Source organism: Lonchura striata, chromosome 15 (genome assembly GCF_046129695.1).
Source record: "Lonchura striata isolate bLonStr1 chromosome 15, bLonStr1.mat, whole genome shotgun sequence".
Lineage (NCBI taxonomy): Eukaryota > Metazoa > Chordata > Aves > Passeriformes > Estrildidae > Lonchura > Lonchura striata.
Genome location: NC_134617.1, coordinates 11,437,261 through 11,581,439, shown reverse-complemented (window position 1 = coordinate 11,581,439; position 144,179 = coordinate 11,437,261). Strand labels below are relative to the sequence as shown.

Genomic DNA, 144,179 nt, shown 5'->3' with positions numbered 1-144,179 from the left:
TAATATTCTCAAACCTCATTACTGGTGGATGGAAGCTTATTCCCTCTTATTTTTTCTGCTCTAGCTTCTTGAATCTTCCTGTATTGCACATAGGGCTTTTTTATTTCTTAATGCTTTCCAGCTGAATCTGAAATCCATCATCTGTGCTGCTTTTTTCTTCCTCTTTCTCTTTTTCTTTTGTACAGAATGTATTTTTTATATTATTCAGTATAAAATACAAGACAGACTGCAGATATGAGAATGTTTTATATAGCAGAATATACCTAACATTTATAATATCCTTTATTAACTCATAGAAGTTGAGCAGGATTGTATTAGTCTGCTAGCTATTTCATGTGAATCATTTGATAACACAATAATAGCATTGTTACATTTTCAACCTCACATTTTAGTGATGGTATATAAACCTACATTTTTTTTCATAGCATCTTATATTGCCTATTAACTTAGAAATAAAATACAAACATCATTTCATCAAAATCTTTTTTAGAGCAAAAACATATTGCTCAAAAGACAGTATACATGTTTCTTTTAAAGAAAAAAAGCCTTATGAAGCACAGGCAGTAAAACTTTATGGTTTTTGTATTTACCAGGCTATTTTTTATATTGATAGCTCTGTCTTGCACAGACTGTACACAGTTTAAGTAGAGCAATTGTACATTGGTCTTCCTAATTCAGGTTTCTCAAATGGTACATTACTGATTCATTAAGAATGGACTATACAAAGGTCGATGTTTTACCTGCTCATCAAGTAGCATCTAATCCAAGTAAATTCCAGTATTTTTTTGGCACTCACTAGGGTCAAACTCTCCATTTTTTGAGTCCAAATAAATTTGTCATACAGAGGAAAATTACATTAAAAATAAAATAAAAAAACAAACAAACAAAAAAAAAAAAAAAAAAACAAAAACAAAAAAAAACAAAAGGGGGTTGGTTTGTATTTGTGGAAAAAGATTGAGTTTGGTGATTCAGCATCTTACAGAGAGCAACAATACACTTTTTCTCTGGAAGCTAATTTTTTATCACATACTAAGGCTGTGTTAATTCATGATAAGAGTCTCAGAATGGACTGGAATGCAGCAACTACTTAGTTATTCCTTTCTATGCCTTACTGTCTCCTTTGACTAGATTAGAAATGACTAAATGGGGATTTGTTTTGGTATTAAGGCCATATACAGTTGTTACAAGTCACAGCTCTGAGGCACTGCTGTCCCAGGACTACTGCTCTCCAGTTCTGACATAGGTTGCCTGCAGCCACAAAATCTTTCCACAAGCTTGTTGTGAGTCAGTCCCTTGTGGCATGAAACAATCTGTCATCTCACTTTTTCCTGAGTCTCTTCCCTATATCTTGCCCTAACAAGTCCTGGCAAAAGCAAGGGTGAAGCAAAAGCATGCAATTGAAGGTTTAGCAAAATTGAGGAAATCTGCAAGGGAAGTCTAGCTCAAATGTTCCATTAATACCACTGAGAACAGAATTTCCATGATTTATTTTTTTTAACAAGATCTGTTGAGAGTGAAATTCAATACATTTGAGCCTATATGGGCCAAGACCTCAAATTAGTTTAGGCACCCACATTTCAGTGGCTAACTGTGGTTAAGATATATCATGAGCTCAGTCATCACATTTGGCCACCTTAACTTTCCTACCTGATGAGAACTCTGTCTAGGTACACACAACTTGAAAACCAGCTTTGTAGAAAACTTCAAGACTGTAAAGCAAATTATGCCCACACAATAACAATTTGTGGAGAAAGGAGGAGAAAAAGGTGGCAAATGAATAAAGAGTTCTACCTCTGTGTAGATACTGAAATATCCACTTAGAATCAGATTCCAGCTTATGTGCATCAATGTCATTCACAGGTTTGAGTAGCTCACCATTTATCTCTATGGGAAACTGGAACAAAATTTTGGGAGTTACTGAGATCCATCACTCGTGAGGATTGCTCTGGCTCATTTGAAACTATGCTGATGTTTTATATATGGCTTTAAGTAAAAAAGAAAATTTGAATTGAGTGTCAAACCCCAAATTTTCCATTGGTTTTCACAAAGTTTAGGAGGAACTGTGGTTCCATGGTTCTGGTCATCCTTCTCAGGAAATTATGAAGTGTGGTATACTGTGCATGAATTCTGTTGTGTTGCAGGTGTCTAGACATTAAAGCTGAAGTGCAAATTAACACTAAAGCTATGGCAGATAGAAGAATCACTTGAACTTGGGGAGAATATTTGTATTTATGTGTATAAATTAAAAATAATTTAATAGCATTTTAATAATTTGATTAGAGGTTTGGAACTGTTTCATTAGGATTGAGAGTTCCTCCTCATCATATCATAATTTGAGCTCTAAATACACATATTTAAGACATAGCTATTTTTCCTCAATGACTTTGTGCCCTTGGCATAGTCCCAGAGCTGATGCAAATTTCTCTAAGGGTCAGCAGGTTTTGTACTCTTTCTGTTATGTTAGCCATAGAAACTCTTTTAAATTATTTTATAGAGATAAACACTCTACCATCCTCCCCTCCCTCCCCCTCAAGTAAACAGTAATTAGGAGCAGTAAAAAAAGAAGAAACTGATGTTTTCTGACTCGCCCTAAGACTGTGTTTCATATTTATTGAACAGCAGTCTCACAGTGCCGTCCTTGGAAGATTCAAGAGCCATAAGGCAACTGGTTGTATTTAGTAATCTTCTGCATCAGTAGTTTTGCCTTTTGGGCTCCAGAATTGATTTTCCTCATCTTGGCATATTTTTACAGCTCTGGCCCTTGACCTCTGTTGCTCTGCACTGGCCAGCAGTGACATGAGTGGCAAAGGAAATGTAAGTCAGACTGGTGATTCTGGAACATCAGATGTGACAACTCTAGAGTAGAACTGATGGTTAGAGTGAGTTAAGACAGTTCTTTTGAAGTGTATTACAGCTGGGAATCACTCACCACAGAGAGACCATTCAAACCAAGGAAACTTTCTTCTTGATGAGGAAACTTACTGCAAGAAAGGGGATGTGCCTACCCTGCAACCACAAAACCCAAAAGGTGTTGTCAAGACATTTTAGGCTTCTGCTTAGAATTCCATAAACTATGTGAAAACCGTCTATCTCAAAAATCTTAATGTCTTTGATTTTTCAGTAGAAGCAGGCTGGAATGAAAAAGATCTCCACAAAATTTATTTCTGTTTAATTTAGAATTCTCTTTCAAGACTGACTTAGCCACAAGGTGCTTGTATGCTATTGCCTAGCACGGGCTAGAATTTTGGGTATTAGTAGCACATTCTAGTGCTGAGACTTCTGATGTACATGAACATTATTACCATAACTCTGGTGAGGTTTTCAGATTTTCCTGCCTTTTTCTAATTACCTGTCTCTTAGCTCTCTGTACTGTGGGAGGATGGATTGTGAGAGAATGGAGACAGTGCTGAAGGCAATCTTGCCCCTGAGGAGTTGCAGCTGTGCTAATTACCAAATAGTAGGAACAGGCCTGTCCTTAATAGGTCACAGCTGTTTCCAATAAGGATGGGCCAGTAAGGATGGATGGCATAAAAGAGTGGTTAGCTGGTTAAGGGGGGAGTTGGTTGTGCTGTGAAAAATGAGGGTCTGGTGTTTGTGCTAGGGGACAGCAAGGGTCAGGTGTTTGTGCCAGGGACAGGAAGGAGTCAGCTGGCTGTGCAGAAGGAAGAGAAAAGGAGTCATTGCTGCAAGGAGCTGCCTGTGGGAACTCACAGAGAGAAGGTATGAAAGTTTTACAGTAAGATAATAAACTGGTGATGACAGTCAGCTCCCATCCACCCTTGCCTGGTGCCAAGCACTGACTCTGACATTGTACAGCATTTGCTGCTGAAGAGTCCCAGTTTGCACACCACAGATCCTAGCTGCTGCTAGAGCTAATAGCAGTAATGCCAGCTGATACCTGACATTTTTTCTCAGCAGAAGATAAGGTCATTGAAGAAGCTTGGGAGAGCAAAATTAGTAGATCTTTGCATGTTTTCTTAAAATCTGGTGAACTGCAAACAATTCTCCCTCTTAAACATAATTTGTTTAAAGAAGGAAACATGAGCATCTATAAACAGCTCAGTATTATTATTACCATTTCATATTTCTGAAAAAGATTTGGTAACCTGAGTCCTTGGATGGTTAAACCATAGATAAGCCTTTGGGTTATATCACTAAAAATATAGTATTGTGACTGTGATGAATATTTTTGTCTTGACTGCGCAGAAGTGGACTGAAAGTTATGTTTAGATGAACAGCTTGTAAAATGTTGGACATCCTGAGTTACTGGTTATTGAAGCTAACAGGTTATGGTCTGGTCTGCCTGTTTTTTTGCCTGCAGAAATCTGAGTTTCTTGGACAGAAAACTGTTGGCATATATACAGTGTTAATGGCTTTTTGGCCTTTCTTAAACACTTTGGTTTAACTATAGAAATAATCAAATTAATACATTTAAATACCAATTATTCAGAGATGAGGAATGGTGTTTCCTGTGAGAACCATTTGTCCCTCTTTGCAGCAAGGTGTGCCAAAGGATGACTTCTGTTTCCTTTTCAACCTTATTGTTCAGTGGTGCCACAATGCTCCCTCAGAGACAGCCCCACACCAAGGCTGAGGCTTTTCCCCAGAAATCTGTGGCAGGCGAAGTCCTGCTCTGGGTCAGGGAGATCTTTGGGTCAGGGGCTGTCAGTGCAGTGGGCAGGGGAACATGGTTCAGGTGGCTTGGGCACGCAGGCACTGCTGAAACCCAGGAGTCGTGGGTCAGCAGCAGTGACATCTCCTCCTCCCTTCAAACAGATGCACATTTGCTGCTTGCCAGCCTCCTTCAGCCTGTGTTAAGCTGCTTCAAGTCTGGCTTCACACCTTACTTTCAGTTATTCCCTCTGCTGTGGTTTCTGTGTGTTGTTTCCCTCTGTGTGCACTGATGAGAACAGAATGTCCATTCTGGCTTTGCAAAGTGCACTCTGTAACGGGTCAAGTACCAGAGCTGACATCTCGGGCAAGTTCTTCTCTGTTCTTAAGAGAAACTTATCCTACTTATGGCAGTAGAAACAAGTGACACTTTCCATCTGAGATTTTAATGTAATTTGGTGCAATTTTGTTTGTTCTGTGCTGCTTTCTGTTCAAAGTCCCTCACTGCACTGACCTTGATGTAAGCTTGTTTTCCTTTATTCTTGCACGCTATCCAGCCACAGTTATGGTGTGAAAAGAAATCAACTATTATTTGCTTTGCACTGACTGTGCTTTCAGATATTATCAGTTGTTTTATCTTTTAAATATACATTCTCAGCTATTAAATTCTAGATATAATAAAACAAAATAATAGCTAATAATCTGTGTAGCTTGCTTGCAATACAGAGATATAATAGCTTGTCTGACATTTTTTAGAGCCAATATTTACCTTTATCACTGGTAAGTGCCTCCTGAGACTCATTATTCATGTAATTCCCATTAAGAGGCAGTAGTAAAACAGCCTGTTGTCTTACAGCTCTTGTTGTTAAGTACATTATGTTTAGTAATAAATACGTCAGCTTTTGTTACATCAGAAGAATTATTATTTCTTATCTCTAGACATTTATAAATATATGAATCATGTTTATTTATAAACTTCCTTCCATTTATTTCTTGCAGTAGCCAGACAAAACTGCTTTTCTCTAGGTTATATCTCTTGAAGCTTATTGATTCTTTTTGAACCTAAGGCTATAACAAAATTAATATTCTTGCTTTTTGTATTTTTTGCTTTTCAGTCAACCAGTGATGGTATTCAGGAAAAATAAAAAGATGTATTTGTATTAAAATATAAATTCTGTCAGTTTAGAGTAATGTAAAAATATCTCACAGAATTGACTTACTTTTATATCTAACTTATTCCTACTGCCACTACTAAGGCATGATATAGGAATATAACAAGTAACTTGTGTCTTAGATTTGTATGATCAATGGTTCCATGCAGATCTATGAAAACCCTCAATAGAAATTTTGAGCTCTGTTATATAATTAAGAAATGTTTTGCAGCATTGTGAATATAACCTAGAATTCTTTGTATCTTTAAAAGTCTTGAAACTCATGTTTCTGTTGCTTGCCACCCAAGTACTTATGGCATTGCTTGTGTAGCTGCAAGAGAAAGATTTTCAGCTGTGTGCTCTGGTAGAATTCAGACTCAGAAAATTTTGTTAGCAGAACTTGCTGCACAATATAATGATTTTTTTGTGTTATAATTGCTTTTTAACCTCACCAGTATGCTTTTAAAAGTCATTCTGTACATGGATAGAAATAATGAGGTTTTCAAAAGCATCAGGCACCTGTTTAAATCTGCTTATATCCACTTGAAAGAATTTTTCTTGTTTTATTAACTCATTTGCTGGGAGCAGACCAGGGGACTGAATGATGGATGGTTAGTTATCAGCTACAGCTGTGATAAGGACTTTGTGCTTTACCAGTTCTTTGCATTGTCCATAATGACCTTTCTCTTCTGTCTCAGTCTTAAAATTATTCTTCTCTATACTGCTTGGGAGTTGCAAGCCAAAAATCTGTCTGTCCAAAAACTATTAAATGGATGCAGAGCTTTTGGCCCTGAAAACTTTGTTGGAAAAGAAAGCCTGGGTTAGCATCAGAGATGAACATGAACATTGATATTCAGGAATTCAGTGACGGGAGCACAGCTCCAGTTTTTACACAGCTGCTCGTGAAATCATGGCTGGCATCCTCTGAAGTGGAAAATACTTACCTTGTCTGCAAATCTGGCTATCTTTTGAGGGATAGATGACATGGATGTAAAAGTTCTTGTGGGTGTGAACATTCTGACTTTGCAGCCATTAAACATTGTATCAGGGCATTCATTCCTCAGAGTTCACACTGTCCTTTAACTGTGGGAAGGGAATGTTGCTCCAGCTGTGTCATTAAAGTTCTCTTTGCCTTCCAAGGGGAAGATGAGATGTTGATCAGGGACAAGCTGGTAAAGGCCCCAGTAGCCCAAAGCCACACTTTTCTTGGTCTAAATTAGCAGAGTTCCTACAAATCAGGGCTGGTGAGGCAAGGTAGGGATGTGTGCATCAATGGAAACCAAGCCCATGTTTTTACATTAATCTGCCTATTGTTTTGTCATGTCTATGAAGTGTAGCTGAGCATTATGTGTAGCTACAAAAATACTTTATGTGCTTGTGTTAAAGATAATGTTTGTTGTAAAATTTCTATTTCCTGTCATATACATCACTACCTTGAAGAATGGTGTCCCTCAACTTTTCATGCCTGCCACAGCTCTCAGGCAGAAGATTAAACCAGATGTTGAAGTTTGTGGGGTTTTTGTACCCAAAAAAAAAAAAAGTCAAAACCCTGTCTGAAATTCCTTCTGAATTATTAAAATTAACAATTTCATCAAGAAAGAGGTGAACTCTTATTTGATTATGTTTAATTGTGAAATAGTAGTTTTCTTTCTTAAATTTATGTGCCTACAGTAGGTACTAATAATCGGGAGCAATTTTTACTATTACCTCCACTGTCTTTTTCTCCAATTCAAAAGGTGTATTCACTTGAAAGATTCTTGGCTGAAGTCCATTTTACTGCTTTTATAATGTATTTCATAAAAAAGATAATTTCATTTAGGATAACGATATTTCTATTGTAGTTTCACTATGTTTTATTATTGGTTTTAGATAACAATAAAAGATTTTCTTCTCTTAATTTTTTTTCTGGAGTTTATCATATCCTTGCAGTAAATTTGTTACATTAATGCATACCACTACAATGGTGAGCCACCCTAGAAGCTTACAATCCACCTCTTTGAAGTGTGGTTCTGCTGCTGTCAGCAGTAATGGAACAGGGTCTCTAAGTATGAGGGGTCTTTAAGTAACTTTCATTAATTCTATGGCAGCTGAATTATTTTTTCCTATGAGGCATTGCAGGGATCTGGTGCTAATCAGATGATAGATGTAAAATCAGAGTGTAGCAAAGGCAGTGTGCTGGGAAGCCAACAGCAAATCACTGCTAAACAAACGCAACACCTTGGGACTGGTTTAGATCCTTAGGCTTGTACCACTTGAGGCTGATCAAATACTGTATTATAAGGACACTTGAAAGGAAATTCATTGTGTCTGTTTACATTCAAATGTCCTTGGCTGAAGGAGGATTCAGCAAACACATCCTTGCTCCCTTGACAGCCCACAGAGAAAAGCTGTGCCCTGTGTTGGCTGTGCAGGTTTTTGAGGGGAGGTATCTCCAGTCTTTGGGTGAGATGCCCGTGACAGCTGTGCTGCAAGTGCAAAACCCACTCAGACCATCTTCAAATGCCTTAAAGCAGTTTAATCAAATAAATTTATCAGCTTCTGTGAAGTCATCCTGCCAGTTTGGATGGGCTTTTGGTCAGAGAGAGTGAGCCTATAGAAACTTGTCGTTTCAAGGCTTTTACCTCTCTTGTTGTATTTGACGTAGTTTGTAATCAGATGGAACATGACAGCAACAGCCTGACAAGCTGATAATACACTTCACTTGTAAAATTCATGTGCTAGGACTGTAAACACATTTTTATTTAAGCTATGTCATGTTTATGCATAGCACAAGGATTTTTTTTCTTCAGGGTATCTGCTATAAAAAGTCTGAGGAGATCTGAGGAGCATTTTTAGATTTTAAAGTATGACTGATATTTTTACAACACATAAGAAAAAGTTTGACTTTGTCCAGTCACACTAATTTATTTGGACAGTCATTCAGATACAAAACACAGGCTGAAAGAAGTTATCTTATTACTTGCTCCTTGAAGCATGTGTGCCCCATTTTCTAGATATTAGGGTGTTTCGTAAGCTGTTTTTATTTATCATATTGATGAAAAATAGAAGAAGATAGAAAGAAAATCAGGTTTTTCAGGTCTTAGAGTCCAAGAGAGAGAATTTCATTAGAAAAGTCATTGGTGGTGTAAAAAAGGTTCTTGATCACTAAGAAAGTCCTGCAGTAGCTTCTGGGGATGATTCAAGGAAAAATGAAGGAGCTTTTGTTGATGTGGCATCAGAACAAACACAGAACTCCCATGTCAGGGGGCCATGCTGGACTGACTGGTGGCTGTGAATCTGTCACCTCACGAGGCTGTTCTTCCACACTGTGAAACTGAATAGTGTTATATTTTTTTTTTTCCTCTGAGTCAAATCTTGTTGCCTCTAGACATTTTGACTCATCTTTACTTGAGTAAAATTCTGCCTAAAAATGTCTGAGTGGTGACAAAGATGTGAGAATCCCCATGTATGCTCTGCATCTGGCATGTGAACACAGGAGGTGGGTGTTCAAACACTTTCTTTACCATCCTCTTCCAGAAAAGCCCGTGTGGGTTTTCATAGGGATTCATCTCCACGGAGTCAGTGGTAGGCAGGGAGCAGGGATTCAGACTGCATTATCCTCATTCAAAATAGAAGAAAGCATAATAAATTAATAGAATCTGGGTTCTTCCAGTCTTTCCTTCCATTTTGAAGATTCCTTCTGTAGGAGTCATGTCTGAGAACACTGTGACTATTGTTATCTACAAATATATATTTTTATCAGCCTTTTGGGTCCCCTAAAGTTGTATGTCTGTACATGTGTCTCCCTGCAGAAGACCACAAGCCTTTGTTTCCAGGATCATTTCCAAAAAAGTCTGAGGGCTGAATGCCCTGGAATGACTTTTCCTCTCTCCTTTTTAATATTTGGGAAAGAAAGAGGAATTGAAAACTAAAATTTTCAAGGTATACATATGCTTGTTTGAAAGCTATCCCTATAACTACTTTAATAAGTGAAATACTTTAAACAGCCTGAGGTTCTAACAGTCTTTCTTAGATCTATATGTTTATTTACCCAGTTAAATATCTAGCTTAAATAGTCATACTTTTACTCTCAATCTCTGGTTTATCTGACATCTGGGAGGAAATGTGTTTTATTTTGTTTCTACCTTGTATGAGTCAATGTTGTGGTACAAACCCTTAACAATTGTTCATCTGATCCAGTTAATTGCTTTACTGGATATACATGGGACAGAGTGAACTATCTTTTCTGAATGTCAAATCAGATTTGTGAAACATTCCTGTTATATTTGTCCCTGGAAAACACTGGACAGAAAATCACATCTATTAAAACTGCATTCATTACCAAATCCAAGGAAATGAAGGTTTTGAATGAATAGCAGCTAATCAAGCAATGTGTCATAAAAAGCAGTAACTAAAGAAAACCAAAGTAAAACATTCACTTGCATTATTGAACATTTTTAGCTTTATTATTATAATAGAATTACAGTCTGACATAAAATAAAGAGCTTTTGCTAAACTCTGTAAAGCAATACATGCTTCTGCCATAAACAACCTCTATTAGATTTAGGTTTTATTGCCACATCACTGCACTGAGGTGCAATAAACATTCAATGTCATCTTTTTAAAATTATCTCAGGAGTAAACAGAAACTGTCCTCTATAAGAGTGTATCATTATTTTCAAGGAAGACTTACTATTATTACATGGTTTAGCAAAGCATTGTAAAAAAGCTACATAGAGAATACCTTGTCTTTGATAAACTGTGCAGTCAAGTTTATACAGTTTAATACTATTGGCATAGACTAACTAAGAGGTGATATAATGCAATCATTGCATAGCAAAAAGCAGACTAGGTAAGTAATATTCACATCTAATGTGCAAAATGCAGACCAAAAGGTAGCTATGAATTGCTAGAAAGATAAAATGCCCTAAATGAACACACTAGTTTAACGCCAAAAATAACAAGATAAACAAGTACACAGAAGTTAAAGAGCCATAGTTTATTTTTTTCTATACATATATCTACACATGATACCAGAGATGAAACATCCCCTTTTAAATAAGATCCAATCAGTAACTTATCAAGTTCAGACAGGACTAAATGTTAGACAATGAAGAATTATTTAAAAAAAAATAAATAAAACATTAAATATTTCCTTTTGTAGATAGAGAATGTCAACTTTTTGATTTATTAAGAGTTTAGAAATTACTGCCTATTAAACTTGACTCTCAGTAGCTGTTTCTCTAGAGACTCATGTAGCACTGTTTCAAAATCCATTCATAGCATAAATTACATTTTTAATTGATTCTTGCAAATATCCACCATTCTTCCAGTCTCTTTGAAAAAACTTTATCTGAAAGTTTATTTCTAAGAGTTAGCAGTAATGATACTGACTAGAAGTTTTTTAAAGGGAGCACAATACCTGCAAAATGGACATCTTGTATTTAAAGCCCTTACATATTGTTCCTACAAATATATTGCTACAGTAAAAATGAAATGTAGTAATTTTACTCAATAAAATCTATTTTTCTGTACATTCTTTTATGTATGACTTCTTTGTATTTAATGCTACATATATTACATCGCTTATTGTAACAGTTATGTTTCAGCAAATATAGCAATAATATACAGATGAACTTCTGTCTTAACAAATATTTCACCATTTTTACCTACCAAATATAATCCCGTTCTTTAGTGTTTATGCATGACCTGAGCAGACCAGTCATTAATCTAATAGTATACATTGGATGACATTGTCAAATTGCAAGCTGCTGTACACTTAACCACTTTACAAATGGAATAAATTCCAAGCACTTTCTGCTTATTTATTTTTGTAAGCTTTCCACTGATTTTTTTTTCCACTTTTTCTGCTGATTTATTTTTTCCTTTAAGTCAGGCTCTAAATATGTTTTGTTGAGCATTTAATAACATATTAAGAGCTAAGAGGTGAATCCTACACAATGTTTTAAGAACACAACTTTAAAAAAGTAAAAAAATGTACAATCTCATGCTGCATATTTACAGATATTATTTAAATACTATATTTTATCTTTCTGCTATTCATAAATCTCGGTCTAAAGCTTCTTTTAATATATCATTTTATAAAAGAGTACATTCAACTTATCTAGAGCTTGCAAAAATTTTGTTTTGTTTTTTTTTTGTTTTAACTCTCTAAAACATAGTGATGAGTAAAAGCTATTGTTAAAGCATCCGGGAATTGTTTGGATTACACAGGTGATAGTAGAAATTTGGGATCTGCACTTGGTTGTGCAACTGGTTTTAAATCTAGTCTAGTGACAATGCTTGGAACAAGCTTGCAGTAAGAGAGCAGATTAAAGCATTTGTTGCCGTTAGATCTTATGTGCTATACAGTGACAAACTGTACCTAGAGTGAGTAGATTTCCTTTCTCATTAAAGACTATTTAATATTATAAGTCAGGTAGTTTGGAACATAGAAGAGAAAAGGGATTAGGAAAATAACATATCATATGGGATTCAGCAAATGGAAAGATTTACATCCTTGAAAAGATTATAAACAGTGGCTGAAAAAATGATACAGTCTAGGATGTGCATCAGGAATGTCATAAAGAATATTTCCCCCATCCCTACTATCTTCTGAATAAAAATATCTTTTTCATGTACATATACACTATCTTTTGGGGATGTTCAGTACTAAGCTTGCTACAAATGGTTCCTTTTTTTTTCCCCCACCCTCCCATTACTCTACAACTCTTTTCCATTTCCAAAATCACTTTTCCAAAGTATATAGTTTATAATGTTCTCTTGCTCACACAGTTTTTTTTTAATATACAGATATATTTTACCTTTTCCTAACTAAAGAAACCTTTCTTTTCTTTAAGACAGAGGCAATGAAGCAAATGGGAATTACTGTATGTGAAAAAGGGAAGCAATTCCCAGAGCAAAAGACAAAACAAAACTATGTGAATAAATGAGGTTATTGATGTGGAGTTTGAACCTTCAGCTGGGGCTCCCTGTTTAAGTAGGTAGCCCAGTAGACTAAATTAAAGATTCCAAAAAGCAGGGGGAAGGCTATTCTCGATAGCCGATCAATTTTACTGACGCTGTTAAAAGTTTTCTTGGGCTCTGCAGGTTTTGTTTCTGGCTTCACTTCTTTGGGCTCAATTGTTGCACTTTTAGCAATGGTTGCCAGCCCAGGGTCCCTTGCAATATTAGGGGTGTAGCTTGTAGCTGCAGCTGTGTATGTGTTGTTTTTCTTGATGAGAGGATCCTTCACTTTCTTTGGCTGAAGAAAAAAAGAAAATATTCTCAATACCTTCTCAACAGATGAAATTATGAAAAAGCACTGTAACATTTTGCAATTAATCAAATTCATAGCAGAAAGTGTAATAAGCTGTAAGAGAGAAGTTAGTTCTGGGTATACCCAGAACTCATGCAAAATATTTAGGTGACAATAAAGACAAAATCATCCATTTGTATTACTTGTATTAGATAAACCAAAGTAGGTGATTGATAGATAAAAATGAGACCTGATAGCCAGACTCACTGGCTAAATCACCTTTAATGATAATCAGCAGTGACAAACCACTCATAGTTCATTATTCCCACGAACAACTGTTTCCCTTCATCGGGATAAAAACTTACAAGATGTCAAATTCTAAATGTAGCCTTTCTAACATCAGGACAAATATTGTGATATGAAGAGTTTTTACATAATTTATACGCAAAATTACACACTAAATTATCATGTAACCATGCACTAAAGGAGTGGTTTGCTCAATAAGATGCAAAGCTGTCAGTATTCTGCTCACTAATGGTTTACACCAGAGTCACATGAATTATGGATTAGAAACTTAATGTTCTTCTTTGAATCTTAAAATTGGATCATAATGGCTGAAATGCCATTCTATATGCAAAGACTAATGTCTGTATGACTTTTTCATCCACCTACCTATATTGCTAAAGCAAGAATATACTGAATATCTTTTTAGGGGAGGAGGATTTGAGCTTATTTAAACTTATTTTATCCCTAGGTCCTTATGTTTTCTAGTATTCTATTTTTGGTATCTAGCTGTAGGACAAAAATTAAATTTTGATGTCTGGGCATACCAGTTAGAATTCAACTGTCCAGTTTCTGGCAGACCAAACCTGTTCTTCAGGCACTGCCCAAGGATAAAGACAGAAGGGAGATGCAGTGGGTCATTAAGAAGGTGTAAGGATTCTTCCACTAATGAGAAAAAAAAAACCTTGACAGCAAAACATATAGAAAAAACCAATTCCAACAGCTTAGCAAAATCTTCAGGCAGTATTTGCCACAAATAGAAAAGGCAAATGTTGTCCATTTTATCCTCCTGGGATGGGAGGGGAAGATATGGTTGAAGAGAAAATATCAGTGGAATTTGATCTCTTATGTCATTTCTCAAGACACCAAATACAATTCTCTGCTTTCAAGAAGCAGCTGGCCCAGGGAGGCAATACTTTTTATGTGGTTACAGTGCTTCTAATGACAAATCAGCTATAGGTTAATGGCTACTTTGACCCCCTAATAATGGAGTTTTGATTAAAAAATTCTTGTTCAAAAGGTGAACATTTCAGGGAGTGGACAGACTCGTGCTGGACACATGGGAACAGGAAATGAAGCTGCAAAAGCCTGAGGGCGAGTGGGGACAGGCTTGTGGAGGAACAGCTTTGGAGCCCCATGCTGGAAGGAAATGTAGGCTCAAATGTTAAAATTATGCTACTTAGTAAGGAAAGGGATTCACCTAATGACTCTGATGTAGATGTTCTTTAATTCATGGCAATAAAGTTCTTAGCTTCAGGCCAAGAAAAAATTTCAAATCTTCAGAACAAACAGGTTAAAAAAATATTCCAACAAAATAAGCCATGTCAGGTTTTGTTTTGTTGTTTGTTTTGTTCTTTTTTGTTGTTTTGGTTTTTGTTTGGGTTGTGGTTTTTTTTTTGTTTGTTTTGGCTGTCCATTGTTCCCCTGTCAGGTAGTGAGGCTGCTAACATGGTTGCTGAGTGTAAAGGCTCTTTGCTGCTCATTCAGATATTCTGGTGAGCAGCAATAAATCCAGCAGACAAAGAGCAGCTTCACTGAAGTCTCAGGGGAAACCCTTTCAATAGATTTAAATGTCACTAGAAATCTGATCCACAGAAAAACCTGACACCAGCCTGGGTCTTAATATTTCATGTCAAATTCAGCTTCATGAACAAGCAATATGACAGCTAATTAGAGCTCTAAATTTGATTAAGCTGTGATGCTCTGATCATTGTGAGCTTGCCTTGCTTGCTTTTCCTCACTGCAGAAAACTCACAGGTACCAGCAAATGACACATAAAGCCCCTTACCTGCTAATGAGCACAAAGCCATAAATCTTCCAATGTTTTAAGCAATGTTTACTGTGGTGGGTATTGTGTAGCAATTTTTTTTTTTTTAGAATGTAATTTTCTTGGTAACAAATGAAAACAGCTCATTACAGTATCTACATTACAAGGGAGGATAAATTAGCAAGGCAATATTTAATATTTAAGGATACAGTTCTATCAATGCAGTTCATTTTTATAACAAATGTCATGAAAACACCAAAGGAATAAAAAAAATTATTTTCAGTGAATGTATCATCAATAACTGAAAACTCAACATTCAGCAGCAGTTGTGTAGCTCATTACTGTAAATTTCTTTTGATACTTCACTCATTTGTTCTACAATACTTTTGTAGTAGTTGCCATTGTATAAAAGCCCTAATTAAATTTGTAGGTTTTTTCACTGACTTACACAATTAATATACATAATAATATATATGCATATAATCCTGAATTAAAAACATATCTTTGCATACCAGTGATTACATCTGCTCTTCCAATACCTGTTCTACTGGATCTCTAGTCTGTGAATGTTCAGGATTACCAGCTGGGGAAATTAACCCAACTGAATGAGCTTGCTCACAGGAGCAGCTGACATGGCAACTCATAGGAAACAGGAAACTTCTCTTTCAGCCCCTAAATATGCTCAGCAATTTCTTGATGCACCTGTGGTTTATGGACCAGGTCTGATCCCAGACCGAAAGGAATCGGTGAGTTTTCTCTAGTTCATTCATGGTGGTACAGATCAGGATTGCACACTCCCAGCACAGCTCTCAGTTCTTCCTTCTAAACAAACACATTTTTCCTATAGCTAAGAAAAGAAGAAAAGAACTCCTGTGGTGATTTATTTGGTCATGATGATAGAACAGCCCTTTGGAGTTTCGTGCTGGGGAGCACTATACCTTGGGAACTGTCAAATACTGCAGCCACAAAATTTTTTTTCCTACATTTACACTGAGGCATCCACACTTTCTCTTGTTCAAACAGAAAAAACTAAATGCCTTCCCTTATAATAATACACATTCATCTTTGTTTCTGCTCAATTCCCGAAGTCAAAATCTCAGTAGAATATCTCATTATTAATAGCCTAAAGTACCACCCAGTATGTCAGAATTAGTATTTAGGTATTAAATGCCTAAGTAATCATGGCATAGAAATGTTGCATGTGGAACAGGAGTAAACTCTTCTGGAGTGTTACATTCTGCTCAGGCCATATTTTCTCCCCTTTCCTTGGGACCCTTGTGACTCTGATCAAGATCAGCCTGGTCTCCTCCTTCCTCCCCCAACAGGGTTGGTGGAGAACCAAAAGGGCCCTCTCTGTCCAGAGCCCAGATAAGGTGGTGTCCCTTCCTGTTTGCACTCTGTGCCCCGCTCTTTCCCCTGGACATCACAGAATAAAGAGCTGGAAAACCACATCGGGGTGAGAGCCTCTTTTGGAAATCTTTGCCCATCTTGTTCCTCTTCTTGAGGTCTCGGATCTCTGGGCTAGCCTGATAATTTAGGGGCTGAGAGGGGAGAAACGTCACTGGAGTGACGTTTGTACATAATAAGAATTTTCAATATGCTAAACCTCATCCCATCGAGTGAGCAGGCGTGGCAGAGCGTGATCTTTCGGGGTGGCCGTGGGGTGGTGTTACCTTTTCTGGGACGACGCTCTTGCCGTCCCACGCGTAGCCTCTCTTGGTGAAGTAGTTGACGGTGGCGAACTCGATGAGCGCCGAGAAGACGAAGGCGTAGCACACGGCGATGAACCAGTCCATGGCCGTGGCGTAGGCCACCTTGGGCAGCGAGTTCCTCGCGCTGATGCTCAGGGTGGTCATGGTCAGCACCGTCGTCACCCCTGCAAAGCAGAGTTTGTGTCTTCAGGCTCTTTTCTGTGCCTCATGTCCCAGCTGCTGTAGGTGGTACAGCGTTTTCTACACCCCTGGTTCTTACAAACTTCCCCACCTGAGTTTGGTTGCTAAATGAGGATGGTATGTTTCCACTTCTGTGGAAGTTGCAGGATTTTCAAAACATTTTTTATGCTTTCATTCTTTGCTGTAGTTAAAATATTATTTTAAAAGTTGGAATGGACATATTATTTGTGAACTACTTTACTCTTCCTGGTATTTGAAGGATTTTGTTGCTGTTCTGTACTGCCCTGCAAATTGTACTAGAGATGTAATGATTTATCATCTTTAGTTCTTTCTTGTAGCAGTTGAGATACTTAGAAAACTAAAAATCTTGTTTCAGCTTATTTGGGATATTATACTTCAAAGCTACTTTCAAAGGCACCAAGCTTTATGTATTATTTCTTTTTTTTTTTAATCAGTGGTTTTACAGATTTCTGTCCTTTATTCACTGACACCCTGAACATAGCAAAGATTTTATATAAGAATGACAGTGTAATTTGCATTTCTGACATCAGAGCTTCTCACTGCTGAACCTTTCCTCTCACCTGGCCCCAGAGAGCAAGCAGGGCTGTGCTGAATTCACTCTACTTGCAGCTGCTTGGAGAAACGAATCTCTGAGTGCACACAAGGCACTGACATCAAATCACACGTCCACAAGTTACCTTGACAACTGCACTGTCATGTCTTGAATGTGTCTGGCGAGTTCATCTTCACTGCACTGAGTGTTAGTGGAAATGAACAGTGCTCTAAGATAGGTCAATTAATGAACAACATATTTACGTGGTAGTGTGAAGAGCTTGAATTATTAGTGCCTAATGAGGAAGCAATTTTGCTTTCTTGAGATGCAACAAAATGTGTTCTTTGACTTATTGCTAGTGACCTTATGTTTCTCTTACACAGTAGTAGAAGAAAGATTTAAGAAATTTTATTTTCTGTGGTACTAAGTGGGCTAAAAGATCAGTGTTGTGTTTCTGTGTGTATATGCATTCATGCAAGGTGTTCTGAAACTTTGTTTCACAGCCATTTTGAAATGAAAATCTTGATACATAATGTGGAGTAAACCCAAGAGTATTTACTAAATAACTGTATTGTAAAAGGAAAACTGAGAAATCTGTGGGTTCTTGAGCCTGTGAAGACAGCATTTGAAAATTGTGCAGGATTATATATTGTCCATTGAGACTAGGAAATTCTTCTCTCCATCTAATGACAGTGAAGTACAACATTTCAAACTGATGAGAAGACATTTCTTTTTAAATGGTATGTGCAAAAAGAGGTAAAATTATTACAATTTCAATGGATTTGACTATAAAAACCCCTAGTAAAGTAGTTCTCAGCAAAGCTGATGTTAAAAATTCAGAATTAATTCTAGTTGCTAATCTAAACAACATTATGTAAATCAAATTTAACAAATTATACTGTAGTCTAAACCACTGTTCTGTAAATGCACATCTGTATATCAACAGAAAGCCACTGCTTGGTTCATGAGGTCTAAGGCTATGCAAGTTGTGATTGATTTCCAGAGAAATTGAGGAACTAAAGCACAGCTGTGAATGGTGCAAGAAAAGATCCATAAAAATAGCTCTTGTTCAACACGAGCTTCAGAGTCTGCATTTCTCAACAGTGACTCTGTCTTTGCCACATTCAGAACAAATGAGTTAATTCTCTTTGGCAAAGCCAAAGGGCCCAAAGCATCCTGTCCTTGCAGTGCCCTGAGGCAGCAAAAGGAGTGTCAGAGCCAGCTTGGCTGGGGATGCTTCCACCTCCTGCCAAAGGTGTTCAGCAGTCCCATCTGGATATCACCAAAGACTAGGTCACATAGCAAAATCTCAGGTTCTACCTTTCCTAAATGAAAAGTCATTTTTTGATTTTTTTTTTCAAATATGTACTTGACTTGGGTTAGTATTTCCAAAGAACATGAAAGAATATAAGAGTTTTAAGATAAGCATTTGCAAGCACAGGTTAAACTCTAGGGACCAGCTGGATATGTATAAACTGTTTATACACATATATATATATATATGTATAAACTGGAGGGTCTTTCAGATTGCCTTCTCACTGCATTCCCTGAGTGCATGTATTCACTGCTGTAAGCACAATAAATTGTTGCTGAGCTAACAGTAGCCTGTAAAAGGGATTAAGGAAAAAAATATTAAAATAAGAATTTCCTACAGGCCTAAAGATGTCAGATGATAGATACCCTCTGATTAAAGCCTTTTTTGATAATCCCATGATTAACATTATTGCCATTGTCATAGATGTTACATTCATAATCTGATTGTTTTGGAATATTCAATTGGTAATGGATGGCTTGAGGTATTTGCAGGTCAGTTCCAAAATCAGTTTAAAAGCTTTGGACCTAGATTTTCACAATGAAATTTGTTAGCTCCTGTGTGCTGCAGCATGTCCAGGCTCACACTGCTCTCCAATACCATGTTACAATAAATACATTTACCATAACATTTCTGAAACCCAATTGCCTCATGGTTGCCAGGAGGTTTATAGGTGTTGCTCACCAAATACAGTTCTTGCTGGAACAGATTCTCTGTTCAGCCAGAAGGACACCTGTGACAGTATCACTGTCATGATGCATGGCAGATAAGTCTGGATGACAAAGTAACCAATCTTCCTTTTCAAATGAAAATGGGTAGTCATAACAACATATTCTCCTAAAACCAAGAAAAAAAGAACATTAAAGCTTTTATAAATATACACATCAGAGGTCTTTGTAGGAAGTATTTGTCATTACATCCACTCCTATTATAAAATAGAAGTCCTCAAATCAAAATGGGTCAGGTCTGAAGAAAACACTTAATAAACCTGGTGGGTTTTTCTATTTTTTCCTTAATAATACAAAACTAGACATTTCTGGGAAATGTTAATTAAATTTACATATTTTCTCTGATGAGTAGTGAATGAAAGTCTGCATTAACTGGTGGCTGTTTAAAACTCTTGTAGAAGATCTTATTCCATTAGAAAATGCTAAGCCACCACAGCATCACCATGTAAACATCATCTAAAGACTGAATCAACACAGCCTCCCAAAAATGTTTCTGTTGGGTCAAGCTTAAGATGTAATTGCTGAGGTGACAGTGTTTGCATTACCTCTGTTGGTGCTTTATGTACTCTGAAGTGTCCCTCTTCTGCTAATTTAGGACCTTAGTAAATCATTATTCTCTCCTGAAATAAATGATTACTACAAGAATAGCACACAGGATTTTCATTAGCTTTTGGAGATTTTGGAGCAACAAAGTTGTATGAGCTGGGTACTTCAAATGCAATGAAAATTAATTGGTTTTTATATATAAATGCATTTTATTTATACTTTCAATAATAAATATAAATATATATAATATTCTAATATATTTACTTCATTCCATAAACCTTTCTTGCCAGCAGAGCAAATATTGCTCATTTTCAGATCATTTCTATAATTTAAAGTGGATTTTGGCAAACAGTATATTCTTCAAAGATTGAAAAACCTATTGTTTTTAATTTTTATATATTTTTTAGTAGACTTATTCTTCTTATTATGCAATGAACATCTTAGGAATGAAACAAGTAGACACATAACTGAGTGGAAACTTCTGTCTAGATCAGAGATGACATGTGAAATTACTGTAGTTCTATTTTAAAATGTAGGCAGATGGAAGGAAAAAACTGCTCTCGTATAGGAAAAGCTTAAACTTGATTGAAAAACTGTGTCTAGACGTTGAATGCTTATGCACAGAGCATGTCAAATGCCCATTGCTGTAATGCAGAGTCCAGAAGAACATTTATTTGAGCAATCTTGCTCAATTTCTAACCCCAAGAAAAGCTTATTTATAAGATATGACAATATTCTTTCTATATAAAAGACAGCAGCAAAGGGGGAAAAGAGAATAAATTTTAAATTTAATGGTAAAGGATATACAAGTTTGGTTTGTTTTTTTTTTTCCAAAATAAGAATGGCTGTAGTATAGTGGGAATTATTACTTGAATTTTGCTCACCTTTCTTTAACTTTCACTGAAACTCCTCCTCCTCTGTACCAGAGATTATGATCTTACAAAAGTTGCCAGTCTTGGCTAGGAGAGCCAATAATTTAATTTTATCTACTTAAAATATGACGTGGGAACCTATTTTAATGCAATCAGATATAGAATGCGCACAACGGTATGTCAGAATTAATTCACTGATTGTGGATGGCAAGCTAAGAATACAGAGTGAACACACCACTGTACTCTGAAGCTTTATTTAGCTGCCTAAATTATCAAAGTATTTTTAACCTCTGGAAAATGAGAACAAGATCCAAAGCATAAAGGCAATTAAAAAGACAGGGATTACTCTGGTCTGTTAAGCACTGCAGCAGGTCTGAGCTGGGAGCCAGATAAAGAGCACTGGGAGGAGTGAATTGGGCAAGGCACACCTGCAATACTGATCTGCACTTCAGTTATAAGGCACAGCCAAGTTCTGAAGTTCCCACAGTACCAATGGACTGCACTTCTTGGGCAGTCACTTATTAAAAGATAGTAGATGTTTGATAAGGTTGATTGAACTGGCTGCAGGACATGAAAGCACTCCAGTTATTCACTGCATCTTCAGTTTTCCACATTTTCTGCATTTCTTTAATTGAATAGCGTCACCACATTTGTGACAGCTGCTGATCACTCATAACTTTCCAGTTCCTCTGTGATTCTGTTTTGGAAGCATTGCAATACAGTCATAAAATTCCCTACAATCTAAAATTTCAAATAGCTCTTGAGTAAAATATTGCCTATATTCAGTGTCAGATTGCTAGGCTTTCACAAGTTGTTGCCTATACATCTTATATTCTCTTATCTCTTATCTTTTCTTATCCAAGGAAGTTAGAAAGAAAGATATTTCTTCTTGGCTAAATTGTAATTCCCAAACTCTTCTACAAATAACTGTGTTGTGCAGGTAAATCTGGTTTCCATTTTATTCATTCATTCCAGTGTTTAAATTAGTTTATATATAATAGACAATATGAAGCATTTAAAAGTCTTTAAAAAAAAATCTGCATATATATTAATTTAATTTTTGAATAACTGTCCATGCTGGAATATTTCCAGAGGTCTGGAAGAGTTTGTACTTGTGTTCAGTGCTTCTGTAGGTGGAGTTTTTAATAAGCCCTTAATTCTACAATATTTTGCAATAAATGAGTCAAATGAGCAGGTGGTATAAACTAACCTGTGCCCATAGAAAAAAAGTAGTTGATAATTCAGTAAAGTTACATTAAAGCTGTGTCTCAGTGTTCTGTAAATGATTTGTAAAAAACCAGATTTAAAAACACCTGAAGTAAATGTGCATCACATCAGATATAAAGTTTGAAATGGGGACTGAATTTCTTCTTCATTTCTTCTTCTAGTACTGTAGGTAAAGAAGTAAGGCTTTCCTTGCCATTAATTTAAAACAAAGTATTTATCATTTACTATTTATGCCATGTAACTCAATCAAAAATCCTCTTAAGAACAACATCATCTCTGCATATTTACAGAGATAAGGAAAAAAATGTGTTTTGAATATAAATCCTGATGATTCTCAGTGTAAAACAATGTTTCCAAGGTGGCAAAGTAATGCTATATAAATAGAAACCTGCACAAGCCCTTTAAGCATTTTTTAAGGTGCTTACAAAAAGGATAATTTAAAAATCTTTCTGAGTCAATATGAATCAGTAGCTGGAGAAAAGGTATTATTAACTACTAATGATCCTCACCTTTAGTATGGAAAAAGCAAAGCATTTTTCTTTCCAAAGCAAATAATGAAGAATTTTCTTTTGAGACATTGAAATTGCAAGCAATAAATATTTTTCTTTCTCAACTCTGTATTCTTATCTATTTCAGCCTGAATTGCTGCAACGCTTATCAGGTAGTAATTAAAGAGGATTATAAATCTGCAAACACAAAAAAGATTCTGAAATGTAATTGTTTTTAGTTTTGGTAACTATTCCATTTAGTTCTTTGTACTGTTTTTCAGCATCTAGACAACAATATCTTCATCTCAGCATATTTTAGGTATTAACCATACTGTATTTAACCTTATAGATAGCAATGGTAATGAGTTTTCCTCAGGTAGAAAAAGGAGGCAGAATTCATATCTTTAAAATAGCAAGGGCAAAACAAACTGCTTATTCGTGAAAATGCATGAAGAAATCTTAAACTTATGTTTCAGTTCTGTTTGAAAATTTCTTGTCTGCCCTCCTTAAGAGTTTATAGCATGCTCCTCACATTGCTATCTAATTACCCTAAACCATGTTTGGCATTTCTGTTTGGTTTAGTTGTGCTCCCTCATGAGTCTTTCCTGATTCTCCTGCTGCCCTTAGAGCAGCAAGCAGGGAGCCAAGGCAGCCCCACAGGCTGGCAAGGTGTCCCTGAGAGCACCATGAGATCCCTGCAGCTCCCCTCAAATCCTATTGACTTTCCAGCAAAAGGCAGCCGGGGTGAATTATTGGCTGCAGAAAAGCCAGTGGCAACGTTTCAATCTGTGGAAGGTCAAGAGTTCTCCCCTTTGTACCTGCTTGCTGCACACCTCTGTGCTCAGCAGTGGGAGCAACTGTGTTGATGCTGTTCTCATGCAAAGTTCCTGTTATTGCCATCCCACTTACTTTTATATCAACTGAACAGAAGCTTCCAAGCAGTAACCTAGAAACTTGTCTGTGAGAGCTTTTCTTGGCTTAATAGAGCATATGAATACATTTTAACAAGCTAAATAAAAAATTCAGACACAAATTCCGGTTCACCTTAAAGTGACTCAATTTCCTTTAAATGTTCATTGACTTTAACAGCAATACATTAGGAAATTTGGTTTATGCAGTTGGGAGTGTACTTCTCTCTAAGTCACAATGCTGGCTGTACCCAGAGCAATACAACCCCTTCCCCTAAAGCAGCGCTGCTTTGGTCCTTTGACCAATCAGTCTGGTCAGTAGAGGTCTTTTTTGTGCCCAGTGTTTAGTCTCTTCCTGCATTTAGATCATCCAAATTATTAGAAAATAAACTTTGGAAAATTTACATCTTGAAACAAGCACTGCAAAGGTGAAAAAGCAAGGGGCTGTAGCCAGCTTCAAGGTTACAGGTATGTCATACTATAAATGTCAGCTGTATCTCTGTATCTCATGAAAGTTTTGGAGTTAAAGCTGGTACCACCATTAAAGGAAGTCATGCTTGGATGTTTCAGATGGTTTTGAATTTGCTGACAGTTTTTTTCATTCTCCAAATACTTCCTTGAGAAACTATGCACTTGCTTTTAGCAACTTCACTGCCTCCAGAAATATGATCTTTGAGGATTCATATTGTTATGCTATTTTTATCAGCCTATATAGTAAGCAAATAATATGAGAAGAACATGAGGAATGCTTCTTTATTACATAAATTACTGTTTTTTCTGGGTAGATTTGACACTGTAGCAAGCTTTTTAATTGTTCACATATCTTTACCACCAGTTGAAGTAGGAAAATAATCCTAGAATGTATTATCTTTTCAGAATCATATTTTCCTAATCTGAAGTACATATATTATAATTTTCCCCTCACTCTTATGTCTTTGTATTTTTTAATCCTACTCTGAATTACGTCTTGACAGTTAAATATCACCCTTCCAAAATATTTGTCACAGACCTGTACTGGACTGCACAATTCCAGAGTCCACAGTTTGTCCAAGCAGATCATACTGGTTCAGTCGAGAGCCATCTTCAGCCACAACCACTGACCTTGCTGGTTCCCGTGTCCACTCATACACAACCTCTGCTCTGGTATAAGCATCTAATTTAAAAGAAATACATTGCATTTAAGCTTTGCACTTTATTGCCTTATGGCTTTGTCAGAACAATATTTTGAGCAGTATTGTGAATATTTAATTCTCTTTAATTATCTGTGGAAACCCACAACTATATTACTGGAATTTATCTATAGGAAGTACAATTGATTTTTACAAAATAGCTAAATATCTGCTGTAGGGCTGGATTAAGGTTGGTCCTCTATGGCATGAATATATTTCTCTCATATATTTCCTTCCTTTATAAAGAAGTGAGAGTGGAATTTCATAAACATGCAAGAACTCCAATGCTTTTTCTGACTCCCAGCTATTGTAAAGAAAGATGAGCCCCAGATTTTTCAATGTTCATAGTGTGATGTTGCCTGGGCCTCTGTAAGTCCCTCTCAGCCTGGCTACAGCTGCCATTTGGTCATGCCCCATCACATTGTCATGCTGTAAAATGGGTCTAGCAGACATTTCTGAGGCTGCCTAGGAGAAAGTGAGTTTAAGTCACAATTAGTCTATTTCTTGGTTTTTGCCTTGGTTATTTCTGAATAATCCTCACACGCAAGACTTGAGTTTGGAACAAGGCAAAAGAAAAATACTGTGGGCTCTCCAAGCCCAACAGTCTGATATGTTACACAGAGAATCCAGTGGCATCTACACATGCCATTGAGGGGCTTTGTGCTGTTATGTTCTTTCCAGAATATTTTTAATCCTAATTCCGTAGTAAAATACTGCTGTCATTTTGTGCTGTTTGGAATCTGGCAGCTCTCACTTGGAGCAGTTGGGTGGGAGTTAATTGACTACACAGAGGCAGCTCATGTAATTCTTTACACCTAAAAAGTACCCAAAGGCATGAATGGGCATGAACGTGTGGCCAGAATCTGCATCAAGCTTGCACCCACCAAAGGCAGCTACAGCTGGATGTGAAATATTAGGGCATTCAAAATGACAGAAGGATTCTACCTACAAGATGAGAATTTCCCTTTTTTTCAGACTGACAAGAAGGAAGGGAAAGGGAGGAATCTGATTCACTTAACCTCGTTAGTGAGTTAGCAATTCTACCTTATCAGTGTAAGAGATAACAGCTCTGTAATTGAAGAGTTGGTTGGGTAGAACGTGCTGGTAAATTAATTGCATGGCATTTGATTCTGCATTATTGAAACTAAAGGGTGCTTTTATCTTTGGGCTTCATATTCCCTAAGCATTGTAACATATCAACACAGCTTGGAATGTTTTTGGAGTCAATGGCAAAAGCCAATCTACATCTTAATAATTCTGACTTTAAAAATAATGGCCAGAGTAAATGCAGAAATTGATTTGCTAATCTAGTCACATAAAGACAGTAATAAAATTAATTTTCAAGCATTTGTTCTGGAGTATGAGAAGATCTTGGAAGAGAGAGGAGTGCTTTTCTGAGCTACTGAGAATGACTGGATTGGTTTAGAGGGAAGGGGGTGCACTGGGCAGTGCTAGAATTGAGCTGCCAGATTTGGTCTCAGTTCTGCTGCCCCCCTCAGCTTCCAATTGATGTTGCATAAGCAGCAGTGCAGCCATCTGCTCCCATCACTGCTGCTTTCCAGAGTGGCCTCAGTTTTAAACTGACAATCAGATGTTTGTGGTAAGAGTTGAGGAGAGCATCTGCCTTTCTGATTTTGTTTTGCCAACATATGGCATTTTGTTGTTCCAGAATTTCTTTAGCATTTGTTACATTGAATTTACACTGGAATAACCTCTAGCTTAAGCTGCTCTTTGGCAAATCACTTTAGCCTTGGAGCTGGGTCAAACATTTATTGGTCCCTACAGTATGGGCAGAGTCCACAGGAGATGTGCAACTCCATTGTGAGGCTTTTAGGAATCCAGCTCCAAGAAATGATGAGTAACAGTGGAGGACTTAAAAAACCTCTTATCCAATTTAATCTAAAACAAATGGAGCTAGGCAAACACTACCTTGGGGAGCTAGGTGTTAGATTGTAGTCTGCACTTTAAGCATGGATTTTGTGACAATTAAATTCATTTCCAGTAAATTTTCCAGTCCGTTAAGATGATTATAATTAATTGCTTTAGTTTGACAAAAATGTCCCAAATGTATTTAAATATGATTCTCACTTAAAAAGTGAAAATTAATTATAAGATCTGTTCTTTTTCATGTGTAACAGTGAGGCTCATTTTCCTAACTTGCTTGGGTCCAGCCATTTGTCCTGTTGGATATATTTCTATTTATATCAAAAATAAAATATTGAGAGAAATATTCTATAACTTGATAATTATGGCATATGATCTGATGAGAAGGAAGGGAGAGATCCAGCTTTAAGGGCTGTTTTCAACAGTGAATTCTTCATGCAGTGTTTGCAGCAGAACCATGCTACAGAAGGAACTCCTCATGAGGATCCCAGATTAGGAGCTTGATTGAATTTAGTGAGAGAATGAAAAATTCCCTTGAAAACTCCTTGATTTTTGTCTGATGATCTTTCCAAGCATTTATAGTTACTTAGTTACTTGTTTTTGGGGACAGCTTTCATAGAACATTAGTGTTCAAACAAAAAAAACCCAAAAAAACAGAACAACAAAAAAACCAAACCAAAAAAACTTGTAAAACATGACAGTTCACAGCTTTACTCTGAGCTTAGAATGTCAGTTATTGTCTTTGAGTGGTGTAAGAAATGGCCTATCAGAAATATCAGCGATTTTTTGGTTCAATTAAGAAAATTAAGTCTACTATGAAAATATTTTTTTAAGGATAGAAAATAGAAAGATCAATTTTGATACAAAAGATGCAGATATACTTGCATGTTTTTCTGCTGTCTTGTTGCTATCTTCTGGTTCTGGACTTTTATGCAAATCCACATTATCTATCCCTTTCATTTAATAATTTCTGCAAATCTTAGTCATTTAACTGAGGCAAAGTCCTCAGTAATCTGCAAAACCGTGCACTGTGTGAACAAATACATTAATCTGGGACACGGTGAGCCAGAAAGAACTCAGCGTAGGAAAAGAATGGGAAATATTGTTCATACTAGGGAAGATCTGTGTCTGGGCTATGGTTCAGTGGTGCACAGATGTTCTGATGGGTTTCTTGTCGTGTCTATAAAATTCAGTATAGTAAATCAAATTTGTTGGGAAACTGTTCCTGGTTTAAATTGTCATTAGCAGTTTTTTTGCAGGATTAGCCATTTCCCTGCCTCGCACCATGGCTGCAGGGACACTTTAGTGAGAACATCAAAAGAAATTCCATCCTGCAGCCACTCCTGATCTCGCTGAGCTCTTGGGTGCACAGATCTCCTATTAATCAAAAACCCACTGCAGTATCTGTCCTGTTATAAACTGGAGTAAATCTTCCCCCCACTTCACTGTCTTTCACGAGATATTGGGAAAGATTTATTGTAAGTGCTCTCTAAGAAAACTGAACATTCAAGGAGCAAACTATTCTTGTCAGTTATACTCCAAGGTTGCATGAGCTTTTTGTTCTCTAAGCCTTATCTAGGAGATTAGCAGCTCTTTAAAGACAAAACAGCAGCTCTGCCTCATGGCAAACATAAAACTATTTAGCCCAAAGTAAATTATCACCCTGTCGGGTACCCTGTGAAGAATGAATTGGGTTTTCTGTTTGTTGACTTCAAAAATTGATCAAGCCACTAAGTAAACATTATCAGTGAAACGACCCATTTCTGTTAGGAAAAAAGTAGCCATTGAGAAAACAATTTGTACACTATTACATCTTCCATATATTTTAACTTTCTTGTTTGTGTTAAACAAACTAGAGTAAATTAGAGTGTCACTTTTTTTTCCCCCTCTGTTTTATTTGCAAAAATACTAAGTTTAGTTAAGTGTCAGGACGGTTGCCATTCACATGGAAGTTCTGGGGAAAATTCTCAACTTATCAAAAGCTTTCTCAGTGATTGCACTAATTTCAATTATACTGATTTCAATTATATTTCAATGACTTTGTTCTGTATGTTCTCTCATCTAGGGATGCTGCAAGTGTAGGACTCTATTTGGAGATTTCTGAGATTTTTCACTTCCAAAAATGTTCCATAAGTGTATATGAGTATCTTCTAATCCTAGGAAAAATGTTGATGTAAACATACCAAGACTACAGTAGCAAAACTGTTTTCACCTAAACCAATTCAGTTATCCATAGCGTGTATTGCTTTTCTTTAAGACTAATTTCGGGTTTTAACAAAACAATTATACAATTAACAACATTTTCTATGTGACAAAGTACTTTTCTAGATATTTAGAGCACTGTAATTTTCATCTTCGATGAATGTCCAGACATCACATTTTAAGATATTTATGAGACATAAGTGAGGTCCATTATATTTTATATATATATACAAAGAATAAAGATACAACTTTGACAAAAATGTGAAAAATACAGAAGATTAAAACCTTGAGGTTTTCTCAGTTGCAAAATATTCTTTTAAAGTGGCCTAAAAATGGGAGAAACCTCCATTTAAAATAAACTTACAGCTTCCAAATTTCAAGGGGCAAGCATGTGCATCCATAGGAAAGTCTTCTAAATGCATTGGACATTCTGCTCTCACAGTCAATCTATAATGGATTAATGAGCAAAAGGACACATTTATTCTAGTTTCATAGAAATAGCAAATAGAGTTCTGTTAAGACAAATAGCATAAGTACAGCACAGTTTCTGTTATATGATTAATTAGTGGTTAAAATGGGACCTGAATTGTCTGGCTGAGGGTGCAACTGCTCTGCCCCTCTGCTCTTCCTCACAGTCCATCAGAGTCTAAGGCTTCCCATTTGGTGTGAGGATTAAAATCTATTAGCAACTGCAATTGCTTCCATCATTAAACTGGCTCACTCTGGATGCTCAGACATTTGCTGAAATCATTTCATTGCTATCAGCTTGAGTGCAAACATGTTTCTCAATAGAGGAGCCTAAACGAGCTAGAAACAGTCACATACCACACATCTGCAGACAATGAACAGTAATACTCAAAGAGTAGGCTAAAAATTGCATTAAGGCACTTGCAAAGGTGAGGAAATAGGAATGGTTATGATCAAGAGAAGACACATGTGAACAATGTGCTGCCAAGATAGTGTTCCTGTGGATGAAATCCCTAACAGCTGAGCATTTAGACAGACAAGAAAAATCGACCTGGACTTGTATAGCTACCAGCCAAGAGGATTCTACTTCAGTCTAGCCAGTCTTGAAAGATGTTGCACAATAAATTGAACATTCCAAATGCCTGGAGAATTTGTTTTCTCCAAATGCTTGTACCAATTTAAAGAATATCTTCAAATTTTTTTAAAGAAAACTCAGTGTTCACCTATGTACTAAGTTATCCATCTTGGCTTGAAGTTGACAGAGTCCCTTTATACCTTGTCTTGATTCCATGGGAGACATAAAGGGGGATGTACAGCTCTATAGAAGCAACATACCTTTTTTTTTCATTTTTTTATTTTGTAGGTTTTTAATCCAGAATGTTTGCATGACTCTTTATCATCATTATTTCAAAAGGATTTATTTATTTAACTCCTCTAACAACTGGACAGCTAAAGTTCAGTTATCCGTGAAGAGAATAATGTATTTCCAATGAATGCTGTCAGCACAAAAATAATTTTTTCTCATAACTTTAATCAATGGAAAAAGAAATGTCTATTTTTATGCTGTCATGCTTTATAATCCCAAGCACAAGAAATATTAAGAATGGTCAATGAATTCTGTGTGCATCTATTTGTTCTTAGAATCTGCTTTCTGTATGATCCAAAGAATAAAGACCCTTGCACACAATTCAGGAGTACAGATTATACCAAACTTTCAGGCTTTATTATACTTGCTGATGGAATCCTTGAAAGCAATGCCAAATTAAGATTCTCTGCAAACTGATGGATTAATAATACTGTAAGAACCTTTTTAAAATCAAGCATCAAGACGCATCCAGGGACTGTAGAGGTAGCACAGCAGGAGAGGAGAAATAAGCACTGCAAACAATTTTGTTTGCCCATCATCCCACGGCCCATTGTGAAAATAATAATTAAGCAGGAATCCAATTGTGCTCAAAAAAGAACCAGTTTCCTATCTGGAAAATATGCTTTCACAAGTTAAATTGTAAAACTAAATGAAGGATGTAATATTTTAGGGCTTACCTCATTGTGTATAGCAATGTCCCATCCTCTGTGATTCGTAATAGTTTATTTGGCATTGTCATGTTATGAGCCACTGACTTCTTTCCATTGTGGAAAAAGGTATCAGGTGTCCAAATTTTGCTGGCCATTAAATTATTTAACCGGAGAACAGTCATAGGTCCTTTGAATTTTAATCTCTCATCTTTCCAGCTTTGGCGGAAAAATACATCTATAGTGTATTCCTACATCAATTCAGAAAAAAAGGGAAACACTTATGATGTCATATGTTGCAATATGAGAACTTGAAAAGTATGTTCTTACCATTCCCCAGAAGCAAGATGACTATTAATGAAATTAGTCATTATCAGAATGTTTATTTTCTGTATTACTTACAATGTACCTGAAGCTGCTTAGTAAACAGCTACAATATCATTACTGTGTTCAGCACAATAAACATCAGGAAGTATTTAAAATAATAAGTTGCCCATAAGTAAAGATATAATACAATGGAAACAAAATAATTCACCTTTTTCCTACTTGAACTGTAATTTAAAGCTGCAGATAGGTGGCCAGTCTGTGTGGCACAGGAAATGTGTGTCAGGGTAAATTATACCTTGTGAGGCAGGGTCTTACCACATCCTTCTGTTCTAAATGTCTCGTTAGCATAAACTTGTGATCAACCTGCAGAAAGTTCACAGTCCACTACAATTCTGTGGTCTGATTGGTGATTTGTGGAATGGTTCATTGGGTGAAATGGTTGGGCTACAAAGAGCATGAGATGAGGCACCTTTGGGCCAGGAGTGACAATCTGATTTTGGGCCAGGGGGGAGAGAACCAGTGCCTGATTCAGTGGGCATGGGGACAACCAAAATAACCAACACTCACTATAAAATGAAAGCAATATTTGTGATAAAGCAACAGGAAGCAAGAGGGAGAGGGTGAAAGTAAGAATGTTGGAATATCACACATAAAATATAGATGGGGTGAAAATGTGAAAAACTGTGAATTCAGCATAGTACAGCGTTTTCCCTTTCCCAGGGAAAAATTCCATCTTCACCTGGAAGTTCAGTATGGGATTATCCTGCCCCTTCCATCTTTGGTATTTTGATAACTATCCAAAGCAGTTATCCAAACGTGGTTCTGCGTTACTCTGAATGAGACTCTTTTGGCTGAGAAATTGAACTTTTGCTGAGATCTCCTTCAAATGGAGATACCAAATCCTGGAGCAGAGAGAGTCCTGTGTGTGAAGGCACACAGAGCTATAAGGAATAGAGTTGTCCTGACCAACTTGATAGTAAAGAGAAACATTCTGGAAGGAGCATGCAAAATGCCTCCACAGCAAATTCCTTTAGATTTGTGTTTTTTCATTTTAACAACCAGCAACACTCCATACAACATAAGCACTTCTGAGCTGTTTATTCTTTGTGCAACTGTTAGCAGGAAAGAATGTGATTCTTACTGATGTGTGTTTTTCCTGCTTTTAGGGTATGAAATGCCTGAAAAAAATTTTGACATAGAAATGTAGTTCCATGGGTTGTTCTAATTTTGGGTTTTTTTGGTGGATTTGTAAATTTAATTTTATTTTATCTATATCCCAGACCTGTGAATCATTTGGGTGCATACTTGGTTGTATTTCCATTTTTTTAATCACTTGCTCAGTGAACTCCTGAAGAGTTATAACCAATTATTTGCTTCAGAATTTTGATCGGTCACGGCCTTAGGTTGAATTGTGACCAAATCCTGTCCCAGCTGTGCAGCAGAGTAGGTGAGAAGGAGGTGTAGGAGACAGTGTCCATCATTAAAATTTTGGATTTTCTCCATGTTTTATTAGGACTGAGGAAAATTTCCTCCTACACCCATGGGAAAGGTAAAAGACATGCCCAGAAGGTGACATCCTTTCAGTGTGCATGTAAGCCATTCCCTTTTTCTCTTTCAGCTGCAAAGGGGGTGAGTGGGAGGTGGTGCAGGTTGAGAAAAGAGAGTCTGGTTTTTCACTTCATACAAACACAAGGTTCATTTGTTGGAAAAGGACAAGGACTCGGAAATATTTGATAGGAGTTCTGACAGCATAAGATAAAATTCAATTAAAAAGTAGCTGTCAGGTCACGCCTGGCACAGGCTGAATCTTTCCCTATCCCAGGTCATCGCACCATATAGAGTGAATTAATTTTGGCTGAGATATCTCAGCTCTTCAGCTTTCACTACCCACTTAAGCATGTACATTAATTCTCCTCAAATGAATCCTGACAGACAGCTGATCTTTAGGGCTGAGCCATCAGATATTTTGATTAGGGCTTTTTTCTACAGCAGAGGGGCATACAGAACCAGGGAGCAGAAGGATTTTCTCTAGCCTCTGTACATTAGCAGTGGCCCATGTGCAGATATATGAGTGAGGTGGAATTTGGAATAAATTCTCCACAGCAGAGACTCTTCATTCCACAGTGTGTAGGTTAAAAAAAGAAGATTCCTATCTACACTTTGAATAAATTATATAGTATTGAATATTTATAGCACTTTGACTTAAATGTTCTCTAATTTACTCTTCTCCCTGGAGATTGTTTATTCACAGGGTAGACCACTCTGTGGTCTACATAAGGTTCTGTACAGGAAGATAGTAAGACAGAAAAGATCATTCCAGAAAAGCTTGCTGTACTGAAAAACTAGGAATGAAGGTTTGCTAGAAAAAAAAAAAAAAAAACTGTCTTTATGAAAAAGTTAATTTTTAATTCCTTCTTTTTCCAAATAATATGCATCAAATTTTTTCACAAAAATGACTGTTTATATGAGAATAGCCAAATATCTCTTGTTCAGTTCCATCCACCATGTAAGCATGCCTAAAAGCCTGCAAAGTTCTTCCAAAAAAAGATTATTTTATTTTAAAAAATTATTTTCTCCCTTTTAACTTTATTTACAAGCATAAGAACAAGGCAAGATAATGCCTTTACAGAATAACATGTTGTGTCTATGCTGCTCTTAGAAGAGAGTGGTAGGAGAGCACCCTGACTTATCCATGGCAGAGCCTCCCTGGATCCTGCTCACAGATGCTGAGGTGTGCTGGCAGCTCAGGGTGGCTGTGTTTTCCTAACACCCAGTGGGAGCTGGAGGAGCCCCTGGCCAGCCCAGGCACAGACACAGCTCATTCTCCCCTTGCCTGCCAAAAGCCTCCCTGTGGCAAGCACATTTCTCTCCCTCTCAGGATTTTCATAGAGGTGCACAGACAGAAATGAAAGGGAAAACAATTTCTATTTCTGCTCCTTGTTTTTCCTATGTGGAATGTGTTTGGAGAATTGTTTACCTGGGGCAATTGCTTGATTGGATTCTGGTGAGGATTGTTTGAGCCTGATGGCCAATCCAACCCACCTGGGGCTGGACTCTCAAGAGAGGGTCATGAGTTGAGTTAGAGTCAGAGAAAGTAGTATGTAGTTTTAGTATCCTCCTTTTATATAGTATATTGATGTATTTTAGCATAGTTATAATAAAGAAATAATTCAGCCTTCTGAATTGAGTCAGACATCACCATTTCTTCCCATTGGGCTCGCCTGCATTTACAATACCTCCCACAGCCCCAGCCCAGGCTGCATGTGGGGATCAGGGGAGCCCCAGCTGAGGGTGGCTGCTGCAAACCTGTCTGTGTACAGAGCATACTGCACTGAGTGTGCAGAGAAATCCATATAAACTCTGTTCTGGTAAACATGCACAGAGCACACTGCACTGAGTGTGCAGAGAAATTCATATAAACACTGCGTTCTGGCAAACTCTTCAATTTTTCTTTCTGTCTCTGGTTTCACACCTAGTTCCTCAAGCAAAGGTTTAGCATGAGTGGGTTGCACACACATTACTTTTTATGGGAGGTGAGTAGGAGTTTTACACTAAATACTTTTCTGTGAATTCTTTAGTTTTCAAAATATATGAACACCTGCCTCTGTGTTTCTTGGTCACACATTTTATTAAGAGGATGATGAATTCTTTATCCCGTTTAACTGACTGAAAAACAGGAGTCAACATGGTATGGATATCCTAGCATTTATAAATTTAACTCTACTTTTGTAAGTACTGTTTTCCAAGCAATCAAAAAATCGTGTCTTTTCATAAACTTCACTTAGAAAAATAAACTTTCTTGTAAAAGTTACTTTTTTCTGGCTTTCCATTCCTTAACATTGTTTTGATTAGTCAGAAACTTGTAATAACCTGGTGTTTAAGGCTTAACTACATGAAAAGTTCAAATTATGCAGCTGACAATTTTGTAATCAGAAGTGGAACTTGTTCCCTTTCCTCTATTTATTTTTTTCTTTTTTTTTTCTTGAATCTTTCTTTTGCTAAGTGTATTTAGCTAAACATAGCCAGCTACAAGTTTGAACTGCTTTCATTTCTTCATTTAGATCAACAAGGATGTTTCTAGCATTCATCCTAATACAGCATCCAGCAGATACTGGTGGCTGCAGACCAGGTTTTACCCTTCTCAATAGCCACCTACTTGTGCAAAACTCATTTATATGGAAAATTTTAAGTACCTTATCCAAATTTCTACACAACTCTTGGTATCTCTTAAGGCCAGGGCTCACAACATCTTCATTCAGTTTTCTGAACATCTCCATTCCCTGCAGTTATCTGGAAATTTGATTTTAATATTCATTCCATAAAGCAGTGACAGTAATTCTCTCATTAATCTTCTCCTTTTAGCAGCCAAGATCTAGGAAAGTCACTTTCCATTGATCAGTAGCTTTTAATATAAAAATACAGGTTAGACTGTACAGATGTCACACCATAGGCATAAGTGTTAATTGCATTTTAAGATGATGATCTTTCTTGGCAAATTGGATCAGTGATGTGCCAGCAAGGACCTAAGCAATCACTCTCAGAAGAATATGGATCCAAAACCTAATGAATTTCATAATATATTATGTAGCAAATATAAAGTCTGTTAAAACATGTTATTAAAGTCACCGAGGCTTCTCATTTCCGGGCACTTAAACGCAGCCACAGAGCAGGAACGGGAGCACATAAAAGCTGATGGCATTTTCAAATCGAGGGCTTAAAGAAAGCCCAGCCCTAAAAGGGGTAAATAAGTTATTGCATAGATGTTTCATCCTCAAAATTAAAAAGACAAGAGAAAATGAGTGCTGTAGAAATACAGGCCATCACTTACCATATCATGGTCTGAAACAGGCCCAAAACTGGTGACGAAGATGTCAGTCTTCACTTCAGTTACACGCTCTGATGAAGCAGGAAATTAGGACAGTGAGTGTCTATAAACAGCCTTCATTAGCTCTAACCACTACCAATTCTCACAATAAATAGAGAAATTATTGGCTTTGATTAGCCATTCTGAAATGGGTCTGCAATACAATCCTGAGAATTTACTGTAGAAGTAATTTCACAGTCAATATTGTCAGCAATGGGGATTTTTAAAAAAGTTTTTCCACAGAACTTTTTGAGGTGCTGCAGTGGAAATCTGTGAAATCTGCAGTTCTGCTGTTGTGGAAATCTTTTCATTCTTTGACTGATAAATCTTGTCTGACACTGTAACCAGTGCTGAATATTGTACACAGTACTCTAATATTTCATTGGATACTCAGTTTCTGGGCAAGCTAAAATAAGGTCTCTAATAATTAACCCTGGGCTTACAAGTTATGTATTTTGTATTGAGACCAAGAACACAGAAACAAGAAAGAGAATATATTATGGTGTATACAAACATGAATATAATGGTAGGAGTTAGAAATGGCTGTATTACCCTTTACTTCAATAAACAAAAAGGAGTTAAAACATTTCCAAATAAACATCAGCTAAGCTTCCCTTCCAGAATCATCTGTGTAAATGTTTTCAGAAAGTGAGCTCTTCAGTCCTATAAGCCTAAATGATAGATTAGTACAAATAATACTTCTGAAATCTGTAACGTGTACATAACACTGATTACATGCACATGCTGTATCATAAAGCTGGACCCCTCCCTGATTTCCAGGATGTCCATTTGCTCCATGGCACAGTGACATTGGGTATTTCAGAAGAAACTAGTGATATTAGTGGTCACAAATGCTGAGATGCCTTAACTGGTGTTGATCTTAAGAAAGAGGTCAAATATCTGACTTCTCTAGATGGACTGGCAGAAGAAATTTGGAGAAACTCCCTTCCTCTCCTCTCCCTCTGCAGAGGCACACAGGGATCCCACAACTTCTGAGCATACTGGTATTTGCTAGGGCACACATAGCCAAATATTCACCCAGGATGCCATATATCACAATCACCCAGTTGAATTAAATATAGCTGCAGGGAGTAACAGCACCTGGAGGCAGGAATCCAGGCAGTGCTGAGTGCAGCTAAGCCCATCAGCTTCCCAAAGCTAAGGTGATGTAAGTCTGAACACATTTACTGCTGTGCTCCACAAGCCAGCACAGGGGTTTTGTAGAAGTTTCAAACATGGAACAATTGATAACATTTCTGAAATAACTTCCAAAAATAAATAAATTAAGCAATCTGGAATATTAAAAGTAATCATAAAGAAAACACTATAGTATATGTATAGTAAGCAGACATGTAGCAGACAAAAATTTTCCTAACACTAAGAAATGTATATGTATTTTATTGTTTTTAAATATTGCAAAATATAATGAACCCCCCCCTCTAATTTAATACAACCATCTGACTTCAAAAGACTTTGGTCTGTTTATATACAATTTGTTCCATCTGACAAGAAAATCCAGACTGAAGGGAAGTAAAAAAAGGACTCAGGATTAAGCAGCCAGTTACAATATACATTTCTGTATCTGTGCAAAAGTTGTAATGAGAATCTGTGTTCCACAATGCTCATATAGGTCTTTCACTTTGATTCAAAAAAAGAGTGCAAGTTCTAAATATATAAAAATGGAAACAGTTCCCTATAAATATCTAGTATAGGTATGATAAAACATGTCCTTTTGTCAGACAGCAAGAATCAAAACATTGCATTAGACTTGATTCTACTGTTGGTCTAGGAACACAGTTGATGAACTATATTCTGTTAATAAATTAATGAAAAAATTAGGTGGTATTCCCTAGAGTTCAGTACCACCTAGAGTTCAGAACTCTTTAAAATTATGACATTTCCAATGTATTCTTCAAAATCAAGGAAAGTAAAATATTGTGTTGTGGCTGAACTGCTTGTTATTCTTTATATCTCTAACTGAGAGATGTACAAAATACAGTGATTATTGAGAAAAGCACTGGATAAGTGAAATTTTTTCCTTAGATGTCCAGTTGAATTAATATGTGACCTCATAATTATTTACAAATTTTTCAATTGACTTAAAGAAATTTCAGTATTTTCTTGACATCTAATAATCTCTGGACTTAAAGAAGCTCATGGTGACAATTTGACTTGCTGGAACTTAAAGAGGCATATTATTGTTCAAAAATTACTTGGCTTGGGAGGAAAGGATTCTGTCCTTCAGCCCATCTCTGTCACAAAAGTTCAAGAGGCTGGGGTCACGTAGGGAACAGTGGGCAGAAAATGGACAGTAAAACATTGCAGAATGGAGTCCAGCTACCCAATCACCTTTCCTTAGGGCTGAGAAACTGATACTGTCCCAAAATCTGTTAGCCTTTTACATCCTGAAAAGTGAATCTCAAATGGCTTTTAAAGATCTTTCATCCTTGTTCCTCACCCCCTCTTGTCCTCTTTCCTCTGAGGCACTTTGGGAGAGAGAAGATTCTAGAAGTCCTTCAAACACAAAAGGATGGTGAGTGCCTTAAGAGTCCCAGCTCTGAGCAAGGTTCTATTTAGTATAATTCAGCTGGCTTGCCTGCACAAACACAGAATGTGCTCTTTGAATCAGCAGAATATCATGTGCTATCCTCAGTTCTGGCTTTGGGAGGCATGTAGTCATGGAAGAGAGGCTGAGGCTTAAGGAAACCACTTGAGGACACAAAATGGAAATTTAAGTCTTTTTCTATAAGAAGAAAGATTTCCAAGGGACTGAAAAAATAAGCAATGTTTTTTATTTCTGTATAATCTTGAAAATAATTTAAGTGGCACCTAAATCACATGAAAACTAGAAAATTCAGATTGTGAACTCAGAAGAGATTATGTTATCTTCACACTGATTACACTTCTTCAGTGCACTTAATCCCCTCAAATGCAGATAAACCAATGTACAGACCAACAATTTTTTTTCTTTGGTGTGTACATCACTTTCAAGACCAATGAAAAAGGGTGTATCAAAACAGAAAGATTACTTACTCCAAAGCCATATGGAAGTTTTGAACTTTTTGTTTACTGTTTCACTAATTAGATGATTCAGCTGTGCTTAGTTAAGTGCTTCAGAAGTTCTGAGTCACTCCTGCACAGTACATGTGTTTACTAATACAGCTGAGCTATATATATTTAGAATCAAGGTTACCATGTTCAATTTGCATCTTGATTACCATGGGAAGGCTTAAATTGTGCTTCAAGTGCTCAGAATGCTTTTTTCAGGAACCACAAATCCTGAGCTGTATTCAAAACCTTCACAATATCCCAGAGAATTGGAGAAAAGTCTTAGTCATTGACCAAAACAGGCTCAGGTCAGGAGCTAATTGGATTGCTGAAGAGAAATCCAGCAGCTCTAAAGATGCAGAACTGTGTCTCTTGACTATGACATCTATCTCATGAACCAGGAGTAAGTAATGTAGGGATAGCTGTAGAAAATGTGACAATTTCAGTAAAAAACCCTAAGGAAATTAATAATGACTTGACTATAAGGCAACCACAAGTTCCAAGCAATTACTGAGCAGCAAAAAAGCAGCTGAGCACCACACCCAGACACTGTGGAACACAGGTTTGGGAACTGATCCAGGTACAGCTATGAAAGCATAAGTCAACCTCAGCTACTGTAATTTTACTGTTTACAAATACTGTGTTTTGCTAATGATGCTAGACTAGGGTAAACTCAAAATTAGTAACAATAAATATTTTGATATAAACTCCCAGGGATCTAATTATTGCTAGAATTGTGACTGTATTATAAATTGAGAACAAAATAAGAAATACAGATTTATTTTAACAGCAGGAAGTAAGCCTATTTACCAGGAGAGACTATACAAGAAAATATTTCCCGTTATGATCTGCCAGTATTTGAGCACAAGGTTTTTTTGAATTGCCCATTTTGGTGGTTTGAGTTAATTCTGTTTTTTGATAATGCACTTGTTCTTCCTGTATGTCTCATGTCTGTCTGTGCTGTAATTATTAATATGGAGCAGATATTTCCTCTGGCTTTGAATGAAAGGAATTGTGATACCTGTACTGTGTGCAGTCAGACTTATCAGCCCTGTGTGTCCTGTGAGGTATTTTGATTGAAGAACCACAACAAATGCACTCATAGGAATTTTGTGCTGCTGCATTATTAGTAAGAGTAGAGACCAAAAGGGAGAAGAGTGATCAGCCACTGCAGTCTGTGCTGAGGTTACTGGGACCTGCACATGCAATGAACTGCTCAAAGCTGCTCACATCCTACCTGCCTCCCTACTCTTGTATTCAATCTATTTTCCTGGGATTTTCTAAGGCTTTTTACAATTGTCATTACATTAATCTGGTGCCTACAGAGTGGAAAAAAAAGACCAAAATCAGCCCCTTCAGTTTTACAAATTTAAGTGCAAAATCTGGTCCTTTACTTACAGAATAATGTGTAGGAGTGAGGTCTTTTCATTTAGAGTAGAATCATTTAAGTTTAACTTTTTATTATGCTTACAAACAAAACCCTTATTTTCCCTAAACTTTATATTAACTCATTGTTAAAATCCAACAATTTCCATTGGGACCTCAATAACCAAGAGGAAATTTATATGTTTATATGTAAACATTATATTATATGTTTATATAAAAACATATTTAAATGTTCTCATACAACTGAAACTTGAAATCTAATTCACATAATATTGTGAGGTTCATTTCCCCATCCCTTCCACTCCGTGGAAGTAATGAATTGCCTGAGATTGACTGATGTTCCACTTAAGGACCATCTCACTCAATTTTGATAAACATCACACAGGAGACATCAACAAATATCTTTTACTGACAGCATAAAATAAGTATAATTCTGTTCAATACTCAAGTTGATAATCTACTTGGGGTGATCTACTGGGCACTCAACCCAACAGTAAAACCAAATTTAATTCAGGAAGATTCTGGTCTGTCAAATCAAACGCATTGTTTGTTCTGTATTAAGCTTTCTATTACAAAATCCCTCTTAAGGGGATAAGCCACTTTTACCTTTATTCTGATTTGAAAGGTCTCAGAGCATGTGGTTTCCTTTAGTTTTAGGGAGATGAGATGAAAATGGTGAAAGTCTTAGAAAATCTGTGGCTGCCCCTGATTTCATGTAAATGAATCTCATCACCAAATACAACCTGGCCTAAGCAAATCTTCTCTTCCCTGTCTCCACTGTGGCACTTCAAACCTGCTGTGGTGGCAACCCAGGGATCATCTCTATGCCCCACACAAAGACAAAAGGGAATGGCATATCCATTTACCTGAGGAACTTATTTTTTCCACCCTTTTTCATTGCTTTTAATTTTTATTAAATCACACTCTAGACACAGTGCATTACTAGGAGAGACACTGAAGTGAATTTTGCTTCATATTTCTGTTTGATCCTTTGATTTTTTCAGAACTGTGTAGTTGAATAGAGATCAGCATCTTTATTATTTAGGCCATTTTTGATCACCTCTAGTTCTACAGTCCAGGTAGTTTTCACAGAAAATTATGCCATTACCTCAATGACTTCCCTTGGGTTTTTTCCCTAATGTCTGACATGATTTCCCCTTTTCAGCTTCAGTATGTTACTCTCTGCAAATCCTCCTCCTTGCTTTTTGTAAATGATTATGCTCTCACAGAGTCAATAGGTGTCCTCTAGTATCATTCACAACATTTTTACATTCATTTTGGAAGTTCTATTTTCCATGCATAAATTACTAAATGTAACTATTTGTTCATGTTTATGGATGGGTACAACAGATGCTATTTCCTAGCAGTGTCTGCCTAAGTGACTCAGCCCACATATGAAGGAGGCAAAACAAGTAAATCACATAATTTATATCAATAATTATTGATAAGAAGTGCAAATGTGCTAATGCATAACATGGTGTGGCATGCTCAATATATAATCAGATTAATTTTATCAATTATATTTTTTTTTTAATAAGAAGCACATTCAATCACTATAATTTTTCCCTGTGGGTCACCAGCTCTACTTTATAATATTCTGGTTAATAAGAAATGATTATTTCTTTCCCCCTTGTTTAATGGCAAACTGCTCAGGGGTTCTCATTTAACTTCAGATATGGCCTTCTTGGGTTATCTGATGATAATTTCCATTCCTATACTCTTTATGGAGCATATATGACTTTTAGATTTCCTTTTGAAGGAATACCTCAAAAGAAGATGCAAAAAAAGGCAAGGGCAGAGTTAATTGTAATCTAGTATTTATTCTATGCATGCTCAAAGGGTGATTCAAAATTCAACACCTCTACATTTTTCATTATCTTAATGCTTCACCCTTTACCCTGTCTTTCCCATTAATACATAGAATAGCTGCTACAATGAATCTTTGTAATGAGATTTCTCCAGAAGGTTGTTCTTGTCCTCATGGTGCCTCATTGGCTGCACCAGGACACTTCTACCAAACAGTAAAACTGTTCACCTCACTAACAGGGTGTTGGCAAACTTGGGATTGAAAAATATCATGGTGTTTATTTCAAAAAGGTTGAATTTACTTCTCTAAATAAGTAGAGCCAAGATCAATTTTTTAGTAACTAAAGATGGCTTTTCATCACTGAATTCTTCATTCATACACATAATGGCGAGGAAGGTAAAACAAATAACCCTACTGAAGAAACTATCATCTACCTTTTATTCCATAGGTGAGAAAGAGAGAAATTGGTCTCTTTTCTGCTTCTGTTCATGCACACACCTCTGTTTCTGTGGGTGTACAGATTTGAAAACCTGCACTACAGGAGGAGAGGTTGTACTGGGATAACCAGAGTTTTCTGCAATGTGCCCTTTCCTGTAGGACAAACTGCACCAGGCATTGTTTTACCTCAGCTGCTGCTTCTCAGAAGGCACAGAAAGAGAATACACAGTTCTGGATGATTGGAAGAGTGCTACAGTGCACTCAGTGATGCACAAATGTACACTATCCCTGACACCATGAAATTTATCAACATAACATATAAGGAGGGTCTCTGGCCTCTTAATTTTTCCAATAGCTACATCACAGCGAAATGGAAGGAGTTTTAGAGACAAGTCTATATATCTAAAAATATTGTTATATTGGTAGATTTCTTAACTTTTGCTTCAGAGTGGATAAAAATTGTGCTCTGATCAAAATATTTAACAAGAAGCCATCACTGATGTTGGGAAGAAAAATGAAACCACTGCTTTTCCATACACTTTAAAATTTGCAGTATCAAGTCATGCTATGATGGAAGGCTACTGAACTTCCAACTCCAAAACTCATGCTATATTTTATATATTGATTTAGATTTCTCACTGGATATTTTTATGCATGGAACATTTCAGAATACATTTCCCCATTATACTGAGAATCTAACTTAGCTGTCAAAATTGAGTCATCCTGAGGTTCTTCACTCAGATTTAGATACCTTAGGAAGAAGGTTTTGAAGATGTGAATTTCCAAATTCGTGAGCACACCCTTTATTATAAGTTGCTACCAGGACTGAAAACATCAACCTAGGTATTTGTCCCTAGTTTTTGAAATCTATAATTTATATATTTTCAATAATGCCTTTTTCAATGGTCAAAAGACTATATCTCCTTCTTACTATAGTTGATTTCAAACATTAATTTACTGCTCACAATTTAATCAGATGTGGAATTTTTTTTTTAAAGCCATAATACTCTTATTTCTAGTGTTCAAAGCTGACAAACATAAGAGACAAATTTGCTGAACTGACACCATGAAAATACAGTATACTGTGCAGAAAGAAAATTGTTAATTCAGGGTTCTTGGTTACAGGCAGGAACAGGTAACACAATTTTAAAAAAAGGAAGGATGCAGAGAGTATTTAAATTTCTCTACCCTTAGAGAAACTACTCCAGTCCTTCCTTCCCTCCACCCCATACTCCCCATCACTCATTGTTGCTTCCAAAGCCATATACATTGCCATTTAACTTTGTGAAGAGGTTAATTTCCTTTCTGTCAGCAGTAAGTTTTAACTGGTCCAGATGATTCTTTCATGAGTACACCTTTGAAGACTGCATTCAGGAACACATATGTAAAGACACAGACATAAGAGTTGATAATTATATGCTTTAGTTCCCTAAACTGCAATCCAGAGAGTGAGAGAAAAATCTTTTCTGCATCTCCCTTTGTTTTCCCTTCTAGCATCTGTTTAAAAAAAAAAACAACATAATAGCTATAAAACTAATTTAAGAAATCATCATATGCTCAGATATGTCTTGTAGACATGTACCAGACTCAGTTTGCAGAGTCTCATTTATTTATTGCCTTCTGTGCTTTATTTACTGTGATGGAGTAGCTGACTGAACTTTACAGTTCCATTAAACAAAGAATAAAGAAACATTTCTCTACCCTAGGTCAAGGGTTCACAAGAAAGCAGGCAAAAATACTGGTAGATAAAAGTAAACAATTACTCTTATTTTGTGTCTATTACTTGAAATTGCAGACAGATTTATAGACAAAGACACTTTTAAATGTGTCAATTAATACATTTTAATCAGAATTTTATCTTTAGCCATTCCTCAAAATCAGTGAAGTCAATTTATTGAAGAGCCTGGCTCACAATTCAAAAACAGTTGCAGGATGGTAGCCTCAAACCACAGAATAACCTTATGCATAATTACCTTCCATTTAATCCACAGGAGATGATACAAGAATTCTTAATGTAATACCCCCTTATATTGCAGTTCCTCTGAGAAAGAGTTTAGGAAAACAGTCAGAATTATATTTTGTGGGGTGAGTTGCTCTGTTTCATCCGAAGAGTCCAAAAGGAAAAAAGAAAAATGATGTCTGAAAGAAGTAAAGCCGACCTTTCCATGCACTGAAAAGAATAGATTTGTGCTTGTCCATTTAGAATTTCCATGGTTGTGAACAGTAAGCTTTTAAGACTCAATTTTGGGAGCATGTCACAGTAGAACAAATCAAAGAGTGAACACAAAGATGTTGATGAAGACCAGGTTTTGTAACAATGTTTTTGTAAAGACATAATTGTGATGTGGTTTTATGCCTTTCTCTGGATTCAGCACCAAGAGCAGAAGAAGAAAGACATTTTGCTCAAACTGTGAAGAAAAAATGTTAAAGAAACAAATCCTTACATATCTAACTAGGAAAAAAAATCTTAAAAACTTCTCTGAGACAGTCTACTAGGATAGATTGATGCTTTCACTTTTAAAAACACAAATCCTCATGAAAATAGTCATAGATATATGAGGCCTATTTAGGCCTCATTCATCAACTTGTCATTCGTCAGGTCACAGGTTGTATTTTTTATCTTCTATTCTTTATACATTCAAAGTTTTATTACTCATTCAGAGGTCTTCTTGAATTGTCAACCATTTTCTTCTTCTTTTGGGTGTTAGTTGAGAAAACCAAGTATGCAAAAGACAGGAAAGGCATGGCTTTTGGAAAAAAAAAGCTATATATCAGCATAACTTTGTGTCTATATGAACAGAATTAAAACAAGTATATTGTGGAAAATATATAATGTTTTAACTGACTTTTTATCTAGCTTATCTAGCTTTTTATCTGACTTTTTATCTATGTAACACTGAAAATCATAATACAACAGACCTCCCAGTCCTGGTCTCAAGCGGTTGTCATAGCCATCCAGGAGACGATCCAATATTCTGGTGAACACTGTGGTGTTGTCTTTGAGTTCATCTTGTGATGATGTTTGTCCATAGCTGAAATACACAACAGTTAACACTGAAAAACAGTAATCCACCAATAACCTTAGAAAACAGTAATTCCACAATCCATTTAATCTCGTTCATACTGGTTTGTGGTCACATAACCTCCTCCGTATAACAAGTTGTAGATCTTTGTACAGTTATTGTAAGTTTATATTTTCTCCTTCAATTGTAAGATTTTAAAATCATAAAAAATCAGTGCCCCTCTACAAATGGTGAGCAAATAGAATGCCAGTTCCTTAATGTTTCTCTCATTACTCCTTAATGTTTATAATGTGCTAATATGTGTTTTCCCCAGGAAAACACTCATTTGTCAGCAAAGAGTAATGTGTTTAATTCATAATAGCTATAAACGGTTTGCAAAGAAAGATACAAATTACAAAGTAATTTAGAACACTGAAAAGTAGACAAAAATAGAGATATCTTCTTTTTAAGTACAGAAGTAGATGAGTGAGTGTACATTTTTGTAGATGGAAATGTAATTTTGCTTTTATTTCTCATTTTCCTGTAGCAGTTAGATTTGGAGGAATATCTCCGTCTTTGCCTTTCAAATACATAACAAAACCATCTGTTGGTATGAAAATCTCTTGTGTCTGTGAAGATTCCCTTATAGATCCCTATGTATATCTCTAACTCAGTCAAAGGTCCTGAAATTTTACTTGAAGAAGGATGAAATTAAAGCTATTTTAACTCAGCTACCAAAATCTTACTTCCATCAGTACAAATCAGAATGAAATCCTTAGGCTTAATGGTTTCTGTCTGCTGTAGATGACACCAGAATCAACCTTTTTCTTAAATCTGAGACCTTTACCTAATACCCTGTCACAGATGATTCCCTTAATCATAGATTACACTTGTCTTAAATCCTAACCCAGCAGGGCTTTTTCATTCATTGCTGGGAAGACTTCCATTATAAACACGTGGAGTCATCAGTGATAAAAGCAAAAGTGCTGCTTTTCAAAACATCATTTTGTTGCACACATTACTACTGAACTGGAGAAACAGTGCAGCACCAAAAACTTTCCTTAGGATCAGGTGTAGTGATTCTTCCACTGGCCAGCCTGTTTTCTGCTTGGGGTACGTGGCTCTAGGTTCCCTGCCAGCCCTTCCTGCTCTAACCACTAAAGACCCTCTCAGGAGGAATATGATACACAAAATGATCAGGTTCTGTTAAAATACCTATAAAATGGTTTTTTTTTTCTGTGAGCTGCATCAGTCCTTTGCGTATCCCAGGCTTGCATTCCACTTGGATCAAATACAGACAGAAGGAGGAAGGATACCCTGTACATAGGTACCCTGGAAATCCTTCCCAGTTTATTTTGCAGCACAGGTTTGAGTATTTAACACTACAAATTTAAATCAGTTTCAGGACTGACATCCATAGAAGTTTCAATAATTATTGGTTTATTTCCATAGGGTGGGATGTTTTAATGCATAAAAATCATAATTTCTAATGAAAAGGCAAAATGCCTAACAGTTTTTTTAAACATAGTATTAATTTCTTCTAACCATATTATGCAACCTCATTTAATAAAAAATAGGTTGATTTGTATTTATTGATCTTGCCTACAATTGAATTTTAAGTCACAGACAATATTTTTTATGCTTCCTCTATGTTACCAAATAACAAGTTCTCCTGCTGTCTCTAGCAAGCATTTTATCATTTAAAGGATCTTTCCTCATACACCTTCCCCAGAACTTCAACACAGGACCTTTAGTAGATTAAATTTTAGATTAACACTCATTGTCAGAAAAAAAGCTGCTCTTCATAAATATCTCAAGGATAGCAGAAGGTCATCAGTATTAAGGTGGGAAAAGGATAGAAAACCACTTCAGACTTGTTTATGGTACATAAATGAGCATGTTTGTGAGGAGGCATCAGGAAGATGGGCTGGAGGCAGGGGAGCTGTGCCCTGCTCCCATGTGGAATTCCCATTTGTCAGTGCCCTCACCTGCTCTTCCACCATCTTAGCAAAGGAGAAAGCACCGTGAGGTTTCACTGGCAGATGGGCACAACAGGAAGATTCTGAGCATTTGTGCACATATGGAGTAGACTAACTCCAGAGGGATTGTGAATTCTCTTTCAAAACACACATATTAAAATAGTCCTATTGCTGGCCTTCTTATGATAACAAGAGTGACATGGGAAGACTGTCTGTACCACAGACATTTTATCTAATTTATCAGTTGGCTTTTTATCATAAAGCACTAAGAGCACTCCAGAGGGAAAGCAAGGCAACTGACAATGACAAAATGGCTTTAAACCCAGATCTACTTCATCTAAGGTGTGTACAGTTTGAAGAAAAAATTACTGCATGCAATTGTGTTTTCACATTAAATCCCAGTCTCATAAAAAACTGTGCACGGACTCCATCTACAGGTCATTATATTCCTGACACACCATTGGATTTTTAAACTCTGGTCCAATGTGTTTTAATTCTCACATTAAGAACGCACATGCACCCATTACAGCTGCAATAAATATATATTCATAGATATTTGTGCAAATATCTATAGAAAAAATATGTTTTCACAAAACTCTCTAGCTAGGTCAGATGAAGCACTTCAGGAATACTTCAAATCTTAATATAATATAAAAATAAAAGGTTTTTTTCCTAAAATATTTTTTTTATAAAGTAGCTGTTATATGAATCACACACTCTTATTTTATTTTTTTTTTTTAAGGAAATGCTTGTGCAGATGAACCTTTCCCATTACCACTCCACACAAATTTTAAATCTTCAAGGCAGTCAGAAAATAAGTTCCTCTAGAACTATGAATGCATAAGAAGACATTGTGGAGATGAAGGCACAAATAGATCCTTTAGAGATCACTTTTGACAATAAAAATGTTTTACTGCTTTCTGGTCATTAGGTAACATCATTGACAAGCACATTCATGTTTTTTATAATACACAAATACATCTGAGAGTCTTCTTATATGTCTTCACTGATTTTTGAATTGCAAGCAGCACTTCAAGCATACTCCAAACTGCTTTATAGTCTTTAGTTAAGCTACTAGTTGTTTGATGAGGTGTTGTATGATTACAAATTTTTATTAATACTAACATTATTTTTAGGTTATGATTTCAACAAATATTCCACAAATACTCAGTGCAGAATGGTCTTTCAGACATAGCTGTCATGGGCTTTGAGCTTACAAATGCTTCTTCATGCAAGCAGTCTCCTTCAGCAGGAAGGTCTACTTCAGATTTTCAATACAACTACTGAGTTAGCACACAGTCCTGACCGACAAAGAAGTTAAATTATGCTTCTGCTTGCAGGCACAATAAAGTTACTAAAAGCACTTAGATTAAAAATAGCCCTTTATTATACATTTTTTCCCCTCTGAAGAAACTTGTATTTCCAAGTAGTCATTATATAAGAATAGAAAAAATTGCACAGGTGTTTAAGAGGAATTTTTTTGAGAAAGCTTTTGCTTATTCTCTTCACCATATTGAACAAAAACTTTTATGCAAACAAATTGTAGTCCTCTTCTAAACTTCATTTAGATTTAGGTGGGACTTGAACAGGGATTAACTTCCCCCAATACACTTCGTAGTAGTGCAGCCCATGCAGTATTTGTCTTATGCTGCTATATTAAAATAAAGGTTCCTAAAATAAAAAATATCTCCCCACCTTCTTTCAGTCAGTGCATTGAGGAGGAGGCTCCAGGCCCAGAGGCAGTCACAAAGCACCAGGAATCTCTTCATGGTGGACTCTGGAACTAGGAGGAAAATAACCATTAACACTCCCCACACTAAAACAGTTCATAGGGGAAAAAGTCTGACACTGGAAACTTCTGCAGAATAATTTGATGTCAGGCAATGACCTCACAACAACAGAGCTGATGCCATTCTGAATTAGGGTGCATGGCCTTGGCTGTTCTCCTGGTTACCTTTTACTTTTAGACCCACAGGCCAAGGATGGGGTTTATTTTGTGGTAAGGGTGTATTCTTTATGCATTACTCTTGAACTTTAGCAAAAACAATTACAAGTAAAAGCTGCTGTCCCCAAACTCTGTGGCAGTGCAATTCTTACTCAGTTTCCCCCTGGGTTGAAAATGTGTCAAGGCACCTCCAGTGCATTTCCAGATAACCAAGTGTGATTGCCTTTTTCTTTTTGACTTGAACCAGCCTGAGCCCTTCCAAACCCCTGGGAAGGTGTCAGTGTGTGCTGGTGTGACTGAGGAGAGTGGTGCTTTCCTCACAGCCACTGCTCTGCTTTGATGTGATGGAAGCAACTTTCTTCTAGAGATACAATCCTCCTTTTCCCTGAAATACTGCTTCAGAAAAGGACTAAAATGAGCAGATTCTAACTACATAGAATTCTGCTGCTACATAGGCACATTTTAGGGCTAAAGGGCACAATTCATTATGAAACCATGTGCTGACAACCTACACACTATCTCCTAAATCTCTACCAGTCTCTGAATGCTGCTAGGAAATGTTTTTGCATTAGCATCCTTTTCCTCCTCTCCAAACATCTCCTGTACTCTCTCCAGACTTCACTGAGTTACTCTCAGTTTATCTTTGAGTAAAAAGTAACACAACTCAGAAAGTTTATTCTGCTTTCGAATAAACTATTAAAAAAAAAAAAAAAAGTTAGCTGATATTTGTGGCATCAGTGCTGCAGATTCAGCTAATTGCCCAGGAGAGGTTGCAGGTCCCTTTACACAATTCAAAGTGTGCTGGAATACAGTCGCTTTTCAGGATTCATTACATAAATAAGGTTAACAAATACGAAGCCTGTGTTTTCCCCCAGCAGTGAATAGGATGGGTTTTTACGTGCCTGAGAAAATGAAACACTGTACATAGAAATGTTGTTGTAGCTTTAAATAAAGCTTCCCCAATTCACTGCACACTCTCAGGGACAATTTAAATCAATAAAATACTGTTACAAAGCGGTATGTGAGCAATGAGATATAATTAATGCGTTTATAGCCAAATGATCGGCAGATATGCATTGAATGGGGCTGAGCTAATCTATCTGGATAGGAAGGAGCTGGCTGTGGCAGGAAAGTGTGGATAAAGATCTTCAGGGACGACACTGCATCCTAATTTGCCCTGCAATCAGCCCCTTTACAAAGGGAAAGAGAACATCTGTGGCTTCAAAAATCACCTTCTCCCGGTCCTGCCAACTTCTGCCTTTGCAAAAGGCTCCTCGAGATGAAGAACGGAAAGTGAATTATTCTGAACTATTTTGATCTGTTGAGCTCCACGCTCGCTCCCCTTCTCCCAACACCATCCCCTGCTTCAATAAACCCATCCAGGCACAATAAATCCCGAAGAAGGAAAGTTTCTTGCAGCTGGAAACAGCAAATGTTAATTAAGGCTTTGAATGAGCGTTCAAGCCCAGCAGCCCCCGGCCTCCCCTACCCGCACCGCCTGAGAAACCAGCGCCGGTTCTCCCATTCAAAATGGGAGCAAGAGCCACGCTTCTGGGAGCGCTTCAGCAGCGCCCACTGAAAAAAAAAAAAAAAAAAAAAGGTGGGGGGGGACCACTGAAAACAAAATTGAGGGTAAAAGGGGGGCATTTTGATGCATTTTGACTCACTGTGAGAGATTTGCTCCTCTCGGAGGCTGAAATCCAGACTTGTTTTCCTCCCGGCATTTCAACTTTGCATCCCCCGGCCCGGAGCATCCACCCCTCCCCACCGCGCCCGCGGGAGGGAAAAACCCAAACCCAAAACCCCTTCTGCGAGGGACCGGCGGAAATCAGTCCGCGCTAAAAAATAAATAAATAAGATAATTGACAATGCCCATCGATCGCTGCGGATTTTCAAGCTGGAGGGATAGAGGGGGGAAAAAAAAAAAATCCCCCCGATCCGGCGGTACCTGCGGACAGAGAGGAGAGGAGCCGCCCGCGCTCCTGGACGCGGTGCCCGCAGCCGGGAGCGCCCGGAGGGGTGCGGGCGTGTGTCCGCGTGTGTCCGTGTGTCCGTGTGTCTGTGTGTGTCCGCGTGTGTCCGTGTGTCCGCGTGTGCCCCCGTGCGCGGCCGGGGTGCGAGCCACAGCCGCCCTTACCGGAGCCTCGGGCGCGGGTCCGCGGCGCCGCTGCCCGGCGCTGCCCTGCCGGGTGCCCGCCCGCCGGCGCGGAGGATGCGCGGCTCCGGCTCCGCCGCTCACTCCGCCTCGGCCATCGCCGCCGCTGCTCCGCTCCTCCTGGGCTCAGCACCCAAATTTCTCTTCCCAATATTCCGACCGCCGCTATACAACAAAAGCTTTCTCTTTACCAAGACAGTAGTAATACGTCCCAGGGTAAACCGGATGTGAAATAGGCTGTGACTTCATGCCAGAGAGATTTTATTTTAGAAAGGAAGGTGGTACCAAGCTCTCATCTAGAGACCAATCCGCCCATTTTTTATATGCAGCACAATTTAACTTCCAGTGCTCTCGCCCTAATCCCTTTCTCTCTGGCTGCAGACTCAAATCCTTCTACAATCTGCAGCATTATTATTACTGGGGGGGAGGCTGCGCGGCCGGGGGAGGCTGCGCTGAGCATCTTTAGACACTCGCAGTTTACAAAACAGTCTATTTTAAGGGTCGCACATTAAAAATATAACCGATCTGCGTTAGCGTTCAACCTTTGATCGAATATTTAGTCGCGGCATATATATGAATGAAAGCTGCCCAGAGGTGTAGAGGATGCAGCACTACGCGCGTGTGCCTATAGACTGTATGTACCTATAGGGACCGGGCGGCAGAGCACGGCTGTAAGCAGACGGGGACAGAGATGCTGTGCAATACTAATTAAACACAGGTAACACGCATTTTGGGCGAGCCCCGTAGGAGATCAGCTGCAGGAGCAGGCTCCTCTCCTCCACTTCCACACGCCTTTAGCCGGCAGGTGCCACGTCTGCCCGGCGCGGTCCCGGGGCTCGGCCGAGGGCTGTGCTCGGGGGCTGCCAGCCCCTGCCCGCTGTCCCGCTGTCCCTCGGGGCCCCGCCGGGCACCGGAGCCGGGACATTCCCGGCGCCGAGAGCCCGCGGAGCGCCCGGCTCGGTCCCGCGGAACGCGCGGTGCCCTGCCTGCCCTGCCTGCCCTGCCCTGCCTGCCCTGCCCTGCCCTGCCCTGCCCTGCCCTGCCTGCCCTGCCCTGCCTGCCCTGCCCTGCCCTGCCCTGCCTGCCCTGCCCTGCCAGTCCTGCCCCACATTAGCGTCACTCGAGCCCCTACCCAGACCTCCTCCCCCCAGATGGGAGCGAGCCGGGCGAGCCCGGCGAACGCCGGCACTTGTGCGGAGAAACAAGGAGAAAGTTGGATGCATCAGGTCCGGGTCGGTGTCGGGTGCGGGAGCGCAGGCAGCGCTCACCTGCCCAGCACAGGTTATGGAGCCTTCAGCTCGAGGCGCCTTTCACAGCTCCAAGCCTTCTGCAGGGGTATCGGGCACTGCTGCCACGGGCACAGCGTGGTCAGCTGTCCTTGCTCTGGTTAATGTAAGGATAAAATGAAGTCCTTCGTCAACACTAGCTCTTCCTTATGAAGCACTACCAGCATCGGTGGGGTGAAGAAATTTTCCTAAGATCATATGCACCTAGTGGATTTGAAATACCATCTGCTTTCCCTCTTCTCTCAACGCCATCACTGAATCAGTTTCCTTTCCTATGGTGCTGCTCCAAGGAAGATCAAAATCCATATATCTTGTCAGAGTAACATGAACTGATATCTTATATTGCACTTAAGCTATCTGTTGCAAGCTTTATCCAGATTTTTAAATGAAGTATTGCACATTGTGTACATCCTCATGAAATGCATGATCTGTTTGTAACAGCACAAGAAGGTTGTGATTTGACCCAAGAAACCAATGACATTCATAGCTAAGGCTGGCAATAACCTCCAAGGTGGCAGTCATTTTTAATAAGTGCCTGATAGAACAGTCCAAACACTGCAATGATTTCCCTAAGCACAAGGAAAACTGAAATTTTGTTTATCAAAGTCCTCTGGTGCACCAAGTTACTCAGTCATTATGATCAGCACTGAATAGCCACAGGTTATTTTAAAAGCTTGCAATGGACTTTGTGCTTAGTTTCTTGGCATTTCCAATGTAGTTCATCTCATTTTGATTCAAGGCTCTTAGCAATGCACAGAAAAGTAGGGAACAGAAAAACCTACCCACTTCCCAAGGAAATTATAAGTAGCAACTTTTCAAATCACTATTACATAGACATAGTCTTATTGGCTAGAGGGATTTTTTTTCAGATATGCAACGTTTTCACCTCCATTTGCTCTTAGCTAACACAATTTACTGCTTTTGTTCTTCCACTGAAGCAGGAGAGAGTTTTGCTTAAGCAACAAGTAAACTGAGGTAAACTCAGCTGAGTTTACATAAACAACAGAAGAGATTTTTATTGAAGTATGTGGACATTTTGTGGCTGTAAAACCACTGAGATTCCTTCCCCTGTCAATAAGGCATTAATCACATTCTTAGAATGACTTTATACTATTTTTTCTAGATGAATAATATATATTTACAAAAATAATTAAATTTTTAACATAACTTTGATAATTTCCTTTTGTCCTTCATTACTCATGAACAAAGAGGTTGTTAGTATATTTTCTCTTTGTTTGTCATAGGTAGCTGGACAGAAAGATGGGATGAAATGTGGGTGACTGAATGGACAGAGATTCATGTACCTCTGTGCACTAAACTCTGAGCAACTGGACAGCTGAAGCAGTTTCAGAGCCCATGAGACATAGCCTTGCATCCTATAGTTTTCTTGACTTTTTTTAATTAGTATCTAAACAATGTCAACTGGTTTTAGTTTACTAAAGTGTCAAGGGTTACACATGATGTTCTTTGCCTTTTTGCCTCCATGGATACAATTGCTGTGTGCCAAATGATTATATGTTTTCCTGAGTGAAAATATTGACCTAAAATTGGAAGTTGCTCATTCTCTCTCTAATTCGCATCTGCTCAGAAAGTAGGACAAAACTATTTTTCCTCCATGGCTGAGATTCCTGTCCATCAGTGCTCACATGTAACCCAGATTTTATCTTTTCCTTTCAAAAGCTGTTAGTTATCATGTCATTTCATAGTAAACACTAAAAATATTTGGATGTAATCAAACAAATAGGCTGTTTTATGAGTTGTGTTATCAAAACAACTGCTCAAAAAAAAAAAAAAAAAAAAGAAAATACAAACTGTTTTTACCAGCAAAAGTTCTGTTTTGAAGAAAAAAAGCTAAATGCTTTGCAATTCTTTTTCCCTTTCTCATCTGAATTCCACTGCTGTAATCCAAACACAACTAGGGGTAATGCATTTATTAAACAAGTCCATCTGTGGATTTCAGGCACCTATCTTAAGAGAATATCTCTGAAAATCTCAAGCTATATATAGGAATGTGCACAGTACCAGTGAGTCTTAGGGTCATATGATTTCATTCTTGAACAAATTGTTCAAACGAGAAAGGAAAGATGCCTTTGAACACACATCTCCAGGTAACTCAGTATTAGGTGATATGCATCTCTGCAGTGTTGCAGTCACATTTGGAAAAGGAAGATGTCAGGCAGATGTGTTCTTTTCAAGCCAGCTTTGTAACTCCATAAAGTTTTCAAAAAGAGTTTATGCCTTTCATGTTACATGGGAATGTAGAACTATATCCTCTATAAACAATATTATTAAATATAAACAGTCAGCCAAAGTGAGCCAGGCACAGCTCTGTGCAATGCTTTGAACCCTGATGTTACTGCAAGTCATTAGTAGCAGTGAAGTTAAAACAATTGAATCCTAATTTGGTAAAATATATTTATTAAATGATGGATTAAAATTGACATAGAGAAAGCTTTTCAGCATAGTTTGAACTATTTTTTGCTTTTAAATTTCTAGTAAGCACTTTTTGAAGTCTGGCCTATTCCTTTGGTATATATTCATATACATATATATGATATTTAAATAGGTCACCTGGAAAGAGTATATTTTCTCAGTCTTGTGGTTTTTATATTTTCTTTGTGTAGGCAAAATATACATATGTTTTATTTTAGTTTAGGAATACATAAAACAACTTAAATTCCACAGCAGAATGCTTTGACACAATGTGTCCTGAATAGCCAAGGGATTTGAATAAAGCAAATGAAACTCAGAGATTTACTGGCAAACAGCAGATCAAATGAAGAATTAAAACAGAAAGACCATCTGCTCCAAAGCTTTGAGCTCTGTTATTTACAAGTCCTGATCGTGTGATTAAATGGAAATATTTTGTAAAATATATTACTCCAATTTTATTTCTATTTTAATGTGTTTCAGTAATATATCAAAAGAACAGTTTTTAACCCATTTAGTAGACATTACAAAATCCAGTGGTTTAACCTTTTTTTCCCCTTCAATTTATAACTGCAGTAAAGAAAATAGGACATATACTTGTCACTTAGTGGTGGATTTTTGGTTTTTGTTTTTGTAAAAGGCAAGTGATGATATATAAAAAAGTTCCCTCTTTCTTTGCCTCTTTCATTTTAAAATAAGGTTTTATTCTTCATCTCTTTCCTCTTCAAAAATTAGTAGATAGAGAGAAAAAGAGTAGAAACTTTCAGGACAATGCAACTGAGAATTTTATGAAAACAAGTTGCACTCTTTGCAAAGAGTCAGTCTCTGTTACAATGTCTGTTAAAGACATATGACTGTTCTTTATAGAACTGTGTTGAAAATTGGAAGTAGCACTTCTTTGAACGCATTATTTATTAAAAATTGAATAAAGAGATAAAATAGCTGATGGCCAGAAACTTAGAGATGATTGTCTCTTGAGTCTTAAAGTCTTTGAGTACAGTATTTCAAACACAAAACCCATTTACTGACAAGTTTCTCAGATTTTCTAATCCTCAGAGGCAACAATTAATTATGCCTTGCCATGCTGTTGCCAAACATCACCAAAAGGTTTAGTCGGTAAAGCCAAAAGTGGAGGATTCTTTCCTAAATAATAATAGGATTTCTTGTTTGATGTCAGTAAGGAAGAACGGAAAATTAATCTATTTTCTAAAAAACCCATTGTGAAATTTACAAAAAAACATGAAAAAGAACAAAGGTCACAACTTTTGGGGATTACCAGGAGACTTGTAAATCCAGTGGTGATCATGGATGAGAACTTTGTCAGGAGGCTTTTCCTCCAAGAGTGGATTTGTCTGCAGTGGAACACCAGCACCATGTGGGGTTATCTCCTACCCTTCTCTGCTGCTGCTGAGCTGAAGTCTGGACAAGGGATCTGCAGTGCCCTGGAGCTTCCATAGCACAAGGTCGCCTGTCCTCAAGCAGCAGGGCAGCCCCCCCACAGAAAGCAAGGGGTGGACTCCTGGCATCGTGGTGTGTCAATCATTTACACCTCAAAAATAAGTAAATAATTTAGTGGCTTACTGTCCTTCATGCTCTGCAGATGGAAGAAAAGATTTCTTTAGGACTCAGAATGATGACTTTGCAGTTTGATATACCTAATGACAGTTCATGTTCCTGTGGACCAATGAATTCACCTGTGTTTTCATAGTTTCTTAAGTAACAATCGTGATGATTTTTTTCCTAAAGTTGGATATGACAAAAATCTATGAAAGGAGAAGTTTTAGATTACTTAAAATTCTTGAATGCCTATACTTCTTTTCTTGAAAAAAATTAGCAAACCATACAATGTTTAGTGCATTAAGCCCTTGATACTGATTATTTGAGGATAAGGAAAATTAATGACTATGTAAGGAATGGAAATAAACTGAAATAAATATTTACAGAAATAAGAAACAATAAAATATATATTTAAAAATTAACAAAAATTCATTAAGAATTCATTAAAACTTCAGTTCACCTGTCCTTGCCTTGGATTGAACTAAGAGATGTAGAGTCAGAATATCTCAATCTATATTCAGATTGATGCTTAAAACATATTTAAATCCATCTCTTTTCAGCCAAACATTTCAGAATCCTCTTAAGGCCATGGGTCAAAAATATTCTTAAACTTAAACATGTTTAAGCTGAATTTTGCTGCTTTGCAAGCAAATACCCCGCAGACTTCTCAGGTGACCTTAGACACATTTGCATTCTCTCCCTCTCTCTGTGCCTTATCTAGACTGAGAAGAGTGCGGCTTGTGAAGTTCAGTTTGCCCAAATGCCTGTGGATTTCAGTGGGAGCAGTGCTAAGCTGGAACTTTCCTGCACATGTGAAGTCACAAAGTTTGTGAAACTGAGGTAAGGCACTGTCCTAGGTTACAATATTGGGGTGTATTCCATTACCACCTTGAGCTGCAATTCCTTTTTTTTTTTTTATTTCTTATTCATGACTCAGAAATAAGTCCCTCCAGGAGGACCTGTTCTTTTAGCCACCTGGCTGATAAGATCACAGCATCCTATTGTGAGATGCTCCGCCCAGAGGGCGGGGCCAAACAATGCCATCAAGAATATAAGCAGGGTTGTGCAGACAGCAGGCAGATCTGTCTTCCAAGAGGAACAGCTGAGACCTTCTCTACACTGGACCTCCAGAGGGAAACTCCATCAGTCCACAGGAGCACTGCTGGGACAGAACTGTATCTGCTATCACCGCCCCAGCCAGCAAGTGTCAGGTTGTATCTCTAACTCTGTCAGTGGTTCTTCTTTTGTACTATTGTATATATTTAAGTCTTTGTTCCCTTTTCCTAATAATTGCATTTCTTACTTAGAGCCTCTCACTAGTTTTGCTTTTCAAAGCAAGACAGGCACACGTTTCCTTCTCAGGCCCCAGTTAGGGGCACAGTGTTCAAGTCGCCCATTCCCCTGCTCCTGCACCTTCCTCACTTCCTAGAGATGGTGACAAGGACACTCCTAAGGTGCATTTGCCTTCCAGTTGGGAGCACCATATGCTTCCTGACTGCTGGTGTCACTGCATGGAGCTGTGCAACTCCTGCACAACTGCAGTGCCCTGTCAGAGCTCCCCTGCATGCACCGTGCTGCTCTAGAGGTCCAAGGCTGCTGTAGAGACAGCCACATGAATATTGCAGTGATATTCACATCTTCAAATTTAATTTTTGCATGACCTCCTTAGTGCTAAAAATCCAAGTGTAGTGAGCAATAGCAAATGGAGATGGGGAGTACACTGGGGCAATCATTAACAAAGGGGTGTAATTATATGATTTTTAGTTTAGCTTTTGCATTCATCTCTTTTATAGTCCTTGTCCAAAAGACAAATCTTCTTCATTTTCCTCCTATTTTAAAATTATTTATGTTTATCTTTATATCTACTGAAATTACATGGGCAAAACCTGTGTAATTTTCCCAGAACAGCTGTGCTGGGAAATTGAAGCTCCAGGTGTTAGTGGCAGGCATTTACAGGCAATAGAACAGAGTATGGGAGATGGAAGCCTTTTTTCTGCCCAGAGCGCCTTGTCTCTTCTCATTTGCCTTCTGAGATAGGTTTGTCCTGATTTATTTTCTGGTTTGTGTTGCCTTTTTTTTTTTTTTGCTGTTACAGATTAAATCATGATTTATATGTTTTTAATTTCCTTGCAGAGCCCCTGGTGTTAGGCAGAACTGAAATTTTGATGTTAGGTAGAGAGCTGCTTGATGAACTTCTAATTTTTTTTCTTGTTCATTGAACCATGCTGATTGAACTACAATTTCTATTCCCTCACTTTAACTAATAGAAAAATACATCACAATTGTTATATTTATATGGCAAGTTTTCCAACATCAAATCTGCATTTGCAATAGTTTGCATGGATGCTTATATTATACTAGGAAATTATTGTTTTCATCCTGAAAGAGACAAAATAATCACTGGGCTATAGAATCAAACCTACAAACAATTGAAAATCAATATTTTTTTGGACAGTTTTAATGAATGTAATATTAGTTGGAATTGATACTGTTTTATAATCTAATTCTGCCCTTTATTCTAAGGGAGAGCTCTACCAATACAATTTCTGAAGGTCTCTGATAATCCAAGTGATATTTTTTAATACAACCAAATAGTTTTTTACTGTTGAATAGTATTAAGAGTGTTGTAGGGGTAAGGATTAGCTGTAACCAGCTGAGTTCAGCTGGGTTATTACAGCTTGGTCTGGTCCCTGCCCATCACCCTACTCAAACAAACTGGGAACTGATGTAAGCAGGCAGGGCTGCTCAGGTAATATGGGAAATGAACCAGGTTCATATGAAGCCATATTCAGCATCCATAGTCTTTACTTGCTGCTTTCATAAAAACTCTTAATATTTACCAAGTCTTTGCTGCAGAGGTATTGGCGTGCATTTTTACCTCCTTTGTGATTCCATGTCGCAGTATTAATTTGGTTTTGGTTTTAGAACTTAAACTGTTGAAAAATTAGGAAATGTGTCTGCATAGAAATTGAGCCTCCTAGGTCAGTATTGAATCCCTAAAAAGTACTATTGAGCCTTTTGTGGTTTTTACTGCTGTCAAACAAGAGCAAAGCAATTGAATTTTGAGGAATACTTGGGTGAACAGTTACTGGGAGGGAAGCCACTTTTTCACTTGAGTTCTGCTGTGGGGAAAAGAGGTTTATATTTTTGAGAGTAACTTGCTGGCATGGCTATGGAGCCATCCTCTTGATTGCCATGGTCTGCTCTGAGCAAAGAGAATGAGACTGCACAGGCTTTGGACAAAACAATGTTGCTATTAGCAATACTTCAGAGACTGACAAAAAAATTATCATGACTTCCTCACTTTGTGGAAAGGTAGCCCCTGATTTAAATTTAAATTTAATTTTCAAAGTAAACCGCTTTTGCAGGTCATTAAAGGCAGGGTTCATCACGCCCATCTTCAGCTTTGACTAATTATATCCCTAAAAGCCTCATGTAGACACCATTTGTAATCGACAAAAAATGAGATGTACTCTCACAATACCAATAAACATTTAGCTAAAACATAGTTGCATAAATGTAATGAAAGTCTGTAAAGTCAGACCTATAAAATATTGCTTCTGTTTTGTAACAGCTTTGGTGGGTTGTGCTTTTCACACTTTTTAAATTTGTATCTCATAAATTGAGCATTTGAAGACAAATATGCAATTTAACAATATTTTGATACTGAGCAATGTGTGATGCCATGACAATACCCTCTGTTTTTTCAGGAAAGAACTCCAAACCATATTTTGGTATGTGATCTCTTGTTAAGAGTGGAAATACATTCCTCCTTGCAAACTAGAAGCAGTGTCATTCACTAACATATATAATTCAAACAGTAATTTGAGACACCTGAGTGTTGAAATTACTTAAGACTGAATCATACAACAGTTTGCATGTGACACTTGCCTTACCAAAATTCTGTGACAAAACCTTCAGCAATTCTGTGGTGGTGTCATGAATTTCTCTGATCAGCTGGGGATGCCAATGGCCCTGTGACTGCAAAGCTGCTGGAACCTCCTTTAGTATGCAGAGTGGTTTGCTTTAGTAACTAAAATATACCAAGGTGTGCTTTGCCTTGGATGCTGAAGGAAGAGACTAGAGGTCGTTTTCTGGAGACAGTGATACAAACTTAACAAATGGGACAGCAAAGCAGCATGTGCCTGTAAATAAAACTGACCAATGAACAGAAATGGAGTTACTCCAATCTCCTAATCTTGATCCTTGCCAACCAGAAAGGGCTCAGCCTTGGACTCCTCCTCTCCCCAGAAAGAAACAAAACAGAACAGAGAATCTAAGGAAGTCTCCTGAAGGCAAAAACTTCACTATCACAAAATATCTGCTGTAAAATATAAGTTCTATCAAAGTGGCAAATTTTGTTGTAATTTAGGAGAATCAGCCAAAAGGTGCTTAAGGAAATAATTCTTCCTATAATTTATATTTTTCTACCATTTTTTTCTTCAAAGAAGAGAACATTTACTCTTCACACTTTTACCCCCATGGTTTTTCTGTGAACTTTTAGTTGTTTCACCTTTTCATTGACGTTGAAATTAAGTAACATAGAAAAAAAGTATCAGTTGCCCAAGCAATTTAGGGATTTTCCCCTAGTTTTGAAACATGTGCTCATCAAGCATAATTATTTCTACTGTCTAAAGCTAAAACTCTTTTTCCATTAATATATTGCTGTAGAAATATACAGGGAGCAGGTAACAGATTGTAAGTCACATTTTTCCATTAGAGCTCAAAGGTTTTTATTTTCTAGGTAGCAGAGCAAGAATACACATATTTTAGAAGCTCTCACAATCTAAATGATGGAAAATAATTAAGATCTGAATATGCTTCAAAGATAGCCTTTTTTATCAATCCCGTATGTAAATGAGGTTTCATGTTAGTGTTTTGTTTGCATCTTGTGGTATGTTAAAGCAAATGTGGCTGTTCCTGTTCTCTGCAGTTTGGCTCACATTAGGGAGGAGTCTTGGAACATGAAAATTCAAATCACTGCAATTTGAACATAATCAGATGATGGTCTCCAGGTGTGTATCTGATATGGTCCAGTAGTAATGCATGTCAGCATACAGGGCCAGACTAGAAATAACCCTCTCAAAATTCATAAAGGTTGGGTGGTGATCCAGAGCATCAGCTGTTTTCTTTGGATATTTCTATTTACTGATCTATGGTACACATTAATGCAAAGTCAGCCTATGATATTTAGTTATTCATAATAAATTTTATCTTACATTAATTAATTTTACCTTTTGCCACGTGTTTGAGGCTGATGTTATAAATCTTAGACATGCCAATATCCATGTCCCCAACCCTCAGGATTGTTTCAGGGGGCAGATACGCATGTATCTGTTTATCGTTATGGCAGCCATGAGTTTTTCTGATTTATAGTGTTCCCTCCTTGATTTCAACATCCTATGGAGTTCTGCCTTTATCTTTTACTGTTTTGATGGGTTTTTTTCCCTTCTCATCTCTGCAATAGGCCTTGGCTGTGTAGAATAGCCAGTGTTTCCTGCACCATCAGATTTGCTTATTGTCCTGTAAAGGATTTTCAGTGGTGTCCTAGTACCAGTCCCATTTTTTCTTCCCTGCTGTATGCTGGCATTTTTATATGTATTATTAGGAGAAATGAGGTCAATCATGCAGAATAATTGAGTAAGTACAGATGAGCACTTTGGGCAAGACTCCTTTAATTCTTGGTTTTGATTTTTTAAAAATATCAAAAAGTACCTTTTACAAACTCAGACTGCCTGGAAAATTATTTAAACCAGCAAAGTGAAATACACAGAATGCTAGGCTCATCCTTTCCAGCAAGTCAAGGAATTTACAGTCATGTAGCCCATCCTGCACCTTCCCCCCATTTCCCTTGAGAGAGAGCTGGCAGTTCCCTCTGTCCCAGCAGGATTGTGGAGCCTCGTTTGGAGTGACTGGAAGGAGCCAGGATCCATATCTGCAGTCATTATCATTGTGTCAGTAGGTAACGAGGATCTGGGTAGATATGCAACAGCAGAATAAAGAACTTTAAATACAGCATCAACAGTATACAGTATTATCAGGAACAAGATGCAAAGCAATCTTTGAAAGCCAAGGAATTAACTAGCTTTTTCTCTATCAATATTTCTGCACCTAATTAAAAATGATTTGTGTGATTTAGAATGCCATTCTCCTGTGAGCTGTTCCACCATGTTCTAGTGAGGGTGGAGAAGTTTGGATTTCCTTATCTTTCATTGATCTTATTAGAAATATAAAGAAAATACTTTTGTTTTTTTAAACAATCCCCTCCCAACAGCTTCAGCACCTGAAAATAAATATCTCTTTAGAATTGGTCAACAAATGCTATGCAAGTATCCATTCTTAAGCCTGTTAGCAGTGACACTGAATTCACCAAGACTGCCTACTGCATATTCCTGTGCCTTTTAAAATAGAAGTTCAGCATTTTAAAAAGGTTTCTCAGATGTTCAGATTTTGCTTTGAAAGCCATCTCCCCTCCAATCCATTGACAGAACTTTATATCAATAATGAGATGGTTTCTCTTACTGCCTGTGCAATCACTAAAATGTCGACTACTGCAAGAAAAAAAAAAATGAAAACCATGAATTTCTATTTTAGTGTTTATAAAGAAAGGACTAGCCTTTTCAATACTCTGTGACTGAGCTTAAGTAAACAATTGAAACTGAGAAAAAGTACAAGATAGTTTACTCCTCAGCAAATTGATGTACAAAGTACTGTCAGTATAGGACGTATTCTCAAAAAACTCTGCTAGTGACATTGTTTGTTAGAATATTTCATTGAAATGTTTCTTGACCTCCACAAGATTTAATAGAACAATGCTGCAAACAGGGGATGCCTCACCAACTCATCATACATTTGAAACCTAATCAAAGCAAACATTTAGTGAAGAACAGTCTTGAATTGACACAAAGCTCAAGTAGGTATTTCCATGTGTAATATGGCAGGAGGGATTTTATGTATAAAATTTCTTTAACTGTATCTTTTAGACTATTTACTGTATGTGGGTGCACTTAGAGAAAAATATTTACTAGTACCAAGTCAGTGTAAAATAGCAAGTGCCAAAACCACAAGATTAGAAGCCTAGTTTTGAGATGTCTTTAGTGAAGAAACGTAGGTTATGTGGTTTCACAACTCTAAACCTCTTGCATTTCTTTAAGTTTTGGTTTATTCAAAATATACAAATTTAGAAAAAGTATGTAAACTAAATATAATTGCTGTTATATAGTGAACAGTACTGCTTTCAACAATGAAAGGAAAAAAAAATCTGTTTGGGAAAATATGAGCTAAAATTTGATTATAATTTAAAGTATTATCTACCCAAATAGATTTTCGCTGAGTTATAAAGAAAGGCAGTTTTTATAATTAAGGTGAATGGATGCATTTATTTCAGTATGCCTAGTTAATACCTTCAGAGCAACTTTGACAGAAAAGCTTTTTAAAGACCACTGCAATGAAGAATGGCTGACATTATGAGCAGCACAGAAGGGACCTCATTAGTTTTTTACAGGAGGAAGAAATTGGAAAGCTAAAGCTCTCAGAGGGCAAGAGTCAGCCAATGTAACAAGGAAATCCTTATCAGATTGTGTCTGTTCACCTCCTATATAGCAACCACTGCAGCTGAAATTCAAGTGAGAGGTGTCTGAAGGTACTGTAGAGAAATGTGAAATATGTTTGCGAGATGTACAATCCTCACAAAATTATCTATTGAAGAATTCAATGTAAAAATGCAAAGATGTAGACAGAGCCGTCCTGATAATGAGTAAGAAGGAAATACTTTTTGACTATAAGGTGTTCTTGTTTAATGGCAATGATGACATCATGGTAAGAATTAAGTATCAGTATCAGGTGCTGTTATGTCACTCATACAGCAGGAATAATTTGGAAGGCTCTTTTCTGCTGTAGTTTGGAAGCTGTGCTTTACAGTAGGAGTGAAACTATAAGGCAATAGCAAGGATTCAGAACTGAACAGGCATTTCAGGTAATTCTACTCAATTTCTATTCAAATTTAGCAAGATAAAAAAAGGAAACAAACCACCACAGAACAAAATTTATATTGAAGCTCTTTAAATTTGCTGGAAAATATGCTGGATTCTTCTATTATTGTAATCACATAAGGGTTTTTCCAGTGAAGTGATGGGACAGGCACTTCACAAAACTGCACAACAGGCAAGCTCCCTTCAACTTGTCTTAACACAGGTTTACTGCTGTGGAGGAAGAAATATCAAAGCAATGAAAACTATAATCTTTAAAAGATCCTGAGGGTGAATTGTCATCCTTTCTCTGACCTTCAAATATATGTATTCTCTACTCCTTGATAATTCTGTCAGACTATTGTAGTATAGAATAGTCCCATTCAAAAGGGCTGGTTTATGCCCTACCAGCACTGATAGAAACTTTTATTTTAGTTTTTCTTGCCTCACCACCGGGCAGCCTTGGTTCCAGCATGGCCTGTGCAGAAGCATTTGTATGTCAGCATGGGAGCAGGACTTTGTACCCCTGAGCTGGTCATGACAATTGCAAAAACAATCTGTGACACCTGAGAATGTCCATGCAGTGACATCTGTGTTTCAAGTGTGCAATTATGAGACATTAACTTGTAAAGTGAAGGAAATTTGGTGGTAAAAAGCATAGCAAGAAAAATAAAGACAAAAGTTGCATAAAAAAGAATCAGCAGAGATGTAGCACCACAGTAGGAGAAGAAAGATGTGAATGAAACACACTCCTGATGCAGCTACTGCTCCCTTGAAAATATGGGATTACACATGTGCTTCCAAATTAAGCTGAGAATAAATCTAGCCAGGAAAACACCTTATGGATCTTGCTGTAACAAAATGTGGAGAATTGAAAGTCAAAGCTATGAAACTGTCAAATTTGTATTTGAAAATATATTGCAGCACTATTAATGGGTCTGGTATTGAACTTTGCATCCATCATTTTTTTAAGCCAGAATGTTTGTTAAATTCCTCTACAGAAATTGCTCTTTAAAAGAGCATTAACATTATGTAATTTTAATACATGCATTATATGCTCAATTCCTAGTCTTAATCTCCCAGCACCATTCTTCAGCTACTAATACGTTTAGTCAAATTCTTATACAGGGCTAGAGATGTAGTGAGTGTATGCCATGGATGAATTATGGAAGCAATTTAATATTCTAAACATTTATTTATATTGTAACATTTTTCATCAACTCAGAATTTGCAGTTGTTTGCTTAGAATAGAAACTACTCACAAATCAGGAAGTAAATCAAGGTTTCTGAAATTCAGTGTCAGTATATGATAATTGATGTTTAGCCATTACAAAGGATCAAGACCTTATTCCTGGCCTGGTTTTGATGGTGTAACTATAGTTGCACTTATATCTTATGCCCTAGGTTATTAAGGATCTCTCTAAATCAAAGCTTGGGGAGCTCAGTAAGTTTGATTTATCTTGGATGCTCATTAGGCAGAAAATGGGTATGAACTTGCTCTTAATGAATGCAGTTATAAGTGTCATTCCTGCCTCGGCCTTTTATGTGCACTTCCAAAGCCTTGAGTTGGTATTCAGAGGAATTAATATATTGACTTGCTGGGGATATTGGCACTTGTCTTGCTGCCACTTCAAAGCCCCTTTCAAAACTCTTCAGAAGATTAGCACCAGGCATGAGCAGACAGATAACTAACCTTCCCAGGAAAGTGTGTGTGTCTTTTAGGAGCAGCTTTGCAAGTTTGGTGTGGTTTTTTTATTTTTATTTTTTTTTTTGTAAGACTATCAAGAAAACACATGTACTCAAAATATCCTAAATTTTAAACAACAAAAGGTCCAGCATTAAGTTAATCCTTACTTTTCCAAGCAAAATTATTATTCTGCATTTACACTTTACAAATGCAACTTTTGACCAAACACCTAATATAATAAATCAAAAAGGAAATACATGAGCTTATAAAACAAATTCTTTGTAGTCTACATTCATTCTTTTTAAAACAAGAAAAAAAAAATAAAATAATCTCTTCTTTTTATTCTTCCTATCAGTACTAGGACACCTGCTGACATTCATGTCCAGTCAATGAAGTCAGCAGGCAGAACAAAGCACAGGAACTGATGGAAAATGTGAAACTTTGTTTCTGTTTCTTTCCTTTGCATAATCACATATTTACACCAGCCAAACTTTTTTTTTTTTTTTGCCATGTTTTTTCATGTGACTGCTCTATTTCTCCTAAGTTCAAGGAAAAAGACTATCCACATACAACATGAGAGTATTAACAGTGAATACCAGTGTTTTGTGTGTCAAGACAAAACTAGTATGGATTGTCAGGCTAGTTCATGATGTTATTTTTTATCTTCTCAATGAAAACTTATATTATGAAGATAATATGGAGGAGATTTCAATAAGCAGGGAATAATATCAGCTTTCTTCCCTCGTTAAAATTTAAGGACCTCTCTTAGTGATAAATTCAGTTTGCTCTTCTAAGCTGGGCCTCTTTTGCCCTTGAGGTGTTTGTCTCGGTCCTTTTCTCAACTCATGAACATTTTGGTAACTTTTTTCCTCTCCTCTGCCCAGCTGTGGCAGGGAAGGGTGAGCAAGCAGCTTTGGTGGGTGCATGGGGTTGGGCCAGGGTCAAACCACAACATCTACAAACAGAATATATTCATAAATATGAGCGTTTCACTCTCTTAAAGGGTATTTTTCCACTTAATCTTGTAATGCTTCTGTGCTGTAAGAGATGTTTATGTAAAAATTCATCATTACATTTTAAGTTAACAAACAGAACAGGGCTTATAATCTATAATGATATGTGCAAGATTTTTTATTATGTTAATGGAACTTTAACAATAATGGAGAATCTTTGAGACATTTAAAGTTTTAAAGGTTTACTCAGTCGAAAATATGCATTTGCATTTTATTTCAGTTGTTATGTCTGACAGACATAAAAGGCTCTAACAGAGCCTAAATAAAGTAGCAATCTTGATAGTCTGTTTAAAGCATGACCATAGGCTACTTTTGGTATTCAGTTTACACAATTACATCCAGATCTGCTACAATTGCTACAGTATATTTAGCCAGTGTATACAAGTATTCTTCACTGGAAGGTCTAATACCACTTAAAAATTAGTCTTTTTTAAATATGAAAATCTTTTCCCAGCACTTTTGTTACCAATATCTTTTCCCCAAAATGGATTCAATTACATTACAGTGCCCTCACACATAGTCTTGGAGGACTTCATATTTTAAGCAGGTTAAAAATAAATCAGCCAAATCCTTCTGCCTTTGATATCAGTGAATAGTTTTCCTCTTGGTTTCCGTTGTGTTGGTGACCTAATTGGTTGGAAAGTTTTCAAGACTTGGAGTTGTTTTATCAACAGCATCTCTGAGATAGGGCTGGTAAGCCCCAGCACTGCTGGAGGCATCTGCTGCCAGAACACTTAGGAGATCTGGACCTTATCTTTAGGCATTGGGCTTTTTGTTTGTTTGTAGGGGATGGATTTTTTTTTAATATGAATTTTACCATATGCCCAGAAAACCCAGTTTCTCTGTGAATATGTCTAAGCAGGTCAGCAAAAGAAGAACCCTTACACTTGAGTGCTGAAGATTATTAAAATACAGTAAAGTGTGAACTAAGTATTTTCAGATTAATTCTCATACCAAAGTAATGCTATTCAAAATTAGTAAAAGTCCTGCAGATATTAATGCCGTTGGTCTAATCACACAATTAAAGATGCTGAAATGCATATGGGTTTTTCAGGATGAGATGCAAATGACATAATAAATAGATTGAAATTGGGCTGTCTATAATTAAACTAAAACAGAAGTCTTTAAGTGCTTCCCAATTTTAGTCAATGGCCAGGTAGAAGTGTTCAATTTGGGTTCAAAATACTTATTGCTTGATTCTCTGATTATAGAGTAGGATAATTAGAGACTGATGAATGATTTATTAGTTCTCTTAAAATACATACCATCACTTCCATTTTAGCTTCTACTTCTTTTCACTTGCTAAGTATAGATTTGAAGGTCTGAGTGCTTTGCTAGAGATTGTATTGTCTATATTTATAACGATTTAAAAAAGATACCAGCCAGTATTTTAACAGCTATTCTTCACTAAGCTTGTATTCTTTTCCCTGCCAGTCTCATTCCTATTCTGTGCTCAGCATAATCAAGTCTGAGCACCTGTGAGTGGTGAAGGAGCAAACACCTCCAGTGCCTGGGTGTTTCCATCTGCCCCTGCTGAACTCCAGCCCTGCTGGTCCTGCAGAGGGGCAAAGCCTTGCTCTGCTCCCGAGCTTCTTGGTGGCTGGGCTGGATTCAGCTGGGACGTTCCCCTCCTCTGGGCTTGTGAGAGCCACTCACTCACCCCAGACTGAGCTGGGGCCAGGAGTGGCTCGGAAAGTGAAAACTTTCCAAACTCATCATCAGCACAGCCACACTCTCCTTTGGCCCTCAGCCCAAAGCATGCAACTTAAAGTATGGAAATAGCCCCAGTTAATTCAGAGGAGCTGACACTTAAATATTTTGCTGAACTGAAGCATCCACCTGGATCTTTTGTCTTTGATTGTCTTGCGTTGTTTCTATTTATGTAATAGTTATTTTTAATTTTTTAACTCCTCTATGCAGTGTCAAAGATAAATGGCAAATATAAAATTCATAGGGATTGTGTAAAGGATTTTAAATATTTCAAATTGTAGTTAAGATCTAACAGAATATAATCCATACTCTATGACAAAGTAAGAAATGGCTATTTCTTCTGGGATGAAATTTTAGTTGCTCAAATCCAGTTGTGCCATTACATGAAATAATAAATTCTGTTGTACCATTGTGCATAAAAAAATTGTATTTAGAATAGTCTTGATCAGTATCTGCCTTTTGAAGTAGGTGTGGACATGCAGGGTGCATGTGCACAAAATCGGTGGGGTTGGAAGGGACCTCTGGGGATTGTCCAGTGCAAGGGAGGGTCACCCAGAGCAGGTGATACAGGAACTCATCCAGGTGGGTTTTGAGTCTCCAGAGATGTATGAAAATGTAGCAATATAAGTGTGTTTGCCTCAGTTGATATTTTTTATTAATTGAAAACAATCTATCTGTAGCCATGATTACTGAAAAATAAAAATAATTATTATAAATTAATAGTAATAGCTGCAGGTCACAGTTGTATTTATCTTTGGCAAGAAAGCCTTGGCTGCAGAACCCAATTGTGAAGTCTCTTCTTGGTGTAAAAAACAGTGTAACAACCTCTGATATGTTAAAGTCAGCAGTGGTTTTGAACCCATCCAGAAACTGTAGTTTGTATGGTGAAATCTGAAAGGACCTGGCAAATTATTTTGACATTTGAAGATTTCTAATTAGGACATAAAGACTAAACAGAGCTGATAAATTTCCTCTTATTATTTCTTCCAAGCAGAGAGTAGCATCCAGCAGGAACACTGAAGCCTACTCAAATGCCACGTGTAGCCATTAGGTCAGCAGTATCCTCTGTCCTGACTTTGAGAGGATGGCACAGAGCTGCTCCCAGGGCTGGGCTCTGCTGGCAGAGCCACTCGCAGGGCTGCCTGCTCTGAGCTGCCCCAGCAGAGGGAGGGCACAGGGCAGGTGCCTCAGCCTGGAGCAGCATCTCCTCCATAAACAGGCAGAAAACTCACAGCACTTAATGGAGAGGGGCTAAAAATGTCCTGGCTCTGAATACATTGCGCAGGGAGAGGAATAACAGGGAAACTATTTTGCTGAGATCCGCTTTATTTTAAGCATATTTGAAGGAGAAGGCAAAGCCACTTAGCAGACCAACTCGCACGGAGTGCCCTTGCTGGAAATGTTTCTGCTTTTCAGAAGGGGATGCTGTGCATGCTAATATGCTGGTGCAGAGCTCAGCTGGGGGAGATGGGAAAGCAAAAAAGAAAAGACCTTGTAGGGAGGTTATCCTCCTTCAGGAACAAGTCCTCTGGAATACCTGCCATTTGGGGCAGCCTGATACACTGTGAAAGAGAGATTTTCTCTCCAGAAGCCTCTCCCTAAGCTCCAGGGAAAAGCAATTTCTAGCAGGGATGATGAAGCAGTATCCAGTAAGGGATGTGCTGTGTTGGAGATGGGGAAATCAATCCTGCCTTGGGTTTGGTGGTGGGATTGCAAGGAAGGCTGGTGGGGCCCCGGGAGCCCTCTGGCAGAGCTGGTGCCTGTGTGCAGTGTCTGAGAGCTGGGCTGGAGCTGATGCCGCTCACACCACCCAGGGAATTTTTGTTTCTCTGTTAGGAAGGTATTTAAATTCACTTGGCAGTCCAAGCACATGAGTTCTTTCTGAAAAAGGTTTAGTGCTGAAGGTTATGCTGTGTTTTTCATTAAGTCACAGAGTTTTAAGTGTTGGAGTTCTGGATAGTAAAACTAAAAGTAATTTCTACTGACCATGGTCCACTAGCAACTGTTAACTGGATTCTTTTTAGGCAGGGATAGTTTATCACAGTTCTGCTAAGCTGTTCTGCAGACAGGAGAAAGTGTTGCAGGATCTTGATTTCTTTACTACATATCAAATATATTCTACCTCACCTATTTTTTTTATTTTATCTTATTTTATATTAGAATGGGAACATAGTTTTTAATCACCCGTCTCAGTTCTGAAACATCTCTGTATGGAGTGAGGGAGAATAAAGAAAGCTGTGAATGGCATTGTGGCAAATATGCTATAGGCATTGTTTTAAGATGGAAAACATTTTGACAAGTAAGAATATATTTTTTACAGTGTTTATAATTAATATCATTCATTTCTGAATAGATTCTTCCTGTACAGTATCAGCCTACTCTTCTTTGAAATACACAGAGTGAGGGAAATGACAAAAAATTTCCACATTAACCTCAGGAAAGCAAATGTTGGTACTAAAATGCATTTCCATTTTCATGTTATTTGAGAGTTATGATTTTTTGTGAATAACATTTCTTCTTACTCCAAAAATATATTAAAGCAATAAGGAAAATGGAATCTTGGATTGGAAAATTAGTCACCTCTAAGAATAAAACTTCCCTTTGAAAATGGGAATGTTAATTATTAATCACCTCCAGACACTGCGCTCCAGAGGTTCTATGAGTTTTTCTTTATTTGATTATATACATTTTTGACTGATTAACCAATATTTTTATTCTTCTGAGTCATAAATTAAGGCACCTGCTGATTAAAGTGGAATTTATCAAGTGTAGGACAGCCTCTTGTGACAAAGCAGAGGCTCTTTAAAGAGCAGAGAAATAACAGGAACTGTTGCATTTAAAAATGTTGAACACGTAGTTTGGAAGAATTTTCTTCTGTCTCTCACACACACCTTAACTGAAGACTGAAAATTTTGGGGAGAGTCAGATTTCCTTTTTTCACTTCCGCTGGTTTTGTTTAAAGAAACTGAAGATAAAGAGAAGTATTTCTTCACTCCATCCCAAGTTGTTTAAGTGTCTCTTCCTTTTCTATTTGATATTGTCCTGCCCTGCAAGCAGGACAATATCAAATAGATTTTTTTCCAGCTGAAAAGGACAGTACTGATGTTTTCCATGCATTAAGTACCACAATGGGCTATGCAAGACCACAGGAGTTGTTTCCAGGTAACTAAAGCTTGTGCTGCAGGAATGCTGATGGAAGTGGATGTGCTCAGCTTCCTCTTTGCTTTGCATGTCAAACTTCCTGGCTTATACCTCAAGTCTGGCTCATAATTTAAACAGTACGTTATAAAATACTGAAAACATTAAATGTTTTTATAAAAATTCAAGCTCTTTGGGCTTGTGCTTGTCTCTGAGATTTTTTCAGTAGGAATCCAATGAAGCAAATATGAAAGAAGTTTTACATGGTGTTGTTAATTATTCTGTAGATTTTCACATATATTATGATTTTATCCTGAATTGGAGGCTTTCTTCAGGTCTGTACTTAATTCAGTAGCTGCTGGCTGCCAAAAATGTGCTTCTAAAAAGGGAAAAGATGTGAGATTGACCCTCTCCATTACCTATGCCTTGAGTTTGTGAAATTCAGAGTGGTAGCATTATTGTGCTCTTCAGGGTCAACTGGCTGGCCCTGTCATTGGCAGGAAGGATCTCTGTTAAGAGATTTGGGGAGGGTTTTAATTGTTACTCAATTTTTAGCAGCTGTCAGGACCATGTCAGGTTGGCTCAATAGACTGTGGAAGCTGGAGAAGGTCTGACAATACTGTCCCAAACCTATCTTAAGGAGTTGAAAACCATAAGGAAAGGATTCCCACTAGGGACAGATTGATAGAAAATAATAGCTTTTAATTGGAGAATGTATTTACTCCCTTAGCTTAGGATTTTGGCATTTTATTGAGCTATGAGATTAAGGTCACATAAATTGATCTGATTTCTATAGAAACAGGTAGGAAGTGAGAGATGCAAAGTACCACAACTCTGTCAGTTAAATCAGCACAACAAGAGGTAGTGGTCAGCAATAAACATGTTAGAAAAGTGGCTGTGGTTTGAATCACTCTTCCTCTGATTTTGTTCTGTCTTCTCTGGATTTATTGCATGCAGTGGCACAGAGAGGCACAGAAAGAAGTTGTATTTTTACTGCAGCAGGCTTTCATTTGCTTGGAATGTTAAATAATTTCTGAATAAACAGCAACTGAAATGACTGAAGTGAACATAGTCCGCTAAAGAATTTTGCACTAATGATTTCTACAAAGGGAATTCAGCCTTGTTAAAAAGTATGTGAACAGTAAGAAGCAATTCTAAAGCCCTCTGATGTCAATTGAAGCCTTTCTATCTCAGAAACTCATATATGTTTGCTTTAGAAAAGCAGCTTCTCTACAGTAGAATGCTCACAGCAATTTCAAAAACAGCAAAGCAATTAGTTTTCTTAGGCTGGGGCTGCTGAGGCTATGTAAAAAGACAAAATAGGAGATATCTAAGCAATGGGTTGACAGGAGGATGGACTAAGGGTCTTTTATGGTGGAAAATCAGCTTTATCTTTCAAATCTCTCAATGAATCTCAGTAACCTACAGTTTAGAAACAAAGTCATTAAAATAACAGTAAATTTGCCATGTGATAATGATCTATATGCTATTTTATCTAACTTGTTCACTTATAGTAAGTTATAAGATCATAGTTCACTTTAATTCCTACAAGAAATGAAAAGTGAATAAATGTTTAAATAAATATACCCTATTCTTCTGAAACCTTTATATGAAGTTAGGCTTATCTTTCCTCAATCTTTCCAGGGACTATACTATAACTTTAAACATATACTTGTAGTTTCTCACTATTTTTATATTGTGCTTCTAGAAATAATCCTGAAGATAAAATTGGTTTTCCATAGCATAAAATAGATATTGTACATAAGGCCAGTACTTTAAATTCAATGGCCAAACTCATCTAGTTCTTTTTACCTGTCTTAAATGAGCATAGTTTTGCCCAGACAAGAAACAGGGAGTAATTTTCTTTACTCTTCACTCAGAGAACACAATTAATCTCTATTGTATAAGGGGACAAAATGCAAGTGGATATTCCCCCTTTTTTGTTTTGCTTGGTGACCCATCCAGTGAACCCATTAGTGAAAGGCCCTGTTTTGTGACTGACTGTGAAGCATGATGTACCTAAAATACACCCAAAGGCTTCAAAGAACTGTGCTTATTCCTAGGAGAAACAAATTATCAGAAATATGTTAATGACAAAGCTATAATAGAACAGACAATTCTTGAAACAGAGGGAAGCCTTCGAACTTGCTCTTAGGAATTAGCAGAATAAAGGAATCTGGCTGGTGATACTGAGTGCTCAAAACCAGTTATTAAAATACTCATTTTTGATCTGATCACTTCTTTTATATGTTATGGCTTCAGGTATGCACTAGACCAAGACTGAAGGTGGAATGGTAGGGAATTTTTCCTCACCTAATTTTAACTCCCTACCAAATAGGTGCCTGCATCTGAGCTGCTCAACTCGACTTCCTCACAGACTCATTTCTAGGGTGTAATTTTTGTCTGCTGGTTTGGACAATTGCCCCACTCTGGGAGGAGTTGTACCCGGAACAAACCTGGTTCTCCCCTGTGTGCCTGAAGGAGTCCAACCTCCTGATGGAATGGAGCTGCTTACACCAGGTGCAGGAGCCCTGCCCAAGAAAGGGTGTTCACCCCAAGAGTGGCACTGCAGCCCTCCTGCCACAGGAGCAAACCTTCTGGTGAGCAGAGGAGGATTCTGTCATGCTCAGAGATGATGGCAATAGAACTACTTTTTTAAAAGGTTGTTGCCCAAGGCAAGCTTTTCTTAACGTTTTTTTCTCTTAGTTCAGTTCAGTGAGTAAATTCATTGCTTGTCATTGCTTGTGGCTTACAAAGAAGTTACTACAACAAATGTTTCCCCCTTCCTGTCCCCCAGCTGCCTCCACAAAAGGCTTCTGTGCTGCTCACTGTCCTGTCTCCCAAAGGCCCACCTTCCCCAGCTGACACAGAAGGTTGAGTGCCACATCTGCTGAGCCACAATGGCTTATGGCAGTGAGGACAGAAGTAACTAAACTGTGAATTTCCTTCTGCTGCATGCTACTTAACACAATAATTAAAATCTACATCTTTCTCTTCACAATAACGAATGCCTGGGGTTTTTTTTTTGCTGTTGCACCATTTTTAGCTGAAAAGTTTAGAAGATCCCAAGTGTTATGCTTTCCTCTTCTTTAATGTAAGATATTACATCATGTATTTGCCTGTCATGCCCTTGGAAGAGGACTCCTTGTTCATTGATTGTTTACACAAACAGAAATGCACAAGTCTCTGACAATAAGAATCTGGCTAATCAGTGTGACATTTGCAGAAGTAATCATGGATTACAGAAGGGCATATAGAGATTGAGCTCAGCTTCCCAGTTATGAAATGCACCCAGCAGAAGTACAGAACTGGAACTTGGAGAAATTTTCCAAGTAGCCCAACTTCTCTTCAGTTTTTGAAGATCTCTGTAAATTTGTTACTTTTCACCTCCTAGTTAGCTTTGACAGGGTTAGCTTTTTTCCCCTAGCATCTCCTTGCCGTAGTCATTTTTGTCATCCCTCTGGATGCAGCTTGGACTTTCCAGCTGAATGCTAGAGGTTTCCTCTGAGCTGATCAGTGTGGTAGCAATATGCAAAATATAACCACAGACCTGCAGTTCTCACATCTTCTCATGTGTTCATGGTTCAGGAAGTGTCAGTAGGTCACTGGTGGTGATCTGCCCCGCCCCTCTATTTAAGTAGAATGAGCAAAGGGATAATATTTGCCATATAAAATTTCTCAGGGAGCTGAGAAAAGTCTAAGTCATCCTTTTCCTAGGTTAAGGCAAGGTTGTTGAGATATGTAGCTCGAGAAACATGCTTATGTGTATGAGCTCAACATATTACTTGTTAAATTTCTTGTTCTAGACTGAACACAAAATCTCTGAGTAATTAATGCACTTGTATTAACTTCATGGGGTTTTTGAAAGACAAGTTTTGACTGAGGATTGAACTATAGTTCTAACTCACACATAAATTCACACTGAATCCTTGCTTTGAAACTGGACTGAAATATTATTAGAACTCAGCCCATATCTAATATCTACTAAATGGCAGTGGTAGCATGAGGTCAGTTCCCCCACTGGCACTCTTGGCAGAACAAGAGGGCTTATATACAATGCTTTTGCATAAATGCATAGTAGCAGATAATGGAAATTCGACACCTTCAAGAGATGACCTGAGAAAGATGATCAGTATTTCTTTATTACAGATTCACAGTGTTGGAAATGTGGGATGATTTTATTCCTTCTTCCATTGTGCTGTTTTAACAGTTTCTTCAGACTAGTCATGACTTGAATTATGTGTCTTTACAGTGAATGCAAAATTGAACCAAACTTCACAAAGATGTTAATAGACATTATGCTAGATGGGAGTTCTGGTTTTCCCCCATTTTTCCCTCAGGAGTCTGGCACTGTCACTAGGCAGGGATAGTGACAGTGTTTGTTTTCTCACTTACAAAGAACTGAGCCCTCTGTGGTCAGGGTAGAGAAAATTTCATCTCTGTTTGACCGCTCTCTTGTGTAATACTGTGAAGATTAGAAACTAAATTTTCTATGTATTATCAAGAAAATATTAAGATTTCATGGCTGAAGAGCAGTGAGGAAGGGCGAGTGATTGTGTTGATATAGCTGTCAAATTTCAGCAAATTGAAAGGTTAAGAACTTGGTGTCTTGCTGCAAAGATTTTTAAGAATCTGATATTCCAAATCTCTATCCAGCATCAATTGCAGCAGAAACTCTCTGAATAATTTGCATAGCAACTGTTGCTAAGAAAAAAACCTGCAGCCTAAACCAAATTTCTGATAAATTCAAATCCTATCAGCATTTCCAGCAGCTGGAGAAGACTAAATATACATAGTTCAAATGGCTGGCTTCCTCCAGCAATAGTATTTTTAGATGTTTCAAAGAAAAATAATGATTCAGAACACACAAATATTCTTGCTATATATAAGCTTAGGGGGAGGGGGAATGGCCATCTCAAGGCAGCAGAGCCTCTGGGTTTCAGATGTGTTATCTAACCGTGGGCATAATTCATGTCTGAAATCGGATGCACCTGTTCCAGCCAAGTGATGCTGCTGCTTCCCCCAGGCCCAAGCACCCTTCGAAGTGAGGTGAAATGGGTGTTTCACAAAGGCCTCTGAATCAAAGCCTAATCTCCAATTTGTAGAGCTTCCCTAAGTCCCAACGGGAGGCAGTACAGAAGCTCAGTTTGGTCCCCACACACCACTTCTAGCTGAGTTTTGTTCACAAGTCCTTGATGCAGTAGTGTTCATCTCCCTAAAGGTTTCCTCTGGTGGAATGTTATTGGGAAAATGTGCCTCTGTAGCATCAGAAATGAAGGAATGAAAGGTCAAAGAAAAGTAAGTGGATTATTTCCCTTAGGAAAAGGAGAAAAACCCCACCCCGTAAATGGACATGGTATGCCATACATTGGTAAAATCATATATATTGACTCAAAGAAAAGACTAGAGTGATGTACCTGTCAACAACATTACTGAATGAGTACAGACCAAATAAATCTGAAATTATCATTATTTCAGCCAAAACCTTTAAGTTTTTGGCTTCTTCCTGTAACAAATGCATCCCAGACAAGATCTAGGAATACCTGTAGACAGGACTGGGTAAGTGGATGACTGGATTGCCCAGCAGAAGGAACTAAATATATGCATGGTAAAAATAAAGATGTTCATATTTTGTTCTCTAAAACAAACTCCTGTCAAGCAGACTCCTTCATCTGCTGCTAAAGGAAACACACATTCTTTCATTGCTACCAGACTCAACTATGCTGTTTGCAGAAAACCATCAAAATAGAAAGAAATTACTGTAGTTTTTTGTTTTTTTTTTCTGAGAGAGAATAGTAATCTCTCCTTCTAAATGCATGAAATTATACTTCTGAATGAAGTTAATTCTACATATATGTCTGTATGTGTGACTGATCTTGCCAGTAACAGATTCAAGTTGCCAAAACTTTTCAAATTATTTGTGTAGTTCTGTGGAATTTATGATTTCAGCATTTCATTATTTTCTTCTAATGGAAAAAAAAAAACAAACAAAAACCCAAAAAACAGGTTTATTTATAAAGTTCCTGGGCTCTGTCTAGAACATTACTAAGCCAAGCATGCTGGCCATACCTGCTAACCAAACACAAACTGCTTCAGGTCTTATCTGCCCTTATGGCCCATCTAGTTTGTCCCATTTTCATGTGAAGTGGGCTTAATGCTTTCAGTAGCACTGCAGGAAGCAGCAGCCAAGACTCCATTTTCAGGTCACTGATAAAAGAGTATAACATTGCACTCTGCTCAAGGTATCTTTTCAACATGCATTCAGTCAGAATGTGTTTTTCTCTGAAAGTAGCTGGGTCAGTAGTCTACAAGACCTCAGAGGCTTTATGAAGTATCCAAATCTTGAAAATTTACTAAGTGACCTTTATGTAGTTTACCTTTAAATTCTGTAGTCCATATTCAAATTGTCTTTGGGCTAAATTTGCTCTGGTCCTTCCTTTTCAGATCGAACTGTCTTCTTCCATTAAACATCACAACAAAGGTCTCACTGTTTTCTTTCAGCTATTGCTGCAAAAGCCAGAAGCAGCATGTGTTACAAGCCCCCTTTTCAGTACCACCATAAACACAGCAGCATTGAATGACATTTCCTTGGCTGGATCCAGTGGCCTTTGCCTGAGCTGCAGCATGCAGCAGCCATGGCATGTCATGTCCCTTTATGGGGTGGGGTTTTTCCCTTTTTCCTAAGGGAAATAGTCTGCTCACTTTTCTTTGACTTTTCATTCCTTCATTTCAGGTGGTACAGAGGTGCATTTTCCCAATAACATTCCACCAGGGAGATGAACTCTGTTTAGCTGGTGTCCCCAGAGCATGGCAGGAGCTGACATTGGGTCCTTCCCAGCCAGGCCCTGTCCCTTGTGCTGCAGGCAGCAGGCACAAGGGAGGTGGAGTCTCCAGTTCCCTGAGATGCTGGGGAAAGTCCAGGGCTTTGAGATCTGCTGTGAATCACAGCTCCTGTTCTGTCAGATCCAGCCAGGGCTCTCCAGCACTGCCTCGCTCCTGCTGTGCACCCAGCAGTCCTCAGTGCTTGTGTGCTGGGAACAGCTGGGCTTTGGATTTATCCCATTTGTTACCTAAACTCACACCTGCTGGCACACGATACAGACAATCATTTTCTTCCAAAATTTCAGAACCTATTTCTCTGCCCATAAACAATAAAAGGGGGTTTTGCCTTTGAAAAACTCCATGTATGCTACATGGACGTGATGATTCTGTGGCATTGTCAGTCTTAGGAAAATGAAGTCACTTAAGAATACTTTTTTTTCACTTTTCCCAGACAATTAACACCTGATGGTCTCTAACATCAAGGTCAGAGGACTAGTCCATATTAGCCTTGGCTCTGTCCTTCCACAGGGAAAGGGAGATCTCACAGTCAAATAAGTTTGGCACTTGTGGTTGGACAATGTCCAAACAGTCTAGAAAGCAGCAAAGGCAACAAGCACAGGGAAAGAACAGCACAGCAGAAAAAGGAAAAGGAAAATAAGAACAAGGGAGACAGAGAGAATGGTGCATGGCCCTGCAGCTCTATCAGCAGACTGACATTGGCTCCTGGGACCCTCCTGTCCTCCCATTGTCAGAACCTCTGCTTACTGAGAGGACCTTTAGATTTCCCTTCCAATTTCTGGCTTCTGCATTTCTGAGTGAAATGCTCATCCCCTTCCCTGAGACAGCTAATATTTGTTTTGCAAATGGAATGACTGTATATCTGGAAAATCTCCTGGGATATAAGTTGGACATAGAAGTCTGATGTCAGAGATTTCTGTACTCCCTTGGTGTCCTGCATGTCTGAACCCTGAATCCTTCTCAGAAGGGGTTGGGCTCAGCCTGCCCTTGGGCCTGGGCTGTGCAGGCCTGCCAGGGTCTCTGCATTCCCCTCCAATCCAAGGACTGGGAATGACCCACCTGGTTTTTAATTCTATTTGTCCCTGATCTTGCAGTTCTGATAATCACAGAATCATACAGTGGTTTGTAACACTTTAATTAACAGCAGTGTGCTAACCTATTGGAGGGAATAGAAGCAAAAAAAAAAAAAAAAAATAGAAAAACAAGAAGATTTTGGCCATCAGTTGGAATATTCTACATCTCTAAACTCTTGAAAAGAACAGAGAGTTTTTTAAGCACCTTTCCCAGAAAACAAGAGCTGTTCTTGGGTTCTTTTTGAAGGAACAGATAGCTTTGTATGGAAGTAGGAGTCTAGCTATTGACTGCCATTAGATAATCTTTTGCCTACCTTTGAGATGTTTATGTCCCTTTTTGAGGCAGTTTGGAATGCTTAACCTAAGCATAAAACTTTTTTTTTTTTTTTTACCTTCTCAGTCTGTTTTGAATAAACATACTCTTTTTCCAAAGAGCTAGTCTGGAATCTGGGTGTTTAGGAAAAATATCTTGCATCCTGAATCTTCTGATGAGTTCCCAAGTGCAAGTTGTATATGCACATGCATATAATGTTCTACATTATGTGTAGAACTGAAGGATTGATGAGATTTATTATACTTTCTGAAAATATTTCTGAAGCTTAGATTCCATTAATAACAAAGACTTCATTACATGAAAATACCATTTGCCTCAAACGCTAAATGTGATTGTACATCTGCTGTCTCTTTCTTGCTTTCCTATAGGAGAAGTCATGTGTGCCCATCAGATGCAGGGTGGGGCACGGGCTGAAGGGATCCTCTGGGGAATGCTGGCAGCTGCTGCCATCCTTAGGAGCTGGCTCAGCTTTTTTTTGGCCACAAGCTCCTCTTTCCCTGCTCTCACTGGATCACCCTGGGCCTGGTGGCCTCAAGTCAGTAGTGAGAGAGGGCAGGCCAGAGTGGTAACTAAGGGCTAGGGGCTGTGAGCCAAGGTTATTTTTTTATTTTCTGTTGCCTTTGAGGGTAATACTTACTTGCTTACTCAAGTGCTGAAGATTTTGTGCTGATGGATGAAATGTATTCCTGCCTTATTTCCATCTGTTCATTCATTAATGAATATAATAATAAAAAAAATTCAGCTTTTTCTAAAGGAAATAATTTTATCCTGAACAATAGACATTCTTACAGAAAATGATAGTGTGTGTGTTACTATAAAATACAGTGCAATATTAACAGGGAGGACTGACAATAGATTAATACTGATCTCTTAATATATGTTAACATTATTCTGGGTGTTTAAAGGGAAAAATCCTACCATTTCTCTCATAATAAGGATTTCTTTTCTTTTATTACACCCATCTGGAAAAAATTTGGGGAAGCTGAAATATAACAAATAATAACCTATTAAGATCTCAGCATGGCATTTCCTGGGTATTGAAAATGCCAGTGTTTGCTAAAAGGAATATTTTAATATTCTACTATGCAAACAAGGTCATAATGTCATGCAAATTAACTTCCAGATTGGAGAGGTCTCCCATTCACACATTTGTTATGCTCCATTTTCATGGATGCTGATGACATCAAAGCTTTTAGTTAAATCCAATGTTTTATTGCAATAGCTATGCATTGAAATGATCAGTGGGTAATATACCCCCCAATCACATTGTTTATTGGCACATCAGCAAAATATATCTCTTAATATGAATTTGAAGGCTTATGCATATTGAAATAAATGGTGAAACTTTTGTTGGCTTGATAGTTGTCAAGACATTTTCAATAGTAAATGTTACATTGAAATGTCTTCTGAAATGAAAAAATACAGTGTGGTTGTCATATTGTGCAATAAAGCAGAAAATGCCTTCAGTAGTGAACTTTTTTAATCAAAACTGCAGGGAAAAGAATTGAATATGAAATAAATTATGGATGGCTTTTTTCCCCCTTTTTTTATTTTCCTAGTGCCACATATGATAGTGACTTTAGGAACAGGAGAATAGTAGCTGTTGTTGAGGTTCTGTAGAGGCTTTTGTAAAGAGCTGTGTGATTTCTCCATATCACCCTTTTGCCAGAAGTCATGAAAACCACACTGTTGCAATGGAAGGTAAATGAAACTCCACAATTTTGTGAGGTTCCAGTGAGTTGTGTGAATCTGTGTGGGTCTCCTGTAGGTGGAAAGTCGCCTAAAGAACAAATAAAAGATGGTGGTAATTCTTAATTCTGTATAGAAATTTCTGCTTCAGAAAGTAATTTTAGGCCATTCTTATCAATTACTACCTGAGCACGGTGGACTTGGTGCATAGGGAGGTACTTTAAAAGATGAGTATATTATTTCAATAGGTCTTGTAATTATGTGTTTCTCTGTTCCCTGATTTCTACCCTAGCCCTGCCTGCTTAAACACATTTGAATTCAGAAGAGGTATTATTAATTGCTAAAAGAAATGTCATTAGAGTCCTTCTAATCAAAGAGCTTGTAACAGGTTAACTCTGGTTTAAGTGTTTGAAGGATATATGCACAAATGGACAAGTGTTACAGCTCAAGTTCTTTATCCAGATTAATTATTTCTGCTCTGTTTTTCCAAACCCTGTGCTGACCACATTCATTTCATTTCATTGGGAAATAATTATTCTTATGGGAAAGCATCCCACAGTATTCCAACATCAAATTAAAAAGTAAAATAAAATCAGATTTATGTACTACACAGAAGCTACTGTGTAATTAGTTTAAAAAGATTATTTCAAGAAATACTCAAATGCTTTCAAAATATCAGGTTAAAATTCTTAAATTTTAGTGATCAAATGCAAATATTGAACAATTACATACGTGTAATTATTCTATATTAAAAAGTTGGAAATTTAGAGCATTCTCACTGAGAGGTGTTGGAAGTATTTGTGTAGAACTGAGCATCAAAGCTGCTAATTTCATTAGTGAAAATATTTCAAAATGAGAGATTTTTTTCCTTTGTTCCAAGTCTTAACACTTGTTCTGAAATTCTGACTAGGACTGGACAATACCAGCTTTGGTAAAAAAAACATTATGAAGTGTGTACTGTACAGACCCAAATTGTTGCCTGATTTCACCTCAAAGAACAAGAACCATGTTGTAATGTTCAAAAAAATGGATCTTTGGAGCAAGTTATTTGCCTGGTTACTTTATCATTAAACAAACCCAAGCAGTTTCTCTTTCTGATGGTTTGCACAAACTCTCAGCTTTTGATTATGAAGTAAAATGTTCCTAGAAATTGTAATGCTCTAGTGTTCAACAAATGCTTTATTCCCTCTATACTAGATGCATTATGGCAATAAAAGTTTAAAGCAACTTACTTTACAAAGTTGAAATGAATGTTTTTCATATCAAGGGAATCATTATAATTATTGTACTGTGGACCCAGTGGCAGGATATGAATTTCTTTCAAGCTCCAATTATGAAAATCTTACAAAATTTAGAGGCTAGCAAAATGTCCTCTTATTTTTGTCCAGAATGGAGTTATGAAAGCAGAGACTTTGTAACATCAAAAGAGGAAAAACATCAAGAATGCATAGAATTTAGCAAAAGTTATAGGTTTGTAAATAAGATTTAGTAAGTTAAAGAATGAAAATAAGTACTGCATTGATCCTCTCTGGTTTTCACACCAAATTACTGCAATTCTCTTTCTTTGCCAAGCTCTTACCCACTGTTTTCTTCTCACAGAATTTTATAGGAACAGTTAGGGCATAAATATGTCTAGTCAAATGGAAACAGAAAATATCACTCATGAGACTCCTATCTCTGTGTGGTCAAAATTCTGGTGGAAAAAAAAAGCTAATAAATTTTTTATTTATGAAGCTTTGGCATAGAAGGAATAAATTTTGAATACAGATGAAATATGTTTAGAATATGGATGAAATAGGTTTAAAATAGACTACACTATCAATCAAGCTTTGGCTGGGAGCTGCTGCTTGAGCCATGGCAGAAGGACCCATCCCCTCGTGGGTGCTGCAGTGGGGGAGGTGGAGCTGGAGCCTCTGTGCCACGCAGGGACAGCCAGAGCATCCTGAAGGCACAAAGCCCTGCCAGGGCCTCAGGGGAGGGCAGGATCCCTGGGGGGGCACAGTCACACCCCTCCTGGCTGCTCCAGGGTCTGGGATCTTTTCACGGGTGCCAAACCCTGGGTTATTTTGCAGGAGGGTGCTCCAGAATCTTCCTTTAGGTGCCTCATCTGCTCTGTGAATGCAATGCTTGATGCCAGGCTGCCGGCATCAAAATCTGTTTGTACTGGTAAATGGTGAAGCTGAGGAGCTGTTGAGCTCCCTTCTTTCATTTCCAGCTCCAGCAAACTCCTTCCAGGTTTCTGCAAATTGTCAAGTCATTCCAAGGAGATTGTCTTAGGTTTACCAGAGCTGCCAGTCACAGGCTCTGAGAAAAGAAGGAGTTTCTAAAACTTCAGTGTGACAAGCAGAACACACTGTGCAGCAAGTAACACGAGAGTCCTTGGCTCCCAGAGTTTCTCTACCAGTCTCTTTGCTCTTTAGTTTCTAAATCCTGCCCCCTTCTGATATCCTTGTCCCTTCCAAAACTTAATCTAAGCAAGGCATGTGATTAATTTTTTAGTTACAAGGCAAGAAATTTTTGACATTGAACCTATAATGTGTGTGCTGTGAATAGATGCCCAGCATGTATGCAGTTGCATGGGAATTGTATTTAGTCAGCAATCCTCAGGGAAGGTTCTACAGTTGTGAGCACCAGGAAAACAATCAGCAGCCCCTGGAACCTGCTGACAGGGCATTACTTCAGAGGGAGCTGGGCTGGGTGAGAGATGGAAAGGTTAAATGAAGGTGGAAAGGTCAGAGGAGTTCCACTGCAACTTGGGGCTCAGACCAGCATATTATTGCAAGCCAGCATGGGAGGATGTATTTAACAGAGGGTTTAGAATGTGACTAGTGTGCTGTCTTCTGGATAATGCAACTCAATTCCCTTTTCCCCAGGTCTTCTTTTATTATCTGAATGGAATCCTTAGTGTTACATCCAGAGAAACAATCTTTGCCTTTACTTAGAATTCCTGAGAGGGAAACATCTCTTGCCAGGCAATTTTCAACTCCTGCTGGAGCAGACTGAATTGTTTATCTGCTTTTTACTTTTCAAATGGTTAATGATAATGAACTGTAATTGAGAATTGCTTTGGGCTCATTAATATGCATGTTGTCATCCATTTATCTCCCTGTTTCCTTTGAAATCACCTTCTCAAGGGTTTGAAATTATGTTTAGTATTCATTTTTTCTTCCTGCCTTCCTGTTAATATTCACAGGTTTTTATTTTTGCCCTTTTATAGAACTGCATTCTTCTAATTCTTTTTCTAAGTTTCTGATTCTCTTTTTTTTTTACTTTTTATGTAGTCTCTTTGATTTCTAACCACTCTCTTCTAGGTTTTTGAAGGTATTTCCAGTATACAAATAAGAGTATAAAAATCTTCCCAACCTAAAACATTCAGGTATAGCTTGCTTATTATTAATAAATCTACTGTTGCTGTCTTAAGATACTACTGAAAAGAATATGTCATTCTTCTAACTTTTATTTTGTCTTGAGCAAAAACCAATTATGGAGTAAAAATGTATTTGTTTGAGTGTTCTGGGTTTTGGTTTTATTTTGTGTTTGAGCAAGAGTGCTTTGCTATTGCTGCATACAAATGAACTTCTGGAGACTCTTGCCCATTCCTGGTGTCTCTCTGCTCCCCAGCCTGCTAAAAGCACAGGGTTTACACTGAATTATTCTGGTTTAGCCTGGACCTGCATGGTTCATCATGTCCCTGGTTCTCTATGAATTAATGAGCCAGCTCTCAGGCTTTGTAAAACAGAACATTAGGTACTGCTGGAATGTTGTAGGGTGCAGGTTGCTCACACTGCCTCCTTTGTCATCTCACCCCCACGTCCTTGCTTGGTGCATCCTGAGGATCATCCCTTGGACCCACCCTGGGTTCATTTTTAAAGCTTCTTCATCTTCTCTAGTTCCATGAATAGCAAATCTGCTTTCTGAAGCAATGCTCAAAGAAAATGGGAAATGTGAGCCCAGCTCTGAAAGCCTCATTAGTGTGTTTCAATCTGAGTGATCCCACATGAAAGAGTAAGAGAACTGTATCATTAGTAAGAGAAATAAATTTTGTTCATGATCATTCACAGTTAAATGGAGAGCTGAAAATAATAACAGATGAAAACTAATATGAAATTGTGTTTATTCTAGTTCTATTCATTCTAATTTTAGCCAGCCTTATGAGGGTACTTTTCAAACATCAGATTTGGAAGAGGTACTCCCATCTTTAAGAAAGCCAACAAAATATACATAAAGCAACAACAAAACAATCCAGAATATCTGTAACTATTTTTATGTTACATTGTTATGTTACATTGCTTGTTTCCTGAAAGAAAAGTTTAGCTCTATGGTTTTAATGGCAGAACTTCATTGTCAGCTCCCCTCCCTTGGCAGCACAGCTCCAAATATCAACAGTGAGAGCCTGAAAACTGCTTCTGAGAGTTCTGACAAGCACAGCTCCAAAGATGGATTTGACTGTACATTCCCCTGATTTATAGGGGGGGGACACATTCAGAAATATTGAGTCCTTATTTAATGATTCCCACCTCACTTTTCTTAACAGGAATTCTTCCACTTTCTGTACGTATTCACGTGGTTCAGGCTTCTGGCCTGCTACCTATCACCAGGATGCTGGCAGAAAGAGTTATTTGCTTTCCTTTTGTGTTTTATTTGCCCTGGCTTCCATCCTAAAGGTTTTCCTTGACTTGAGAACCTGCTTTTAAAAGAAATATTTATTTAAAAGGGGTAAATTATATATATGGAATACAGCATTTTATTCCATATGAGGGCTTTTGGGAATGACCAAGTGAGAATTTTAGGATGGCAATCAGTGAGTCTGAAAGCTGAATGAAAATTTGGAAAGTTTGCTGAAGCTGCCTAAGCCTTTATTGTCACACCTTTCTACTTTATATTTGTATGAATATTTCAGAGTGCACAACTGCAATAAGGAGTTCTTAATGCACTGTATTTTGGTGGAGAATATTTGTGCTGTGAGTACCAAAAGCAGCTGCTACAGGTTCTACTCTGAGTGCCTCTTTGTGTACCTTGCACTGTTGCACAAGTCAAGCTGCTGAGCTGTGCAGAGCACTTTGAAATCTCCATCCTGGAGTGTTTGTGGCCAGTGATGGCCACAGGGCTGCTCTGGCACATCTCCAATGAAAAAATAAAGTTCCCTGGATTCCTGGATTCATGAACTAGCTCTTCTCTGAAGTGTCTCAAAGACAAATCATGCCCTTCTGATTGCTGTGACTTATAAAGGAAACATTTTTATGTACTGTGGAAGCTAGCCTTTGGCTACAAATGTTTCCTCATGTCATTTCTTTGCTATTACACCACTGCTGAGTTTCTGTGCATCAACTTGATGTCATAACTCTTGTCATTACTTTAGTTAGAGGTTGAGAATTGTTTGACTCTTGTTTCTGGTATGTGGTGCTGATTCCATGTGTGCCTTAGTAAGCAAAACTTCTAGTTGTGCCAATTTTCTCTGCTTTCCCAAGTGGAAAATAAGCAGGAGAGTGCAATTGCATAATTAGAAAATATACATTTGTCTCTTCTCCCACTGGTCAGAAGGCAGCTTTGCCACCCTGGCTCCTGCAGGTGGAAGAGCAGATGTTTCCTAGCTGACATCCCTGCTGCCCCTCGGCCAGCTGGCAGGAGAGGACCATCACTGCCTCCCTCTTGAGTTCACAGATGTCCCGAGACATCTTTACACAGAGGGGGATCAAACTGTGCCAAACCTGGCACTGCTGCTCAGTCCAAGGGGGACTTGTGTGTCTGTGAGCTTGTGTTGTTGTGCTGATAAAAAAGCTGAGAACTGCATCTGGGACATCACATGGAATGTGTCAGAGACTCCAACAGGCAGAGATGTGGACTGTGATTTGTGCAACTCCCATGGAGACTGTTTTTTGCTCACACAACACCGAAAAGACAGTGTTAATGTCAGCTCTCATGTTCCTGCTGCTTAAGCGCTCCTTCTCAGCTTCCAGCAGCCTTGTGCAGGGCAATATTCCACAGGCATCCTCTCCCTGCTGTTAAATTGCCTCAGTTAGTCACCCTGTCCAGCTTCTGGGGTGGAGACAAAAGGAGGAACAAAAAATGTATAGGAAATTTCAGAAGAAGAGAGGAGGAGCAAGCTTGGAAACATTTCATCCAGTACAGGGCAAAAAGCTTAACACAGCCAGCAAAATATTTCACCTCTATGCAGATTCAAATTAAAGCAGCCAGGTCATGTACATGAAATCTTGTTTTTTGATAAGAAATTCCCACTTCTAGCAGTGCTGTTGTGATCCCATGGGCAGGAGTGTGAGAGAGGCTTTGCTTTGGCTGGGGAGCTGGGACATCTCCCACACCAAATGCTGCACTGCTCCAAGATGGCACTTCTGGAGTTCCTCATGCCTACTGAAGGAAATCTGCATTTATGTGACTAGGAACAGAAAGGATTCTAAAAAAATATCCTTTCAACTATTACAGGGTGAAGGAATCCCAGAGCAAGTCATTCTCCTTTCTTTTTATCCACTCCCAAGCTACTAAGCACTGCAATGATGTTTATCTAATAACTCCATTCTCCTTGAGGCATATTTTCTATTAATAGTAATTATCTATGACTTATAATTTGTCTTGAATTCTCCTTACTAGTGAAGCACTTGAACTGATTATGTACTCCCACTATTAGAATAAAAAATGATGTGACTGCATTCTTAATAACAGCTGCATATAAGTGTGTGCATAAAAATATCATATCTTCTGAAAGTGAGAGGTGTTTCTACCCACAGTGAGGTGGATGAATGTTCACCAATTGCAGAATAAGTGGGATGAAGAGGCTCCTGACATTCTCTTTAACAAGATAAAATGTCTCCTGACACTGACTTGCATGATTTAGAATATTCAAATAATTCTTAGTGTATTTATATATTGTGGAAACTCAGAAAGCAATGATGGGTTGGTGCTAATTGTGAAATTTTGGTGAAATAAACATAAGAGGGCACAGACCCTGATTTGAAGAGTTTACAGTATATGGAGGGGAGACAGAAATCATTGTTGTGAGGATTTCCCAGATGTGAATTCCAGAGAAATCATTAACTTCTGAAGGTCATATGTGAGACTTTTGACTGGATCAGCAAAGAAATGGAAATGTCCTGAATATTGTTTAGTGCATTTACTGGAAACTTGATTCTCTAACTGGTGTCCTTTGAGATGAAAATTGGGTCCACACTGCTCTACCTGAGTCTGGACTGTGGCTGAGAAAATTGTGTGTTAGCTCTTCACTTCTTTGAATGTTGGAGCAAATCCACATATTGGATAGCTGAGAGCTATCCTTTGCCTCCTTAAAACCACAATTCAGCTTTTGCTGAATACACAAAAGAGGGTTGGAAAATTCCAGCTAAAAGAAGAGAAAGTGGACTTTACTTCTCTGGAGAATGTTTTATTTTGCAGTAGTACAACCCTTGGAGTTCCTTGTATGGTTATTGTGAATCTATTGGTAACTATAAAATGTGCCACAGAGGAGGGAAGTTATGAATTCTCATTTCTGTCTTGACTCACCAGACCTTGGAAAATTGCATTGAGATCTGTAATTTTGAATGTCTTATGTCATCTGAGATGCACAAACAACCTCAACTGATATTAGTAAGAATTAGAATTTTCCAGGATGCTGACTGTCATATTGAGCTGGTGACCCTGCCATCTTTGTTTTCTCATCAGTTAAAAAAACCTGAAGAACCCCAAAAAACCCACAAACAAATGACCAAATAAACCTGCACCACATTTGCATTCACCTCACAGGAATGATGTAAAATTAAAGTAGTTTATCTTGAAAAGTCTTCTGAAAAAAAATCTATTATTACATAAAAATAATTATGTTGTAAAACTGGGCAAGACCAAAATAATGTGATCTCTTTGAAATGATGGGTCTAATTTTAAGCATTCTTTAAAGATATTCAGGAAAATTGTCAGGCACTTTGGACCCAAATATTTCAGGTTTTATGTTCAGAAAGCCCATTGTTTCCAAAATGAATACTAATTTGCATTTCTTCATCCTATTTATAGACATAATCAATGCCTTTTTCCAAAGGACGTTGCTTATTCATTGCAGCTACAGGTGTGGCAGTGCTAGAAGAAAATTGTCAATATTTGGATGTGCTGACTGGGTGAGGGGTGAACAATGCAGGCCTTTTTGAATATCAATAGGTGTAGAATTCCCATGGGCAGAGAATTCAGTGTTGTTGAGCCCACCCAGCAAATTAAACAATAAACATGAATCTGCATTTAACTGTCTTGAACAGATGTTCATCAGCACAGTGTGGTTTTTTTCTTATTTTAATCAAGAAGCATAGAACAAACATTAGTTTATTGGCTTGGGGGAAGCAGGGGGGTATGTAAATCCACACTAAGACTACAGACATTAAAAAGGTAGACCAAAAATCAGAGAGCACATCCATTTCCTTTTGAAACAAAAGCAGCCAGTAGAATCTGAATTGCAAAACAAACAATTATGTTTTATTTCGTTATAGTAAATAATTCACAACTGAAGGGGAACAACTCCTATGACCAGTAGCTTCTGCCTTTGGTGCTACCCGTGTTACAATATGTTCAAATTACTGTTATATTTAATACATACATTTAATACATAATCTTACATGGAACATTAAATTTACATTAATAGTCTCATCTTGAAAATGTTTAATAAAAATCCAGGTTTTTAGAATTGCATAATGAAAGCTGCATCAGGTGGAAGTAAATCAGATGACGAGAGATTATAAATAATTAAAAGGAATTCAATGGCATGCAGAATTTAGTTTTGAAAACTCTCACAATTCTCTCTGGTGATTTTGAAATCAAGACAGTGAGCTATAGAGCCAGTGCCTTCCAACACTTCCATGTGGAGTTCTCATGCTCCATGAAAATAAATTGAAGGGACTTGGCATTACTGAAGTCTAGGCAAAATCCCCAATTTTAAGGGTACCTTGAAAGTGGACTATGTTACATTAAATGTAAAACTTTGTCAGCCTATGAAATTAATTTTCTTCTTCTAAACCTTGAAAAATTCAGTGGCTGAGTCTCAGAAGTGCTGAATGGAACCAGCAGAGTGGTGCTCTCCACTCACCCCTCAGGCTTTGCATGTCTTTGCTAGCAAGAGTAGCACTGAATACTTTTAATAAGGCCACAAATTGAAAATTTCAGTGAAAGGTATGTTTATATATGAGTTTCCATAATTATCTTCTCATATTAACAAGTACCTCTGTCAATTTTTCTCTATTTAGCAAAATGAGTGAAGCCCCTGAGCTCTGTGTAGTTTTCTGTTAATTAAAACAGGGCTTTGATACCAGCTTTTAGCTGCTAGTAGGCAACTACAAATTTTGCACAATTTGCAGGGAAGTAATGAGATGGAAATGTAAAACCAACAAGCTTAACACTGTTCCCTTCACAAAACCCTGTAAAGTTTAGTAACCTGAATTGCTTGAGAATTATTTTCCCAAATAGCATTTTTGGCTTGGACATTTTGAATATGGGCTGACTGTATAATCATACTGTATTTTGTACCCCCTTTTTTTGTCTCATTCCAAATAGCAGAACAATGTTGCCAAGGGGGACTTCATGGTTAGTTTAGGATTATCACAGAGTTCATTGCCTGCTCCATTCCTGCAGTGGTAGGGAAAGTCACCCTACAGAAACATATGAGATGGCAAAATAAGAGGTTATTATCTAATGCCAGTGATCAGATTTCCATGAATTTGGCCTGTTTGGGTTTGGTGGTTTTGATTTTTGTTGTATTTGTTTCTTTGTTTGCATTTTGCGTATGTGATGATGCCCTCATCCTCCCCCCATTTTCTGCCTCTTCTTGGCCTTATACTCAAGCAAAACTTGAGAAATTAGTGTGGAAATAATCTAGTTTTACTGTCCTTATGGCCCCAAACTGGGAGTGAAATGTGCCACTTGTCAGTTATGCTTAAAGGTGAAGAAATATAAGTTAATAACAGCTGCAGAAAATTAATTTTTTGCTGGTTTATTAGCACTGGAGAGATGTTTCAGGTGTACCTAAACAGAAGAATGAAAAACACGTGTCCAACAAGCTTGACAATTTAAGTGACTTGGCTATACATATATATACAGTTAGAAATTATCACCACAAAGGCTATATAGCAATTTAACAGGTTTACAAAACAAAGAAACTTCTTTATTAAATTGGACTGGTTTACTTCTAGAACTGTTTTTACTTAGTAATGAGCTGCAGGTTTAAGCTGTCATGGTACTAATATTTTAACTAGGATAACAAACCCAGCTTGAAGAGGTGATAGCAGGTAGGCCAGCAGGTAGCTGCCAGATGAGACACAAAACTGCTTTCTCTACAATGACAAATACATCTAAAGGATCAAGAATTGGGTTAACAAATGTGCAAAATGGATGCCAAGTAGATAGAAACAAGATGTAAAAGACACTTTAAAGTAACATTTCCTTGGACCTTCCCTCAAAGTGACATTTTCTGCCAGAGAGTTACCCAAGGCACTTTCTGAAGTGAACCACTTTGCTCTCAGCAGTAGAAAAATGACAACTCTATTTAAAAAATTCTCTAAATATTTCCAGAGAGAAAATACTGGTCATAAAGAGACCAAGCAAAGTTAATGGGTGTTATTTAGTCCCAGTTTATCTCAATCTGATTTGATAGCAGACTGGGAGCTGAACTAGACTGAAAATAAGATGCTGACTTACTGCTGAACTTTTGACTCATCAGTGCTTCATGATGTGCTTGAATACATTTTTATATCCTGCATTACATAACATACAACCACATCAATAAAACAAGATAGCCCTGGTTTATTTAAAATTTACAAATATGTTTCTGACAATCTTGTAAGCAATCAGGTAGGGTTTTTTTTTTAGTAAAAGATTTTAGGCATTCAAATTTTTTCTCAGTTTTGAAAAGCACCTCCCAGCTCTCTTCTCCTCTACCTGTTCACCACATATTAGTCTACACTTTTTACATAGATAATATTTAGAGAAATAATACTGGACAGTTTAATTGCAATTGTTAATCCATCTGTTGCATGACAAGATGTTTTAGAGGCCTCCCAGCATATTTGCCTTTTACATTGTTCTGACTGGAGACATTTAAATTCTACATTTTCTGCATAAATAGTTTGTCATGAGATGTATTAATCTGTGCATTCCCTGGCACATACATACAACTCTAGCATTATTCTATTAAGTGCACCAACTCAATAAGATATTGAGCTGAAATACTGTCTGGGTTTCAGCAAACCCTGGCATTTCTGTTCATAAACCAGCATTATGGCCACTTAATTGCATACACTAAAACACCAGATGAACATAAGTGTGTCTGCAAGTTACATAAAATTCAATAAATTACAGGGACCTCACAAGCCTTTTAATCAAAACATTTAATTTGAAAGGTAGAAATGAACTCTTGAAGAAACTATTATGGAAAAGTAGCTTTGAGTCATTTTTAAGACAAAGTGACAGCATCAACTTGATGGGAGTCTAGTACAAGATTTTGTAACAGTGAATTAACATTGATTTATTATAAATATCTGTATTTGGATGCAACCATGAAGGGACTTTGACAGAGAGTTTTCTTTCTGTAAAGAGATATGCATTGGATTGGCACTTGTTTGGAATTCTGGGATTTTTAAGTGGCCTTGGTCTACTTCATGAAAACTTGGTGCATCTCCTCTTTTAAGTTGCCTCTCTCCTATTTAGAAGTTGCTTAAGGGACTGTAAGAACATGAAAACTGAGGGGGTGTGGTGCTACTGATGAAAAGCTCACTGGCAGTACCAGAGGTGTCATTTCCTACAGTTTGTAGCAGCAGATAATTCATGTTTTAGCATTTAAATTGTGATAGAGATTAAATATATGATGCTAATTTTTTTTCCATATTGTATGTGTCATAAAAAATTAAGGGCTCATGTCACTTTCCTCATGGAAAATAATACTGTATTGAAATAAAACAGAGATAATCTATCTTTTCCTAAGCCTTTCACTCTAAGGTGGATATGAACCACTGATTATGTGACAAATATGTACTATTAAACCATGTTAATAGCCTTGGATGTGAATTGGCATTAATTTAGTGGCAAGGTAATGAAAGGTCTGTTTAAGATCTCAAAATGCACTTGGCCTGTTCCAGTATATGAACCTTCATGTTTTTGCAAAAGCATATGTCTATAGCATTTAGAATAACACAGTTATTTGACTGAATTGTGTACCCAAAAAAGGACCATGGGATTTAGGTTGATCATATGTCTTCCCTTAGCTACATAGCTGGCATCATATTTTGGAATACTTTCTATCTTTTAAATAGCTGCCAGGAGATGTGCTAGTCCAGCTTCTGTGTGGGAAGGGGTATATGAAAATCTAACCAGAGTACACTGTCCTTAAAATGAACATAGCACATTGGATTAAAAAATAATACACTCCCAAATTATTTGTTTTATAAAAATAAAAGGCACACTAAAACTGATTAGTGGATATTATTTCACTACTTCTAGAGCTGGTTCAGCAGTAATAAATAAACATTCATGAATAATGTATTCAGCAGTTGACAAAAATGTCAGAAAGCAGTGATTTGTATTACTCAGTCACATGTACAAAGACTAAAATGTGAAAAAAGAGATGAAGTAGTTGTACAAAGCAAGTTTTGGGGTTTGACATTATGCAAGTCTTCATATTTTGGAAGAAAATTCTTGAGTGCTGTTTCAGATAATGAGAATGAGATTGTGGGATCCACACTTGACAGAAATGAGGAAGAAATGCTGAGTGGATGATAGTAGGTGATGGGACAGCCTCATCATAAAAGCCACAGCAACACCTATTCCACACAGCTCAATGAGTTACAATGGAGTTTGCTGTTCTCTTCATCATTTTTATTGGAATGAAGTGGAAAACAAACAAACAAAATCAAAAACTGCTGTGAACTTCAAAGAAGAAATCTGTGAACCAGTTAGTTTCACAGAACTGGAACATTCCTGGCCACCTTCTAAGACAAAAAAACCAACCCTTTTTTGTCTTAGAAAACTAGCCAGCTAGTTTGATGACTGCAATAGCTGAGGCTGCTTGATTTCTCAGTTCTGAGAGAATCACAGGCCCAGCTTATCCCAGCTCATCACCAGTAATGAGGCATTTGGTCCCTGTCAGGGAGTGTCTGGAACAGAAGACCTTTGGCTGACTAAATCCATTCTCTGGAATTAGGTCATAACTCCTCAGTGTTGTGCATGACTGTCCTCACCTCCTCCTTCTACCCACAGATTGAGCAGATTACACTGCTGGCATGTTTGTGGTGCTTTGTTCATTCCGTTTCTGTCCTTTTGGAAGTCTCTTGACACTCTTGACTGTATTCTGTATTTTGGCAAAGTCTGTGATGGCTGCCATGCTCCTCTCAGTCCATGTGGGCTCTTCCTCTGGAGGCCACTGCATTTTTACGTTCATTTTACTGCATTTTTGCATGCATTTTTACATTTTCATATGGCTCTGCTGTGTAGGGATAGCATTGGGTGTTGAGAGTTCTGTCAATTTTCTTTGTTTCATCTTTAAATTTGCAGCAGGAACTGCTGTCTCAAAGAGTTGCAACCCTCTGAATTTCTTCATAATGAAAGGCATACCATCCCAGGAACAGTATTCTGGATGTGTGTCCTGCATTTTATCATTATTTCTACTATAAAGTGATCCTTGTACCATCATTAGGAAAGAAGTCACTTCCTTGAATGTCACTTTTTTACTTTCCCAACTCTCTTGCCTCTGGGATAAATTATAGGTAAGTAAATTCTGATTAATTTCTGGTGATATTGTTTTTCAATGGAAAATTTGTCCCTTCAACAAACAAAATTTTTGTTCACTAGAGGATGTTTACAGGATTTTTTTCAATGAAAAGTTACCCAGTGTCTTTAGGGAAGATGTGGTGGGGATGGCAATACACTTTGGACCCAAACCTAAAAAACTTTAGCCAGAAGCATTAAAGTGAACAAAAGAAACAATTTTGATAACTAATATTTTGATTTTAATAACATCACAACTTATGTGAATGCTCTGATTTAATCTGTGCTGACCAAAATCTCACAGGGAGGGAAGGCAGGCTCATTTCTCTGTCCAGTTCTACATTTAAGCTCTCTAGTTCAAGAACCACTTTTCCTGTGTGTTTGATCCTCAGCCCATTTTTGTTTCTTTCCCCTACTGGAGAATCCATCCAGCAGCCTTGGTGGAGTCCTGTCGTGCAGATCCAAACAGGTTTCTCATATGACTTCACAAAAACCGACTGACCTAACCTATCTAGTTTTCATTAAACTGCCTAGAAAAGAATGCAGAATAAAATGAGAATTGACAGAGGGAAAATGTGCCCTGATATTTTCCAAGGAAATTTTTTATTGTCTCTGGAATGAAACATTTTTCTTTGAAAGTGATATCAAGTGGAGTTGTGCTGACGTGAGTGCTTTCTGCTTACCTTTGTTGTTGCTAATTTTCATGTGACATTTTGGCTTCCATGGACAATGATGTGTCAGTGCAAGAAGACCTGGCAGCACGTGCTTGCACTGCACTTCGGTCCAAGTGTTATTACATTTCTGCTGCTCCAGTGATGTGAAGGAACCAGAAGGCTGCCCGTCCTTCAACACCATAAACAAAAGGCTCTTTGCTCCTTGTTTTCTCTGTAATCATGCCAGCACTTTTTCCATCTTCTCAGCCCTTGAGGAAATGTTGGTGTGGTCAATAAGGAATATGGTAAATGTAAGTTTTAATTTATCTGTAATTGTCCTTTTTGGATACCATCACAAAAGTCATTTATTTGAATAATCTTAATGACCAAACTGTCCTTTGCAGAAATATAAAGTAACAAAGTCCGGTTTTACCTTCTCATTTTAGTACTAAAATAAGAACAGTTTCCAACAGCTCTTTCCCCATTAGCAACTCCAGAAATTATTTTTTCCTCGCAAGGGTATCATGGGAGATGTTTTGAGGTTGCTACACCTTCAAATGGAACTGCAGGGAGAAAAAGTCTTAGCTTGCACATCACTGACCTGGATATTTTCCTGGTGATTTCAGAACACTAAGATGTTCGCTTATAAATTTTGTGACTCCACAATCATCCCACAAAGGAATGATACCTTCTGGGGGAATAAATTACTTTCCAATCTTAGAATAAAGGCAGGTTTTCGGATTCATGTGGATCTTAACTTCCAGTGGAGCTGGAATTATAAGATCTCTTAGCTTTGTTTGTTCTTTATTGGTCCTGAGTAGAGCACATTTACCTAGTGGTTTTAATTTATTTCAAGCACACAATAATACTCCTGTGACTACTCTATTATGAGCTGTTAATGAACAGATCTCAAACATAAAAAGTGAATTTCTGCTATAAATATTTTGTGTGCAGAAGAGAAGTACAAATCAGTCCACTCTATATAGAGACTCTGGTTTTTCTGGCTTTTAAGTTCCTGCACCTATGAGAGTTTTTCCTTTGTTCACTGTTATAGTCTCCTCATGCTGGCTTTATAGGGCACATAAACAATGGCTTGGGATTTTTTGTTTCACTATTTATAAGTACATAATGGGCATTCTTAATGCAGTTGCATTAATTCAAGTAATTACTGAAAGTTGTAGGTCACTATTTTTTTTTTTTTTATGTTCTCTTTTAAGGGATCTCATTCTAAATTGATTTATGCTTTTTTTTTTTTTTGTAATAGTTGGTCTATATGATTTTAAGAAATGCAGTACTATTACAATTGATTTATAAAATAGGCTAAAAAAGTTGGTATTTAAAACAGCTAATTATATATGTCACTAGTGATTTCCTTTCACCTTGTACTTCAATCTGCTTCACTAGAATTACTTTACTTTTATTGTGTTGGAAGTTACATCAGCATAAAGCACTGAAAGTAGTAAGGGTAAAGCTCACAGATTCATCATATTGGTTTAAAAATCCACCTGACAAAAACTGTAGTTGCTATTAAAACAATGAAGTCTGAATTATTTTTATTTTTTAATACATTTGAGTTGCAAGCAGACATCTCATACCAAACAATTAATGTTGGATTTTATGTGAAGACTGTACCAAGTAAGAATAGTTTTTATTCATTTAAAATGAAAGGTAATGGGGTATGTGAAGCATAACAAGTTTTAGCCCACAAGGAATTCATAAATTACTAAAACTTGAGAATACACATTAATTACATTTATGGAAAAAACTTTAACTTTTTGTTCCCACAAAGATGTTCCTACCTTACTTTTTTAAATTTCAGTTCAGTGAATTTTGAATTTTGGACAAAGCAATAGCTTAATTCTGATCATTTCTAGTCAGTCTCATCATCACTATCCAATCTTTCCAATAGATTCATCCATGGAACAAACAATTCATTAATTTAACATCCTCATGTTAAAACCTGTGACTTTATTGCTTATACCTCACTTTTTAATCTCACATCCATTCCCCACGTGTCAGTTGGGAACTCTATGACTCCACCTAGTTTACCTCAGGGCACAGAGTTTATAGCCCTTAGAAAAGTCAATTTCTAACAGTTTATACTTTCTACCTTTTTTTAAAATGTACAAGAATAGCAGAAATAAGTATTCCTTTATTTGTTTTATTTAGTTTTAAATTATGAAATATTTGTATCTGCTCCATGAAATTGTTATTATAAACAAAGAAGGTATGAGGTGGGGAAAAAAACCTTTGCTTTAGTACTTAAATATGTAACTATATATGGCCTGGAGGAGGCTTATTGGCTCTTTAAGACATGTAAAGAATTTAGTACCTTTAAACTATTAGAAATTACACTTTTTATGGAGGTTAAAATAATCTAGTCATAACTGAGGCCAGATCCTGTTTTCATGAGCTAATGACTCCTTTGAGATCAAGCCAAGTGTATTGTAAAGTGATTTAGTAGAGATGCATGCTACATGCTTTATGGGATTCCTCAATGCCTTGGATTTTCCTACTTTTATAGAACTACATTAAATGGGTGTGGGTTTTTTCCCTGTGATTGGAAGATGACATATAATTTGGGTTTGGGTAGGAGTAAGAATTTGGTTGGTTGGTTTTTTTTGTTTTGTTTTGGGGTTTTTTTTGTCTGTTTTTTTGTTTGTTTGTTTTGTTGCTGTTGTTATTTTGAAGGACTCTCAATCAGTGTGGAATTCTCTTTCCTACTTTACAATTTTGGAGATGCTTTGGTTTCTTTGGATTCCTTCATTTCTCTTGGTAAAACTTTCTGGTTTGTGACTCACATCTCAAAGCATGGCTGAGTCTCATTTGTGCTTTGTCACCAACTTCTACTTGCAATACACTTTTCTGAGTTGCTGTGGGTTGTACCAAAGTGCTGCCTGGGAATGAGCTGCAGAGCTCCATTCTTTGTGCACAAGCACCACTCCAGCTCTGGCTGAGGCATGATTTTACTGGAGCAGTGATGCAGAGCACAACTTCTCAAGTCCCCACCCATTCTGACTGTGGATAAGGACTTTTTCTTTTACAGATTTCTCCATAAAGCCAGGTGACAGACATCATTTATGCAGAGAGTTGAAAGGCTTTGATTGATTACCAATTAGAGGCAAATCCTGCAAGAATTAATTCATTAGAGAAGGCAGATGAGGAATGCTGCTCTTGTCATGAACTGGAAGAAAACCAAGAATGCAATGAACTAAGCAATGACAAAGTCACCTCTGAATTTTATTTGCATATAAGAGAAAGGCCTTGAGTTTGTTACCTGACAGGTAGTATCAAAATATCAAAACACTGGACAGAGCCCTTTATCAGGACTTTTCTTCACATTTCTGGAGTTTATGCAGCTCCTGTTTTAGCTGCTGGGGAGAAGTACCCTTTGAACACAGGAGTGGGTAATCTCAAGGCTGATCTAGTGTGCCATTGCATAATTTTTATGTCTTAAAATGGCTGGGTTCTCATTTAGCTTAGAAATTATGAAAAAAATAATGGGGTGGGGGTAGAGCCCAGATCAAGAATAATAAAGATTTATATTTAATCAAAGGTTCTAATTTACTATGAAATAATTCTGTAATTTTGTTCATAGTTATGCTTTTTTTTTCTTGCACTTCTGATCAAGTAGAACATGCTAAAACTGAATGTAAACTACATTTGGTCACTTTGTGTGGGCTGAAAGCAGAGTATCCTTTCTACCAAGATCCATAGAAAGGTAATTTTGTGTTGAATAATGTGCATTAGAGTGCAATAGCTCAATGTAATTGCACATCTCATCCCCACAGTGCTGTTTCACACACAGGAATTCCCATCTTAGAGCAACCTTAGCTCCTGCTCTTCCTATTGCAGTACAGTCAAAAATACTGGAAGAAACCCATATCCCTAAATTTCCTTTCAATTTGTTATACAGAAAGAAATAGATATTATTTATTATGGTATTATTTATTGATTATTTATATTTTCTACAGAAATACATATGTATATATGCATACAGAAATATATACATATATGTATATAACCTTTTTCTAGTTCTCTGCTCTTTTACTGTCTTGCTTGGTTGATTAGTGTTTGACCATAACCAGGATTGTTAGGAAGTGACATTAATTGTAAGTAATTGCATTTCTTCTAAGATATAACTTGACATTATTAACATTATTGATTACACCCATGTCTCTACAAAGTATGTAACAGGAAAAATACGCATTCCCTTCCTACCATTCAAAATGCTGAGGAGAACCAACCCTTCTCTGCCATACCCACAGGAAAAGCTCTTTGGAGAAAAAAGATAAGCAGTGTTTGTGCTCATGTTGAAATGTGTTATTAAATACCAAGAGCTACTAAAACAACTTTAAGATGCTGATACAGCTTCCTAATTGGGGAGTTACCACCATTTTATATACTGAAATACTACATTTCAAGGAAATAGTCACTATTTAGTAACTTTCTGCATCTGCTGTAAAATTAGTATTCAGATTGCTTTTAAGCAAAGACTAGATACAAAATTTAGCTCCTTTAGTGTTACATTTTTTACCATAGCTTTTAAGCATTTTCATATAGTGTATAAACCAGTTTTAAAGTACTCTGGAAACTCTTAGAGATATTAATGTACTCAAAATAGAAACTAGTGAAGCAAGAGTGAGTATAGTTATTCTAAAAAATAAATTCTGGGTCCCTACTGCATAATTTGCTTTTTTCAACATAAGATGTATTTACAAATTATAAAATATTTTCCCAGTATCCATAGTTTAATTTTTTCTTACAACAGTATAAAAAGGCTGCAAATAGGAAAAATTTTCAGGACTTTAGTTTGAAAGCAAAATGTACATATAATTCCATGCATTTACAAGTACCTCCAAGTGTGCCAGCTTGCAGCCAGTCAGAAAAAGCAAATAGCAAATGTGACATTTCTGTACAAATAATATTTATTATTGAGTAAAATCCTTAAATTGTTTCATTTAAGCCCTTCAGAGTTAGAGAACAGGGTGTGCAAAAAGGATTTCCCATGATCATTCCAGCTACCCAGTAAAAGCTCTAGAAATAGGAGGAGGAAACCAGCTGGAGCAAGGCCTTCAAATAGTTAAAATGGTTGTGGTACCAATAAAAGGTTGGTGACTTACTGGAATCAATTAGCCTGTGAGAATTTTCTCACAGGGATTAAGATGTTTGTGTAGACAACATAAATGACTCTGCATATCCTGAATCTGCATATTATTTCATGTTTCTGTTTAATTTTATCGTATTGAAATTTCAAGATAGGATGGAATCCTTACTTTTTATTTAGCTTCATATAAAACTTCTTTGTGTGCTTCTGACTCCTCCCAATGTCCATTACACTAGCAGTAATTTGGTTTGATTAGACATATGTTTCCTAATTACATTCCTGAGAAGGATCATAGAGATGAAGGGTGAATGAGGGAATTCTGTAACTGTTTGTGTTGAGAGTGGCAAAATATTATTACCTTTAAACTCTGAATGTGCTGGCAGTTCTTTGGCTCTAGAAAACATTTCTAGGGAGTTTGCTACAGGCAATTCAGTAGAATCAGCTGATAAAAAAAGCTGTTCCTTAACTAGTAATCAAGGCCTGCTTCCAGGAAGTTCCCTGGAGCTGGAGGCTTGCATTTAGCCTGATGAGTAGCTGCATCTTTCTGTCTATTCAGCTTCAGACCTTAAAAACTCCCTGAAATTCCAGTCCAACATTTCTAGATTCTGCCAAGAAATTGCTTGTTATTAGTCTTGTTGTACTTCAATGGTGACTTTCAACAAAGGAAGTTACACTGTGGTAACCAACTAGCTAAAGCACAAAAAAAATAGCTTATGTTTCCTTTTCCCCCCTTGTATCTAATTCTTTATAAGTGTCATCTCAAATATGAAAATTAAATTGAAAATAATTAAGAACTAATCCTCTATATTTTATATTAAGGAGTTAAAACATGATAGAACTACAGCTCCTTTTCATAGGATTTCTATCCAGCATTGTTTTGGGTCACTTTCAAGTGCTGAAAATCAGTACAACTCCTAGATTTTTCACTGAAACTATGCCAAGTTATACCATTTCAGAATCAGCTGAGTTTAGCAATCCTTATTCTATTAAAAAAGCCCAAACCCTTTTATTGATGTTTCATATAAATGTAAACATTCAATTGTTTACAAATGTTTTGGAAGAAATGAACAGTCTTTCCTTTGACAATTAGACAAATAATTTAAAAATAACTTCTGTAGTAGAATCATTGTAAGAAATCTTAAGAAAATATTAATTAGATCCCTAAGAAGTTTGCAGCTCTTGATTTGTCCAGAGTTTGCATCCAGGTAATGTCCAATAAAAATATTCCCTGTTTGAAAACTGAGATCACCTGTGGACAGGCAAATCCTTTGAAGTCGCTTCAATCCTCTGTGACCTTGAGGGATTTCCTTGAAATCTTGAGCTGTTCTTCAGTTGGACTGAGGGTCATTTCGAAAATGCATTGCTGAAGGTTCAAAAAACTGGAAAAAAAGTTTGGAGAGGTTTAAACTGTGGGTTGTTAACCACTGTTAACAATAACTGAGTTAACCCACAAACCCTTGTGATTTCCAACTCTCTCAGCAGACTCAAAATAAACTGCATTACAAGGAGAATCCTCTTAGAATTTGATGCTCATCACCTGGATCATCAAGGCCCAGTTGTTAAGTATGTATGGCAATGACTGTTCCTCCTTTATTTTTCCAGTGCTTAAACTGAAAAATGATGTAATGATATGCACTACAAGCTTTATAATATCAATGTACTGAAGCAAAATAGTTTTCGTGCTCTTGTTTCTTTCTCTGTTCCTTTTTCTTCACACCTGACATCAATAGCATCTTTGACTTATGTAAATCTTCTCCTGCCATCCTGCTATGTTCTCTGCATCCAAATAATATCCAGGACTCAGCAACTTTGGTCTATTCTGTGACTTTGTATCTTCCTGTGCTCCCAAGAGTGAAAGCTGCCTCTGCTACTTTTTCTGGATTTATCATCAAGATTTTAACATCATCTCCTTATCTAGTTTGATTTACTCCATTATTCCATGTTTTATTACATGAGAAACCATACTATAATGTTACATATTAAAAAAAAAGATAGATAAATTTAGAAATAAGGTGCATAAGATGATGTGTCAGTGGCATGTGCATTGTGAGTTATATGGCAAAAGTAGTACTTGCAACTCTTTAAAAGGGGACTCTTTGCATTCTAAATCAAGAAAATTTTAAAATCAACTGAGTGTGAGATTCACCTCCCAAGGTCACTGTCACATAAATTAGTATTCAGCTATTATGTGAATACACATAAATTAGTATTCAGCTAAAGGACTTAGGAAGATTTAAAACCAAAAACAAAGCCAAAATGTGCTGTATGACAAAATACAAAGCTAGAATATATTTTTCCTCATTTGTCAGAAAGGCTTGCTCTTCTTTCAAGAACTTTTCTGTTTGTCTAATTTAGACAAATGTGTCTTTTTCATTACTGTGTAGAGCTTTTTGTGGATGGCAGCTATTACTGTACCCTATAGAAGAACATGAACCATAGAAATGTTCCGTCCTGCATGTATAATAGATGGGGATGCTACATCCTCAAACCTTCCACCTAATTTAATTCACCTTACATAGAGAGGGAGTAAGTCCTCTTAGAGTAACTCTGATGCTTTATTTTTTTTCATAGTATAAATAGCACAGTGATATCACTATAATTAGCACCTGTCAGCATTAACTTATAAAACCTTTTGAGAGAAAAAGGGGCTTATCTTACAAGTGTCTTACAGCATTTTCTGTGGTCAAAAAACTAGCATCCATTATTTTATAGATTTTGTAGTCCTTTGGTTATATTAGATTCTACCAATATACAGTCTGACAAAATACAGTCAGAGAACTTTGCTAGTTTAATTTCTTTGTTTTGACCAGTACATTTTTTTGTTCTGCAATGCTATTGCTATTCCCCAGTGCAAACCCCATTTACACTGAAATATCTTATGTATCAAGTTGCACAGTGGATGATTGCTATTAATAAGAATGTTTTCTCACTTTTCCAATAGAGAATTCAATCCTTTATTTAAATATTAAGACCAAAAGATGAATGTTATCCCCCTCCATGTAAAAAAAGCATTCAGGTGAATTACTTAATTTTAACCTGGATTTTTTTTTCTTTTTTTTTTTTTTCAGAGAAAGAAAAAATTTTTAAATTTTTTTCAAAAATTTTCAAAAATTCAGAGAACGGTGCTGTTTTAATTTAAAATATAGAAAATTTTAATCTTGTAATGAAAGTTTGCTACTAAGCTTCCTGGTTTGCAAAGCTTGACTTGGTGCAGTATGTATGGAAGTATAAATACAGAGTTCAGTGTAAGATACTTTTGCTCTCTGTCCAGTCCTGGCTGCTCTCCCTGTAAGAGTGGTGAGGCCCTGGCACAGGTTGCTCAGAGAAGCTGTGGATGCTCCATCCCTGGAATTTTTCAGGATCAGATTGTACTGGACTTGGAGCAACCTGGTCTAGGGGAAATTGTCCCTGCCATGGCAGGGGTGTGGAATTCTATGATCTTTAAGCTCCCCTCCAATCCAAACCAGTCTATGATAACATTCAAATGTTTAAAGGCATACTTTTATTAAAAACACCCTCTTCTTTATACAAACTTCAAAATCAAAAAATGTCTGTGTAATTTACATACTCTTAGTTTACATGTATAGTAAGCAAAAAGGTGATTAACCTGAAGAGAAAATTATTAATGGCAGGGGAAGAAAAAATTAGCCAAGGAGCACTTTGAAAAGCAGTCAGTCCCCAAAGTTCTCATAAATCTTATGAGATTCCATACACAAAAATGACTTTTTCATTTCTATAATTATCTAAGCCAAAGAAAATTGCTTAGTAGTGTATTGAACTCGTACCAAACAGCTTAGAAAAAAGCTCCTCATTTCAAGCACCTCTGTGTCATTACACTAACAAGGCTGCTCGTTCCAGCTGAGGCTCTGAATCCAGAACATGAAGTAAAAAACTCTTCTTGTTCCTCCTTCAAAGCCAAAGGAAGAGCCTGGCCAAAAAATAATGATAGGAGTTGAAAATGACCTTTGATTCCAGCACTAATAACCTGCTTTTTCCAACAGGGTCATGAAATGCCTGATTGATTCTCTGTGTACCTCCAAAGACATTAGGTAGCTGTTTGGTCTAAGCACATGATTTGGTGAATCATGTTCTGCACTCCAAACTGCACTAATAAAAATCCTAGAAAGTTGCAGTACAAGAGCTGGTATACTGGAAATTTGTTTATTTCAATAATTTAATTAGATTTTTTCATCTTTATTATAAACAAAAGTCTCATGAACTCAAAAAAGTAACTTAAAAAACTAATATACCTGAAATACTGCACAAAATGCACTTTTTAAATTGAATAAGCTGAATAATACTGTAACAACATTAAATCTGGTGGGCCTGAGGGAGCCAAAGATTAACTACCATTGAAGCACTCCATGCTTTGTTCACCCAACTTTTGTATTTGTTCTCTTTGAAAATAAAAGCTTACATATTTTTAATATACTTTAAAGCAAAAAGAATCCTGGTTGTTGAAAGCAACAATTGGTGATATAATGTTTGAATTAGAAACCTAGCAGTGTATATCACAATTATTATTAATTATAACTGAGTACACAGATGCAGAAATGTAATTTATGAAGAAGATCTTGGTCAAAATTTACATAATTGTTTAAATTCTTCATAATTCAAAACACCCCAGCTTTCAATATTGTTCTCTTTTCTAAGCCTTGCTGCTGGATTTCTGTTATTCTGTAATGCTACTACAGAACATAATTTCTGAGCTTCTGAGCATGTTTGTCAGCTTGCACAGTAGCATTTAAAAATATTTATAGTCAGCACTTAGTCCTAGATTTTGGAAGTATTTTAAAAGCCTGGTTCTAATGTTATTATTAATATACGAGGTTTAGTGTAAATATTTCATCACCACCAAGGGAAATGGCAAGTATGTTCCAAATATTTCTAGATCCAGAATGTGAATGGTTTAATCACTGGAGTCTTGGCAAGCTGAGGAGCTGGCCTCTGAACAGAAGTTGTCATGATCAGACATGAGCTTTTCCAATACCTACGTTCTCTGACTGAGATAAGTAATTTGCACACTTAGTCAATATTTTAACAGCAGGATCAGTAACTCTGGCACAAATGCTAAATTTAGCACTGGGCAGGGTTGGAGTGGCCAGGAGCTGGCAGCTGTGACCTCTTGAGAGACATCTGCAGGAACATTTGTGAGAGACAGTGTCTCCTACCTTCCTGCCCTCACAATTCCACAGAAGCTGCTTGGCAGCACACCCCATCTCTGAGAGACAGCATTTTCCAGATCATACTGGTAGCCAAAATTAGATTCTGGTAGAGCAGCAGCCTCCTAGCAGAGGTAAGGTGTCACCAAATTAGATGATCAGCACTGTCTTGTTGCTTTGAACTGCAGCATCTCTTGGCTGCCCACGAGATTTCCCTCAGCCTGCTTTACCTTTCATCTAGGAAATAAAGGTACAGCCTGATCCCTACTGATACCAGATTTCCAGCCTCTGTTTGTATTGATGTAGGGACTTTGTGCATTTGGTGCTATCTAGAAACCATCATTATCTCTCTAGCTGTCCTAAATAAACTAAATGTACCAATCAAATTGACTATAATGTACAGTGAGATCCAAAACTCTATAGCAATGAGGCAAATATTTTTTACCAAGGAAATAAGACGTCATTAACTTGGGAAAAATAGAAATTTAAAGCATAAAATACTTAAAGTTTAATGACTGATTACTGACTGATTATCCTAGACATGCTCCATTTGCAGGTCTCTTCTGGACCTCCTGGCTATCTAAAGATGTAATCACTCTCTGCCTGATTCACAAACTTAAGAAAATATTTTTCAGCCTTATTTGCACAAGGTTGTATGATTTATATAAAAAAACAGGAAAAATATATTGAAATTTACAAAACCAGGTATTCTTGATTCACAAATTTTATACTGCATTTACTAATCTTTTATACTATATAACAAAATTTTTTGGGGGACTTATGGTACTAGCTCCCTGAGAAAACCTTAGGATATTAAAGTTCTTATCTCTTTCACTTCATAGCTTCAACAGGTATTTCCACCATTCTTTACAATAGGTTAAGAAATAGAAGATTTAAGATTTGTTTGCTGAGAACATCCTGTGCTGTCTTACAGAGAATTTTCTGCTCTGTGCAGCATGAGTTAGAGAGAAGTGTTTATATTTTCCCTCCTCAAACAACCTTTCTGCATTGTACTGAATGTTACAGCTGATTTTTTTGAGAAAACATTCTAGTATTGCTCAGAAAAGACTGATGAACTTAGTTGCAACAGTAAATGAACAATTGAAATAATGCTGGCCAAGTAAATATATTACATATTATAGAGTATTCAGAAAATATACTACTCACTTCCATAGTGTCTTTTGAAAGATAAACAACCCAGTACACCAGGTTGAATCCTGCAAATGCCACTGGAAAGAGGATCCTGGAATACTGGTCTATTTTGCTTGCACCTCCAATAGGTGGTGGTTGTGGTGGGGCTGGTGGAGGAACAGGCAGAGGCTGACACTGGGATGCAGTATTTGATATTATGCTGGGTTTAGGAGACTGCTCTGCCTGAGATGTGATGGAGTTCACTCGCTTCTTCAGGTTAGAGTTGGAGTCAGAATGCTGTGAAAGAAAAAGAGGGGAAAAAAAGGTGATATTTGGATACAGAGTCCTAGGCTTTGGGATCTTTAGACTTCTTTCCACCTTTTAACTTAACATTCTGATTTTGTTGTTCCTTCTCTGCCATAGTGCAATCTCAGAAAATCACAAAAATAATGCATCTATAACAAAAGATATATATTTTTATGGCCTAAAGTTTTGTTGTAAAGCCATTAAAGAATTATGTGCTTTTTATACTTTTAACATTGTGATAAGTGGAAGCTCCAAGAGAGAAAAAGAAAAGATGAAGCTAAAAAGAAAATAAGGTAATGGTGTTTCTAAATTGTAGTAGGTTGGTATGACTGAAGTTTGTGTAGATATGGATCAAGATTAAACCAAACAGCAATACAGGCTGGCTCAGGTGCAATCTTCACTGGCTGAACCCACTGATGAGTTTGGTAAACACTGAATGGAGTCAAGCAGTCATGCCATTTTTTTTCACTAGAAAACTGCTGCACAAAAGGCAATGGAGTAATTTTACAGCTGCTGAAGACATAAATGTTAAATTGTCCTCTTGTTTTTTCTAGGATAAAATTTCATTTAAAAATATATCTCATAACAGCCACAGCATTTCCATGCATACAACTGAAGACAAATATACTTAGCTGTAATGGGACTATTTTTATTTTCATTTATGGTGAAATGAAACCAAATTACTCCCATATTTTGTGCAGTATTCACAGCCAGGTCTAATTACTTTTCAGAAAGCTGTATTAAAACTCTTCGGAAAATTCAGCCAGAAGTCAGGGGCATGTAGAGCTTACCTCTTAGTTACTAGGCTAACATGTATATTAATTTTGTGCATTTGCTTTATTTGGGAACAAGCTGCCATTATTTTACTTTCACAAGAGTAGAAGTAATAGACTTCTTTCTTCCAGAAATTATTAGGAATAGGATCTACCCCAGGCTCTAGGCCTGCTCTAATGGGTATCAATTATCCACTTTCTCAGTAGTGTCAAACAGGAGGAAATATTCAAAAACCTTGCTGTTACTGCCATATCCCAGGATAGACATTAGTGGATGCATGGCAGCAGCTCTAAGATTCATCTGATGGCTGAGAAAATACAGAAGGATGCTGAGATTGACTTTGTTTGTTTGCTGTTTTGAGATGAAGTACTGTAGTGTTCTGTTAATATGGGGCTTAAGCCTAAAACTTTGTCCATAAAACTAAATTCCCTGATTATTGAGGAAAAATCTTGTGCACAAAATCACACAACATACACAGATGTTGTTGGATTTGAATATAAAGCTTTTTTTGGTCAGCAGAACAAGATGACCAAATGACTGAAGCAGATGAGAGAACTCTTGGACAATGTAAATAACTCCCAAAATAACAGCACATACATCTGTAGTGAAATGGAAGACTAACATTGGAATGATTTTAAGGTAGAAAAATGCTATTAGATAGGCAATTTCGAAAGCCATTCATTGGGAGTGATTTAATGACAACCATTCACATAAATGTAGCCTGCTGTCAGCATTTTTGGGATTTATCTTGCAGGATTTCTATGCATGGGAACAGATTTTAGTCAGATAAATGACTGAGTCACTAAAAGGAAAGGAAGCATTTTCTGAAATACATTTTCCACTCTTGTACTTGGGCCACAATTTCTAGATAACAGTCTAACCTGGCACAACTGCTGTCTTCTGGGTGACTTAAAGTAGTTGTAACAGGAATTATCCTTCCAGAAGTCATCATTACTGTCAGAGAATCAGAACAAGTGACATTTGCACAACAGGATGCCAAGTTCTGTTATGAATGAATGGACTGGTATCCAACTAAATTTCAGGAGAGATGGATTCCTCACAGCTGATTTTAGTCTAAACAAAAGGTGAAGAGAACATCACCTTACTCAAAAGGAAAAAGGGACTTTTCTGTATATCCCTTACCTATTGCTCTTTTTCTTCCCCTACAACCAATCACCACTTCCAATTTGCCTCTATATGTTATATGACTGGTGTCATGTTCTGAATGGATATTAAAAAGCATTCCTGCTCTGTGCCTATCTGGAACACAGATGTTTCATTTTGCATTTTCCAGTAACACAGCAAGAGACAGATTTAAATGGAGGATTGAGCTACAGATGTGTCACAGAAACAGAAAGAGGGTTATCCATGTCCACTTGCACTAATCATAATAATAATCCCCCTCTGTGAACAGACTGGCTGGCTGAGCCTGCCTTCGTGCTTTCACTCAAGTTCTGTTCCATTTGCTTGCATGCCCTGCTTTGAACAGAACTGTACAAGTTGTAAATTATCTTTTTTTTTCAGTCTTGTTTGTCAGTGTCTGTGGAATAACTTGACCTTTTGTGGAAACTATGTGGTTCCTAAAAATACAAGTGTTAAGGTGAATCTTAGTCCTTTCTATCTACAATATTCTGGTACAAGGTGAGTCAAATTCTACTCTGGATTATTCAGCATGAATCAGGAATTACAGTGCTGAGGTGATGGAGTTAATAGTGAGTAGAGCAGATGTAGTGTATGGTCTTTGGATGATGTTTAGTATTGAACATATTTAGAATGTGGAGGTAGGTAAACTTGTGTGATCATTTGAATAAGCACTTGAAAAGTGTAATCCTGGTCATTGTTTTATTTATATTTATTAAATCTCTTTCCTATAGAAGGAGGATTGCTAAAGTAGGAGGATTATCTCAATGTGATTTCATCTCAAGAAAAAACCCTGAGTAGTTCTTTTCACTGTCTCTAACAGTCCTGTGTCCCCATAGTAGTGAACTCAGGTTCAAATCTATTTTCTTCGAAATCCCTACTCAGGATAGGGAATTCTAAGTCCAAATTTATCTCAGATGTGTAATGAGGATGTCTCTCAGTATGGGCATTGTTTGTAGACCCGACTGCTGCCCCAGAACCACAACTCATATTTTTCATTGGAATTCACTGCTAAACCAAGAGCAGGAGGCAGTGAGGAGACTGTATAATTCCTTATTACACTTGTTCTAACAGCAGCTACAGTAAATTGCCTACTGTATCTAGATTTAACTTCTCCTTTTGACAAAGATTACATACAGTAGCATCATGAAATTTTAACAAAACACAGAGAGAAAATGGAAATGAATAGTCTATTTTGCATAGCTCACAGAGCCAATCACTCAAGTAAGGACTGTTTTACAAGTAGCAAGAACAAGAAGCCTGAGGCACGGCACACTGTGTTGTAAGGAAAGAATGGATTTTCTGAAGTTGCTGAACCTTGATCCAGAGGTACTCTTGCACTCATGTGGAATGTGAGTCCCATCAGGCAATTAAACTTGCAGCTCTGTGTGAGGAGGCAGTGACACAGAGCACAGATTGCTGGCTTACTGTTTAATGTGAGACACCCCCACACTGCACTGGGCAGCACTGGTGTGTAGATGGCCTGTAAGGTAAGTCTGGCTTCTTATTGAGCTTTTGCACCAAGCTAGCTCATCCCCTGGAAAGCTCGCAAAGCATTCTCATCCTATCTCTCACAGCCTCCTCAATATCACTTAAACTTGCTTATACTCAGAATATCTCAGGAGGCTTTCACCAAATTTCTTGCCTTTCAGATTTAAAAAAAAAAATACACCATTCATAACCTTGGAATAAACAGAATTATTTGTCTGCTCTTTCTGATTCTTTTACTGCATGCTAACTGTGATTTATGAATGCACTTTGTTCTTATGTTTCTTTCCCCTCAAGCGATTTCTGTAATTCATATTTGTAGAATTCTCTTCTCTGTTGCTTTGTACTGCAAATGTATATTCTCACTATCAGTTTAGTTTATGATTTAACAGTAACATAAGTCTCTTATATATGCAACCCAGATACTGGCTAGCGTTAAAAAAATGAATATCTGTATGTCCTTCCTTATCTCCCTTTACTCACATCTCTTTTTCCTGCTAGCAATGCAGTAAAAAGAGGTTCATGAGAATGAACTCTAAAACTTTAGATAAAAATAATATTATTTCTTCTTTTCTTCATAATTTATTTGATTAAAGACACTGAACTTTCATTATATCAAAACATACACACACAAACCAACCTAGAACCAGAGCTCAGTGTCTGTAAAAGGCAGAATGCCTAATTAAATGTATAACATTTTTTGCCTCTACTCATTAATAAATACAGTTTGAGACATTTCAACCATTACAGGCATAACAACATGCTAGTGACTTATCTCCCAAAGGGGGAGTTAAACATGGTTTAACTACATTCACCAGTGTGATCTTCAAAAACTCTCCTTAGCTATTGAACAATCCTTATGCAGCATCTTCCAGCAGGAAAGTTCATTGCACTATGCAACATCATCTTTTGGCCAAGTACTAAGGAACTTCCCTCAATGCAGTCCTGTGCAGTTCCAGTATCCATCTCATGGCACAGATTCATTACAGACCCTAATTAGGACAGTTTTCTTGAATATCACATCTGTGCGATCTAATTAAAAGAAACGTCTATTGCAAATTATGTGTACTGTTTATAGCTATAAACAGTGTCCTGCATAATCAAAAACTGAGTATAGTTTAGAATTCATTAATAGCCCTAGCTTCAGGTATCTCTTTAGGAATTTCAAATTACCTTTACTAGAAACAATGAGAAAAAACATGCAGACTTGTTTTCATCATTTTTTACCCAGTTAAAGAGTTAAATCACTTAGGTTAAATTGCTCACTTGGAGCAGGGGAAAACCATGCTTGAATTCTTTCTTAATCTCCAGGAAATTAAATTCACTTCTCTCAGATTATAGCCTAAACATAAGGTGAAGGTGAATAAAGGGAGAGGCTGTTACCTATTACTTCAAAGCTATTTTACTTTGCATGGAAAAATCTAAAGATCTATATAGGCATGAAGCATAACTGAAAAATACCCAATCCCTATTGTATTAAAATTCCTGTCATATAAACCAGATATGCAGTAAGGAGAGCAGAGGCTGGAACTCTGGTCATTCTCTTTTCAAAGGGAATGAGCTATGGTAGAGTTTCTTCATAACGTTTATTTGTAGCATGCCAGAAAAAACATATAATTGGCACAGAGCCTCTCTGCTGTCAAAATATGTTTTTACATTAAACAGATTTAAATTTTCAAAGCCACATTTGACTCTTAAATCTATCAGTGTCTGCCCATATGGTTTTTTCCTATAATTAAATTTTCTTTATTTTGTTCTCACTACCCTCCTGCAAAAAAAAATTGCTTGGATTATGCCTCAATGTTGTCAGTCTTGACTGACAATTAAATCATATTTTAGGATGATACCTAAAGGGGGTTGGTGATCCAGATAGAAGTACTCTGTTACACCATGATACTCATTAAACATAATATATTCCGATATAATTGTAGGAAATGAAATTCTCTCTGCCAGTGACATACAGATGTTCTGCAGCTGGCAAGCTTAAAGGGAATAAGAATCCTTCCCTCCCCAAGCTGGGTTGTTTTGAAACACAAGGCTGGAGGGAGAAGTAAGCTCTCCCAGAGGTATTTCACTGCTCTGTGCTGATTTCTGTTAAAACATAAGGACTTTTATAACATAACTGAAATCAAGCTGTTATTACAGGGTGGTAATCTTTTGTCTTTTACATGAAGCCTCTCACATGGAAAGGATTTCTTTTGATCCCATAGGGTTACTCCCTGACCATCCCACAAAGCATTACTGCAAATGGTGTCCTCCAGATAATATCACCAATTCCTTTCCCCTGCAACTTCCAGGACTGGGATCTTCCTGGGAAAAGAAAGCCATCAAGAAGAAAGAATGCAATTGATATAGAAAAGATACATTTGAAATGGGTTTAAAAGCTAAATGCCATCATGGTTTTATATATGCATGTATAAGATGTTTGGTTTTGACATGCTAAAGCCAGATTGGCCACCGTTGAGTAAGAACAGGTTTGTGTCAGGGTCCAGATGAATGCTCAGCTTGCTGCCCTCGTGTTCTGCAGTGGAACACCCAGTGTTTTGTGTTTCACACAGGTATTGCCTGCAGCTGATGAAGAGAGCAAGCCAAATCCTGCTCTCAGTTAACTGAGGTAAATAGAGAGGCTTTCCTGGAGCCAGCCCAGGCCTGCTGAGCTCTCAGCTCTCTGCTGAGCACACAGGCACAGCCTCATCTCTCTTACTGACCCCACCACAGTTCAGTGGCTGCAGCATTTTCTCCTACTTTCACTCTACACTAGAGCAGAATTTGGTGCTCTGACATATTTCTTTTCTGAGTGTGCAGGTTTTTTCTCTACATTATAAACACCTGTGTTTTTATAATATAGAGAAATACTAGAGTGTATTTGAATAAACAATATTAAAATAGAGACTTTATTTTAATAAAATAGACTGAAGGGGGAAAAAGTCTCTTAATATTTTAAATTTTTTGTTTTATTTTTTCAAAAAGCATTTAATCTGGAATTTAAATATATATATATATATATATTCTGTAGATATGTTTATCTTGACTTTGAGCCCTTACTCTAGCAAGAAACTGAGTATTATGCTGTGTGCCTTAAAAATAACTTCCCTAGGACCAGTAATGTAGCTATAGAAGCACAAGGCACGGTGAGACTGGCAGTCCAGAGGAAATGGTCATACACATATAATCGACCTGTGTTAAATACACTGTCAGCATTCAAATTAGACACCTCAGGTCTGTTTCATATGAAAATATATCACTGACTGCAATATATCTATGGATGTGGCAACATACAGAAGTTCCTTCCCCCTTATCTCTACCAAAGGAAAAAAAAAAAAAAAAGGAATGAAAAAAGAAAAGCTTCTTAAAATCTGTTATCCTATAATCACTCATTTTTCCCAGAATGCCCTTCTGGAAGGGAACATTTTAAATCCAATAGCTAATTCTTCTAGAAACCTTTTTGACTACATCATCTTGCCTTCAGTTGTAAGTACCCCTTGTTTTTATGATCTCACTGAGTTTGCTCTTTCTCTTACTGCAGTTCTTATAGAGAACTGATCCTGAAATAAAAACATGGTGGAGGTATAGGGCTTGAAAATTACTGTCTTGCTTTGGGCAAGATCAGGTCTGTAGAATTTTGTGGACATTGTGGGCTGTTTTAGAAACTGAGTTTACTTTGGGACTTAAATGTTCTGAGATTTACTACTCTCTAAATCTGTATGCTGTCAGCTAGATGTAAATAGTTTTCTTGAGCAGATTGTTGCAGGGTGCTTCCTAGATGTGTATTTTATTCATTCCTAGATGCTTTCTTTTTTCTTTTGTCAGTTTCTACTTGAAAAAACTAACAAGTTAATATTTACAAAACAGGAAGGAGGGCCTTCAGTTTGCTCTTTGCTTGTTTAAGGATGAAGACCTTGATAAGAAATTTGAGCCTTTTAACTTCCTTATCTTTTGTTAATTTGTTCAACAGAAATTTTATGTCTGGTGCCTGCCTTGGTCTGCTGGATTCATAGATCATGTAAATCTGGAGGAGCCCTATCATCAGGAGCAAGTTATTAGCTTATCTGGGCAGAAGCAGAAGATTATTTTTGGATCAGTTGTTTTCCTGAGACTGGGAATGTGCAGGGGGTGGCCACAGTGGCTGTGAATGCACCAGGAGCACATGCAGTCAGCCTGTTTCCATATTGCTCAGCAGGGACTTCAGGGAGAACAAAAGTAGTATTTTTCATTTTGTTTTTTCCTTTCTAGTAAATCTCCCTATGGTTAACTCCAACTTGAATAAGGAAATGTGTGAAGGACAGGTCCAAGCTGTTGTTCCTCTTCAAGATGTAGTAGCTATCAGTATTTTCTTCATGCTATATAAAACCAGGTGAACTTTGTGGTTTGTCTTTTCTCATAGCTTGTCCTCCAAAAAAGAATCAGCAAAACTTATCAGCTATGATTTTAATAGTTTGAAAGTAGTTAAATTTTGTAACTTTAAGTGCTATTTATCAACAGATGTGGAAAAATACTCTATGGTGGGTAAGGTGTTGCCTTGGTATGGGCACCTCTTAGATTGACTCCTTTATTCAATTACAGATTCAGAGGTTTTGCAAAATGTTATTCAAAATCTGTTATTTCTCTAAAAATGGAAATCATGGTGGTAGTAAAACTGATTTTGAAGCAGGAAGGCCACAATGATAAATGTATTTAACATATGTTATGAGATAGCACTCACAGTTTAGCATGAGATTTACAGAGTAAAGTTTGCAAGCAATTCTAACACAGTTTTTTGATACTAGGAAGACTTCCTGTATTTCGAGTGTACTAAAATCTATCCTTCATTTATGTTTTTTCCCCCCAAAGCTTCCACCAATGAAGATTTCAGTAGGGTAAGAGATGCTAAGTTTATGTAAAGGCTAATTACCCATCTTCTAAATGGCTCACTTATGGTCTGTACCCTTGTACTACAGTGATCCCATAAAAACCTGGCCAATGCACATGTTCATTCCATTGTACACTGTCCCACAAATTCTGCAGCTGCCTGACCACACTGCCTACAGCATTGCTCGAGAGAAGTATCATGGATAACAGTCTAATGGCTTTCCTTAAATATCTTGCCAAATGAACATCTCTCTAGAAAATCATATTGCAAATTAAAATAAACAGTACAAATAAATGAAGTATTTTCATTTTCTGGAATCAGAATGGTGTCTTTGATAAATAGACACAATCTGGTTACATAATCTGCTTCAGGTTAAGATCACTTTAATATTGTTTTGCATTCGCTACTTCAGCTGCCTGTTCCTATATGATGCTTATTATCAGAAAAGCAAGCAATTACCGAGACAATCTCGTCCTCTGCCGGTACAGTTGCTGCTGATAGTGCTGCTGCCAGTGCTGCTGCCCTGGCTGCCTTCCTCATTGCTCTCTGAGTCTGGAGATTGGTGAAGTAGTTGACAGCTGCAAACTCAATAAGTGCAGAGAAGACAAAGGCAAAGCACACGGCGATGAACCAGTCCATGGCGGTGGCGTAGGACACCTTGGGCAGGGAGTGGCGAGCGCTGATGCTCAGGGTGGTCATCGTGAGCACTGTAGTGATTCCTTGGAAACAAGAGAGAGAAGTGGGGGCATTAGAACTTTGCTTCAGCCCTGCTACTCTTCAATTCACATATATGACAAAAACCAAAGCACAACACCCTTTTTGATTTTACCTGCCATCCTACATCCCAGCTAACCAACAAGACTCCTAAGTATTTTGTATCTTTAAATAACTCATGTATACTGGATTCCACATATAAAAGGTCTGGAAAAACTTCCTTAATGCATTGAGGAGACTGAAAGATAACAATGGGACAGCTTCTTAGAATTGTGATAAACGTGGCTATAACAAAATCCAGGCTCAAAATATGAAGGAGATTTTCCTTGGTGGGTAAGTGGAATGTTTGACAGAAACCTGGATTTACATATTGTCATTCCCCAACAGTGATCCTCTCTTTCTCCTGTTGTTGTGCAAGATAGACCATGGCTTACAGAACCCTCACTAAATTAGTCAAATTCTACATTAAAAACAGTCAGAGCCTGATCCAAACATTTCAAGTAATAATGCTTTGGTCCCTGAGCTGTTGCCTTTAATCACTGGATACATTTTTTAAGATTCACTAAGAGTATCTTGATTTGAAAGTGCTACAGATAGGGAAGGACAGAAAAGCTGCTACTCTAGAGCTGCTTATCTATTTTCACAGAGGAAATCTGGTCTTGTAGCTCATGGACCCCATGGTGTCCTTCACATGAATTCATGAATTAATTCTTTCTGTATTGGAGTGTACAGCATTAATAATGTAGAAAATATACTTCCTACTGCTGCCTGGTACAAGCAAAAAATGCAAGAACAAACTCAATCATTTACATACAAGCCTCTGTGACTCATATTTACTTATAATTATGCCTGCTAGAATGTAAAAACTGTGGGTTTTTAAAGACAGTGAGGTGGAGAATATCCTCTTCTATTTTCTACAGCTGGGAAAGGGTAGGTGGCAAAGTAAAAGAGGTTTTAATGTCATATTGTGGTGGTCATGTTTAGTTGATGAAGAAATATGCTATGAGTGATGCTCAGAGGAAAGGATGCAGTGTCATAGCATATTGCAGCATCCAGAAAGGGTGACATTATTTTCAGAGTTTCTCTGCACCTCTCACTTGATGTGGCTTGCCAGATGTCTGAGGTTCACTACCTTCCAATGTCATTACTTATCACATTTTAATGAAATACAAATAGATGGTATATAAACTTGTAGAATTCCTACTTCTCACAGATCTTCCAGACTCATTTTATATGAATACAACTATGCTGAGATGTATTTCAATTTCAAAGGTCCAGAATGAACTTTTTGAAGTGATGTGTAGTTAGACTCTTCCCATGTGCTAGTTAGTAATATAATTGATATATTCTGTGTCTGAATAAAAACTTACTGCAGCAGGAATTTAACTTAGGAATAGGTCTCCTATTTTACAGATATAGATAAGAATTCACTCCATGTGGAGTGAATATTGATGAAATGCTCTGCACTGTGGAAAGCTACTTCATCAAATTGAATACCAAATTACAGTCAGTAAACTGCAACTGCTGATTGTTTACCCTTGTCTTTACATTTTGAACGCTTCTTGGTAAGTTTTGAAGAATGTTACATAATGCAAACACTGAAATCTGATAGCTAGCATCCATTTTGGAGATAAAAAAAAGTCCTTAAATTATTTTGTGCTGAAAAACTGGTTTAGGCACATTGTTATTCTTCTAATATTAATTTTTCTTCTCCCAAACTTAGTTTTCAGACTTACAAGTAAAAGTGAAATTGTATAATTCAAGTATTAGCAATATGATGCATTTTAAACCTTCTCCATTTTAAAATTTTCTTTCTCACTGAAAAAGACCACAAGTCTTTTTTTGTCATAAGGAATTTGCTCTCTTTTCCTTAGATTAAGGTATTCAGAATCCATGGGATTTTGAATGGATCAGGACTACAGATTCAAATGTGTAGTCCTGAAGTACAAATTCAAATGGATCAGGACTACAAATGTGCCCTGGGAGAAATCCAAATAGAATAAGGATTGAAACATTCTTTTAAAATGCTAACATCACTACTTTCCACAATACAGAATGGAGTTTATTTTATTCTTTTCATAAAACGTTTTCTCAAGTTCATGTTACTCTTCAGTACAACACCTAAGAGCTGTCATTCCAGTGTTTGGGGTATTTATATAATTATTACCAAATCAGCTACAGACCTACTTGCACATCTCTTCAAGCATGTACAGTTACCTTCCATGCCCACTATGTTGCAAGTATTTTTTACTCAAAATTTTTTTACTCAAAATATTTTTTGAGTATTTTTTACTCAAAATATAGAGGATGTGGCTCCACAATCCAGAGATGCAACATGAAGCCAAATCAGGTAGCATCATTTCTGGAGTATAAACCTCAGATTTATATGAACCAGGAGACTCAAAGCTTTGAGAGCATTAATTCAAACTACTGGAAAGAATGAAAAAGGCCCTGCCTGCAGTATGGATACATCTTTCTTATTATAACTTCAACCTGTGCTAGGGACATTATTCATCTCACTAATCTTTATCCATCTAAAGCCCTTGTTAGTTGTCTAGATACCTTCATAGCCAAGGGGAAGAGAGCACTCCAGAATGAGTGTTAGATGAGGTGCATTATGTCAGAATCCATTCCATGTGTTTTTTGGTTTTTTGTGTTTTTTTTAAAGCTTTAACTCATATTGGTTTCATGAGACAATAAATCCATAGGAAAAAAAAACTCATGAAAAAGGAATAGGTTGACATTTACTTTGAAATTGTCCCTTTCTGCATACAAAAATACAATTGCAATACAATTGAAAATTGTCACAAACAAGTCTGGCTAACCAAACATTCTGAGTCAAGAATGTTGACCCTCGTAGGCAAATTTGCTATAATTTCACTTTAGTATTTGCTTTTGCTGACTGAAACCTACTAGCTGCCTTTCCTAATCCCCCCTGGTTTACAGTATCTGATTGATACAATGGATTCAATACAGTGAATGAAATGAATGAGAAAAGCAAAAAGAACAAATACCAGCCACAGTTCTTGCTGGAACAGACTCTTTGTTAATCCAAAACACAACTTGAGACAAGACGACAGTCATGATGCATGGAATGTATGTCTGAATGAGATAGTAGCCTATTTTCCTTTGCAGATGGAAATAGAGCAGCTGGAGTGAATATTCACCTAAAACAAACAAGCAGTGAAATGAATGAATGAATGAATGGCAGATGGGATGCTGAGCCCAAAGACCTTAACACAGCATACCAAAAACAGTCCTGGCTGGAACAGACTCCTTGTTAATCCAGAAAGACACCTGAGAAAGAATGACTGTCATAATGCAAGGAGTGTATATCTGTATCATGAAGTAGCCCATCTTCCTTTGCAAGTGGAAATAAACTGTCATGATTACATATTCACCTGTTAAGAGACAAGTATGTCAGCATTATTCTGGTAACATGTGAGTGAACATTATTGGCTTAAACCCAACATAATATGTTCTGATGAAATCACAGACCTCTTAGTGCATAATAAAAATAAGCTGCTTAAAAAAAGGTAAAGTGACCTTATGGAAACAGAACAGAATAATACTCGTTTTATGCATTTTTTTTTACTGGGATGGAGAGGCAGTGGGAATTCTTAAGAATCTCATGAAAAAAATATGTGTTTGATGGGACTGTATTGAAAATCTGTCTTTTAAGAGACAATGGTTAGAGTCTGTCCAAGGGTTTTACTTTTTATAATGGTAAAAGAATATTAATTTCATTCTATATGAAAAAATCCCTGTACTTTATTATCAAGGTGTTTCACAACACCAGTAGTTTCCACATGGCTCCATCTTACCTGTGTTAGATTTAATTGTTTCACTGGATACAGTTTGTCCTATGAGGTCATACTGGAGAAGACTGGAAGACTCCTGTGGTACTTCTACTGAATGCAATGGTCCTTTCTTCCAAGTATAAATTATTTCACTTTTTGGATAAGCATCTGAGTAAGAGAGGGCAAAATGACCATTACTAATTTCATATTTTATAAGCAGTTGAAATAAGTAGAATTTTGTAGTTCAAATGCCCACAGAAACATGCATCCTACTCTAGTTAAGTTCCTAACCTCATTAATAACAAAACTAAAAAAAAAAAGCAGCAATAAGAGAATGGCTGAGGTGGGACCTGAGAGGAACAAGCTGTTGCTTCTTAATTTGCTATAAAACATACACATTGGCTTCCACAGCTCAACTAAATATTTTCAAAATTGACTCCTATAGACTATTTTCAAAATTAGAAGTAATATAGTAAATGTAGCAGAGGTTTTATGGTTTGTTGAAGGACCAACTTTGACTACCAGAAGTATAAGAATAATAAACAATAAAGCATGCTTCAACAGTCACCCTTCAGTGAATAAATCCATGTCCATATGAATAGTCAGAGTCTCAGAGAAAAAAAGTAAAATTCTAATATAAAAATAAAACTTAAAATTTCAGCTGTGTCACTTAGTAATATCTTAGGATCTTCTGACCTTCTGACCAAATGTGTTACTTCAGCAAACTGAAAGATACAGAAAAACTTACAGCTTCCAAATTTCAGTGGACAGGCGTGTCCATCCATTGGGAAATTCACCAGCCGCATGGGACAGTCAGCATTAATAGTTAGTCTAGAACACATAGTTGTAGATAATGAAAAAATATGGTATGTAGGAAAATGCTGATAGAATCAAAAATGCAGGTCAACCAAAAGCAGAAGAACAAAGCTCTCACCTCATAGTGTAAAGAATAGTTCCATTCTGCATAATTCTGAAAAGTTTGTTAGGGGTTGTCATATTGTGAGCAATTGATTTTTTTCCATTTCTAAAAAACGTGTCTGGTGTCCAAATTTTACTGACCATTAAATTGTTCAGTCTCAAAATTTCAGTTGGCCCACTAAACTTCAGCCTCTCATCAGTCCACGTCTGACGAAAGAAGACATCCATTGTGTATTCCTATGGAAAATAAATAGGGGTTGACATCTGTGTGTCCCTAAGTGGCTGTGGGGACAGTAACTTCATGAGACAACTTAACACACATGTCAATGGCATTTAATTTACTGCTTAAACACTCAATCCTATTATCATTAAGTAGTTGCTAAAAAAGTCATCCATGAAAACATATCCTATTTTCTTATTATTTGAAGAATAGTTACAAATGAATCAGTGAACAGATAATTTGACATGAATAAGGAAAAGAAATACCCTCATTGTACTCTCATAGATACTAAACTAATTCAAAGTGACTGAGGTCTAAGGAAATACAAATGTCTACCTTACAAAGTGAACAACCAAGCTATCAATGTTTAATTGCTAGAAACAAAAAAGAGACATTCAGTGACTCTTCTGCAGCTTCCTTTGGATATTCGCAAAGTGAGGACTAATCTGAGTCACATCACAGTAGGATTGTGGTGTCAAGTTAATATTAATCAATGGAACTTTTTTCCAAGAATTCTTAGTAATATTTTCACAAATCTTCAAAAAAGATCTCTCTGCAGAATTTGCTTAGGAAACAGAGCTAAACCTGGACAGAGGAAGATTTTGTAAGAATGCAAGGTTATGCCTTTTCTTTGACTGATGAAGAGTACTGGAAAACCTTTGGCAGTACTTGGAGCCCACAGTTCCCAGCCTGCAGAATGGATTGCAGGCTCATGTGAGCTGGTGTCAGAGGTGTGTACAAGGGCAAAAATAGCAGCCCAAGTCAACTTCTAGAAAGAGAGAAGCAATGTCATCCTCACTTCCATGACTTAATGTGTTCCTTGGGGCTATTGCTGAGTTGCCAGAGTCCACCTAAATCTGAACGTCTGTCTACATTGAAAGAGTCCACCCAAGTCTGAACGTCTGTCCACATTGACAGAGTCCATACAAGTATGTAGCTGCCTGAGTTTGGGGGCAGCCAGCGTGACCGGGGCAGCCGTGTCAGCAATGGCACCATTTTCCTGCAGCTGCTCATTCGGCCGCCTCCTACCAGGAGCTCACCTTCTTCTTCCCAGGGTTCTAGAGGCATCTTTTACCTGCGACCGTGCCCTCACCTGGGGCTGTGTGCGCCCAGCCCCGGCTGGCACAGCCGGGAAATAGCTGTATGCAGCTCTGGCCAAACTGCTCTGCTGGGCCCTAGAGATTGTCGAAGAGATTAAGCCTCGTAATCTGCTTTAATGACGGTCAACTCAGATGCCACCGTAATGAATCCCGGGAAAACAGAGCAGGGGCGGCCAGCGGGGCCCTTACCATCTCCACGTCGGACACCGGCCCGAAGCTGGTCACGTAGATGTCCGTCTTGACTTCTGTCACGGCGCCTGCGGGACAGGAGAGGGGCTGGGAGAGGAGCGGGGCCGGGGCTGCGGGCCCCTGTTCGAGGGCAGCGGGGAAGCTCGGCGAGAGCGGGGCTGCGGGGCACGGGCAGCTTTGCTGTTCGCCGCCGCTTCTGGGGTTCTCTCCTCCCTCCTGCCGCGGGCGCGGGACCAGCCGCTCCTGCCGGGGCAGCCGGAGCGCTGCCTCGCCCTGCCCCACCCGCCGGCTCCCCGAGGGGACGAGGCTCCCCCGCTACCTCCAAATCCCGGTCGGAGCCTGTTGTCGTAGCCGTCCAACAACTTGTCGAGGATCCGAGTGATGTTTTCCGAGTAGAGGTCCGCCCCGTCGCCCTGGTCGCCCAGCGCCGTCCCCACGCTGCGGGGAGAGGCGAGTGCCCGTCAGCCCCGGCCCCAGGGGGCGCGGGGCGGGAGGCAGAGCGGGGAGCGCTCGGGGCTGGGCGCGGGGCTCACTCACCTCACAGCCACACACGCCCAGGCGAGCAGCAGAGCCATGCCGCAGGTGTGTGCGGGGACGCTCCGGTGCCCTCAGACCCGTCAGCTGGAGCCGGTGTCGGTGCGCATCCTTCACCCGGGCGCCGGGGCTCGGCCGGGTGAGGCTCTGGCAGAGCCCGGTGGCCCAACTCGGTGCCTCAGCCCGGCTGGCAGAGCCCGGTGCCTCAGCCCGGTGCCTCAGCCCGGCTGGCAGAGCCCGGCTGGCAGAGCCCGGTGCCTCAGCCCGGTGCCTCAGCCCGGCTGGCAGAGCCCGGCTGGCAGAGCCCGGTGCCTCAGCCCGGTGCCTCAGCCTTGTGCCTCAGCCCGGTGGCTTTGCCCGGCAGGCTCAGCCCGGTGGCTCAGCCCTGTGGCTTTCCCGGTGCCCCAGCCCGGTGCCTCAGCCCGGCTGGCAGAGCCCGGTGCCTCAGCCCGGTCGCTTTGCCCGGTGTCTCAGCCCGGTGTCTCAGCCCGGTGCCCCAGCCCGGTGCCCCAGCCCGGTGGCTCAGCCTTGTGCCCCAGCCCGGTGCCCCAGCCCGGTCGCTTTGCCCGGTGCCCCAGCCCGATGCCTCAGCCCGGTGTCTCAGCCCGGTGCCCCAGCCCGGTGCCCCAGCCCGGCGCCTCAGCCCCGGCCCCGCGGTCGGGACGTGCGGGCTGTCCGCGGCCGTGCGCGTCCCTCGGATCCGCCGCCGCCGTTCAGCCTCATCTGACCGTTCCAGGGGCGGAATTAGGGTTTGAAGGGACGGTGCGCGGTCGGAGAGCAGTGACAATAATCGAATAAGGCATTAGGGGGGATTAAAAGGAAGAAATCCACTGCTAGTTTTGGCATGGAATTAGCAGGGACCCGTTAGGAAATCTGGAAAAGCGCTGGCATCTTGCTGATAGAGATTATGTTAGAAATGGCCTCAGCTTTTATTATGTTTATGGTTCACAGGGAGATTATTATGCAGCTTCCACATCATTAGAACTTTGGGGGGGGGGGGGGGGGGGGAACTCTACAATTTACAATTAACTGGGGGTTTTAACCTTTCTCAACAGTTTTCCTGTTGATCAATTCTTCAGAATTGTACAGAGATTTCCAGTGTCTAAGCATTGATATCTGGACATTGGACACTAAAAGTTGGTTCTGGTTCAGATTTCTATATTTGTTTGTTTTTGTTTTGTTTGTTTGTTTTTGTTAATACTAAGCTGTTTTGGAGGGTTACACACACAGATTTTATTCAGACTTTAAACCAAGGCATTACCAGGACTTTTGTTAGAACTGGAACTCTGTACTTTTAAACCACTGGGATTATGTATCATTACTAATTTTGTCCTGATAAGTACTGACTGGATCATTACTGTCCCTTCCTTCAGTAAGTGTGTTAATGTAGTCTGCCCAAAAGGAAAAAAGTTCACACTGCTCCAGCTTTTTGTGTGGCCTTATTACTTCTCAAAAACCACTGACTGATGTAACACCTATGTCATTTAGCTACACTGTAAACAAAGGAATTTGGTCCATTTTCTTTACATGGTAATACAGAGGGACTAATAAATACACGAAAATAAATTAGTTGTTTTCATAATATTTTTTACATAAATCTCATTTTCTCAGCTCCTAAGAAAATATATTAATTATCAAGAAATGGCAAAGTGTATTCCCATGAAACTAGGAAAATCATGTATCTATTCAGGAGTAAAACTAGATTAAGACCGACACTGGTGTTCTGTGTTCATGTTTTGTGTTTAAGAGAGACTGTGATGCTACAAAACCAAGAGAATTCAATTATATAATTAGAAATACAAGATATCCTCTGTCACTGAGTCCCTTTCCCTTTTGTCATGGGCAGTAAGGTGACATAATCCACATAGGTGGGCTCTGCATTCTGCCAGAGCTCCAGGACTGCCTTTGAACAGCGAGAACCATGAGTTCCTGAAAGTCCCTGGAAATACTCTCTGAATACACCAGTGTGAATTCACCATGGGCTGCTGTAGCTCAGGATTTTTGTTTGTATTCAGAACCACTTATCTTTATTAATTTATTCATGGGCAATACTATTGCATCCATGAGAACTCAAAGGTTTTTATGAAATACTAAGTGGGACAGGGAAAAGAAGAAAAGGGAATTCAACAAATCAGAACCTTCTGGGGTTATGTTCTCTCTGGTCTTGATTAAAATCTACCACTTGAAACTTTACTCCACTTTTCATATATGTTTAATCTTAGACATGCTTGAGTTATTTGTGTGCATCACTGTTCTCAGAATATTAAAACTGTACTTAGCATGTAAACATTATTAATATTAATCTTTGTAAATATGCTGCCATTAGTATTAAATATGTAAATATACTTAAAAGTTTAGGGCTAGGGCTCTTTTCTTTTTTTCTTTTATTTTTCTGAACCCATTGGATCACTTCAAAATTTTCTATGTTCTGTGTCTTACCTTGCATTTCCTCTTGGCATAATGTCCTGTTCCTTTTTCAATAAAGGCAAAAAAGTATTGGCAAAATATTAACAGTTTTCAAATTTCCTTCACAAAATGTGCAAGAAGAGTTAACTTTATAAAATTAAGCATATGCTGTGTCCCATCAGCATCCCCCAGCTGAATAGAACACATCCAATTTGTCTTCTTTTAAAAGCTTCTTTTAATAAGCATCTCCTGAGTATTAAAAGGCCAGTGCTACATGGGGCCACCAACTGCTCCTTACTTCTTTTACTTCACTTTGTTTTGTTGCAAATTAGGTAAGTCACATTTCCTGTTAATCACATAATTGTCAATTACCTTTTGTTCAACAGCACCCTGTTCCAAATTAGACCCCTATTGTGTAAAAACATAAAATATTTGTCTCTTTCATTAATAGTAGATCGGGATGTGAGTCAGAGACATAGATTTTTTTTTTTTCTTTTTTCCCTTTACCTGGAAATTAGGGGAGTTTGACATTTACTTTACCTGGAAATTAGGGGAGTTTGACATTTGCTTTTTGGACCAGGTTCGGATGTTCTCTGGACTTCCCTCATTGTTATCTCACCTTTGGGTCTAGCCCAGCAATTCTTGCATGGCAGGAAGGATCTTTGATGGCAAAGCAGCAAATTTGGGCAGTGGGCTGCATTCTCTGAATAAATTGTATAATTTCAGTATGGAATTTCCCTGCAAGAAAATTTCATTATAATATTCTTCATAAGAAATTTGCAATTAGAGTCAAAGAAATTTTAAAAAATCTTTAAGCCACTCAAAATATTCCAGCCTACCTTGTAAAAAGCTAAAAGCAGCCTTTGCATGGTAAAGGCAGTAGAAGGGGCTTTACTGTCACAGAGCTAGATAGTTTCAGGAACTGAAAGAGGCTTTGGACAGATCGCTAAATTTAATTTATCTTGAACTCTCTGTTAATGTTTTATTTCTGTGGATTTGAAATTTTTAAGAGTGAAACAGATATATTCCCTTTCTCAGCAGTTTTGAAATTCCCTGCACCAAGAAGTTGAGTACTCTTGTGTTTGTTTTCTGTTTATGAAATGTTCATACTATCAATTGTACAAATTTCTCTATCAGAGAAGATAAAGCCAGCAAATTCTACTGAGACTGGTTATTAAACCAGTTTGAAAATAAACATATCTGAGAAAATCAGTTGGAAATTAGAATTTAATAAGTGAACTGAGCCTACTTTAAAAAAGAATAGTGATCATGGAGACAGGAAGAAATGTTTCTTGGTAGACAAAGCTCTCATGAGAATAATGAAAATGTTATAAAAGGCTTGTCAGCAACATATGCTTTGGGCTTTTAATTAAACAAAAAATTTGGAAATTTGTTGAGAAAATGGCATGAACTGAACAACAGGCTTGAAAAAGTGAATGGCAAATTGAGAAGTGTGGTGGCAAGATTACACTTTCCAGCTGCTAATTTTATCACCTTGTAGGGTGTCATTAGCACTGAGATGAAAAATGAGATTTCTGATTCATTTGGGAATACTGTTGCTGAAAATTAGATCTTTTGCAACAGCTGAAAACTTCTTGAGAAATGTGTTTGTTTTCTTCTTGAAATTGAGGCATTTTGAAATAAAAATAGTCTGACTGAAGTTTCTGTGGCAACTAGGAAGTAAAAATATGACAAATTTGGCACAAAGGCTTACAAGATTGCAATTTATTCTCCCGTATTTGCAGTTAGTCTGAAACCTGCTATCTGTTCAGCCTCTGACAGAGAAATGCATCCCCCTTTTATTTTTGTTCAGCATCTACATACTACATAAGAAGAAATAAGATTTTATGCTGTAGATGTGATTATAAATTAATTCAAGGGTCAGAGGGAAACTTTATTTTAAAACTATCCTTGCTTTGTAGGAAAAGCTTGCATTTCAAGGTTTTGTTAACTTTTCTTTTTACAAGCTTTATTTCCCAGTGAAGTAATTATTTTTATTTACAGTGAATATACAGCAGAGATACAAGGCAAATAGTTTTAAGATTGTACAATTCTTGTAAATGGAATGCCTGCCAGATTAGTATTCCTTCAAGCTCATCTTGCTGTCAAAGCACATCATTTACTCTGTTTACCCTTTCAAATGTTTACTCTGCCTTCCAAAACCTTCAGGGAGAATGTATGCACATATTGTTACCTGTGCTGCTCGCCCCACTCTGCCACAGATAATTCCAAGTGTGGATGAGTCATCTGCTCACAAATTGCCTTATTGGTACCTTGTAACACCAGGAGCTGGCACAGGAGAGAGCAGCTCTCAGAACTGAGGGAACACACTGAGGTAAAGATGCCTCTGTCCTATTTATTCTTGTCCTGTACAAAGCTCCACGACTGTGAAACATTTTCTAATTGATACATACAAATCTTTGCACCTGCAAAGACATATACAGACATACATTCTTATTTTTCATACTAAATGCTTAAACATTTGAGCCTGTGTGTATAGGAGATTGACCTTGAGTTTGCTTTTATGTCCAGGAAAGTCAGAGATCCAAACAGACAGAAACCATAACATTTCAAATCTCAGGCTGATTCTTAGACATTATTCAGTGTGCCATCTAGCATAAACACTTCAGTAATGGAAAAAAACTTGCTTTTAGCAGATCTACTAGGCAGAAAATGAAACAAATTTTTCATTAAGCATTTTTGAAGGATATGGGACAGACTGCTGTTCAGTTGTTGGTACTTGTTCCACCTACCACGCAGATACAAAAATGGCATTTTAAAGTACAGCTGGAAGTGGCTGATGCTGTGTGTACAAATCAATACAAGTATTGTGTGGTTTCTTGGTTTTCTTAGTATTTCTGTCCTCATAGGTATTGAATATTTCTGGGAAATGTGATGTATCCATGAATCATTCTGTGAAAGCTGAGGGTTCTCTCTAGATGCCTGTTGAGGCATCTACAAACAACCTAAACCAAACTGAAGGCTTTAGGCTCCTTACTTGCTGTACAGAGGTGAAACACCACAAACAAACCTGGCAGGAACCACACAGGAATAAACTGTGTAACCCTCTTTGCCCCAGCACTTGAAATGATGCCTAATGATTTTTTGCCTTTTTTCTTTCATGTATTCTTTGTATTCTTCTCACATATATTTGGAGCTCTGTGCCTGTTATTGCATTCATAGCTAATTTTCCCAGTACTATTCCCTGCCTTGGTAGGCAAAAAGACAAAACACATTCCAAGACCCTTATGCTATCATAGTTCTCCTTAGAAACCAAGGTTGCAAACCAGCTCTTTTAAACACCTTTTCATCAACTAAATTCAGTCCCATCTGAGCAGGGAGGATGTAGAAGGGGCTGAACTGGGGGGAATTGCATCACCACCGATGCTCCTAATTGGTGATTTTTGTCAATTATGCTTATTTACTAAACTTATAAAACATTATTCACCCTGTGGAGGGGTGGGCTTTTGTGGACATTTTCCAGATCTGACCCTGGAGGCCTTCAATAAGATCAACCTTTATATTGCCTCCTATACCAATATTATCCCAAAAGTGTGTGTTGTTTCATTTATAGGTTCTTTGAGGCATCAGAAAGACCTTTTCTTTTGCAAGCATTTTTGCCACGTGGCATTCCCGTCACCTCTCAATGTTAAAAGACAAGAGGGCAGAAACTGTTTCCTATTCTGAGCTGCAGAGGGAAGGAATCAGGGAGTGACAGCAACACTATCCAAAAGCCTGTGTCATCGTGTGCCTCTCTGTGTCTCAGTCACCTGTTTTTTAAGCACCATCACTGACAGCATGATCATCCTGTCACTGAAATTTTTGATGCCTTGTTGGCTCTCCAGATCATCTCAGTTATGCAGTCAGATTCCCAATTCCTAAAAGAGGATGTTCTCTTGTACCTCAGAGATACAACGCAGAAAACAAAAATCTGATTCACTAGGTTATGTTAATTGTACTTGGTAGTAATCATACATTATTATTTCAATTTAAGTAACCTTAAAGGGCCATTCACAACTAAAGAATGAGGCTTAATATCAATTTGTCAATAATAATATCCTTTATCTGAGGATAGACATTTATAGTAGGGGAGAAACAGATTCTACTCCTTATTCTCTGTTTTTTCTGGATCTTGCAGAAACTTTCCTGTCTTGACTGTATTGGCAAGTGTCCAACTCCTAATCTAGCAGAGGCAAGTTCTCCTTATGTCACTGTCAACCCAGGACACATTGATTTTCTGATTGTATGGATAATTTTCTGGAACAGGTGTAAGGTACAAGCTCCAAATGAGAAGGAAATCCTTCTTTAGCGGCAGCACCTGGGGCAGGAGGTGCTGGGAACTGGAGGCTCGCTGCACCCGATTTGGTGTGAAGCTTAGTGAATTCAACAGTGTTAACTAATAGAAATACCTGTGATTATATAATTGTAATAATGGTACCAATGCTTTTCTTTTTTTTTCACTGAACAGGAACTCTTTGATGAGAGAGTGATGGTTTCTAGCCTGGCACCTTTCACACTTGAAGAATCAGTGAACACTGATTGTTAAGTCTCAAGATTTGTGCTTTTTTTGTAAGTCACTCTTTTTTTTTTTTACATTGCCTAGAGACAATGCTGAGCCCAAATGCACAGTGAAGAAAGCCCAGTAAGTCTATGCTGGCTTTCTGTTAGTTGTGTGGTAGTAGTTAAATGGGTTTCTATTCAGCCATGTAGGTGGTGGACTGGCAAGGATGTACAGAGAGAGCAAAGACACATTCAGTATTTTTAATATAAAGATAAAGCGGTCTGGTTAAATACATGCATGGCTGCACAAGATACATAAATTAGACAAATTATTTAAGAGATTGTAATGTGCTGGTTAGTATTCTTTCCTTGAGCACATGTCTTTAGGAACCCACATTTTGAAATTAGCCTAAAGGAACAAACCAACTTTCAGATGTGTGTTTAATAAGATTTTGCTAACTATTGCCTAATGAGGTTTGTTTTATTGTACAAACTTAGGGTTAAATTTAATTTTTTTTCATGTAAGTTTTAGATAAAGGTAACTTTCTGATAGACTTCTGAGATAAGGATATGTGTCTACATGATTCTTCTTCCAAGGATATGATTGAAACACTTCTACTTGTTTTAAACCAAAAGGAAGGTAAAAATTAATTTCTAATTTAATCCTCAGTGGATTTTGTTTGTTTGCTTTTTTACAAGACTTTTAAAAAATGTGTATGTGTTGAGCTTGTTTGTCTATTACTTAGAGTCACTTAAACCCCTGCATTGCCTGGGTGACTTTTTTCATGTCTAGTGAATCCACATTTTTCTCTTGGAATCTCATAGTTCACTGTTTTTTGGGTTGTATGTTAGCTAATAAACTAATGTAGAAGTGTTAATTTATTGTAGGGGCTCTGAATAAGATTTATACATGTTAGGTCCAGAATGCCTTAAATATATAATTTATTATACTAAACATATTAATATTTCACTCTGGAGTGACTGTGGAACACATTGATAACCACTATCATCCCTTCCAGCTCACACTCCTTGACTGTGATCAGAGACTGGATTTATGTCACTTCCCTGTAGATACTCACCTAAGCACTTGAGCAAAATTAATTCATCTATATTTGTCTCTGTTTTATATATTCTCTCAAAAACGGTTATATAATTGAAATACATAATTTAAATGCATAAGTTCCAAAGTCATGCACTTGTATTTCTCTGCATTTAGGAATGTGCCATTAGCTGGGTACTCAAACAAAAAGCAAGAGCCTCTTGTAAGTTGTTTGGCAGTCACAAGTTAGACCAGCTTTTAAATATTGCATACTGTAGAGCACTATTTATACAGAATATGTTAAGATAAGTATTTGAAATGAAAATTTTTAATTGTTCCTTTTATTTTGACAAATAATTTTCCTGCAGTTATAACCATCAGGCTTTCCCCTGATTCTTTGCCATCTTAGGGGAAAAAATGAGGGGAGGGGGAAGGAGCAAGATTTCTGAAAGTGTTACTTGTGGATTATTTGGTAATCCTTAAAGGTTTCTCCTTATTTTCCTTCATTTCACAATATTGAAATTTCTTTCACCTTCCATGTTGGAGAGTATTTGGAGGCTTGCATAAAACACCCCATCTGACATCTGAATCTTTTCCTCTTGTTGACTGTTTAGATAGAGATAAGCCACTTAAGTGTCTTTTAATTAGGTTCGTTCCCAAAAGTTGCTTGAAGTTATTAGGAAAGATTAGATGTTTGCATTATAGAAAGCAGTAAGATGTACATGTAGTGCTCTGTATTAGTAAAAAAATTACAAAAACATTTTATTCTGAAATTTCCTGTTTTAATGTCAGGAAATACAACAACAATACATTTTATATTAATACCAGTACAAATTACATTTGTCACACATTTTCCCTGTGGAGTTAGCAACTTTATCTTTCTCTCTACCTTAGTACTCACCCAACCTGCATATTGATCATAATATTGAATGAGCTTTTTATTTTCCATCAGTCCTAGCATCATCAAAGTTATGATGCTGTAAAATATTAACTTGCCAAACATCTCGGAAAATGCAGCTTGTCTTTGTAAATCTCCTGAGGTATTTCACAGTCAATTTTTTTGCTTACCTATCTGTAAATATTTTAGACTATCAAACAGATGTACTAAAATATTAACTTCTCATACAGCAAAAAAATTCTGCTCCTTCTTATGTTGCAAGTAAATCACTACATATTTATATGCAAGGTGCTGCATTTATTTGTTTTCTTACAGAAGTTGTTAGGCCTCTTGGAGAATGCAACAGTTTTGTGACTTTGCTGTGTACATGTGTAAAGATTGTCCCTAAATGCCTGTTACAAACTGATTTAAACAAATAAGGGTGAGAAAAACCAAGCTTCTGTGACTGAAACAGATTAAACCCAGAAAGGTTAAATCAAGCAAGGTTAGATGTTGGTGCAAAAAATATTAGTATATTTTATTCAATAGTGAAAATGGCAAAGAGAAAAAGAGTTGTGCATGGAGGATGGGGGACAGGGAGTGACACGGGTTAGGTAGAAATGTGTCACCCTTCCAGGGGTCCAATAACCTCTCATGGTTTCCCTCCAGAAACCACAGATTTTTTTTTTTTGTTTTGCTCAGATCTATCCCTCAGTGAATGTGTTCTTCTTCTCCTGCCCAGGCCAGAGTCACTTTATTCACTGTATCTCATTTCCATCCAGGAGCAGCGCAGGTCAGGAGGCCTCTGCAGAGTGTGGTTTCTCTTTTGCAGCTCAGTTTTGCCATAATAGACAAAGGTGCTTCATGAAGATGTTTAAGCCATTAATTATAACATGTCTCACTCTAAATGGGAGTGCACGGTCTCAGCCAATTTACATATGGATTGAAAGCTTCAAATAAAGCCTAATGTAATGCAGTTTAAGGAAGTATCTATTTTTGTATCTTCTCTTAGCTTAAAAAGTAAGTACTGTTTATGTGTAAATGTTAAAAAAACAACTCAACCAAAATTATAATGTGAGCTGCGGGGAAAAAATCTAAGCACAGCAAACAAAAAAATGTAGCTTATTTTCAATAAATATAGTATGTATCCTCTTCCAGTGCGATCCTGAATAAAAAGACAATTAAAGATGTGGGTTTATTTCAAAAATTTCGTGCAGAATCATTTAAATAGAAAATTACATGAATCAAAAAAGATTATTATACTGATCATTTATTTGCCACATATTTAATGTAAAATATTTTCTGTTGAATTTCATAAATCATTTAGTCTATCAAAATTTTAATCACATCCTGATTAGTAGTCTTCCAGTTCTTAAGAATTTTGAATCATCTGCCCCTTTTATACAACAGCCTTCAAAATTATAACTTATTGTAGCTTTTTCCCTATCTTTGGAAGTTTGTGGTACTATATATGCTATTTACTACTATTTTTTACAGTGGATAAAATCATATTTCTTGGATGAACATCTTGGAATCAGTAATTTGTCACAGGTTATAAAATATAGAAATACTAATTAGAATAAGTGCTTTCTAGGTATTTATAACCTTTACTAGAAAGGGGATCTGGCAGTGGTTGAAATGAAAGACACAGAGAAAGAATGAAAATAGATAAATTGTTTGCTTCAAATATTTGCCAGATGTTCTTTGACATGATATATGGTAAAAGAATTAAATATACTCCAGAGTAGTTTTATTACAACAGGTATAATAGAGGTTTATAAGGTTGCCAGCACTTCTACATTAATGAAAAAAATTATCCTTTCAGTCTTTAAATAGAAAGATAAATAAATACAATGTCAGGAGTGGATTGAATTGGATCTTTGATAGTTCTTCATATATGCATGATATTCTAGCCCTGTTCATGTGACTTGGTGAACTCTCCCATCCTCTGCTATCATCATCAGGACCCTCGCAAATAAATAGATGCAGGCAAAGCTTAGAAAATGTGATTTGGAACATGAAATTTCATCCAGAACATTCCTATTGATAGACCTGAGGAAGGAGAGATGTGATGCAGAATTCCTGGTTTTGCTGAACACGTGAAGGGATGGCAGAGAGCTGCTCTGTGCAGAGCTCTGGGCACAGAGCCCCTGGAAGGGCTGGGCTGTGCTCAGAACCTGAGCCAGGACAGCCCAGGCCAGCAGCTGTGCGGTGCTCTCACAGCAGGAGCAGTAGAAAGGCTGTGAATGACTTCTGACAACAAAAAACCACCCTGCTTTCTACCAAGACTGTACAGTGTTAATTTGCACAGGGAGTGGGTACAGCATAAGCATGGACAGTGGATTTTCCAATGAAGCAAGGCTAAAGTTTAGCAGATTTATTAGAATGCCCACTATCAAACCTATGGTTTCATGGGGTTGTGCCTCTCTGTTCCCATTCATCTCTTCCTGCTTCACCACTGATAATTTTACTTTCCATAGCCTCATTCAGACTTAATAGTGAAAAAGGCCATCAATTTAAAATTAAATCCATCTGAAAGTGCATATTTGGTACCTAAATGGTTTTGATTTCCTCCACTATTTTTGCAGTATTTTGTTTATTTCTTGTATATAGTAGGTAATATATTTTTATATATAACCATATAAACATACAGTCTTATTCAGCCATGGCATCTTTTCATATATGCGCTATTACATGTAATACATAAGAGACAAAATAGTTTAGGCAGTGTACAAAACCCATTATATTATAGGACAACTGGAAGAAAAATAACAGTTTAATGACAGCTATTTTTATCTTCTTTATCCTATTTCCCAGTATAATTATTTCTGGATCAGTGTCCTCCTTTTTGGATGCTGGCTTCTGTGAAGATAATTTTTTTTTTCATTTACTCTAATGTATCCTTACATTTTGTTTTCCCCAACTTGCATAGCTACATTTTCCCCAATTCTCACAAAAGTACTTATAGCATTAAAATAAAATTCAAATGCTTATATTATTTTAATTTTGACATGTCAGCCCTTTCTTCAGAACAGTAATGATATTCCTAATTGAATCTTTCATGTGATTTCCCTATGCAAATGCTACAGTTGTAGAAAATTAGATACAGATGCTGTTCCTCTCAGTTTAATCAGTTGGTTGGGTCACAGTGGCCTTAAGTTCTTAACATAAATTCAGCTTTTTACAGTCTGAGTGTTTGAGTGGATGGGAAGAAGGACTGGTTCTATTTTGAAATGCCTTGAGATCTATGGGTGGAACCAGTGATGAGTGGATTAAAACTATTGTGTATAATTTCTGAACTGATGAAGTGGTAATATTGTGTTTTCTCTAGGACATATATGGGACCTGAGTTGGATAAAAAAATAACTCCTACCCAATCAATTTTTTGCCAGAGACTGCAATTCCTCTGCTTGTACATTTTGTACATTAGTGGGCTTATTTTTTATGCAATTTTTACCGAAAATATATGAGAATAGAATTTTCCATCACCAAACTCTAAACTTTTTCTGAGGTAGCATTTGTTTTAAAGGTAGTGCCTGAAAAATACAGCAGCAGTAATTTTAGATTGACTTTTGCCACTTTTTATTGTGTCCAGTGAGTTCCACCCTCCTTTGTATCCCAGTAAATGTAGTGTGTCTCTGCAGACTCATCATTTTACATTTTGAAGCCTCAACTATTTCTGGTTTAGCTTATCTACCCCAAAATCTGAAGTTTTTAGTGGTGTACTTGTTTTGGTGTACTATTCCAATTTTAATAGTACTGAGTGTGAACCTACAAGAACATAGATTTAAGTTCACATAAATGCAAGAAGATTGATTCATGAGAAAGAACTAGTATAGATAAATCTTGCCTCACGAGAAAAATACAGCTGACAAGAAGATATGGGAGTCTGTTAATGGCCCAGCTCTTCCTAAAATTTGTTTTCATGTAAAACTTTCTATAAAAGTCTACACTAGTGATGAAGGATAAGTTGTAGCAATAGCAACCAGTTGGAAAATTTATGATGGTAATAAAATTTCTTACTCATGACTTTTTATTGAAATAAATACTCTGAGAGAACTCTCAAGTCCTGTCTCAGCTGCAGAGAACCTTGGACCTCTTCCTAGGAGGAGCATCTGTAGGCTTTGGGAGCTTTGCTGACCCAGGTCCTCAGCAGGCACATTGGCCCCTAAATAGGGGAACATGCTCTAAACCTGCTCCAAGGACTCTGTCCCTACAACAGCAGCTCTGAACTCTTGCCCTGTCTTATTATGTGTGCTCCCATTAACCTCAGATCAGGAAAACTCTCTTGGAAGGCTGCAATGAAGTCGAAGTTTTGCAGGAAACATCTGTGTATCTGGATTTGGTTGTTTTTTCATAAATCCAAATTTCAAAATCCATTGCAAAAACCCTTTGTGTTTTCTCAGTCTCTTTGTCTTTGTTTGTCCTTCTTTTCTCTTACATGTCTGTCTTTTTGATTTGGATTATGCAGTTTGCAGAAGTCCATAATAATCTGAGTTTCTCCAGTGCTGGGTCTTGTGGTGTTTCTGCATGACAGCCTTCATTGATGTGGTAATGCTTATCTACTGAAGCTTTGAAAATTATTAATCAAATGCCTCATGGGAATTGCCAGCTTTCCTCAAGAATGCATTTTTTAAACCAATGGCAGATGTAGCAGCTAAATTTCAGTCAAAAATTCTTTCTGTGGGAGTATTGTTGAATGTCTGTCAGCTTCAGCAACTAAAGACTACTAAATAATCCCAGTTGTCATTGTCTGACAAGTAGCTTTTTATCAACAGATAAAAATGCTAGTTGTACTAACATTTTTGCCTGAGTAAAATATTGTCCTAAAAAATATGAAAAAGAAACCCCATAATTGCTTTTTTTTCTCCCTTGTATTATTATAATGATATTGTTATCTTCCCTTTTGGTATATTGGAGATAAGAAAAGGAACCATATGCTTTCATAAAATCCTAAAATAATTTAAGTTGAAAGGAACTGCTGGAAGTAATCTGTTCTAGCCCCCTGCTCAAAGGTTGGATCTAGCTTCAATGTCAAATCAATTTGCTTATGCTAAAATCTACCTCAGCTTTGAATGTTTTCAAGGATAGGCTTGCAGAACATTTTTGGCTAGTCTATTCCATCGTTTGACCAATCTTCCTATGAAGTTTTATTTTTATTTATCTAGCTGGAATTTCTATTCTCGCAGTTTGTTCTGTTTTCTTCATGTTTCATGTCAGTTATGTAAGTTTAGTCTTTCTGTCCTGTACCAAAAGTTCATCCTTTCATCAGAGAAACTCTGGGTGTGAGATGGCACTTTCCAGATGGTCAGAGCATGGTGCTGATAACAGCAAGGTTGAGGGTTCCATCCCTCTGTGGGCCATTCACCTGGGAGTTGGACCTGATGATCCTTCTGGATCCCTCCCAACTCCTCTGTTCTGGGGTTCCTCCCACCCGCCCTGATCTGCCCTGCGCATGGAGATGCTGCCAGCCTGCACGAGGTACCTGAAACACCACAACGAGCACAGCCAGCATGTGACACAGTGAACAACAGGAAATAATAACAGTCTGTGTGGCAGTTTAGCAGAGAATGTGAAATTACAGATGGAAATGGGAAAGGAGTGGGGCACAACAATGACAGAGTAGCAATGAGCATCCTTTAGGCCACAGTGCAGTTCCAAAAACATTCCTACTGAATGTGCCCCGAGTACCTGATGGGGAGAAAGTATTCTTGGAAACAACAGCAATAAAATAAAACACATGTTTTTCTATATCTCTGACAAATGCAGATCCCTGACAGCACGATGTCAGCTCTCAGAGGTTGGCCAGCAGTCGCTGGCTGCACCCATCTCGTTTGTTTTCCTGTCTCCATCTGCTGGAGGCAGCACTGCAGGATGGCTGCACTGACCCGTGGCTGCCCAGGCTCTGGGACTGCCTCAGCACACAGATAAACTTCGTGTTCTGCAACATATCAAATGCGTGCTGCAGCCAATTAAGATAATTTGCATAAAGACCATATTGGTTTAATTCAAATTATTGAAAAAATCCTATTTTCGGCTTCCTTTGCCCTATAATATATAGGCACAATCATATGGAGAGCAACATTCAACATGAAATCAATTGATTTTAACAGTTAATGCATCACTGATTTGTATTAATTGGTTTTGCTTCATAGCATTAATTAATTGTATTAGTACTAATGTTCACTTATTAAATATTTCACAAAAAATTTATTGCAATAGGGGTCTTTAAAGTTTAGCAGTTTGGTTATGACTACAGCAGGAAATATTGTATCATTTCACTCATAAATTCCCTAAATTAGAGGCATTAGTGCCTCAAAATTGTCCTAATAAAATGTTTATTATTTTCCATACTCTTATCAAAGTTACTTTACCTCTTAAGTCTTCCATATACCTTCATTTGCAAAGTTTGGTTGTGTTCTTTTGTTATCCAGAATCTGCTGAATTTTTATTTTGTAGGTACAGAGAAAAGTGGAGTTTGATATCTTAGGCTCATTGGTTGAGATGTGCATGATTATTGGTGGTCAGCTGTTCTTGAGGCACTAGAAATCCTGGTAGAAAAGCTGCTGATCTTGAAGTTTGCTTTTTTGTGATACACCAGAATCCCAGTTTAACTGAGTGTAGAGAACCATCCAAGAAGAATATCTTTGTGCCCAGCCTTTACTCTGTGCCATATTTTGCTAAAATATTTTATCTGAGAAAAAATGATATACACAGCTGCATGTGAATCCAGCCAGCCATCTACTCAGCTCTTACTTGAACTTCCCAGCTTATTTTCGCTTTTATCTGAACACCATTATGCAACTTTTGCTCATTAGGACGATAATCCTGATTTTTTTTTTTTTAATATTAGCAGTCTGAAAATTTTGTTACTTATTTCAAGAGGAAGATCAGGGTACAATTTATGTGCTTTCCTCTATCTGAACTATGCTGAACTATGACTAAAATCAAGTTTTGAAGTGCATTCATTACATCAAGATTTGTTCATTTTGATCCAAAGTTAGTAACAATGATATCAAGATGTATAAGATATGAAGAAAATTACATTGGTCTTTCATTGCCCTGTGCAAAGTTTTTCAGATTAACAATCACCTAAGTTCTATGTTATATAACCAGCTGAAATGCAGATTGTCTCAATTTAAATGTGTCTACTACAGGCAAATGTAGTAATCTTCTCCTACTCTGCAAAACCTGCCCCTCTAAATCTGAATCTTTGCATAATTCCTAAAATATTGTAATTTCATGCATCAAGAGATGTCTCAATTTTGTGATTACCTTGCTATCAATGTTTTAATACTCTAAAAATTTTGTTTTAGTAAGTTTTCCTCCTATTTTAACTTTTACTAAATCTTATAGTTAATTTTCCATTATATCATTTTTTTCCAATAAGAAATGAGACTTTAATTTTTTTTCAAAAATCATAGCACAAATTTAATGAAACATCAAAGTGCAGTTCAGTAAAATCATTTGTTGATCTACAGTAGAGATACACAGTCATGATTTAACGTATAATCTGTGGAGTCCTTTTAGGAACTGCCTTGTCTTTTCCAGTACAACTCTACCAAAAGAATTGGGATGGGGTTGTTTAATGTATTTTTGTTTTCCCCTAATATTTTCAGTTTTTTGGATGATTATTAGGACATACAATGCCTAAATTTCCTGAATAATGACAGAGATAACTGAGGAAGAAAATCAGATCTTTTGGAATAGTTCTGATGGTACATAAGACTTCAAAAAAGAAGTTAGCAGGTGGACTAAAGGAAAAATATTTGGCCATTTTGGTATAAAGACATTCCCTATAAGGACAGTTATTTCTTTTAGTACATTGAGGTTATGTTTGATACAGATCAGTATAACTGTGTGTATTCAAGTTAATTAATTTTTCTCAGCTTCAATACTGCAAGCTGATGATCATTTTAGTTCTTGCAAGTGATAAATTTGTCAGCTTTGTCAGAAAATACAGTTTAGGTACCAAAAATTCATTATTGAGGTAAATGAGAGAGATTTTTAAATTCTAAAACTGTGTTAATGGGGCAGAATGAGACCTGATAATTCAGAATAACTTTTCTTTATTTAAAGAAGACCTCCATTATGTGAGAAGACTGAGAATTCAGGAATCTTTGCAACATAAGCAAATTTTCCTTACCAATCTTTCTCCCCCTCATTTCTGAAACAATGATTTTCGCATTGTGAGGGAATTCACTTGGGTAAGTGAGCAAGCATTGGATGTTAGTGTTGGTTTTATTTTGGAGCTCAATAATATAATCACCTGAATGAAATAATTATAATCAAAAAATTGTCTACTGCTTTGAAATGTCCAAACTGAAAATTAAAATATAATTCAAGGAAAAACTACCTCTACAGTAATTAAATTGGAATTCTCAACTTTATCATCTTTTGCTCAAGATTTTAATTTGAGTCTCCTGATAATTCAAAACCTCTACATTTGTTGCTTAGTAAAAATAAGGTAAGGCTTCCCCTACTGGTCTGTTTTTTTACTTTTTCTATGCAAGTAGGTTATGCTACAGATGTTTCATACAGTTTTCCTGCCATTTTATTTATGACCTTGAATGTTAGAAAAAAAAACAAAAACAAAACAAATTCCAACATTCCAGAACTACCATACTACAATTCCAACAATTTCAATTCTTGTACCAATCAACTGGACTGTTGATGCATTGCCATCCTTCCCTTCTGCATGTTGTGGTAGCTCACAAGTGTCCAGTTCCAAGGGTCACTTTCTCTGTGGCATGACCAGAATGGAGCATGTCTATCAGATGTTCAAAGTGTTACATGACTAATGATGATCATTAACGCACTCAAGATGAGCATTATGCAGAGATTTACTAAATTCCAGCTGCAGTTATATCATCACAAGATAATTTGAGATCAATAACCACTGTTTGTATCACTAGATAGGGTCATGGAATGTAAATATGTGGGGACTTTTCCAGTACTCTGGAGCACAAGATGTTTTAATATCTCTTATTCAAAACATTGTCCTTACTCCAATTCTTAAAGCACATCTCTTTTTCCTGATCATGGAAAAATTTGACAGCTCAGGTTCACCAATAACAGCAAACCTTGATGGCATTTGGGTTTATAAGCTGTAGTGGAATCAGTGGACAGTGAGAAAAACCTGCAAACATGTCTTTAGATCCATAGACTTACTCTTTTCAGATGATGGGCAACAACTTATGTGGAAGGAGAAATTTCATTCATGGCTGCCAGAAGAAAAGAGAGAGAAAGATGAGTGGAATAAGAGAGGCTTTTCTGGTGAATGTGTAGGACCAGAACCCAACTTTGAATAGTTAACACTTTCTCTTGGATTTTCAGAGAGCTTTAGAAATTACTTCTCTCCCTTCATTTTAGTGGAAATAATAAAACCCTTGAAAGGGAAAGCCATACATGATAACTAGAGTACTAGAAGGGTGTGTATTTTAATAATCTTTCGTTATAAAACCAAAACATATTTTTAATTTTTTTAAGGTATTACTTCAGATGCACTGTACTGAGTTCTCAACAGCTTTTTGCTTTCTTTCACTGTTAACTTCAACTCCTGATAGCAAATATGTTTTCTTTTATCAAGACTTGGACAGGTGACTTTAAAAATTAGTAGGCTTGTTAATCACAGCTCATATCTTTCACTTATCTTTCAAGTCCTTTGGGTAACCACACTTGGTCTCATCTCAGTCATGGAGCACAAGGTGGAAGACACAGCTGGAAAATACTTTCTTCTGTTGCATTAAATCTGTCTTATAGGAGCACACTGCCTGACTTTTTCCTATTTTAGGTGTCATTTTATAGTCTGAAGGAGATTTTGCAATGGGAAGAGGGGAGGGATGGGCACCTGGCCCATAACAGGAGGGAGGCAGGGATGCAGAAGCTCTTCTCACGTGTCCCATCCTCTCCAAAGCAGAGCCTGATGAGAAAGATGCCTTGGTATGAATTCTTCTTTCGAATGACCCAGGTCCAATGATAACAAAATAACTTTCCTGTTGGTTTGTAAATTGAATCTGAATTAAGAAATCCAGAAGGAAATTGCTCTCTCAGATGTGTATCTATGATATTGTCACCTCTTCCTTTCTTCTTATTTTTTTCTCTCCCTGGGGACATCATTTGGTATAACATGACCCCAAAAAGTGATGATAAAATAAGTGTAATTATATCATTGGAAAGACATTTTATTTTGAAAGCAGTGAAACTAAATGAAGACTTTATTTTGTACAATGAAGGCTATGTAGAAAAATTTGGCAGTATTCTGGCTTTGAATTTGAGAGACTTCAATGGAATATGAATTCTGGGTTGCAAAAATCTCTGCTTTTTAGTTACCTCAATATTTCTAAATAACTCATTGCTTTTTAACATCTCAAAGTTGGTGTGACTGCTAAGCAAAAAGAAAATCTCTTTAGCAACTAAGCATGTTGTCCAGCTATGCTGAAGATGAAGAGAAGCATTTACTAAAGAGAGATCTATTTAGGTGCTTTGACGATACAGTCAGATGTTTAACAGAATTATTTAAAGGCAATTTAGACAGCAGTATCTACTTCCCACTGAATTTCACTTAGTCACTTCTATAAATCCCATATGCATCTTTAGGCACACAACTTTAGTTGAAAATCTGTTAAAGCTATAGGCAGACTTCTGGTTTTTGCTACTGGAAGAAAATCACATTTTTAGGGCTAGTCCTCAAATTAACAAGAATTTCAACCTTGGAGAATGTTGTTCAATGGGGATATTAAAATTATTTGTGACATTTAGTCAGTATGGCCTGGTAGAAACATCTGTGCATATTACTTTTCACTAACATAATTTTGTAAGAAATGTAACCGCAACTGCAGTGCTTTCATCAGCTTTCCTTTTTCTCATTTCTTTTTTACTTTCAGAAATTGGACTATTAAATGTTGCTGGCTGAATACCAATTCTAATATTTTCTAAAATTAAATAATCATAAATCTAAGTAAGTATAGCTATTTTCTTGTAGGAATGGAATAATCTGCTAAGTAACAAACTCCTACAGAATGGGAGACATAAATTTGTGTTTGGTGTT

General features: G+C 37.4%; 2 protein-coding genes across 4 annotated transcripts; both read right to left on the bottom strand.

The window, feature by feature from the left end:
* Positions 1 to 10,180: 10,180 nt before the first annotated feature.
* Positions 10,181 to 51,926, bottom strand: GABRA1 (gamma-aminobutyric acid type A receptor subunit alpha1). 3 transcript variants are annotated; one of them, XM_021549505.3, is made up of 10 exons: positions 51,744 to 51,926; positions 49,357 to 49,444; positions 45,600 to 45,712; positions 35,966 to 36,033; positions 30,841 to 31,061; positions 29,195 to 29,277; positions 24,585 to 24,728; positions 19,491 to 19,643; positions 16,723 to 16,925; positions 10,181 to 13,005 (listed from the first exon to the last, which is right to left on the bottom strand). In XM_021549505.3, the coding sequence occupies exons 2-10, from the start codon at positions 49,428 to 49,430 to the stop codon at positions 12,697 to 12,699; spliced, it is 1,368 nt and encodes a 455-aa protein (XP_021405180.1). In that variant the 5' UTR covers positions 49,431 to 49,444; positions 51,744 to 51,926; the 3' UTR covers positions 10,181 to 12,696. The 3 variants fall into 3 exon arrangements, with proteins under 3 accessions (XP_021405180.1, XP_021405182.1, XP_021405181.1); XM_021549507.2 differs by lacking the exon at positions 51,744 to 51,926 and adding an exon at positions 51,555 to 51,663; XM_021549506.3 differs by lacking the exon at positions 51,744 to 51,926 and adding an exon at positions 51,274 to 51,392.
* A 48,876-nt stretch (positions 51,927 to 100,802) lies between these two features.
* On the bottom strand, positions 100,803 to 124,542 carry GABRA6 (gamma-aminobutyric acid type A receptor subunit alpha6). The gene is made up of 10 exons (XM_021549435.3): positions 124,311 to 124,542; positions 124,093 to 124,211; positions 123,774 to 123,841; positions 122,281 to 122,501; positions 122,095 to 122,177; positions 121,371 to 121,514; positions 120,795 to 120,947; positions 117,292 to 117,551; positions 108,312 to 108,572; positions 100,803 to 103,361 (listed from the first exon to the last, which is right to left on the bottom strand). The coding sequence occupies exons 1-10, from the start codon at positions 124,346 to 124,348 to the stop codon at positions 103,311 to 103,313; spliced, it is 1,398 nt and encodes a 465-aa protein (XP_021405110.2). The 5' UTR covers positions 124,349 to 124,542; the 3' UTR covers positions 100,803 to 103,310.
* Between the last annotated feature and the right edge of the window lie 19,637 nt (positions 124,543 to 144,179).

Coding starts and splice junctions, on each gene's coding strand:
- GABRA1 (XM_021549505.3), bottom strand. CDS start 49,430: ATGAAGAGATTCCTGGTGCTTTGTGACTGCCTCTGGGCCTGGAGCCTC. Junction 29,278..30,840: donor ACATTGCTATACACAATGAG/GTAAGCCCTAAA, acceptor AATCCATTATAG/ATTGACTGTGAGAGCAGAAT. Junction 16,926..19,490: donor TCCAGCAAGAACTGTATTTG/GTGAGCAACACC, acceptor TCTGCTTTGCAG/GGGTGACGACGGTGCTGACC.
- GABRA6 (XM_021549435.3), bottom strand. CDS start 124,348: ATGGCTCTGCTGCTCGCCTGGGCGTGTGTGGCTGTGAG. Junction 117,552..120,794: donor TCCAGCCAGGACTGTTTTTG/GTATGCTGTGTT, acceptor CTTGTTTCCAAG/GAATCACTACAGTGCTCACG. Junction 103,362..108,311: donor TTTCAAAAGACACTATGGAA/GTGAGTAGTATA, acceptor CTTTTTTTCCAG/TTTTTTGAACCTTCAGCAAT.